At 40.1% G+C, this 144,179-nt stretch overlaps 1 protein-coding gene across 8 annotated transcripts; it reads right to left on the reverse strand.

Annotated features, from left to right (window-relative positions):
• Nucleotides 1–6,266: 6,266 nt before the first annotated feature.
• RAP1B (RAP1B, member of RAS oncogene family) lies at nucleotides 6,267–87,116 on the reverse strand. Of its 8 annotated transcripts, none has more exons than XM_039342682.1 (9): nucleotides 86,992–87,076; nucleotides 83,457–83,522; nucleotides 62,670–62,753; nucleotides 28,956–29,024; nucleotides 25,519–25,575; nucleotides 22,406–22,546; nucleotides 20,314–20,457; nucleotides 17,939–18,054; nucleotides 6,267–7,505 (listed from the first exon to the last, which is right to left on the reverse strand). In XM_039342682.1, the coding sequence occupies exons 3-8, from the start codon at nucleotides 62,724–62,726 to the stop codon at nucleotides 17,968–17,970; spliced, it is 555 nt and encodes a 184-aa protein (XP_039198616.1). In that variant the 5' UTR covers nucleotides 62,727–62,753; nucleotides 83,457–83,522; nucleotides 86,992–87,076; the 3' UTR covers nucleotides 6,267–7,505; nucleotides 17,939–17,967. The 8 variants fall into 8 exon arrangements, with proteins under 8 accessions (XP_039198616.1, XP_039198614.1, XP_039198617.1 ...); XM_039342680.1 differs by lacking the exon at nucleotides 86,992–87,076 and adding an exon at nucleotides 86,669–86,872; XM_039342683.1 differs by lacking the exon at nucleotides 86,992–87,076 and adding an exon at nucleotides 86,261–86,317.
• Nucleotides 87,117–144,179: the final 57,063 nt, after the last annotated feature.

Here is a 144,179-nt window from a genome sequence, read left to right on the forward strand (position 1 = left end):
GGGGAAAGAATGTGCTTGGGGATTAGTTAGCCATAACAATATTTCAGTAGCGTATTCTTCAAGGCTAGTTGTAATAAGAGGAGATAAGTGCTGGCGGGTTATGGAACAGGAGGGAAAGTTCATACTTCAAACCAATTGGAGAATGTGATTAATGACTGTTAAATGAAGGAATGAGTTATGCTTCGGGGAGGAGAATTCCAGATTTTGGCTTCTCTATGTATGTGCCGAAGCTATGTTGCAAATTAAAGATCCTTTAAGGTAAACAATACCTCAAAGTTCTTTGAAGAGCTTCTTCTTTCGGAATCATGACATCAAGCTTTGGTATATTCCTCTATTTTCTTTGCCTTAAATGTTGATACTTAGTAACTTTTGAGTTTTTGATTTTCTACCATCAGAAAGCAACATTGGAAAAGTAAAATAGCCTGATTATGAAAAGTGCTAATTTGTGCGGAAGAAGCACTCACACAATAAATTAATTTCCCAATATAGGAAATGAATTTTTATCTTATCTGTTGGTCAGGCTTCTTATTCCTTCCAGTCCTTTTAGGGCACAACTGCAACTAATACGACAATAAAAAAAATCTCTAATCATAGTATGAAAAAAACAGAATAAAAATTACCAGTCCTGATAATAAGGGCCTAAGGTTTTTCTAGAGGAGGCATGGATATCCTTCAAACAGGAAGCAATATTCATTGCATATATCTAGTGTTCCTTTCTCAGCTGCGTGTGAGGGAGACAAGTACGTATCCGAAAGGTGATGGATTAGAAACATGAGTAATTCAAATTGAAATTGAAAGGCCTATTTTGGAGCCAATAGAATTCAGTAAGGAATCACCTGCTTTGAAAAAAGCCATTTATGTATTAATCTCACAATGCCTTATAAACGTAGACATTGAGTCTCCTTCACATTTCTAGTCTAAAGGGGAATATTTAGGAACTAGTGGGTGTGCATCTACTCTGTCTTTGAAGATTGGTGAGAGGAAAGAATTTGGGAAAAAGCATAAAACCCTTCCCCCCTTGGTCAAGAAACGATACAAAACATACACAATCTCTCATCTTTGAATATAAAAAAATGTATTTTGCTGGGGCAATTTGTTTTAAGTTTTGGAAATAAAGGATTTAAATTTAATTTTCCCAGATCTACTAAATGGTGACTCTCAAGAAACCAACCTTCACATTGGATTCCCCTCAAATGTATTGTTTTAAGGATATATTGTATTTTGTCCATGAAAAACAAATTATTGTCCATGAATGATCATGTCCTGCTTTGATTTGCTTGACGGATGATATTTTTGCTATCACATCCATTTTGAAGTTCCTAAGTTATGTAAAGCCCCCAATATCTTGGGTTAAGTGATTCTCATGGTGAACACAGCATTATTGATAACAATTATTCTCTTGCAGTTCTTGAAAGGGAATCTGCTTTGATTTAGAAGCAAGTAATATTTTGAGTTGTCATCTATAGACATGGAAGAAGCAACATATTAGGGAACTGACGTACCATGGTCTATACCTTATGACAGAGGCCCCTAACCTTTTAGGCACCAGGGCCCGGTTCCGTGGAGAGATATTTTTCTGCAGACCGGAGGGGCCATGGTTTTGTGTGCTGCCTGCATCCTGTGGATGGGGCTTTGTTTACGCGGCCCATGTTGGGGACTCCTGCCTTAAAACATTCTTTTCTTTCCATTTAACTGTGTCAGATTCTTGGAGATTGCCTAGACAAGTCCCTGCAGTTTTCTTGTCAAGATTTTTCAGAAGTGGTTTGCTACTGCCTCTTTCCTAGGTTTCAGAGAAAGTGACTAGACCACAGTCACCCAACTGTCTTTGTGCCTAAGGTAGGGCTAGAATTCAGTCTCTTGAGTTCTCTCTAGCTTGATGCCTTAACCATTACACCAGTGTTTCCCAAACTTGACAATTTTAAGGCATGTGGACTTCAGCTCCCAGAATGCCACAGCCAGTGTTGCTGGCTGTGGAATTCTGGGAGTTGAAGTCCTCATGCCTTAAAATTGTCAAGTTTGGGAAACACTGCACTACACTGACTCTCACCCAAGTCCTAAGCAAGAAATCAAAAAGTGCCTGAAAATTGTTCCTTTCTACAGAGCTAGATTGAATCTTGTCTCTTCAGGTAAACAAAGTTTTTTCAAATTTCTAAATCTTTTTATACAGATTTCTAGCACTGCATCTAAATATATGCATGCATGAGTCAAAAAAAGGTAATTTTTCTTGTAATTGCATACAAAATTATATGTAGAAAGACAGACCAAGTTACAGAGGAGTGTGATGTTTGTCATAGAAAAAGGGAGTGGATACAGAAGCAAATAATCAAAATTCTTATATACACGAATGTCTTACAATCACAGATGTGCTATCTTCTTAATCCATTAGCTTCAAAAAAGCCTGGGAGCTGAGGACAGTCCAAAAAAACAAAGCAGTCAGATAAGGTACAAAAGAAACAGTTACGAGAAACAGAACTGTTATCTAGGATGAAGGAAGGGAAATGTCTGGAAGGAATGAGGAGCCAGATATCATAAAGATCTGGTTATGCATTTTCACCTTTTTGGGGCAAGAGAGAAAATCACCCTATTATGTTGATTTCTTCAGTACATCAGCCATGGAATATTCACATTTCTCAGTGGATACAGATCAACTCTGCAAAGTTTCTATTGAAACAAACCATAGGAACTTTTAGTAGTATAAAGCCATGATTACAGTCAGGTCCAGAAATATTGGGACATCGACACAATTCGAACATCTTTGGCTCTATACACCACAATGGAGTTGGAATGAAATAAACACAATGTGCTTTAACTGCAGACTGTCAGCTTTAATTTGAGGGTATGTACATCCAACTCAGTGGGTAGGACTTATAGCAGTTTGCATATGTGCCTCCCACTTGTTAAGGGACCAAAGGTAATGGGACAATTGGCTTCTCAGCTGTTCCATGGCCAGGTGTGTGATATTCCCTCATTACCCCAATTACAATGTGCAGATAAAAGGCCCAGAGTTCATTTCAAGTGTGCTATTTGCATTTGGAATCTGTTGCTATCAACTCTCAAGATGAGATCCAAAGAGCTGTCACTATCAGTGAAGCAAGCCATCATTAGGCTGAAGAAACAAAACAAACCCATCAGAGAGATAGCAAGAACATTAGACGTGGCCAAAACAACCGTTTGGAACATTCTCAAAAAGAAGAAACGCACCGGTGAGCTCAGCAACACCAAAAGACCCGGGAAACCACGGAAAACAACTGTGGTGGATGACTGAAGACTTCTTTCCCTGGTGAAGAAAACACCCTTCACAATAGTTGGCCAGATCAAGAACACTCTCCAGGAGGTAGGTGTATGTGTGTCAAAGTCAACAATCAAGAGAAGACTTCACCAGAGTGAATACAGAGGGTTCACAACAAGATGTAAACCATTGGTGAGCCTCAAAAACAGGAAGGCCAGATTAGAGTTTTCCAAACAACATCTAACAAAGCCTTCACAGTTCTGGAACAAGATCTTATGGACAGATGAGACCAAGATCAACTTGTACCAGAGTGATGGGAAGAGAAGAGTATGGAGAAGGAAAGGAACTGCTCATGATCCTAAGCATACCACCTCATCAGTGAAGCATGGTGGTGGTAGTGTCATGGTGTGGACATGTATGGCTGCCAATGGAACTGGTTCTCTCGTATTTATTGATGATGTGACTGCTGACAAAAGCAGCAGGATGAATTCTGAAGTGTTTCGGGCAATATTATCTGCTCACATTCAGCCAAATGCTGCAGAACTCATTGGACGGTGCTTCACAGTGCAGATGGACAATGACCCAAAGCATACTGCAAAAGCAACCAAAGAGTTTGTGAAGGGACAGAAGTGGAATGTTATGCAATTGCCAAGTCAATCACCTGACCTGAATCCCATTGAGCATGCATTTCACTTGCTGAAGACAAAACTGAAGGGAAAATGTCCCAAGAACAAGCAGGAACTGAAGACAGTTGCAGTAGAGGCCTGGCAGAGCATCACCAGGGATGAAACCCAGCGTCTGATGATGTCTATGCATTCCAGACTTCAGGCTGTGATTGACTGCAAAGGATTTGCAATCAAGTATTAAGAAGGGAAAGTATGGTTTATGATTATTATTCTGTCCCATTACCTTTGGTCCCTTAACAAGTGGGAGGCACATATGCAAACTGCTGTAAGTCCTAGCCCGTTCACCTGCGTTGGATGTACATACCCTCAAATTAAAGCTGACAGTCGGCAGTTAAAGCACATTGTGTTTGTTTCATTCCAACTCCATTGTGGTGGTGTATAGAGCCAAAGATGTTCGAATTGTGTCGATGTCCCAATATTTCTGGACCTGACTGCATCTTAGGTATATAAGCAATGGGGGATCCTTGAAATATTTACACTACTGTTCCCACAATATTTCACCACTGGCTATACTGGCTTGTGCTTATGGAACTGAGATACTAGTTGGGGTCTACCAATTTTTTCCTTTACACAAAGGGAAAAAACAGACCAACCTATCAAAAATAGTGCCATCAAAAACAGAATAGAAACACAAGTTAAGATAGGCAAGAAAATGGTAAGCGAGCACCTGTCCAGCCTAGACGAGTTTAAATCACCAGGACCAGATGGATTACACCCCAAGGTTCTCAAGGAACTAGCAAATGTGATCTCAGAACCACTGAACTATATTTTTTAAAGATCCTGGAGCACTGAGGAATTACCAGAGGACTGGAAAAGAGCTGATGTAGTTCCCATCTTCAAAAAAGGAAAATGGACCCAGGAAATTACAGACCTATCAGCCTGACCTCAATACCTGGGAAGATTCTGGAAAACATAAGCAATGAATCAGTGAACACCTAGAAGCAAACGAAGTGATAACCAAAAGTCAACATGGGTTTATCAAAACGTTTATGCCAGACAAATCTTATTCCATTCTTTGCCAAGATGACAAAATTAGTAGACCAGAGGAAGGTTGTAGATATAATTTACTTGGACTTCAGTAAGACATTTGATAAAGTAGATCACAATCTACTGCTTGACAAGATAGAAAAATGTGGGTTAGACAGCATCAGAACTAGATGGATCCGTAGCTGGCTGACTGGCTGTACTCAGCGTGTGGTCCTCAATGGAACCGCATCTATATGGGGGGAAGTGTGTAGTGGGGTGCCCCAGAGCTCTGTTCTGGGCCCAGTGCTCTTCAACATTTTCATCAGCGATCTGGACGAGGGGATAGATGGGGAACTCATCAAATTTGCAGGCGACACCAAGCTGGCAGGAATAGCCAACAATCCAGAAGACAGGCTTAGGATACAGGAGGATCTGGACAGACTTGAACACTGGGCACTATCTAACAAAATGAAATTCAATGGTGAAAAAAACAAGGTTCTACATTTAGGCAAGAAAAACCAAATGTACAGGTATAGTATAGGGGGTACCTTGCTCAATAGTAGTAACTGTGAGAGGGATCTCGAAGTCCTAGTGGACAATCATTTAAATATGAGCCAGTAGTGTGCTGCAGCTGCCAAAAAAGCCAACACAGTGCTAGGCTGCATTAACAGAGGGATAGAATCAAGATTACGTGAAGTATTAACACCACTTTACAATGCCTTGGTAAGGCCACACTTGGAATACTGCATGCAGTTTTAGTCACCGCAACGTAAAAAAGATGTTGAGACTCTAGAAGGAGTACAGAGAAGAGCAACAAAGATGTTTAGAGGACTGGAGGCTAAAGCATATAAGGAACAGCTGCTGGAATTGGGTATGTCTAGTTTAATGAAGAGAAGGACTAGCGGGGACATGATAGCAGTGTTCCAATATCTCAGGGGCTGCCACAAAGAAGAGGGAGTGAAGCTATTCTCCAAAGCGCCTGAAGGCAGGACAAGAAGCAATGGGTGGAAACTAATCAAGGAGAGAAGCAACCTAGAACTAAGGAGAAACTTCCTGACAGTTAGAACAATTAACCAGCGGAACAATCTGCCTCCAGAAGTGGTGAATGCTCCAACACTGGAAGTCTTTAAGAAGAGACTGGACAGCTATTTGTCCAAAATGGTATACTGTTTCCTGCCTGAGCAGGGGGTTGGACTAGATGACCTCCAAGGTCCCTTCCAACTTCATTATCATTATCATTATTATTAATTGGGACAATGATAAAAGTGGTTGGAAGTGTATAAATCTGACTTAGGCTCTTTAAAAAATTCTGCTTTTTTGATCATGTTAACATTTTGTTAATGAGTTAAAACATTACACAAAACAATCTGTTACAGAACAGGCAGTTGTAATGCAAGCCCTTGCATGGCAATCCAAATTTATTGAACTACTGATGCTAAGTCATACAAAATTGCACCACTTTTAATTAAGGCTTTTAGTTTACATTTGGCCACCTCAAAGCAGTTGTAACATTAGGTTGTCAATTTAAATATTGTGGCTCCCTGTTGGATTTTACACGCAATCTTTACACCCAAACAATGCATACAAAGCAACAAGGCATTGTTAAATAAATCTGCAAAAAGGTAATTACTGCAACTTAGGCCTTGGGACCAATTACACATGATTAAAATTACTTCCCACATTCACATCCACAGTACTCGTCCACCATTTAACATCTCAACCAAAACGTTACACATATAAAACAATCACTAACAGGCAAAAGTACTAAACCTGTATATTTGGTATTGCAAATACACTTATGCATGAGCAAGCAAGGGAATTCACAGTGAGAATCTACAGCTGCAGAAGCCCAGAAATGATTTACAAAAAATTGTTAAATCATTAAAAATTATTTTAAAATATACACTTCTTGTTGTAGACCCCCACTGTACACACAACTATAAACATTGTTCCCTATGTAAACAAGGAAAAGGAAACATACGATAAAAGGTTGAAAAATCTGGACATTTCCTTCCCAACAGATATTAAAGGCAATGTCTTTAGACAGACATTATACTGAAAGGACTCATTTTAAAGACACTAGTTCACTGTCTCCACAGGTTTTTTTAATCCTAAAATTAAAAAACTATATAGCTGTTGTGTTAATCAAAGCGCTTTTGTACAATACAATGATGATCCTGTATTTTTTTTTAAAAAAGTTACAATAAGCTACAAATACCAATGAAGCAAAATTATCTGGAATAGTCTAGGAGGCTCTTTGGACTTTCTTTTATTATGCTAAAATAGTGGTGCTTTTAGGATTTACATTATTGTACTCTCCAATAGGAAGTATGGGGTTTGTTGCAGTATACAGTACAGATTTCATACATGTACAACATTGGTAAATGAACAATGTCTCTCACTGGTAATACTGGATGTAGGTTCTGGTTTTACCAGTTGCATACACTTAGATTATGTATATGTAAAAATCTCTTGTGACGCTGGAAAGTGATTAGAATGTGCAAACTGATGTAGCTGTCATCATTTTATAAGGGTACCACCACAGGAAAGTCCATTTAAGATGTTGGCAGGTTTAAGAAAGTTGGAATGCTGGCACTGCTGTAGTCAGCAACAGTTCTTCAGACCTGCGGCAAGGATAAACAACAGAGAATTAGTTGCTACATTTACCTAAATAGTTAAAGAGAACTCTTGCTCTTAAATTTTCAAAAGCATTAAATAGTTTTATTTGTCTAACTTGGATTACCTAGTATTCTTCAATTAAACTTGATTCAATCACTCAAGCATGGGATCCGCAATAAAGATGAACTTGCAGGAGCTCCTTGCAGCCAACAGATTTTATGAAAAAATGCACTTGAAATTCTTTTTATTTACATTATCCTTTTTATTTAAATTAAGCAGAAGGATATTTTACCAGGTCAAAATTGAAGGAATACATCCAATATTGCATTCACCTTCTATAGGATTCTCTTCATTCTCTCCCCCCCTTTTTTGTAAACCCTAATCTTCTAACACAGGGGCCTTCAAACATGGCCCTTGTATGACTTGTGGTCTTTAACTCTCAGAATTCCTCAGCCAGGCATGCTGGCTGAGGAATTCTGGGAGTTGAAGACCACAAGTCATAAAAAGGCCAAGTTTGAAGACCTCTGTTCTAACATATATTTATATAATTAGGAAACTTTTGAGGAGTCAATTTTTCCACTTGCTGGTGGACACCAACAGGTAAGTTCAAACACCAGCTCTAGAAATACCAACCTAGTAATGAAGCTTATTTAACTAACAGAAAGAACAAAAGTGCATAGAACATAAGCACTTCAAGGTTAATAGGCCTGGATAAAAAAACTGAAACCAAATAAAAATATTATTTTGGGTTGTGCTGTAACTATAAGAGCAAACAGCTGCTGGTTAAAATAGGAGGTGTTATTATTTCAAGATAACGTAGCAAGCATGGTACAATAATATTCAATTTTGAAAACTTCAGGAGATAATTATAAAATCTAGGAATTGTTGTGAGCTGCTTTGAAATATTTAACTGCTAGGTAAAATATGACTTAAAATAAAATGCTGCTGTACTTCAATCAAAATAGTCTGTCAAATGAGGTGGGTGGAGGATTCTTCTCCACATTACAAAGCATCTTACATTATTAGTATCTATTCTAGAGAGTTTGGGGGGGGGGCAGAAAGACAAAGAGGAGAGAAAGTACAGTTCTTTTGTTCCAGTGAAGTCCACTAGTCTGATACTGGATATAACCCAGTTGAGAATTTTAATTAATTCTTTTTACAGCTGCTAAAACTTCTAGTAATAACAAACTAACCCGATTTTCTGAGCATTAGTCTCTGCTCTTCTTATTGAAACCTAATTTCAAAATGGGTATCACTCTCATACAAGCAGTCGTCACAAGCAAGTTACTTTAGTGAAAATGCTTATGCTTCATTGAATATCAAATAGATGGATTTTTTTTAAAGGATGAAACTAAAGAAACAGGTCCAGGAAAATTTCCAAAGTATTTAAATCCAAGCAGTTTTACCATTAGAGACTTGTATAAAATGGAAATAACGTCAACATGGGATTCACTTTAAATTACATTTTTAGTATTGTATTTTCACCAAGCTTTACTATAGTTCTAAAGATATTTTGAAGCATTCAAAACAGGCAGCACATTTTGAAAATTAAGTAATTCTTGGGGTGCACTTTATTATGAGCACTATAAATGAACTGATCAATAAAAATGGATTAATCAGAAATGCACATTTTAAACAAATCTAATTATGCAAAAAAAATCAGTTTAGTCCCACCACCTAGAAACCCATAGCTTACAAGTGTTGCTTGATGTTTGGTATAACTTTGGTGGAGAGTTCCTTCATGGATTGTTCCAGCACTAAGATGGGACATTTTGAATGTTCTGAGTTTACAATAGGCCTATTTCCAGACCAGAGAGCTTCTAGAAGGCTAATCTGTGAGCCAAAATCTTTTGTGATGATAAGAATATTCTTATTTTGGAGGTGCCTTTATTCACTCGGGAAAACTGGTAGTACCCACAAGATTTCAATGGTCTAGCATTTGGAAAATGGAACAAAATTCTGATTTAGAGAATACTGAAATGAGAAGGATGTTGATTATCTTTGGGAAAGGTCAGGCACCTCTTTAAGAATGTCATGAAAGGACAGCAAATTGTTAGTCATGAAATGACTCATACTTCTAGGGAAAGAATATCTTTAAAATCTTATAGCTCAATAAACTTCTTTTGTGTTAGCTTGCCAACATAAGGAAATAGGACAGGTTCTGAAGGTTCATGTAACTTAATCTACTGAAGTGAGCCTAGCTGTTTCTCCTTTAGACATTTTTTTTAAAAAATACAATGTTTTTATATATTTTATACATTATACAAATACAATCAATTTGGCTGATAAAAAAAAATTGTTCTTACTCTGACCTACCCATTTTTCAAACATGGCCTTCTGTATAGCACACAACTGAATGTGAGATTCTACTCAACAGTGATTATTCCTATATTTTTTTGTTTTTAATTTGCTTAAATATTATTTATACTTTAGAAAATATCTGTACTGGTATTTAAACATTTATGGTTATAGATAGGCTAATTCTGCTAATGCATCACAAAACAGATTTTATTTTTCATTGTTATTATTAGATACTAGAATACAAATTATGCACCTTGCTAATTCTACTTATTAGTAGAATAGAACAAAACAGAATAGAATAACAGAGTTGGAAGGGACCTTGGAGGTCTTCTAGTTCAACCTCCTGCTTAGGCAGGAGGCAAGTTGTTCCACTGATTAATTGTTCTAATTGGCAGGAAATTTCTTTTTAGTTCTAGGTTGCTTCTCTCCTTGATTAGTTTCCATCCATTGCTTCTTGTCCTACTTTTAGGTGCTCTGGACAATAGCTTGACTCCCTCTTCTTTGTGGCAACCCATGAGATATTGGAACAGTTATCATGTCACTCCTAGTCCTTCTTTTCATTAAACTAGACCAGTGGTGGTGAACCTATGGCATGGGTGCCAGAGGCAGCACTCAAGCCTTCTCTGTGGGCACACGCGCCATCGCCCAGTCTTAGGCCTTCAGCTGGGTTTTATAAAACCGTTTCGCTTTAGGCCTCTGCTGCCGTGTACAAACCAAAAGGTTCAATCAGTCAATTTCAACTTCTTGCAGAAAAAAAAAGATCTTGCAAAGTTGGAATTGATTGATTGCACTTTTTAGTCCCACCCAGTCTGCCGTTACCACTATAGCCATGCCCACCCAATGGGCCATGCCCACCCAATGGGCCACACCGACCTGGCACCCGATGATGCATAAGTGGGTTTTGGGTTGCAGTTTGGGCACTCGGTCTCTAAACGGTTCGCCATCACTGAACTAGACATACCCAATTCCAGCAACCGTTCCTTATATGTTTTAGCCTCCAGTCCCCTGATCATCTTTGTTGCTCTTCTCTGTACTCTTTCTAGAGTCTCAACATCTTTTTTACATCGCGGTGGCCAAAACTGGATGCAGTATTCCAAGTGTGGCCTTACCAAGGCATTGTAAAGTGGTATTAACATCTCATGTGATCTTGATTCTATCCCTCTGTTAATGCAGCCTAGAACTGTGTTGGCTTTTTTGACTGCTGCAACACACTGTTGGCTCATATTTAAGTGATTGTCCACTAGACCCAAGATCCCTCCAGTGTTACTACTATTGAGCGAGTTACCACCTATGCTGTACCTGTGCATTTGGTTTTTCTTGCCTAAATGTCGAGCCTTACTTTTTTCACCATTGAGTTTCATTTTGTTATATAGTGCCCAATATTCAAGTCTGTCAAGATCCTTCTGTATCTTAAGCCTATCTTCTGGAGTGTTGGCTATTCCTACCAGCTTGGTGTCATTTGCAAATTTGATGAGTTCTCCATCTATCCCCTCATCCAAATCATAGATGAAGATGTTGAACAGTACTGGGCCTAAAAATAGAGCCTTGAGGTACCACACTGCATAAGTCCATGTAGATGCAGTTCAATTGAGGACTGCACGTTGAGTGCAATTGGTCAGCCAGTTACGAATCCATCTGGTTCTGATGCTGTCTAACCCACATTTTTCTACCTTATCTAGTAGTATGTTGTGGTCTACTTTATCAAATGCCTTACTGAAATCCAAGTAAATTATATCTACAACCTTCCTCTGGTCTACTAATTTTGTCATCTTGGCAAAGAATGGAATAAGATTTGTCTGGCATAAACTTTTTGATAAACTCATGTTGACTTTGGTTATGACTTCGTTTGCTTCTAGGTGTTCACTGATTCATTGCTTATGTTTTCCAGAATCTTCCCAGGTATTGAGGTCAGGCTGATAGGTCTGTAGTTTCCTGGATCTACATTTTTTCCTTTTTTGAAGATGGGAACTACATCAACCCTTTTCCAGTCCTCTGGTAGTTCCCCGGTGCTCCAGGATCTTTGAAAGATATAGTTCAGTGGTTCTGAGATCACGTCTGCCAGTTCTTTCAGAACCTTGGGGTGTAATCCATCTGGTCCTGGTGATTTGAACTCGTCTAGGGTGGACAGGTGCTCACTTACCATTTTCTTGCCTATTTTAACTTGTGTTTCTAATCTGTTTTGTATGGTATAGTTTTTGATAGTTGGGACTGTTTTTTCCCTTTGTGTAAAGACGGAGGCAAAAAATGAGTTAAGTAGTTCTGCTTTCTTTCTGTTGCTTATCACCTTTCTTGCCACTTTCTCCCACTAATGGACCAATCGTTTGACTTTTTTTCTTGTTTTTTACATGTTGAAAGAAGCTTTTTTTTGTTAGTTTTGACTTCTGTCGCAAGCCTTATTCATTTTGAACCTTAGCTTTCCTCACTTCATCTTTGCAGGCTTGGCCTGTTTGCTGATATTCTGCCTTTGTTATTTGCCCCTCTTTCCACTTTTTATACTTGTCATTTTTCCTTTTTGTCTTTCAACTTATCAGAGTTCTTTTTTATTAAAGTTTTATTAATTTTTAAGAATTACAGTCTTTAGTGCTTAGTAAATATGTTGTCTGGGTTCAAATATTTAACATGAACTTTTTCAATATAAATCTGTTCAATACTACACAATACAGCATTTTTTCCCTGATCCTCTTTTCTTCTCCATATTTCTTCCATTTTCCCTTCATTACACCATTACAATTTTTGGTACTGTTAATGTATACAAAGTTAGATATAAGTATCTTCATCATATTTTACTAGTATCATACAAATAATATCAATTCATAAATCAATGTCAATTCATTAATCAATATACTGTTTTTGTATTCTTATTAAAGTTCGATTTTCCATCAGTATTTGAAATATATCAGTTATGATTTCCTCAATATTAAACATTTATATAACTGAAAATTTTACTCAAATCAATCTTCCTCTTATCTTTGTATTTCCCATATCAAAAAAGAAAAAAAATGCTAACTTAATTCTAAATCCTATCTTTCATTATAAAAGTCTAATTACATCTAAAAGTCTTCTGTTCTTTTAATCTTATTCAAAGAAGTATTTAAACCTATAATGCCCCATCTAAAAGGTCAAATCTTCTGTTTTTTAAATCTGACTCTCGCTTTTGTTCTTTGCCAAGTTGCTTTCGAAGCCAGGGCAATTAGATCGCCCAGGGGTTTTCTTTCTATTTTTGTAACAATTGCTTGGCATGAGGAAGACAATTTAGATAAGGTATTTTGGGGGGGGGGGAATTCCACCCATTTATATTCCTTAAACAACTTCGTTTCTTTCTCCCGTTTCTTTTCATTTCCTGTCTCACAAGTTGTGACATTTCCCTTAACACAGTGGTTCTCAACCTTCCTAATGCCGCGACCCTTTAATACAGTTCCTCATGTTGTGGTGACCCCCAACCATAAAATTATTCCAGGGTCATGTGATCACCTTTTGCAACCTTTGCAAGCAGTTAGTGGGGAAACCAGATGTACTGAACAACTATGTTACTAATTTAATCTCTCTCCCTCTTTCTTTCTCTCTCCCTCTCTCCCTCACTTTCTCTTTCCCTCTTTCCCTTTCTCCATCCGTCTCTTTCTCTCCCTCTTTCTCTCTCCGTCTCCCTTTCTTTCTCTCTCCCTCTCTTTCCCTCTTTCTCTCCCTCTTTCTATTTCTCTCTCCCTCTCAAAGTTCCTTAAAATCCTTAAAAGTTATGCTTGGGTGGAAGACTTTTTCTTTTACAGATGGGGCGGGTGGGCCTGACATTCACGGGCAGGCAGGATCCCGCCTGCCGAGCCGCCGCCTCCCCATCGCCCTCCACGCCAGCCGGCTCCCTTGCCAGACCTCCCAGCTGACATGTGCAAGTTTGGGGGTCGCCAGCTGACGGGCGCAGAGTTAAGCGCTGCAGCGGTCTCCCCTTCGCCTTCCTCACCGGCCAAAGCGTTGCCGGACGTTCCAGTTGATGGGCACAGGTCCGGGGGTAGCCAGCTGATGGGCGCAGGAGGTCGGTGCCGTGGCAGCCTCCAAGCCGCCTGCTTCTTAGGCTGGAGCAGTTGCCAGGGCTTGCATGGTTGCCAGCAGCGGGGAGCGAGTCAGCGGCCATTGGGGACCATACCAGCGGTCCTGTGCCATTGAGGCTTGAGGCACGGAGGCGCGGGACACGGAGCGGCGCGGTGCCATGGGAGGCAGCAGGACAGGGGGGAGGGGTTACCTACATCCTGCCAGCCAAACTCTGGAAGCCTGCCTGAATGAAGAATTTTAGGGGGTGTTGAAAGGGAGACAGACTGAGGACTGTATTAAGACTATAGATGACTGCGTAAGGAGAGCGGAAGGGAGGCGAATTTGGGGTGGAGCAGAAAACACGGGGGAAGGCGTTAGGAAATAAGCACCAAGGTACATGGTTCCTTGCAAGGGATTCCCGAGTGTTCCGTAATTGTTTTTCCTCTCTCCTCTGTGCGAGAAAAACTTTTGTGGTGTAAATCTGAAACCAGGTGTTCCTTTGAGGTAGCACAGGAGATCCTTGGGAAAGGCGAGTAGAAGCTTGGCGTTTCCTCTCTCCCAATCTCCTTCCTCTTCTTCACCCCCTTCCCCGGCCTGCCTGCGATCTGAGCTCGCGGCTCCGTGGCTTTTCTTTGCTTAGCTTAGCCAAGCTTTCTTCCGCCTGCCCCGTTCCCGGGAGCACTGAGGAGGTATGGCAGAAACACATGAATTGGGATTGTGGCGCCCTTGGGAAGCTGATCATGCTTTGAACTTTAGGAGAGGAGGAGTCCCTTCCTCCTTTCCTCCCTCTCTCCCTGTCAAGCCCCCACGGGCTCGACATGAATGGGCAGGGGAGGGGTCGAGGACAACGTGCGGGGCGGCAAAGGACACCAGTGGCCGGCGCTGTTCTACCTGGCAGCGTGGGTGCCGGCTCCGTGGGCATCCCGACCAACAGCTGAGCAGCTCTGACTTCTGGCCGCCGAACAGCTGAGTTCTCTGGGAGGCAACGTGAGGCCCTGAGGGGTATCGCAAGCCCGTGGGTGGGGGTGAGAAGGAAAAGAAGGTGGAAGAGAGTAAGGCTGCAACAGAGAGAGCAGTGTCTCGGTTCCTAAGACCATCGGAAATATGTGTTTTCTGATGGTCTTAGGCGACCCCTGTGAAAGGGTCCTTTGACCCCCCAAAAGGGTTGCAACCCACAGGTTGAGAACCGCTGCTTAACAGCTCTATATTCCTTTTTTAAACATCTTTTTCCTTGCCATCAGATATATTTTGCAGACCTAAGGGGTAAAAGGTCTTTTGCATTTTCGTTGTTATAGCTAAGTCTTGCAGTTCTTTTATCTGTTCCATCTCTAAATCCATTTCCTGTTTCATCTTCTAATTTTTTGATTTTTTCATACTTTGTGTTCGTTATCTGGGAGCTTTCTAGTTTTAGATTTAATTTGAAGATTTGCTCATTTATAGTCTAAATTGTTTTTAGTCTCATTATGATTTCTTTTTATATCCTCTTTGCATTCAACAATTGTTTGGTGAATTAATTATCGCATAGAATATATTTCTTTCTGAAAGAGGTTTGCTTTTTCTTGGGGCTTTCCGGGGTTCGAACAGAGAGACCACCATCTCTCCATGATCAACAAGGCACCCTTCCTTCCTCATCGCCTCTTTGGGGTAACGTTAGGCCCTTTTCAGGGCTCCCTAGCAGGGCAAAATCAGGCGTGGAAGGCAGAGCCTTGCCTTCCTGCGTCCATCTTGCTGCGACGCAAAACCAGAAGTCTCTTATCAGAGAGCTCTTTATGCAGCCATGTTGGTTTCTTTTGAGAGCTGTTATTTTTCTTCATTGGTATTGTGCTAGACTGGGCTTTTATAATTTCATTTTTCAAAATTTCCCAAGCTTCTTGAGTTGTTTTCCCCTTGAGCATTCTGATCTATGGAATCCTTCCCAAGCTCTAAGTTTATTGAAATTAGTTCTCTTAAAGTCCAAGACTCTAGTTTGACTATGTTCTATTGCTTGTGCTTGCATAATGTTGAATTCCAATATTGCATGATCACTCCCCCCTAAGGTTCCTGTGGCTTCAACACCTTCTATCATTTCATCTCTGTTAGTGAGAATTAAGTCCAATATGGCTGACTCCTAGTTTCCTTCTCTACTTTTTGGTAGACAAAGTTGTCTGCTAGGTTTCTCAGGAATCTGTTTGATCTTCCACTTGGTGCAGAGTTTGTCTTCCAGTTGATGTCAGGGTAGTTAAAGTCCCCCATTACTATTGTGATGTGCTTCCTACATACCTTAGTTAACTGACTAGCAAAAAGTTCATTTATTTCCATAGGTGACCTATAGTATACACCTATGGTAATGTCATTCCCTCCCCCTTTATATTGACCCAAAAGCATTCAAGACAGTTTTCATCATTGTTGTGCTCTATTTTGATAGAGATGTAGTTATTATTTGGTCTGTTTCTTTTAAATAATTTAAATCCTTTTAGCAGTATGTTCCATTTGTCGGTTTCATCCCACCAGGTTTCTGTAATGGCAACAATATCATATCTGCCTTCATTTAATTGAATTTCTAATCCACCCTGTTTATTGCTCATACTCTGTGTGTTGGTATATAGACATTTGAGTCCTTTATGACTAACCCTGTGTTTACTTTTTACATAACCTGTGTGATGCCTAAGTTCCCGTACTTCTTCCTGTTTGATTAGTCTTGGTATGGCACTTACTATTAGAAGCTTGATTTTGCTTGACAGCAAGGTTGATATTCTTATCTGCACAAACATCTATGTTACAGGCACTGATAATCCTATTAGCTTTAGATTGCTGGGGACAGAAATGTTCTATTATCAATTAACTCCCTGTCCCCATTGTTTAGTTTAAATATATGGTTTGTTGCACAGTCAACCAAATGTTCAGATTGGTTTTGGCCTTTTTATCCACCTATCAAATCCTTCCCAAGGACATGACATAGGCAGATGTTCATGTCTGATGAACTTAGAGGTACCATCGCACAATGTAAGCTGTTCCGAGTGAAGCTCCCTTTGGCAATTGACTGATGGTGAATTTGTCAATGTCGGTGGTATTCAAGTGGTGCTTCTGTTGTTTTGGGATTGCAACCAAGGAGTCTATTACTATAGATACATATAGGAAGCATATTGTTATTTAAATGATTAGAAATACTTCAAGAAGGATTTAAAGAAATCGATAGACTATTTATAATTTATCACGAGAAGTAACTTTTACAATAGGCTATGCTCCACTTGCAATCTTACCTGGCTCAGTGCTACAGTACATACATGTATTAAAGTAACTGACATGATGACTTTTTGCGTGCTTTTCCAGGCACAGGAGTTTTTCTGTTAATTTGTCGCACAAGGTCATAAAAGATCTGAACCCACCAGGTTTCTGTAATGGCAACAATATCATATCTGCCTTCATTTAATTGAATTTCTAATCCACCCTGTTTATTGCTCATACTCTGTGTGTTGGTATATAGACATTTGAGTCCTTTATGACTAACCCTGTGTTTACTTTTTACATAACCTGTGTGATGCCTAAGTTCCCGTACTTCTTCCTGTTTGATTAGTCTTGGTATGGCACTTACTATTAGAAGCTTGATTTTGCTTGACAGCAAGGTTGATATTCTTATCTGCACAAACATCTATGTTACAGGCACTGATAATCCTATTAGCTTTAGATTGCTGGGGACAGAAATGTTCTATTATCAATTAACTCCCTGTCCCCATTGTTTAGTTTAAATATATGGTTTGTTGCACAGTCAACCAAATGTTCAGATTGGTTTTGGCCTTTTTATCCACCTATCAAATCCTTCCCAAGGACATGACATAGGCAGATGTTCATGTCTGATGAACTTAGAGGTACCATCGCACAATGTAAGCTGTTCCGAGTGAAGCTCCCTTTGGCAATTGACTGATGGTGAATTTGTCAATGTCGGTGGTATTCAAGTGGTGCTTCTGTTGTTTTGGGATTGCAACCAAGGAGTCTATTACTATAGATACATATAGGAAGCATATTGTTATTTAAATGATTAGAAATACTTCAAGAAGGATTTAAAGAAATCGATAGACTATTTATAATTTATCACGAGAAGTAACTTTTACAATAGGCTATGCTCCACTTGCAATCTTACCTGGCTCAGTGCTACAGTACATACATGTATTAAAGTAACTGACATGATGACTTTTTGCGTGCTTTTCCAGGCACAGGAGTTTTTCTGTTAATTTGTCGCACAAGGTCATAAAAGATCTGTAAATAAGAATGAATTTCATTTAATACAGAAGTTAAATCTGTTATAGATATCTTGTAAAGCATTAAGCTGAATTCTGATTAGCCTCAGTAGCAGTCCCATTTCACTTATGTAACATTTTAAATTTTTTGTTACAGTGAAACAGGGACATGTTCATGTCTACCTCATTTACTCCCCTTATTTACAATAAAAATATGCTGCAATGCACCATTTGTGCAATTATGAAATCCTAAGTGTTGCACAAGGGAATAAACCTACTATAAAATTATATAGCACTGTATTACAATTATGATACTTATTTGAGAAATTTATTTTCAAGAAATTTAGTCATCAATTGCCTGCCTTTTTCAATAAACTTCCTAACATACGGTTTCTAGAAGAGTATGTTTGAAAATTAACCTTTCCAAGATATCCTTTTTTGTTTAAAGAATTCCAATACCCAATGTGAATGTTCTCTGAGAAATATGGGGTAAAATAATACATGCAAGTGATAATTTTTAAATTAAATCTCCGAACTGAAACAGCATTTGCCAAGTGTGCTAACTACTAAGAAAAAAAATCTTTAAAAAAAATTCAGAAGCATGGTTATTACATTGTGTGTCTCTTGACTGTTGTTGAGGATTACTATTTTACTTATGAAGTGAAATCATAACTGCACTACAAAAATATTATCTATAATCCTTAAAAGAAAAATAGTAGCTACCGTATTTTCCGGCATATAGGACGACGGGGCATATAAGACGACCCCCAACTTTTGAGAAGATTTTCATGAAAGTCGTCTTATACACTGGAAAATACGGGTACTTTAACTTTCACCCCAATGGGACTAGCTGGCCCCTCTCGTTCCAGTGGAAGCCTGCCAGACCGCTTCCGGGACGACACCCCGCGGGTAGATCGCTCTGTCATCTGCGCAGTGAGAGCACCAACCACGGCAGCAGGTTGCCAAAGCAGCGACCGAGCACAGAGGAAACGCTGAGCGTCTGTCCGTCGGGGTCCCAGGGCTTCTGGCGCTCAGCGCGACGGTACCTGGTGTGGTCAACCCCAAGGAAGCTGCGCCCTCTGCGCAGCCCGCCGGCTCCCATCAGCTGCTCCTGCCGCCCACCCGAGCAAAGGCTGGTGGCGGGGGGGTTCCCCGGGGAGGAAAAGCCCCGCTCACACCGCCTCCCTCCACCGCCCTAGACTGGGAGGGGCAGGATCCCAGCCTGAGGGGCGGACGTTTCTGCGAAATCGCTGGCTTTCTGCGAGTGCTGAGCAGCACTTCGGCAGCAAGGGGGGGCGGAGGCACTTCTTCTCGGGAAGCCCTTGCCCCTGACCCAACACGGGCATTCTTACTCAGCTGGCTCTCCGCCAGCGCTCCTCTCCCGCCATTGGTCTGCCAACGCTCCAACCTCGCCCCTTCCTCCCGGCTGTTTCTCGGAGGGACACTTTTCTAGGGCTATTTGGCTGCGTGGGTCACTTAAACTCTCATCCGGACAGCCAATCCCCGTGCCAAGGGGTGAGGAGCATGGGGCGCAGGATACGGGGAACTTGCTTTGATGTACCCATATTTTCCGGCGTACAGTATAAGATGACTGGGCGTATAAGACGACCCCCAACTTTTAAGAAGATTTTTATGGTTTAGAAAGTCATCTTATACGCCGGAAAATACGGTATTTTAATATTAGCAAAGATGTTTCTAGAGTGAGAAAAATCAAAAAGTGAATTTTTCACAAGACTATTTCCTATGAACTCATATGACATCAGCTAGGCTTTCATAAATGCAATTTGCCTGAGAAAACCATCCCCATTTTTTGTTGCACATTCTTGGACTAAAACTACAGAATTCTCTGTAATTGCAGAAACTTATATAAATTATAATACAGCTCCTTCTCTAGTTTCTGTTGGACTTTTGCTTTTGTCTTCTGTAAAATCCAAGGCTAAAGTGCCCTTATTATTTCTCCCAGCTAAAACCTTTATAAAAGTTTAATTCATAATCAAAAATCCTAATTTTAAACTTCTAAAAAGGGCATGCACTAAAAGCACTGTATTAAATAATATCTACTTCATCATTCTGTTTGAACGCAATTCCCAGACTTCACTTAAATACTACTAAAATTAATGATTAACATAGCTCACTGAATTAATCATTTTGAAACAAAAATGTCTTACTTTTTAAATTGGAAAGGAATATACAGCCATTAACATTCACAAATACTGTTGATGATGAAGAGGTGGGCCTCGGACAAATAAAAGTATTATAAATATGTTATACTCTTTACCTCATTAACATTTATCTTTGATTTTGCAGAAGATTCTAAAAATGCACAATTATTCCACTGCCTTGCTAAATTTTGTCCTTGTTCCTTTCCCACAACACGTTCATCTTCCAAGTCACACTTATTGCCAACAAGAATCATAGGAACCTAAAATGACAAAATATTGTATATTCATTAAAATAATATATGATTTACTGAATGGCTATTAGAAATTGGATATTATAAGAAAAACCAATTAAATGCATTTTAAAAATAAATTATTTAAGAATTAAACAGTTAAGTTTACAGTAGATGTTAGGTTCTTGAACTGTCACAGTGATCTTCAGCAAGCACATTATAGTTAAAGTGAAAGTAGGAACTCATAACTATCAGAGTGGGCAACAGAAGAAACAATTCTTTTTCAGTATGCAGGAAACAAAAAAGTCTCATGAAATTGTTGTGGCTAAAAGGCAAGCATGTACAGATCAATATTTCATTTCTTTAGATAGCCAAGACTAGCTGAGGAAGAGGATAAAAAAAGAGAACAGTTCACTATTTAACTTACTACTTTTTCTCTACATCAAACTTGGATTCTACAAAGCCAAAATCATGGATCCTAAGTAAATATACCAAACATTACATAAAACTGAGATGAACTTCAAGTCTTAACTATGCATTTGAGAATTATGGGTTATGATTTTGTAACACCAGCTTCTAAACAGAAACTATAATTTCTGTTTTATGTTAAAATGCCTCAAGTCTCAACAGAATGTACAGAAAATTGAACTAAGAAGGATATGGGAGCTGCTTAGAACAAAGTGAAAAAGGCACAATAGAACATATGCAAGAGGAATGATAAACTAGCTATAAATGACAAAAAAATGTTATAAAGGAATGGTGCAAAAACTTAACATCAGAGAAAGATAATGTAGAGTACACACAGACAGAAAAATATAGTTCCAAAACATATAGCAGAGGGAGCAGAGCAAAAGATAATTAAGAGAAAATTATCAAAGAACCTAATCTACATATGTAAGAATTATACAGCAATTTCATAAATATTAAGGATATACAATAAATTGGAATATAATGCCAGCTTATAATAATATTCCTACGGACTTGTTAAAAAATTATGGTTTTTATTCTGTGCTGATTTATAATAATTGGAGATAATTATTTCTACAAAAATGGTTCCCTTGAATTGAAACTAATATGTTAAATTATATTATTCTTATGAAAATTGATAGTATAGCAAAATGAAGGAAGTACAGTAACTATCAAAATCTGTGGGGAAGAATAAATTTGGTAGTATATTTTGAGAGCTACGTCTACGCTGGTTACTATTGAACATTTTTAAAAGTTAAAACTTCATTAATTCATCTCTAAGAAACAATCACCTAGGATTTTTCTTTCAATGATAGTTTTCATAAGAAAATTGTGTTTTCAGTTTTCTTAATTTTAATGTATTTATTTAATGATTGGACATATTTGTTAACTACAACCCTACTTCATCAAATTACAAGCCAAAGATATTACAGAACTCTCCATTTTAGTTTTCAAGTTTTAGATTTTTTTCTGTTCTTATGGCAATTAATGTTTCCAGATAAACAGATGTATTTGTTCAATGAATAGTATTACAGAAAAATGCAATTTGCTACAATTATTCCATTTTTACGTATATTCTTGGCTATTTTAGTCATTTTAAGATTCATTTGAACTTTCTGATGCAATGTAATTTTAAAAACATTTGTAATTTCTTTCTGCAAAGAATGCTGTTACATGGAGAAGGTTTTAATAATACAGCATATAATTTTTGGTAACCTGCTGACACAAGAGTTGAAGACTACCCAAAGACTACAAGAGGCCCTTATGAACCCAAATGGCAGGTGGAGGCTGCTGCCAGACAGGAGATCTGCGGGGCGGGGTGAAGCAGGGATGGTGGGGATCGAAGAAAGCCCCTCCAATGGCCGATGTGGCTGTTGCGATGTGGCTTATATTAGGCGCACGCTAAAAATCATGCTAGGGCTTATTTTCTGGGTGGGTCTTATTTTTGGGGAAACACGGTACTTAATACATTCTTTACATCTTCATGCAAAAGGAAAAAAATGTTACTCACATCATCAGTGTCTTTGACTCGAAGAATTTGTTCTCGTAGATCCTGCAAATCATTAAATGTGGATTGTGCTGTGATGGAATAAACTAAAGCAAATCCTTGACCATTTTTCATGTAGAGGTCTCTCATTGCTGTAAACTGTTCCTGTAAATACAAAGAGAAATGGAGAATTCAAAACTGGCTTGTTTAGAAAGTCAAACTGACTTGTTATGAGTATGTTCTTTTTAACATCAATATTATTATATACACAAGCAACTATTCTTCAAACACAGGTCTATTTACAGCTAATCCTTGACTTATAATCATTCATTTAGTGACTGTTTCAAGCTACAACTATTGAAAAGAGTAACTTATGACCATTTTTCACACTTACAACTATTGCAGCATTCCATGGTCATGTGATTAAAAATTTGGATGCTTCACAATTGGTTCATATTTGTGACTACAGTGTCCCGGGGTCATGTGTCTCAACACTGCAATATAAAGCATAGCCATTCCAAGAAGCCCTAAGCTTGCAGCATGAAGGACAGTGATCCCAGGAGCATGGTGCATGGTGCAGTCACCTTAGGAAGTCCCAGCCCTGCAGGATGAAGCATAGTTGCCCCTGGAATGTGGTGCAAAGCATAGTTGCCCCGGGAGTGTAGCTTTCTGAGTGGGCTGTGCTCTACACTGCAGTGCTATGCTGGAGTTTCCTGGGATGGCTGGACTTTGTGCAGTTGCATTGGGCTGAGGCTTCCTGAGGCAGCTGCAGCTTCAGACAATAGGGATTGCTGTGATTGCTGTTGCTAAGTAATGCAGTTATGTGATATCATTCTTTATGAGTGTATCATTTAGCATTGGAAATTATGGTACCAATTCCTATTGTAAGGCTAACTATATACAAGATGCAACAAGCATATCAAATAATTGAAAGTATCTGAGTGGACAAGAGAGATGTTTCAACCCCATGCCAGAACTAATCCCTAACAAACCGGCGATCCCATCACTGAAACAATGGATGGAACAATTACAAAACACCTGTCCAATAGTTAGAAAAGCACTAGATGAAGCCAGTCATACATATAAAGCACAAGCCGATAAAAAAAGGGTTGAGCCTACACCATTCATTATAGGAGAAATGGTGTACTTATCTACAAAATACCTAAAATCCCTACAACCCTGTAAAAAACTTCGACCAAAATATATAGGGCCTTTTCCAATTAAGAGAATCATAAACCCAGTAACAGTAGAATTAGAATTACCCAAAAATCTTAGGCAAATACATCCAATTTTTCACTGCAGTTTGCTGAAAAGAGAACGTCACACTTATGGCTAAAAATCCCCCCCCCCATCCCCAATCATGGTGGAAGGAGAACAACACTTTGAGATAAAGGAAATCCTAGATTCTAGGAGATATCATGGGGCAACTCAATACCTAGTAGCATGGAAACACCTCCCCGCCTCACAAAACGAGTGGGTCCATAAACGTCATGTTAGTGCCCCAAAACTATTAAAGAAGTTTCATACAGAATATCCTAACAAGCCAGACTAACTTTTATACCTCTTTTGTTTTCTTTACAGGTAGATCGCTCTTATTTTTAAAGGGGGCAGGATGTCAGAATCCAATTATATTTCATTTATAGCTACCTACTCTGAGAGCTACTTACTCTCTGTGGATTCTGCCATACTACGAAAGGGGAGGAGGAAGCAAGGGGGTTTTATGACTCTCACTTCCTTCATTTAAACTACAAAGGATTGGATGTTGATTCTCATCAAGAGGACTGACCATAACAATATGGCTATTGCCTTTCATCTACTCTCTCTCTGAAGTCTCCCCTTTTCTGGAAGTGAGGGAAAAGGGGTGGAACAATGTAATGCCTGGGATCTGGAAAAAGAGAGGATGAGTGATCGTCGCCTGGAAGGACTGTGGGGTGGGGGGCTGCTTGGGAACATTAAAAACATTGAATGGTAGGGGTTGATCCCTCATATCCTATCTAGAACGCCTGCAATCATTTTTTCTTAATAAAGATTCCTGTTGGAAGAGATATTCCAAGAGTTCTATCTTCTTAAGATGTAAAGTGAGGTGGGTCCTTACAATCGTGCTGTTTTGTAGTATTACCTCCATGAATTGAAATAATTTCATTTCCTCTCAATCTTACCTGTCGGAGATTATTGCATATTTACATTCTCTGTATTTCTGCTCTCCTGTCTACAGAATTCCCACAAACTGGGGTGAAATCTTCCTAACTACCAGAACCTTGCCATAAATATTATGGCAAAAATTGAACCTACAATCATTTTTAAGATGCAGTTTTCATAACAAATGGATCATATATTATTAACTATAAAATAATGTACTATGTTGGGTCCCAGGAATATTTGTTCACTTTTGTCCTTTCCTATAAAACATCACTAATGAATAGAAACTGAGATATTACTCTTTGATAGATACACATCTTTTGATTATCTTAAGAAATTAATGTTCCCATCTTCCATCAAGTTCTTGTCTTTTTAAGGGTTTTCTTTCAAATTATTCAACTTTTAGTGCTTTTTCTTCAAAGATAATTATTTCTTAAGAATGTATTGTAAAATGATGAAATGATATTAAATGAACTCTACTTTCCCAACTAGGTAGAAATAATACTAAATTTAACATCATAGTTATAATGTACACAGATAACACTTATGTGTACCCAGCAATATAATAATACATTAAGCTGTTGAAAGCACCAAGGATTCCTCCAATCCTTTAGTTCTGGGAAACTTGACTGATGGAAAAGGGAAAAAGGATACTAGTCAAATGCTAACATTCTATGTAATATCTGAACCCTTTTTAAATGGGTACCAAATATCAAAATACTAATGCCAATGAAATGTTAAATGCCGATCCAATCACCTTTCTAAACTGAAATTTTAATTTGCCAAAGCTTACAATTTCTCATTTTCTCTTTCCTCTTGAAATTAGTCTTATTTTCCAGTAATGTTGTTTGTATGCTTCTAACTAAATAACAGGAATAAAAATAATTTATGTTTCCTTAAGTTACATACTATCTGAAATCAGAAATACTGGCAAAACCTTATTATGAAAGTCTCCCATTTTATTTCATAAAATTGTACAATAGCTTTATTTTACATACCGTTCCTGCTGTGTCTAGGATTTCAAGCATACATTGTTGAGAATCTACTTCAACTTGCTGTCAAAAGAACAAAGGCAAATATTTATTGAAGCATAAATAGTTTCTTGCCTTTATTAGTTTTACCCACAATTCATGGAGGTTTGCTCTTGACATACTCAAAGAAGTTGGCAGGCTATTAAAGTGTAAAGGTTTATATAATATGATAGCAAAATGATTGCTACTGTAATAAATCTTTTTTTTGTATTATATTTTTTATTAAATTTTTACACAAGCATAAGTCACTCAATAATTGGTAAACAGTGTGTTGTCTGGGTTACATTTGTAAAAACACTCCTTAACGATTGATTTCTATAGTCTGTATTCCATATATTAATTTTGGTTGATTTCCTCTTTCCCCGAAACATCCTTTTTTGCAAACATTGAGTTAATACAATTCTTATTGTTTTAATAAATGATAATTTAGCATATATTTTTTCCAATATTCCTAAAAAATAATCATCATATTAATATATTTTTTTCTTTTCAGTCATTTGTGCCTTATCATCGATCCTGTTACAATCCTTATTTTAGTTTATTTCTTCCACCAAATTCTAAATATTCTTACTGGTAAAGGGTTTCTCAGCGATTAGTTACATTTACATTGACAGACTTAATTCTATTTTTTCCATATAAGCCATCTCACATTTTTACGTTTCTTAAGTAATGGATATAAGAATAAAAAGAAAGGGGAAAAGAAGAATGAAAAAGAAATTAAAAAAATAAAAAAGAAGAGAAGAAAGCAGTAATAATGGAACATAAGAAATAACATAGTACTTAGAATATATATCCCTCCTAGATTAATAGTATTTATTTCCTCAAATTTCTTATTCTTTTTAATCATAGCTAAGAATATATTTAATCTTTAGACATTCTATTCAATAGATCTAGTCATCTAATCCCTTAACTCTAATTCAAAGCATATATATATATATATATATATATATGTATGTATGTACGTACGTATTATATACATATACATATATACATATATATATGTGTGTGTGTGTGTGTGTATGTATGTATGTGTATGTGTATGTGTATGTGTTTATATATATATATATATATATATATATATATATATATATATATATATATATATATATATATATATGTTAATAAATAGTCGATCACCAAGAGAATAAAAATATAAAAGATTTTATTTACTGAACCTAGCTTTCGTCTTGACCTCCTCAGGGTGTAAACGGTAGTCATTGGGAAAGCTTATATGCAACTGCTAATCATTTGCACTCGGCTCCTGGACCGTGTCACGGGTCCCAAATGAGCGCGCTGTAATCTGAGTGTGTGTCTTGCATCAGGATGTAGTTCTTTCTCACTCCTTCTCTGTGCTCCATTGCGCATATCTCCTTCGCTAATCTTAAGGTTGGCTGGAATACTTTCACTTCCCTTATGGGTGGTGGTTATTTCCCTCCCACCAGCCTCTTGTCCATGGTTCTGTTTGCTAGGGGGTATGTATATTATCTCCTGTTTCCTCCTAGTTCCTCCAATTGTCTTAATTGAGTTACAGTCCGATCCCCCCATCTTCTGTGATTGTAGTTCACATGTTCCATCCCATTTTATGCTATTCCCCCTCCCGTCCCTTTCTATCGATGTTGTCTCAATTTGTACTTCCTTGGGTCCATCGCCATTCCCTCCCCCTACGTTCTTGGGAGCAACTGTTTTGGAGTGTACATGTGACGGTCCGTCGTTGTTTAGTTTGTGATTGGTCGGTCTTCTGTTCGTTGCGTCTAGGTCTTCCGTCCTCATCTTTCACTGGGAGGTCACTCCATCGTGTCGTCGGGAATGCTCTGTTCGTGATTCTCTGTTCCCTTATCGGATCAGTTAGCGTAGGGCTGTTCTCTCTTTTATAACCTGGATCGATTGTCATCGCACAGCTGTTCATTCCATTCGTCGGGGGGTATAATCTAATCCCCTCGGTATGTGCGATCGCAGCTTAGGCGTTCTATCCTGTACCCTGTTCTCCATTCTCCCCTCCCTTTCTATGGTTGTTATCTCCGTTTGTGTGTTGTCAGATCCATCACTTCTCCCCCTGTGTTTCTGAGTAGAACTCCTTGTGGATACTTTAGTAACGATCCGTCTCACGATCCTTCGTTCTCTTACTGGATCAGTTGGGGGGTTTTGTTCTCTCTTTCCTGGTGTGGTCTAGTTGTCACAACACATCTGTTCATTCCATTCATCGGGAAATTTCTCCGCTGTCAATGGTCGGGCTTCCGATGGATCTCTGCCATTCGTGGGGAGCTATTTAAGGTCGTGCCGTCCTGATCCGATGTTAAAAGGGTGTCTGTTTGACCGTGCCATACAGGGCACCCCCCTGTAAAACATCCATTGTTTCTATAAATATCACTTTATCTAAGCAGCTGTGTTTACTAAGACTTTGAAGGCCACAGACAGAAGTTTTATAATTTTTATAGTCCTCATCCACCAGTAGGTGTTAGTGTTGGATCATTTTTCAGTTCTTTCTACTCTTTTTCCTCCTTAAAGAGTTAGATTCGCTGCTTCCAATAGCCAAAAAGGGGGGGGGAACCCTCCCTTTTTCACTCTCGGAGGTATTTTTGCTTCTTGGGAGTTCTTTTTTTCAGGAAAATAAGTAGGATAGAGAAAATTAGTTCTTACCCAGCTTCAAACACACTGTTTACAATCAGCTTAAGTAATGCTTCTTGACTTCCGTTTGCTTGCAGCTGGGGCTAGACAATGGAGTTAGCTAGCCTTTCTCCTGTTGGTTTCTGGGAGGCTTCTCCTGGACCAATCGGGGAGACCGCCATCTCTCCCTGGGACTACATTCCTTCATTGCCACCTCTCTGGAGTGACTTCTGGCCCATTTAGGGTCCCCAAGCAGGAAGAAACTCAGCTGAAGAGCTTGGCATCCCGAATCTCTCAGCTGATAGCACTGTTTACTGGAACAGTGTATTTACTGTAATAAATCTTGTTGCAGGTTGTCTTATTCTTCTCTTTTCTTTCACTTTATCCATCATTATGAATTTCTAACAGCAATCTCCGAGTTTTTCTTGAACTCCCATTTCTTTACATCCCTTTCTTTTGATCACTAGCTTTTGAACTCCACATGCCTCTTTATTACTCTATCATACTTACTTCTTTTAAGTGCTAGACCAGTGGTTCTCAACCTTTCTAATGCTGTGACCCCATAATACAGTTCCCCATGTTGTGGTGACCCCCAAGTGGGTGTGGCCACCAATAAGAGGGAGTAGGACAGCTAGGGAAAAGGGAAAAAATGGCGGACAGCATGGTTTGGCGACCCCCGTGAAATGGTCATTTGACCCCAAATGGGGTCCCGACCCACAGGTTGAGAACCACTGTGCTAGACTATTTTTCTTAATATTAAGTACTAAATAAATTTATAATTTTTTAAAAAACGCACATACCTTTCTGTAGGAATCTTCTATCGTTGGATCATATTTTTCAACAAATATTCCTTGAACGAACTGTACAGTCTACAATAAAAGGCAGTGTGTACATAAATACACAAAGTTTATTTGAATTTATTTTTAACAATAACTCAAAGACTGGAAAGTTCATAAAAATTCAGGACAAATAAAGCCATAAGTTACTATCAATGTTTTAAGCAGTTGACTTAGAACATTGGCTCACTAGTTTAAATTCATACTGAATTAAGAGCAATCCTTCAAAGGACTTGTCAGCTAAAATCATCTTTATTATAATCATATTTCTATTTAAAATTAAGGCAATGCCAAAGTTCACATATATATAAATTATACTTACCTACAAATTATAAAATTAACATATTCAAAAAGATAGTGAAACTGAAGCCATATTTATTTATTCAAGCATTGTAAAAGAGGAAAGTAAGAAAACCTAAGCAAATGTTAATATTAAAGTAGGCACTTCCGGTGGCTGCGTTGGTGTTAATAGCAGCTGTTTTACAGCTGCCTCTCCCGGGAGATCGTAAAAGCCGGTTAAACAGCGACGACCAGCTGTTTTATGGCTTGAAACCTTCTTCCCGGGTGAAGGGACGAAGGTGAGCTTTCTCCTGGATAGGAGTTGAACCTCGCCAACCTCCCAGGGATTTTTTCTCGGGAGGTGAAGTGTGAGAGATCCTCCAAAGTCCAGGTGTTGTTCCGTTTCCTGGGATGCCTTTGTTCTCTGAGAACGAAGCCAGACGCCGCCTCCACTGCTGCTCTCCTAATGAAAACTGTAAGTGACTTTTAAAGCAGACAGAGCTCTCAGGAGAACAATGACTGGATTTTACTTTTAACTTAACTCGGGGAGAACTAACATCTTCTCCTGTTATTATCTGAACAAATTGCTGGAGCAAGAAATATGGCGGAGGAATATTGTTTCTTTGTTACTCTTCTTGTTTGAACACTTTCATTTTCTACTTTTTATTGATCGAGCTTTATCAACGTAATGGACTTGATTTGTTTAAGAGAAATATTTTTTTTAAGGAGTAAACTTCTTTACAGCTGAAATTCTCCCCAACAATGACAATTGCAGTTTTTTCCAGTCTTTTAAATCCTTTTGTACTTTTCCCCATAATGGTTCATAATTATTCTTATACAATTTTCCATTTGAAGCGGTTAAATATACTCCCAAATATTTAACCTTTTTTACCATCTGAAAACCTGTGGCTTTGACCAAACTTTCCCTATCCTTAACTAACATATTCTTAGATAATATCTTAGTCTTATAATTATTAACTTTAAAACCAGAGACATTCCCATACTGTGTTATAAGTTCTAATAAACAATCAATCGCTTGATTCGGTTGTTCCAAAATTAAAACCAAATCATCCGCAAAAGCCCGCAATTTATACTCATTCTTCCTTATCTTTACGCCCTTGACTACCTTTGATTCTCGAATCTGAATCAATAAAATTTCCAACATTAAAACAAATAACAAGGGGATAATGGGCATCCTTGTCTTGTCCCTTTTTCAATATTAAAATTCTCAGTCAATCCCCCATTTACAACAATGTGTACAGATTGTTGCTGATATATAGCTTTAAGTGCATGTAGAAAATTATCCCCAAAATTCATTTTCTCTACCAATGAAAATAAAAATTTCCAATCTAATTGATCAAAGGCTTTTTCAGCGTCCAAAAAAAATAAAAGCCACAGGAATCTGATTATTGTTATCCAAATACTCAATTAAATTTATAATTTGTCTAACATTATATTTCATAAATCGCCTTGTTATAAATCCTTCTTGGTCATTATGAATCAAGTCCTTCATAACCTGCATTAATCTGTTTGCCAAATTTTTTGTAAAAATCTTATAATCAACATTTAATAATGACATTGGCCTATAATTCTTAGGCTCTGTAAGATCCTGATCTTCCTTTGGAATCAGTGATGTAAAAGCTCTTTTCCAAGAAGGAGGAATTTGTGTACCCAACAAAATACTTTTAAAAAGTTCCTTTAATGGCTCCATCATTTCTTCAGATATAGTCTTATAATACCTGGAGGTCAGTCCATCTGTTCCCGGAGACTTTCCAACCTTTAACTGCTTAATAGCTAAACCAATTTCCTCCACAGTGATTGATCTATTCATCCCATTTTATTGTTCCTCTGAAAGTTTAGGAAAATACACTGATTGTAGATATTTATCTATATCCACACCCTTTATGTTATCACTTGAATATAATTTTGTATAAAAGTCTAAAAAACTCTTTTTAATCAAATTTTGCTGAAAAACCTCAATACCTTTATATTTTACTTTCTCTATAATTCTAGCTTACTGTTTCTTTCGTAACTGGTAAGCCAACCACCTCCCAGGCTTATTCGCATTACAGAAAGTATTATGTCTCATATATGACAGATTGGTAGCCACCTGATCTGCCATCAACATATTGAATTGTTCCTTAAGCATCTTTATAGATACCTTTAAATTATTATCAGTTGGATTAAAAACAAACTCTTGTTCTTTTAATTTAATCTCTTCTTCTATTTCTCTACGTCTTTTTAACCCTTTTTCCCTAAAAACCTTATTCAATTGAATCAAAATTCCCCTCATATATGCCTTACTGGCATCCCAAACCATGGACATCGATGTTCCCTTATTCATGTTTATAGCAAAAAAGTCCTTTAAATGCTCTTTACATTTTTGTACAAACTCTTCCCGAGTAAACAAATTCTCATTCAATCTCCAGGGTCTTCTATTCCCATCTTCCAAATGTAATTCCATCCACACCGGACTGTGATCTGACAAAGTTCTGGGAAAAATTTTCACCTTCCTCACTCTAGAAAGAAGATCACTAGTAATCAAGAAAAAGTCAATTCTTGAAAATGATTGATGTCTATCCGAATAAAAAATGAAATCTCTATCACTTGTATTCCTTTCTCGCCAAATATCAATAAGCTCCAATTCTTCTTTCAAATCAAAAAAAGTTTTAGGTAACCTAGTTTGGGTAAAAGTTTTAGAAGAGCTCCTTTTATCTATAGTTGAATCTAGAACCCCATTCCAGTCACCCATCAAGATTACAGATTTATAATCCAACTGGGATATCTTCCCATGCAAAAACTTATAAAATTGTTTCTGTTGCTGATTAGGAGCATATAATCCAACAATAAGAACTTTTTTACCTTGTAATGATAATTCCACAAAAAGATATCTTCCTTCAGAGTCAGTCTCAATTAATTTAGATGGAAAATTTTTCTTCACGTAAATTACCACTCCCCCTTTTTTCCCTGGAGCTGGAGCAATGAAATATGAACCCAAACGAGGATTCATCAAAAGTTTGGAGTCCTTTAAAGTTATATGAGTCTCTTGCAGACATATCAAATCACTGTTGTGTTGTTTCAAATAATGGAAAACCTTTCTTCGTTTCTGTGGCACATTTAAGCCATTAACATTCCAGGTCAGGAGCCTGGCCATCTCCACCGGCCTGGAGCCTCTGGAGCATGGCCTGCAGATCCACTGTTGAAGATCTTTTGGGTCTTGCCCCTCCCACAGGCTCTGTAATAACCATGCCTTCAACTTTATCTCCACTCTTCTGCTGCTGCTCTTTTTCTTTACGTTTATGGGCAGCTCGTGTCATCCTTTGTTCTTTTATCTCAAAATTCTGTACAGCTTGTTCCATAACCATCATTGATGAGGCTCCTGCCATAACAGGCTCTTCCATTATCCTTGTTTGTGGGGGTGAAGACGATCTTGCCTTTAAAATAGAATGATAAAAATCTCTTGCCTTCAGAACTGTAGTTAATCTATGACGTATCCCCTCATAATTCACTATTATTCCTCTTGGAATCTCCCATCTAAACTGGATTTGACGATGCTTTAACTCATCAGACAGAAAAGCAAAGTCTTTTCTGCCTCTTAAAATTTTGGGAGGCATTTCTTTTAAAATTATCACATCTTGATCTGCAATTTGAAACTTTTGTTTGTAAAAAGCCTGTATAATTTCATTACGAGTAAATCTTCTAGAAAAGTAGATGACCACGTCTCTTGGTAAGTTTCGCTGTCTAGCAAACCGTGAGTTGACTCTAAAAATTTTTTCTATCTCATTCCCAATTATTTCAGGCCTCCAGCCCAGATTAAGAGCGATATCTTTCACAATAAGCATCTTTAAGTCCTCCTGAGGATTCTCTCTCAGCCCCCTGATACGCAATGCATACTCCATCTCTCTATATTGTGACATGATTTGTTCATCCTGTGTGATTTCTATCTTATTCTCCACCTCCTCCATCCTGGATTCCATTCTTGTTGCATTTTCATTAATCTCCTCGATCCTGTCGTCAATTCTTTCTATGTGCAGAGCAAGGCCCTGAAAGGCAAAAAGTATGTCTTCCCTTATTTGCTTATTTTTAGCCTCCAATAGTTCTTCTGTAACTGCAATTATAAGATCTTTTACTTGCTCCTTAATATCCAAAGCATGCTTTTTTAAAGCTTCTTGTAAATCTTTAAGAGAAATTGCAGGAGGAGAGGGTGGAGGTGATTTTGGTTTCTGGGAGACAGGCTGGGTCATTGGGGAAGAGATAGTAGCTTTAGGAGGAGGAGGCAAACGTTTTGAAGCCATTTTCATTAAGTTCTAAGAAGAAAGATTCTTGTTTAAAAAAATTAAAAAAGGAAAAGAAAAAATCACAGTTCTTTTAAATATTCCTTAAAAAAGAAAAAAGATTATAGAGAAAAAAAGAAAAAACAAGAAATAAAAAGACAAATTCTTGCTTCTATATTTGAAGCATTACTCTGTATCCGGATTTTAACTTTGTAATGCAGATCAAACAAGAAAGACAATCGCCATTTTGCCTTTCACGGTCCCTTTCTTCAAAAGGGAAAGTAAACAAAAAAAGAGGGGGAAGATGCTTGCAGGAGTTAAAGTCACAATAAATCTTAAATCCACTTTCTCCTGGTCTGCTCCGTCTGCATTTGAATACTCACAAGCCTCTAAAAAAAGCAGATGTGGGAGCAGCGGCTTGCTTCATCCCAGAACTTCGGGACAAAGACGTCCTGGAGTGCGGAGTTGGCTCAGGCTCCGAGGGAGCTCTACCCTCCGATCCCTGAAATTATGGGGATCCAGGGGAGCTCTTACCTCTACCTGAGCAGTTCTTCTCTTCCCTTTCTCCCAGGGAAGAGATTCAAGCCACAGGACAGCTGATTGTAAAAGTCCTGCAGCTTTTACACAACCCAGGAACGGGCTGCTTTGTGAAAAGCAGCCATCGTAGCTGCTTGATCCACAGGAAGTTCTACCAAAGTTCCTTTTTTTGTTTCAGATGATACCTATTTTAAAAAAAGAGGCAAATTTGGGTGAATGGCAAAGGGGTATCAACAATTTTATATGGGCCGGAAAGAAACCAAGGGTTAAGTTTAAGATTTTACAGGATGCTCGAGAAAGAGGAGGACTTAAGGCACCCAACTTGAAATTATATTATGATGCAGCCGCTTTAACTTGGTTAAGCGATTGGCTCAACTTAACAAATAAGGATATTCTGTTTTTGGAAGGTTGGGACTTAATATATGGTTGGCATGCATACCTGATTTTCAATAAGAAAGTTGATCGGATTTTTAAATTACATATTTTGAGGAATGCCTTACTTCGTGTTTGGAAAAAGTATTATTTTAGATTGAATTATAAAATACCTATCTGGGGGATTCCCAGACATGCAATTGAGGGAATTTCTAAGGGGACAAATTTCGATAAAATCTCGTATAAAGAATTGTTAATTTGGTCTGGTTCGAATTGGCATTTGAAATCCCTAGATGTATTAAGGCAAGAAAATACTCTACAGTCATGGTTTCAATACTTACAAATAGTGGATAGATGGACTGTAGATAAGAAAGAGGGAATAACATTAGAAGATAAACAATTGGTTATTCAGATTAAAAATCAGAGTCAGGCCCATATAAAAAGAATTTACAATGTTTTATTAGAGTTAGACTCGGAAACAGAATTGGTTAAAGACTGTATGATTAAATGGGCTCAAAATATACAGGAACCGATTTCATTGGATTTATGGGAGACAATTTGGACTAGAAATGTTAAATTTACACAAGCTCAAAATTTGAGAGAAAATTTTTATAAAATGTTTTACAGATGGCATTTAGATCCTAAAAAATTATCTTGTATGTATCCTAACATACAGCCCAAATGTTGGAGATGTGGCAATAAAGATGCGACATATTTTCATATTTGGTGGAATTGTAAAAAGGTAAAGGCATTTTGGATTATGATTTGGTGGAACATTCAAAAGATTTTTAGAAGGAAGATAAAGTTTACTCCTCAACTATTTTTATTGGGTATCTTTGTGGATTTAAATGATAATGTTGAATTTATTAACTGCCGCAAGGTTATTAATAGGTTTATATTGGAAGAAAGATCCTTTGCCTACTTTAGAAGAATGGGTATTTAAAGTATCTAGTTTTGCAGAGATGGCAAAAATTTCTGCCTATTTAAAGGATCATACACAAGAAAGATATATTATTGTATGGAGAAGATGGATAGATTATATTCAGAAAAAGTATGGAACTAAAAAGTTTCACTTATTTTATGAATGAATATTATAGTAAATATTACAGAGAACTGTCTTATAGGCTATTGGAGTTAAAGGTTAAGTATGATATTTTTTTTCCTTTTTTTATTATTACTATTTTTTCTTTTTTTCTTTTTCTTTTCTTTTTTCTTATTATTATAAATTCTTTTAATTATTAACCCTGTATTCTGCTCTGGGAAGTGAAGGGAGGGGGGTTGGGGGTGGGAGGGAGGAAATGTGGGGGGGGAAGTGTAATATAGATAATGGTTGCTTATAGGGGTGCGGCCTGGGCACTCCCGTTATGCTGCGTTCATGGGTTCGATAGGGATGAGAGGTGAGCAAGTGTAGAGAGGAAGTAGGTTAGTGAGAGGAGAAGGGGAGGGGAAGAGAGTAGGATGGGAGGTGAGAAAGAGGAGGGAAGTAGGGAATGTTTTAAGAGAGGGTGGACGCAGCCTGGGGGGAGTGCGCAGGTCGTAATAATGTTTATTTTATCTTAAAATTGTATTGTATACTTTTTTTTATAATGTTTATATGGAAAAAATAAAAAACTTTCATTAAAAAAAGGAGTAAACTTCTGTTTTTTTGCTGTTCTTGCTCTTTTTACTTTTACTAGTTTTTAATTCTTTTTTTTTCTTTGTTAAAATGGCCTCAAAACGTCCTGGACCTGCTTCTCTTCCTAAAGTTACAACTCCTTCTTCAGTAACTCAGACTGTACAACAACAACCCAGACCTAAACTTTCTCCACCCTCACCACCACCGCAGTCAATAACACTTAAAGATTTGCAAGATGCTTTGGAAAACATTTATGAGAAAACTATACAAAAGACAGCAGAACTTATTGAGAAAAAAAATGATCAGATGAGAGTAGATATTATTTCTGCACTGAAGGGGCTTTCTGGACTTATAGAAAAAATTGATGACAGGGTGGATGAAGTGGTGGGGAAGGTTGAAATACTACAAGATAGAGTTGATAAGATAGAAGATAATGTAGACAATGTTCAGGATGAGATTTTAATGTCACAATATAGAGAAATGGAGTTCGCTTTGAGAATAAGAGGCGTGAAGGAGAATGTTCAGGAAAATTTGAAGGAAGAAATTGCAATTGAATTGGCTTCTATTTTGGAATGCGACCCTAAAGCAATGTTGAGAGATATAGAAAAGATTTTTAGAGTTAATTCATGGATCGCAAAACAGAGGAAGCTACCAAGAGATGTGGTGGTTTATTTTGCTAGAAGATCTTTGCAGAATGAAATTATTCAGGCTTTTTATAAGCACAGATTTCAGATTGCAACTCAAGATGTGATAATCTTAAAAGAAATACCTTCAAAAATCCTTAGGAGAAGGAGAGATTTTGCTTTTTTGGCGGATGAACTTAAGAAACAACAAATTCAATTCAGATGGGATATTCCTGTGGGGATAGTGGTGACTTATCTGGGCTCACATTATCGTCTTAATACAATTTCTAAAGCAAAAGCTTTTTATATGACTGTGTTAAAAGCAGAGTCACCACCATCTCCAAGATCAAAAAAAGATGAGAGCAAGGCAGAAACACAATCTGATGTAGGCTTAAAGCCACGCCCAGGAGAAGAGTTATTGGTTGAATCTATTCAATTAATTGATGACCCAAAACAACAGAAAATTACACGTGCTGCCTATAAACATAGAGAAAGAGAACAACAACAGCAACAGCAACGACAACAAAAGGTTGATGATGGATTACACTTTACTTCGGAGCCAGTGGGAGGAGCAAGGCCAAAGAAGTCATCGACTGCAAGTCTAGAGGTTTTGTTCCAAAGGCTTCAACCTGCCAAGAATGGCAAAGCTTCTAACCTGGAATGTTAACGGGCTAAACACTCCACAGAAAAGAAAGTTTTTTACTATTTGAAACAACATAAAAATGATATTATTTGTTTGCAAGAGACTCATATTATTTCCAAAGATCAAAAATACCTGTTTAACCCTCGGCTTGGGGTACATTTTATAGCTCCTGCATTGTAGAAAAAAGGAGGTGTAGTTATATATGTAAGAAAAGAGCTTTCACCAAAATTAATTGACTTGGACCTACAAGGCAGATATGTTATTATTGATCTTTTAATAAATGATAATAGAACTCTTCTTGTTGGATTATATGCTCCCAATCAACAACAAAAACATTTTTATAAGATGATTCATCAGAAACTAATTTCTTTGGATTATAAATCGGTTATTATGATGGGAGATTGGAATGGTGTTTTAGATCCAAGCAAAGATAAGAAGGGTTCTTTTAAAGTGTGTAACCAGGCTAGACTTCCGAAAACTTTTTTTGATTTAAAGGAAGATTTGGAACTCAGTGATATTTGGAGAGAACGTAACCCTCAGGAAAAAGATTTCACCTTTTTTTCAGACAGGCATCAATCTTATTCTAGAATTGATTTTTTTTTCTACTTACTAATGACTTTTCTTTCAGAGTGAAAAATACTAAGATATTTTCTAGAATTTTTTCAGATCATAGTCCTGTATGGTTGCAAATTTCTTTGGATAAAGGGTCTAGAAGGTCTTGGAGGTTAAATGAGAATTTATTTAGATATGAAGAGAATATACAGAAATGTAGAGGTTATTTAAAAGAATTTTTCTCTTGGAATATGAATAAGGGCACCTCGATGCCAATGGTTTGGGATTCCAGTAAAGCATACATGCGAGGGATTTTGATCTCTATGAATGCTCATAGACATAAACAAACTGAGAAGCGTAAAGAGTTGGAAGACAAAATTAAATGTAAGGAAAAGATTTTATTATCAAATCCAATGGATAATAATTTGAAAGCTTCTATAACTCTGCTTAAGGAACAATTTAATATGTTAATAGCGGATCAGATGGCAATTAATTTGAGGTACATGAAGTATAATACATTTTGTAATGCAAATAAACCTGGTAGATGGTTGGCTTATCAATTACGTAAGAAGCAGAAATCAAGGATTATAAACAAAATATGTTATAAAGGCAAAGAGGTGTATCAACAAAATTTGATTAAAAAGGCTTTTTTAGATTTTTATTCTAAGTTATATACTAGTGAAGCTATACAAATCTCAGATGTAGAAAATTATTTACAACAAGCCAATTTTCCCAGACTTACGACTGATCAGCGTGATGGAATTAATGCTGCAATTACCGCTGAAGAGATTACCTCTGCAATTAAACAATTAAAGATTGGTAAGACGCCAGGTACTGATGGATTAACTGCAATTTATTACAAGATGCTATTGGAAGAAATGATAGAACCATTGAAGGAACTTTTTAATGACATTTTGCTGGGAGCAGAGTTACCTCCATCCTGGAAAGGCCTTCATATCATTGATTCCAAAGGATGATCAGGACTTGTCCCAGCCTAGAAATTATAGGCCTATAAGATTTTTGCAAAGATTTTGGCAAATAGATTAATGCAGGTTTTGAAACAACTGATTCATACTGATCAATCGGGATTTATAACGGGAAGATACATGAAAAATAATGTAAGACAATTGGTTAATATAATAGAATATTTGGATAAGAATAATCAAATTCCTGCTGCCTTAATATTTATAGATGCGGAGAAAGCTTTTGATCAATTAGATTGGAAATTTTTATTGAAAGTGATAGAGGAAATGAATTTTGGAGATAAATTTTTGTGTGCTCTTAAAGCTGTATATCAGCAACAGCACAAATTATAATTAATGGGGGCTTAACAGAGCAATTTAAAATAGAAAAAGGTACTAGGCAAGGTTGTCCTTTACCCCCTTTGTTATTTGTATTAACTATGGAAATCTTACTTATTAAAATCCGAGAATCCTCTAGATTAAAAGGGATAAAAATAAATAAGATTGATTATAGGTTGAAAGCTTTTGCTGATGATTTGGTGGTGACATTATCTTATCCAATAGATTCGGTTAATGAATTGGTTGAAATTTTAGCGCAGTATGGACAGGTCTCTGGTTTTAAGGTGAATAAGAATAAAACTAAAATTTTACTTAAAAATGTGTCTATAAAGGGAAAAGATACTATAGCTGAAGAAATAGGTTATAATGTAGTTAATACAGTTAAGTATTTAGGAGTATATATCACAACATCTAATGGGAAATTGTATAAGAATAATTATGAACAATTGTGGATAAAGGTACAAAAAGACCTAAATGACTGGCAAAAACTACAATTATCTTTGTTGGGGAGAATTTCAGTAGTAAAGATGAATGTTCTACCAAAGTTTCTTTTTTTATTTCAGATGTTACCCATTTTGAAAAAGGATGCAAATTTGGAAGAGTGGCAGAAGGGTATCAATAAATTTATATGGGGTGGCAAGAAACCAAGGGTTAAGTTTAAGATTTTACAAGATGCTAGAGAAAGGGGTGGACTTAAAGCACCTAATCTGAAATTATATTATGATGTGGCCATTTTAACTTTAGTAAGTGATTGGCTCAATTTAACAAACAAAAATATTTTGGTTCTTGAAGGCTGGGATTTATTATTTGGTTGGCACGCATATTTGGTTTTTGATAAGAAAGTAGATTGGGTGTTTAAGTCACATATTTTAAGAAATGCCATACTCCGTGTCTGGAGGAAGTATTATTATAAATTGAACTATAAAATACCCATTTGGGGGATTCCTGGACAGGCAATTCAAGGGGTTTCTAAAGGGGTGAATTTTGACAATATTTCCTATAAAGAGTTGCTCATTTGGTCAGGTACAGATTGGCAATTAAAGTCTTTTGATTTGTTAAGGCAAGAAAATATTTTACAATCATGGTTTCAATATTTACAAATAATGGAGAGATGGAGGGTAGATAAGAAGGTGGGAATTACTTTAACAGATGAAAACTTGGTAATTCAGATTAAAGATCAGAAATTTGCTCATATCAAAAGAATTTATAATGAGTTGATAAAATTGGATTCAGAAACAGAGTTAGTAAAAGATTGTATGATCAAATGGGCCCAGAATATACAGGAACCAATCTTAATGGATTCTTGGGAGATAATCTGGGTTAGAAATGTTAAATTTACTCAAGCACAAAATTTGAGGGAAAACTTTTATAAAATGTTTTATAGATGGCATTTGGATCCTAAAAAGTTATCTTGTATGTATCCGAATTTGCAACCCAAATGTTGGAGATGTGGTTCCTTGGATGCAACTTATTTTCATGTTTGGTGGACTTGCAAAAATATTAAAGCTTTTTGGATTATGATTTGGTGGAACATTCAAAAGGTTTTTAAAAGGAAAATTAAATTTACTCCCCAATTATTTCTTTTGGGTATTTTTGTGGATCTTGATGTTAAAGAAACTATTTTAATGCTGAATTTAATAACAGCAGCAAGACTATTGGTGGGTCAGTATTGGAAAAAAGATTCTCTGCCTTCTTTGGAAGAATGGGTGTTCAAGGTTTCTAACTTAGCAGAAATGGCTAAAATTTCTGCTTACTTAAAGGACCATTCATAAAAGAGATATATTTCTGTATGGAGAAGATGGATAGAATATATTCAGAAGAAGTATGGAACAACAAAGTTTCATTTATTTTATGAATAATAGATTTTTATTAAATTATGAATTCAAGTTTGCAGAGAGTTAAGGGTTATTAGGATTCCGGTTATTGTATAAGTAGTAAATTTAAGTTGACTATGTTTAGTTTTTTTTTTCTTTTCTTTTTCTTTTTTTTGTAACCCTGTACTGAGCTCTGGGAAGTCGGGGGGGGGAGGGGAGAGTATGGGTAGTATGTTCAATAGTTCAGATTTGGGTGATAGAGGATTGCTTGGCCATTTTCCCTCAGACCGCATCCGATTGAGAAGAGGAGAGGGATAAGTAAGTAGAAAGATGGAGGAGAGAGGGAGGGGAGGAGAGGAGAAGGAAGGGGGAAGTGAAGAGATGAGAGGGGGATGCGGTCTGGGGGGAAATGGGTGAGCAATGTCGGAATTTGTGTGTTGTATTTTAACTTCTTATGTATCTGAATTTTTTTTCTTATGATTGTAATGAAAATAAAATAATAAAAATTGAAAAAAATATTAAAATAGGTGAAAAGAAAATTCAGAATTTCACTTATGTCATTTATGCTTTTACCCCATACACATCTAAGTCAGTGTTTCCAGAGTTGCAGTTATTTGTAAATTCAGTTTTACAATTGTTAAAATGCCAGGTTTTGAGATGTAAAAAAAATCAGACCAAGATAAATCACTTCAGAATTTTTCTACCTTTAATATAACACATAAACTGTATAATTCAATTGAAAAATAAACTGAATTCTTTTAGAGGGAAAAATAAGAATCAAAAACGTGCAATAATGTGGTTGCATAAGTATGCACACTGTCATGTAAGAATATGCTGTGTTCAGAATTAACTAATCACATTCAAACTGCTGTTAAATAGTAGTCAGTACATATTTGCCATCAATTAAAGTAACTGATCAAGGCCATATAAATTCAGCTGTTCTAATATGATTTTTCTGACATTTACCTTGTTACCTCTTATAGCAAAAGCCATGGTCTGCAAAGAGCTTAGAAAACATCAAAGGGATCTCATTGTTGGAAAGTATCAGTCAGGAGAAGAGTACAAATTTTTTTCCAAAGCATTGGATATATCATGGAACACAATGAAGATAGTCATCAACAAGTGGAGAAAATATAGCAGAATAGTGACATTATCAAGAACTGGATGTCCTGAGACTTCCGGTTTTGCGCCTGCCACTCCCCATGGCTAGTTTCATCCTGCCAGGGTGACCTTAGATGGGTCCAAAGTTGCCCCGAAGAGGTGATTGTGAAGAAGGGGAGCCCTGTTGATCACAAAGCAACAGTAATCGCTTCGTTTAATCCAGGGGAAGCCTTCTGAACCCGACAGAAGAAAGGCTAGCGTGAGATCAGAGTTTAGCGCAAGATACGAACCTGAACATTGGTGAACAGCGTGCTTGGAATTGGTGAGAATACTGTTCTTCTTTCTTCTATCTACTAATTGAATCCTTGAGAAAGATCCCCAAAGCAAGAAAACCTCCGGAAGTGAAGAGAGGGGACTATATCCCCATTCCCTTACAGACGGAATTGGCAAATTAATATTAAGGAGGAAAGAGATATACTAAAATTTGATTTAAAATACTACAGTCTGGATAAATCTAGGAACTAAAAAACTGTCAAGATTATACCCTAAAGAGTTTTTGATGGAATTATAAAAATATATAACAAAAATAACTTTTTGATTGAAAAAAAAACCTGAAAAAAGAAATAAGTGTTGACATTTAGTGGAGAATCAGAGAATAGAATACTAACAATAAGGACTCAGAAACAAAGAAAAAGCTGTTCCTTTGAATTACAAATAACCTTGAAGATAGCTGGGAACAAAGGAAGAGCCAGCTATAAGATTAAAAAGTGTCTGAGAAAAAAAACACACCTGGACTATTGCTTAAATTTAAGAACTGTTTATGGAAAAGAAAAACCTTGGCTTTTGGCTAATCTTTTAGAAGAGAATCTACAGGAAGGATTTAAAGTGGCTTACAACACTGAACTGTAATTTTGACTGATGAAAGATTATTTGAAGGAGGGGAGACAACATGGACAACATACATATCAAAAAATGACAGGATGCCACATTCAATATTTTCTCCTGAAAGACTTAGCCTGGAAAATCAAGGGCCTCCATGAGCAGTACTTCAAGGCAAGATAAATACTTTCCAGGAGAAAATATATGTAATGTTAGGACAAATACAAATGACAATAGACTCAAACCACAAGGAAATTCAAAACAACTTTGATGATTTAAATAAGCATATTTCCAATCTAAATCTACAAATAAAAAACATCCAGGAAATAACGAATGAACAAATAAATCAGATAACAGACTACAAATTAGAAGAATATGATCAAATTGATGAAATAACAAATGAAAAAGAATTACAATTTAACACAAACAGGAAAAAATCAACAAGGTTCTAATACAGGGGTGTCAAACTCAATTTCATTGAAGGCCGCATCAGCATTGCGGTTGCCCACAGGGGGCTGGGTGGGTGTGGCCTACTGGGTGGGTGTGGCCTACTAGGTGGGCGTGGCTAGCTCTACATCATTCGTGTCAAGGGTGCCTGTGGGGGCCTGGGCAGGAGTGGGACAGATCTGAGGGTCTCTGGCAGAAGGGGGTGGGACCAGGGCAAGTGCCAAGGCATGGTCCACTGGAGGAGCCTCACTGTTCCTCTCAGGCCATGCAGGGGGAGGGGCTTATGGAGCTAAGACTGAATGCGTTTCAGCATAGATAGCCACCACAAAATTGTACATTGGCTCCTGGCTGGCCTTGGCTAGGGCCAAGGCAGAGGGGGGCATTCCCTCACTGTTTCCAGGATTGCTTCGCAGGCCACATGAAACCACTTCGCAGGCCACATCCGGCCCCTGGGTCTTGTGTTTGACATGTCTGTTCTAATACAAGAAAAATGGAATGGACTATAGAATACCAGGAGAACTATCAAAGTTCTATCAAAGGAGACAAAAAGTATTCATCTTACTTACTTCATCTTTTGTATTCCCAACAGCATTTGTAAAAATACAGGTAAGCGGATTACATCAACTTGGAAAAATACTCGGCAAAAGAAGACAAGAGACAGATGGGGCGTTGGTCTTACCTGAACGCCTTTTCTCAGTACGGAGATGGATAATCCACCAATGGGTTTTTTCTGTCTGCCTGCTCTTGAGACCAAGTAGCCAAAACTTGACACGCCCCATCTTCCTGTGGAGTCCATTCTTAACGAGGGCGAATTGGCTGAAGGTTGACGAGGTATTGGCTCTCAGTTCCCTAATAACGGCTTGCTGACCTTGGGATGGTTGTGGATTATCCATCTCCATACTGAGAAAATGAGTTCAGGTAAGACCAACGCCCCTTCTCCAGTACAGGAGATGGATAATCCACCAATGGGATGTACCAAAGCCTCACTGCCCCAAGGGGTGGGAGACAGATAAGGCCGGTAGATTGATCTCTGAGACAACTTGCTGGAGGACCCTCCTACCAAAGGAGGCATCCGCCGAGGCAAAGCGGTCGATTTTGTACTGGCGTACAAACGGGGAAGGCGAAGACCATGTCGCGGCCCTGCAAATTTCCTCGATGGACGCCTGGGTAGCCCATGCCGCCGAAGTAGCAGCGCTTCGGGTGGAATGGGCAGTGAGATGGCTTGGGAGCGGCAGAGACGATACCTTGTACACTTCCACGATACAGTTTCGGATCCACCTTCCAATGGTGCCGGCGAAAACTTTCTGCCCCAAGGTGCCTGTTTGGAAGGACACAAATAGAGCCTCTGACTTGCGGAAGGGTTCCGTATGTTTTATATAACGCCGCAACGCTCTGCGGACGTCCAACGTATGCCATTGCCACTCCCAGTCATGTGTTGGGTTTGGACAGAAGTTTGGGAGAATTACTTCTTGTGTCCTGTGAAAAAGCGAATTCACCTTCGGTATGAAGAGGGATCTAACCTAAGGACCACCCTGTCATTGTGGAAAATGCATAGGTCATTTCTGACTGACAGTGCGGCCAGTTCCGAGATTTGTCTGGCCGATGTGATGGCAATCAGAAACGCCACCTTTAGTGACAGGTGTCGCAAGGAAACGGTCGCCAATGGTTCAAAGGGTGACCGAATGAGAGCGTGAAGAACTCGCGGTAGTTCCCAGGACAGGTACCTGTGAACTACGGGAGGTCTGGTGTTATAGGCACCCTTGATAAAGGCGCGGATCCTGGGATGGTGAGCTAAGGGAACCGAGTCTGTGCAGGTGAGGAGGGTGGACAGGGCTGTCACTTGCCTGCGGATGGTCGCGGGGGCGAGGCCTCTGTCCAGTCCCTCCAAGAGGTAATCTACTATCTGAGGGATGTAGAATTTGTGCATGTCAAACTGCCGTTTCCTGCACCAAAGGCAAAAATTTTTCCAAGTGGAATCATAAATGCGATTTGTTGCTGGACGGCGTGCAGCTTGAATTATGGTAATGGTGCCAGGAGAGAAAAGTTCCTGCGTCATTATCTGGCGCTCAAGTGCCAGACGGTCAGCTGTAACCATTGGGGTTCCGGATGACGAATGGTTCCCTGGTGTAGGGACACTCGGTGAGGAGGAATGTTCCACAGGGGCAACTGAGACAGGTTCATCAGGTCAGTGAACCACGGTCTCTGTGGCCAGTATGGTGCTACTAGGATCACTTCTGCCCGCTCGTGTATCAGCTTGCGGATAACCGCCGGTATGAGTGGGAGTGGGGGGAAGGTGTAAAGTAGGCCTTGGGGCTACTGAGTTCTTAAGGTGTCCGTCCCCTCCACCCGCGGATTGAAGTAGCGGGAGTAGAATCTGGGGAGCTGAGCATTGTCTGACGATGCGAACAGATTGAGGGTCGGTTACCCGAACCTGTGGGAGATGTCTAGGAACAAGTCCAGGTGTAGCCCCCACTCCGAAGGGTCCACTGTGGTGCGACTTAGGAAGTCCGCTTGTTGGTTGTTCACCCCCGATATGTGTTCCGCTTTTAGCTACTCCAGACTGGACTCTACCCAGTTGAATAGGAGTCGCGCCTCTGTCATGAGGGTTTTTGATCTGGTCCCCCCCTGCCGATTGATGTGTGCCTTGGCTGCTACGTTTCTGTTAGGACTAGAACGTGGCGGCCTCTGATTCTGTATTTGAAGTGTTGCAGAGCTAGGTGGATAGCCCTGAGTTCTAGCCAGTTGATGTTGTTTCTCAGATCCGCAGTGGACCAACGTCCCTGCACAAACTGAGAGTCCAGATGGGCTCCCCAACCGTACAGACTGGCGTCTGTAGTGATGGTAACCCTGTCTGGTTCCTTGAAGGGTGACCCCTTGGTCATGGCCCGAGAGCACCACCAGCGTAGCGCCCTGCATATTTGTGGCAGGACCCTGACTAGGTGATTGGATGTGCTGGTGTTCTGCCGTTGGTATGGGAGCAGAAACCACTGTAGGTCCCGCAGATGAAACCTGGCCCAGGGCACTATGGCTATGCAAGATACCATCTTGCCTAATAATTGGGAGAGGGTTACTATCGGAGCTGAGTGCTGTCTGTATACCCGGCGAGCCAGTTCCCTGATGCCGGCCACCCGCTCCTGGGAGATAGACCATGCAGTTGGTTGTGTCTATCGTGGCCTCCAGGTGCAGCAGCCTGGACGAGGGAACTGTCTGGCTCTTCTGGAAGTTTACTGAGAATCCATATAGTTGGAGAACGCGAATGACGGTCCATATGTCCGCCTGAGCTGTCTGCAGGGATGTTGCTTGGATTAAAATGTCGTCTAGGTAATATTGGACGCGTATCGGGATTTTTCTCAGTTTGGCGGCCACCACTGCTAGTATTTTGGTAAATACCCTGGGTGCCGAGGACAGGCCGAACGGAAGGGCCTTGTATTGGAAGTGTTTTCCTTTGTAACAGAAGCGTAGGAACCGATGGTGATTTGGGTGAATGGGAATGTGGAGGTAGGCTTCCATGAGGTCTATCGATGCCAGGAAGTCTCCTTGTCTGATGCTTCCCAAGATGGACTGAAGGGATTGCATCTTGAATTTTTTGTATGCTATGTAACGGTTGAGATTTTTGAGGTCCAGGATTGCCCTCCATCCTCCTGACGTCTTGGGAACCACGAAAAGGATGGAGTAAAATCCTTTGCCTCTGTATTCTGCTGGGACCGGTTCTATGGCGTGAATATCCAACAGGTGTTGGATGGCCTCCTGCATGAGTCTGCGTTTGATGGGGTTCCTGGAGACCGAGCAGGTGATGAACTGGTCTGGGGGTGTGACCAGGAACTCCAGGGACAACCCGGACTGGATGGTTTGTAGTACCCAGTTGTCCGTGGAGGTCTGTTCCCACTGGTGGAAGAAGTGGGTTAGTCTTCCCCCAATGGGTATGTTGGTGTAGGAGTCATTTGGTCTTCCGGTACGGATGACCCGTTCCACGAAATGGTCTCGACTGGTTTTGCTGCCTGGGTCGGAAGCCCGGTCTATCACAGGGACGGTCGTACAGCCTGTCCTGCCCGGGAGTGAATGGCTTGGGGGTCTGGCTGGTAGGCGTGGTTGCCAGGTGCCGAAAGGACTGCCTACGAAAATAAGGTGTGGAGCGTTTGTCAGACCTTTTGTTTAAGTGTGCCATGACCTTCCGCTTGTCCTTGTTCTCTACAAGATAAGGGACCAGGGCCTCCTCAAACAGGCTGCTGCTTGAGTAAGGGGCGGTCGCTAGGCACTACTTAGCCTTTGTGTCGGCCTGCCAGTGTTTTAGCCATAGCATTCTCCTGGCAATTATGTTGGAAGCTATGGAACTGGATGAAAAAATGGCCGACTGGAGCGTTGCGTCTGCAGCATATTCTGTGGCTGCCACCATCTTAGCTAGGTCCTGGTGAGTCCGCATGTCCTCCATAGGAATTATGGCTTGTAGTTGTTGTAACCACATAAGGGTGGTCCGGACAAAAAAGGAGGCCGAGGTGGCTGCTTTTATGTCCCATGCCGCTGTCTGGTGGGTTTTGCGAAAGGCTTGTTCCCACTTTTTGTCATCTGCCTTAAGAGCCTCCACTAGGTTCCCAGCCATGGCTGTCTGGGAGACCAAGGGGGTCCAGGCTTCATCTACTTTAGGAATTTCTAAGGCGTCGTTGAGATCCGCGGCAGTGCTGTACAATTTTTTGTCCGTACCACTCACTGATGGGAAGGAAGCGGGAGAGTCCCATTGCTTCTTGATCCCTTTCAAGAAAATGGCGGGGCAAGGTACGTGGTACTGCGTTGTCACCTTTTCAACGAATATGGGTCTGGATGTGGTGGCCGGTGTCGCTTGTGACTGAGGGAACTGTTCCGTCCCTATGTCCACCGTCACTGTGGCCTTGCAGAGTATCATGAGGAAGAGGTTGGGATTAAATAACCCCCCCTGAGGGGGGCTCAGGGGGAAGTTCCTCATCCTCTGACATGGTAATCTCAGGTTGCTCCTCCTCTTGTGGTGAAGAATAACCACTCATGGAGGACTGGGCCGGGGAGGCGGGCTCCTGAATGCCTGAGGACTCTGTGTGGAGTTCAAAGTGTGGCATGGACGAGGTGGAGGCCCCCTGATCGTGATGGGCGGAGCGCTGTGTTAGGGCTCGGTCCACCACTTTGGTTAATAAGGCCTCTAGCCGTCCATCTGCTCAGATGTCCTCTATGTCGTTACCTCTGAGTGTGGCGGCCGCAGGTGGTGAAGTGGACTCAGTGGTTGTGCCCATAGTCGTGGTTGTTTGTTGGGTCAATGTGGATCGCGAGCCCAGTGGTGGCGGTGTTCCTGGGATGGACCACACACCCTGGGTTGATGTAGATGGACCCAATGGTAATTCCATCTCGGTGGCCGTCCTTTGAACCAAATCCAATTGGGCCTGCCTCTGCGCTCTGGAGAACTCCTTCTCCAGGGCCTGGTGCCTATGGCTGGCTTGCTTTTCCGCCAACTTGGAGGGCCTCTTGAGCGAATGTTTTGTCTTCGCTTTGCACTTGCCTGCCGCCTTCTGGCCAGAAGGTGTATTGCAGCCATAATTGGGAGATGGAGAGGTCGTGCTCATGGACTGAGGCAACGAGGATCCCTCCATCCCGTTTGAGCAGTCCCAGAAAACAACTGAGAAGAAGCTCAAGCAGGCAAGTGATTGGCGGGAGCGAGATTGGAACAAGTACCAAGACTGTCCCCCTGATCATAAACAAAAATATTCTCTCTGGGCTACGGTCACGGTAGCTGAGGAAGGTACCGAAGGTATGTTTGGAGCCACTCTTTGGGCTCCCCCCGGAGGCCTTAGGTGACCAGGCAATGTGCACCAGTAAAAGAAAAGGACAAAGTATCAGTGGCGACCTTGAGAAGATCTGTAGGCCTGACTTAACAAGCAGAAAAGGCACCAAATGGCGGCCACCCAGAGTGGAAATTTATTCCTATTATTATTATTATTATTATTATTATTATTATTAAATATGTGTCTATGTGTCCTGCCTTTAGGCCTGTTGGCCTTGCAGTAGGGTTAGGTGTCCTTAGGCCTATGTGGGCCGGACTCTTGTTTAAAAAAAAATTTTTTTTTTAATAAATCCTGTTGCCCGGGGTGATCATGGACGGGGCGCTGGCTGTGCGCTCCTATTCCGCCGCTATTACGAGCTTCCGGATTAGCTGTGGAGCTTCTTTGAGCTCTGTTAATTTTTTTCTTTCCCGCTGTTAAAATGGCGGCTGCGGCCCGTTTTCCTCCGAAAACGGACTCTGCGGCCCCCAGGAATGTTTTATAGCCCCCGGTTCTTGTGTGGGGCTTACTTGCGCTCTGTCTGCTTCAGCGGCTTTAAAATGGTGGCCGCAGCTCGTTTTCCTCTGAAAACGAGCTCCGCGGCCTCCCGGAAGTTCCTTACACCTAGGGAATTCGAAATTGAAGCGCTGGTTGTGCGCTCCTATTTCGTCGCGTTTGGGGAATCCCAGCCAAGAATTGCCTTTGTTGCCTGAAAAGGCAACTAAAATGGCGCCCGCGGTAGCCCTGGGCTGCTGGGCAAGCTCCGACGATCCGAATTCAAGTTTGAATCCGGACCTGGAGCTTGTTATTTTCTCCCCAATTTGGGGAAAGAATACCTTGGAGGTTGGGGAGAAAGGCTCAGCAAGTGGTCTCTGCTGATGCCTTCTTCCCCCCCCCTTTTCCACCCCCTGAGCCCTGGGGCTGGCTGGGATCTGTGGGGAAGTTACCCCCCCCACACCCCCTTTTCAAATTTAGGTTTGAGATCAGGAATGATCTCAAGCAAAAGGAATGGGTAAATTCTTATAAGGGCAAAATTTTTAGAAGGGAAAGCCAATTATTCAGAGATAATCCATCAATGGGTTGCTTTGTCTAACCTGATAAGCTGAGAGCCACGCCAAAATGAGTCTTCCAGAGCAGAGACCAAGTTAAGAATGGGCTCCACAGGAAGAGGGGGCATGTCAAGTTTTGGCTACTTGGTCTCAAGAGCAGGCAGACAGAGAAAACCCATTGGTGGATTATCCATCTCCTGTACTGGAGAAACAAGAGATTTGACGCACCCTACCAGATGAACTATTACGTGAATAAACATTTGTTTGAATATGGCTAAAAGAATAGAAAATTTTGAACATAAAGGGACCCTTATAACAAGAAGGATAAGAGATTTAAGTAATACAGTATTTAATACAGTACTGATTAAAAAGGATGTTATATCTATATATTATAAGATAGATAAAAAGTATAGTATTTTTATAATGCATGACATAAAATATTGGGATGATGTACCTAAATAGGAAAGTTTGGACAGTTAGATGACTAACATATGAAGAAATTATGACTGATAAGAATTAGATTGAATATAAGAGAAATTAAGCATAAACAAAAATTATGAAAATAGGATGCATGCTGAACTAATGAGATGATGGTTATAAGAATAATATAAGCTGAAAAAAATGTTATACATAGAAATTATTATTTGTGTAAATATAAAAAATGCCTATATCTAATCATTTATATATTGAAAATATTAAGAATTATATTTTGGTTAAGGTTGAAGAAGGAGAATATAAATAGGAGAAGGGAAGATCAAAGAAATATATCATTAATATATTAATTATGGAATTATTAAATTTAATCATTATTGTTAATTATTACTGTCCTTTTTTTCTTGTTAAATTATAAACCAAGACAACACGCTGTACACTAGGCACTGGAGACGGTTATAGTTAAAAACCAATAAAATTTTTATACAAAAAAAGAAAGAAAGAAAGAGAAAAGAACTGGATGTCCCTCTAAAATTGATGAAAAAACAAGAAACATGGTCTGAGAGGTTGCCAAGAGCCTTACAGCAACATTAAAGGAGTTGCAGGAATTTCTGGCAAGTACTGGTTGTGTACTACATGTGACAATTATCTCCTGTATTCTTCATATTTCTTGGCTGTGGAATAGAGCGGCAAGATGGAAGCCTTTTCTTACAGAGAAAAATATCCAAGCCTGGCTACTTTTTACAACACCTACATCAGGTCTGGCAAAACTGTATGGGAAAGTGTGTTATGGTTTGATGAGACCAGGTTGAACTTTTTGGTCATTAATTTGCTGTAAAAGCAAGACTGAGCATCACCAAAAGTATACCATACTCACAAGGAAGCGTGGTGATGGCAGCATTATGCTTTGGATTTCCATTTTTTAGCTGGAACGGAGGCTTTAATCAAGGTGAAGGGAATTATGAACTATATCAGATATCAGTAAATGTTGACACAAAACCTTCAGACTTCTGCTAAAATGCTGAAGATGAATTTCACTTTTCAGCACAACAACCCAAAGCATGTATTGATGTAAATTACTTGGAATCAGTTATAAATAAGTAACTGCTGTGTCCGTTTAAACTCCAGACTGCCTGTCTGCAGAATTGTAAGTTTGTGTTTTGGGCATGAATAACTGCTTCAATTCCATTGGCCGCTGCCTATTGGCAGTCCGTATAAATAGAAGTTAAGCGGCTGTTAGAGCCGCTTCTGTGTTAACCAATAAACATGTTGTTATTTTCACCTTCGTCTTCTCAATGCCTTAAAGATCCCAGTACATAATAGTGGTGATGAGGATGGGATGTGCTGCTAAGAAACAGAGAGCCAAGAGTCACTAGTGGTAAGACCAGGCATCAGTGCCCTGGTAGGAACCTTCCCCCCCCCCTGCCTGCCAGCAAGCCACGCTGGAGGCAACCGCATCCTAAGGGACCCAACCCTAGGATCAATACAGAAGCCCTTAGGAGCTTTGAGCATTGAGAGGTCGGTAACAGCTAACCATGGCCAAGGTCAGAAAGCTGACGGAGTTCGACATGTTGCACCCTGAGAGGTGGAGCTCGTACGTTTCACGAGTCGAGAACTATCTAACAGCGAATCAAGTTAGCAAAGATGGCTCAAAGGCTGCAATGCTACTTTGCGTGTGTGGCCAGGCGACGTTCGATATAGCCAAAAACTTGGTCGCTCTAGTTACACTAGAGTCGATCGCCTATCCCGAGCTCAAGAAAAAGCTCAAGGAGCATTTCGAGCCTAAGCTCTCCGTCATTGCATGGAGACATGCGTTCGAAAAAAGAGAGCAGCAACAAAAAGAGTCAGCTGCCGAATTTGTGGCCGTGCTTCGGCAGGCGTTCAGGCTCTGCAACTTCACAGACTAGAAGAGAGGCTAAGAGACTGTCTGCTATGCAGTTTACGGAACAGGACCTTCAGCAGAAGCTGTTTGTGAAGGAGACCTTGATGTTCCAGGATGCTCTGAAAGAGGTAATGGCAGAAGAAGCTGCCGGGGGAGCTGTTAAAGCCTTACGGCCCTACAAGAATATTCCCAGCCCAGCAGCCGTCCACCATGAGGACGCAGAAAGAGCCGACGACCCAGACAGGGACAAGGAAGTCGACCGGCTGCAGAAGCTACCAGAAAGAGGGCGTAGGTCGCTGGATAAGGCAGCGCCCTTCCCTAGCTGCATGGGCTGTGATGGCAGATATCGGCGCTCGGAGTGTAGATTCCGTACAGCAGTGTAGATTCTGTACAGCAAACAAGGCCACATCGCCAGCATCTGTAAAGGTCACCAGAGGGACTCTCTACAAGAAGAATTTCCCAGGAAAGGTACAGGGGCCCCGGGACAAAACAGAGTTGGATTTTGCTCCAGCAGAAGGAGCATTTTTAGAACAGGAGCCCATCACCCCCTCAAAGAAAAATTTAGGCTTAAAGTCAAGCTTCAAGGAATTCCATGTTCCATGGAATTGGACACCGGGTCAGCCCTGTCCATAGTTTCTCAAAGAACTTTTAACTACAACTGCAATTGCAGTGGCAAAAGAGTCAAACTCAAGCTGTCAAATCTCGTGTTGACGGATTTTCAAAATTCCCACATAGTAGTTAAAGGGGAGGCTACGCTAACAGTACAGTTCAAAGAGTTTGAGAGTTCCCTGGATGTCGTGGTAGTCGAAGGCCACCGCACAAGCCTCATTGGTTTAGACTGGTTTGATGCCCTGGGCATCCACATGACTGGCATAAATAAAACGCAAGCAGCAGACCTGACGACTGTTTGCCAGAAATATGCTGATGTCTTCAGCCCTAACTTAGGCAAGTACAAGGGAGTTCCAATTGCCCTTCACCTTGGATCCAACCGTAATCCCAATCAGGATCAAGCCTCACAGAATGCCTTTTGCCCTCAAACAAAAAAGTGATGCAGAGCTGGACAAGCTGGTGCAACAAGACGTGTTGCAGCCAGTAGATAGCAGTTTGTGGGAAACTCCCATAGTCACACCACTTAAATCCAATGGTGAGGTGCGGATTATAAGTGCACTATAAATAAAGCATTTTAACAGCATGCATATTTGGTATCTGTAGTCAGCCATATCTTGGCATCATTGCAGGGATGTCGCATATTTGCCAAATTGGATTTGGCACAAGCAAACCAGCTTCTGCTGTGGATGATGCCACAGCAGAAGCTCAAACTATAGTAATCCACAGGGGAGCATTCAGAGTTCGTCGCCTGCAGCTTGGGGTCAGTGTGGCCCCAGGTCTTTTTCAGAGTGTGATGGAACGCACGCTCAAAAACATCTCAGATGTGTGCCCTTATTTCGACAACGTCCTCATAGCTGGGGAGTCAGCAGAAATATCGGCAGAACGGCTCAAAGCCATCCTTCAGCGTTTCCGTGAAGCATGGCTGAAGCTTAAGAGGGACAAATGCCAAATAGGTATGGACTCTACAGACTTCCTCGGTTTTCGCATAGATGCTGGAGGCATTCACCCTGTTGAATCTAAGCTCCAAGCTATTCAGCAGGCTCCCAGACCAAAGTCAAAGGGGGAGCTACAAGCATTTTTGGGGTTACTCAATTTCTACCATGCATTCCTGCCTCATAAGGCAGCATTGGCAGAGCCTTTACATAGGCTCTTGGACAAGAAGGCCCTTGGCAGTGGATGAGCACCCACAAGAACAGTTTTAAGGCAGTCAAATCACTGTTGTCTTCGCACTCCATGCTTGCACATTTTAATGAAAAGCTGCCTATCAGCATTGCATGTGATGCATCTTCATACAGAATAGGAGCCGTGTTGAGCCATTTAATGGCCGACGGAAGGCAAACTCCCATAGCTTATTATTCAAGGACACTGTCACCGGCAGAACACAACTATGCACAAATAGATAAAGAGGCACTGGCCATCGTGGCCGGCATCAAAAAATTTCATGATTTCCTTTATAGTTGCCCATTCAGTCTTCACTGACCATAAGCCACGACTTGGTCTGTTCACGACAGACAAACAAACTCCTCAGATCCTATCTCCACGGATGCTGAGATGGTCCATCTTTCGTACCGCTTATAGTTACAGTCTAATTCACAAAACGGGCAGGGAAATGGGCTACGCTGACGCGCTCAGCAGACTGCCCCTGCCAAACTCAGAGCCAGACCCCGTACCTGCTGCACACATCCTGGCAATCCAGGATTTGCCAGAGTCTCCCCTTAATGCTGGGGATGTGGCTGCTGAGACAGCCTCTGACAAAACACTCAGTCGCATTTTGAACTGGGTGCTCAGGGGGTGACCAGAAGCTAATCTGGGGCAGACTTTCACAGCTTCAGTAGAAGGAAGGATGAGCTGTCAGCTCACAAAGGCTGCATTCTTTGGGGAAGTTGGGTCATAGTTCCAAACTCCTTGAGGACTAGGGACTTAGAATCTCTGCATGAGGGACATCCTGGGATAGCCAGGATGAAGGCCCTCGCGAGAAGCTACCTGTGGTGGCTAGGGTTGGATAAGGATATTGAGGTCCAATTACAAAGTGCCACGTTTGTCAGCAATCCAGACCCGAAATGCCTCATGACCCAGTACATCGCTGGGAAACCACGCAAACCCCATGGTCCAGAATCCACATAGACTTTGCGGGACCATTCCAGGGGCAACTGTTCCTCATTGTCGTTGACATTCTAAGTGGCTAGAGGTCGCACCTGTCCCTACTATGACTACTGCCAGGACCATCCAGGAACTGCACAGAATCTTTGCCACACACAGGTGGAAACGTAATCGTTTCTGACAATGGGGCTCAATTTACCGCTGCGGAATTTCAGTCCTTTTTGAGGGCTAACATGATCAGCATGCCACTTTAGCCCCCTTTCACCTGGCTTCGAATGCCCAAGCGGAACACATGGTTAAAATGACCAAAGAGTCATTAAAGAGAATTGTGACCGGCGATTGGCAGCATCGGCTGGCAGACTTTTTACTTTGCCAACGCACGACACCCTGCACTTCTATGGGCAGAAGCCCAGTTGGACTGTCTGCATGCAGACTGAGTTGCCTCGGACACAGCACAGCCAAAGCCCCCTCAGTACTTGCAAGTAGGCGACCGGGTCTGGGCACGAAATTACGGTCAAGGGGCATTGTGGGTGGTAGCTGTGGTTTGTAAAGTGTCAGGACCACTCTCTTACGAAGTGGTCCTGGAAGACGGTCAAGTGCTACACTGGCACATCGACCAATTGTGCCAGAGGCTAGCGAACCAGTCGCTGCTCACAACATGGTTGAGAGTCAAAACCAGGAACAGCACGACAGCAGCCTTGCATCAGAGTCTCAAAGTGCTGGCAAGACTCCCAGTAGCATGGGCAGTGTAATAGTGAGAAGCGAGTCACCCTTGAGCACAGAGACTGCACCCACTGAGGGAAACTGGCAGACGGCCCTGACTTCTAGCTCAGCAGAAACTGTTCCACCAATGGACACAGCCCAAAAGACACAATGGACACAGCCAAAAAGACACCTGTAGCAAACGGGTCCCAGAGTCCCGGTCTACCCAGCCAGGCAAGGGAGCCGGTAGACTGGGAACCTTCGGCAGTTTTGAGACTTTCGGAATGGTCGTGGAAGTCACCAAAATATTTGCAGGACTATGTTCAATACTTGAAATTGTGAACTATCTAGGGGGAAGGGGTATTAGGTATTGATGCAAATTACTTGGAATCGGTTATAAATAAGTAACTGCTGTGTCCGTTTAAACTCCAGACTGCCTGTTTGCAGAATTATATATTTGTGTTTTGGGCAGGAATAACTGCTTTAATTCCATTTGCCGCCGCCTATTGGCGGTCCGTAAAATAGAAGTTAAGCGGCTGTTAGAGCCACTTCTGTGTTAACCAATAAATGTATTATTTTCACCTTCGCCTCCTCAATGCCTCAAAGATCCCAGTACATAATACATACCTTCAAATAAAAAAAAATGGCTTCATCAGAAGATCAAAATGTTGGAATAGACCAGCCAGAACCTGGACCTGAATCCAATTGAAAATCTCTGGGGTGACCTTAAGAGAGCTATACACAGGAAGTGCCCTTGCAATCTGACAGATTTAGAGTGCTTTTGCAAGGAAAAGATTCCCAAGGTAAGATTTGCTACGTTGATAGGTTCCTATTTCAAAAGACTGAATGCTGTCATAGAATTAAAAAGTACTTCAACAAATTATTAGTTTATGGGTAGGCTGTCATGGTTACGACAGACAAAGACAAATAAAGCAGAACTCCAGAGGCTTGAAAATTCCTCAAAGAACATGTTTATTAGTTACAAAGTATCAGCAAGGTCAAAAATAAAACCAAGTTTGAATACACAAGTAAAAATTGCCTAATTACAAAGTTAAATGTCCCACCCACAAAACTATGCAAGCAACTACATTCCCCAATTTCTAATCGTGAGAACAGATGACCTTGGTTCCCACGGGATAGAAGATTATTTTGACTAATGAACCACCTGGGCAACCCCCCTCCCTCCGTTCTATGTGGCAATCTAGAATGAGAGGAAAAAAATTGCTGCAGCCATGCTCATTGTAGAGTTGACAACTAGCCCCTGTCAAAAGGAAAGAGTCTCCTGTATGGGAAACAAAAAGGATGTTAAGTATTTCCTCGAGGCTTGTAAGGATATTTATCGTAAACAATTTTTTATTAAACTGCTTTCACATTTGTACATTTCATCCATGTAGCTTCTGACAGTGGATAGCCTTTCCACTGAACAAGATATTGTAACTTCCCCTTGTACAACCTAGAATCAAGAATTTGTTTTATTTCATAATGTGTCTCCCCCTCTACCAATATAGGGCACAGGCATTTGCAGTGGCTTGGTCTGAGCTTTCACCTCGAGCTCAATGTGGGGGGAGGCTTTGAAGACCGGGTCTTGGCGTGTCCAGTTTGTCTTCTTTCTTCCTCCTATAGGAACGTTTTGTGGATTTGCAATGGCAATTGACGTGTTTCTGGATTGGAGCATGGGAGCTGGGCTGCGGTAGCAGCCTTGGTTGGGATACAGGGCTTGACATCACAGCTGGCTGGGGAATAGGTGAGGCAGCACAGGCTCCCGCAGTTGGGCTGGGATTTCAGCACAGGGGGAGAAGAGATGGGTAGCCCTTGGCATTCCCCCCCAGGGCGTACACACTCTGAGCAACGGGAACCATCTCTTTTATCTCCAATCTGCCAAACTTCTCCTTCAGCTGCTCAAGCGAGGGGCTGTGGACTGCACACTCCAGTCGTCCCCTCCAATCGATCCCTTTGCCTTCTGGTATGCTGCGGACAAAAATCCCTGGGATGGCAGCAACAGGAGTTCCTCTTCAGTCGAAACAGGAGTGCTCCTGCACTGAGGGGCAGCTTCAGCTTGATAAAAGTCCACTAGGATTGTAGTTCCTCCCTGCTGTACCAGCTTCCCAGGTTGGATCAACAGGATGTTGGCCGAGCCTCTGCCAGTGATGCCTCCTCGGTGGCTGGAGCAGCTGCTTAAGCTCTGGCAGCCAGAGTTCTGTTGTGGCCAACAATGGCTCCATTCTTTTCCTCCATCCACAAATCTTCGCTGAGTCTTTACCGCTCTCCCAAAGGATGGGTAGACAGTCAGGACCCACCACCCCGAAAAAAAATGAGACTTGGTTTAATGTCATGGTTCTAACAGACAGAGACGAATAAAGCAGAATTCCGAGGCTTGAAAATTCCTCAGAGAACATGTTTATTAGTTACAAAGTATCAGCAAGGTCAAAAGTGAAACTAAGTCTGAATACACAAGTAACAATTGTCCAATTACAAAGTTAAATATCCACCCACAAAACTATGCAAGCAACTACGTTCCCCAATATATTCATTTGGCGGGCTTTTTATGCAACGCCCATCCCTAGTCACGGAAACAGCAGATGATCTTGGTTCCCACGGACAGAAGATTATTTTATTTTAATTATTATTTTATTACTAACAAAGCACCTGGGCAACCCCCCCTATGTGGCAATCTAGAATGAGAAGAAAAAATGGCTGCAGCCATGCTCATTGTAGGGTCGACACAGGCACTCTTAGAAAACCATATTATTTATTATTATTTTGCTCCCTAAAAGATTAGAGTTTGTTTTTTAATTGAATTGTACAGCTGATATGTTATATTAAAGGTGGAAAAAATTCAGAAGTAATTTAGCTAGGTCTGATTTTCTTACATCTCAAAAACCTGGCATTTTAACAGGAGTGTGTAGACATTTTATATCCACTATAGACCCTCTATAACCACTGTACAGTACTCCTTGCTTAATGACCATTCATTGACTAAATTTATAACAGCGTTGAACAAATGGTACTTATGACCAGTCCTCAAAGTTATGGCTAATGCATTGCCCCCAGTCATGTGATCAAAATTTGGGGATTTGGCACCTGCCTTCATCTACAACTGCAGGAATATGCTTCAATTCCCTCACAGACCTATCTCCTCCCAACTTTACTTTTTGTTCCTCCTGCCTTCCTCTGCCTCTGCCACCTTGCCTTCCACTGACTTTTGCTATCATCTTCTTCCCACTGCTGATGAGGCAAGCCTAGCTTGGTCTTTCATGAGGGAGCTGCTGGCCATGCAAGCTATTCTGCATAGAGCAGGAGAAGCCCGAGGTCCTTGCCTAATAATAATGTGGGTGTAGTCCCACAATTGCAGCTATCAATATTTTGCCTATCGACTGTTATCACTTAGCAATGGAAATTCTGGTCCCAATTACTGCCATTAAGGAAGGACTACCTGTATATCCCTTGACGCATTCTAATACAGAGGTCCTCAACCTTTTGGGCACCAGGGACCAGTGTTCTGTGGAGAGAGGTTTTTTTGCAGACTGGAGGGGGTGTGGTTTTTTGAGCTGCCTGCATCCCACGGATGAGACTTTGCTTGTTTGTGCGGACCAGCTGCCGTAGCCCAGTACTGGTCCCCCGACCGGAGGTTAGGGACCCCTGTTCTAATAGACAATGTAACTCACATTGCTTTAATCTAGGACATTTTAAATTTCTGCATACAGATAGTCCTCTACCTATGACAACTGAGCCCAAAATTTACATTGCTAAGCAAGACAGTTGTTAAATGAGCTTTACCCCATCTTACGATCTTTCTTGCTACAATTGTTAAGTGAATCACTGTACTTGTTAATAACACATTTGTTAAGTGAATCTGGTTTCCTCATTGACTTTGCTTTTCAGAAAGTCACAAAGAATGATCACATGACACCAGGACACTACAACTGTCATAAATACATGCCAGTTGCTAAGCATCTGAATTTTGATCAAGTGACCATGAGGATGCTGCAATGGTCTAAAGCAGAGGTCTCCAACCTTTCTGGGCTCGTGGCGTGGAGGGAAGGACAGCAGCTTCCAAATTGGTGTGGGTACACACGCAAACAGCACAGTGTGAGCAGCTTCCAAATTGGTGTGTGTGCACACAAACAGCACCGCGTGCACCGGTGTGGCACTAGCAGCCTCATTCATGCATGCACAAACGGGCCACGCATACCTGCCCGGTACTAGTGGCCTGGTTCGTGCCCACATGGGCGCTAGTGTGAGTGGGGGGAGTGTGCACATATGTGTGCGTGCAACGGCCCACTGGCCAAGAGACTGCAGCCCGGTAGTGGGCTGCTGCCCATAGGTTGGGGACCCCTGGTCTAAAGTGTGAAAAATGGTCATGTCACTTTTTTCAGTGCTGTAGTAACTTGAAACTGTCATTAAATGAATAGTTGAGGATTACCTGTTTTTTCTAGAGTAGCTGTCATTTTAATTACACTACCATTCTCACTTTCTCATACTATAAAAAATACAGACCAAATCACTAAAAAAATTTAAAACATGCCATGTGTTTTAAGTATATACACATCTATGTATGAGTGCTTTTTTTCAAAAGTAGAGAGAATACAGATTTTATTTCATGCAACACCAAATGGCATTATCACTGACAGTGTACATTGTGAAATATTAAAACCCCATTTTGCAACATATAATAAACTACCAGTTTTCCACTGACTTCAGAAATACCTTGCAATCTAAGGTGAACTTCCAAACTAATTTTAAACAATGCAACTGGTGACTTTATACTCCAAAGAGAATCCCATCAACAGCCCAAGTTCTTTCTATTGTTTTTTTTTTTGCTTTTTTAAAAAAGTAATCTGTAAATTTATGAGGGCAATTTGGAAATAAACCTCCATTTGGTTATCAATGACACTTGCAGATACAGAACTTTTATTGTACACATTAGAAAACTAGAACATTTTTGACAGAACCTCCATTCAAATTGAGAAATTTGTCATAATGTCTTACAAGGTTTGAAATTCCTTAGTAGTAGTCGCTCAGCACCACATCTGGACTATGGGGGGTTTGATCAAAAACATTCCAACGGAACTGCTTCAAAAGTTCCTGGACGTTTCTAGCAGTATGTGGGTGAGCATTATCGTGAACCAATACCACACTGGAAGTGGTGCCATAGAAAATCCCACCAAATGTGAAGATGCCAAAGGAATACTGCTAGTGAAGTTCATGGAACATGGTTCGACTATCAATTTAGAAATCTACTGTGAAACATTACAAAAACTCAGACAAGCCATCCATAACAAGCGTTGGGGCATGCTGACTTCTGGTGTGGTGTTGGTTCACAATAATGCTTGCCCGCACACTGCTAAATATGCACCCAAGAACTTTTGAAGCAGTTCTGTTGGGATGTTTTTGATCACCCCCCATAGCCCAGATTTGGCGCTGAGCGACTATTACTAAAGAAGTTCAAACCTGGTAAGACGTTATGACAAGTGCCTCAATTTGAATCGCGATTATTTCGAAAAGTAATGCAATGTTGTAGTTTTCTAATGTGTATAATGAAAGTTCTGTATCTGCGAGTGTGTCATTGATAACCAAACGGAGGTTTATTTCCAAATTGCCCTCGTACAAAGCTAATATTGGTCTATGGTAAGTTCTTTCATCATTCTCAGACACTAAGTTCTCTTTCCCTCTATGGAAAAGTTTTTTAAATGTTCTCTGAATTAAATTTATAGTTTCATTCTTTGTGTGCATGCCTCTGAGTTCTTTTTTTGACTTCAACTGACCGCCTGGATAATCCTGTACTTTTGTTGGCAAGATTTTGTAAGTGCTATTCTGCCTATCAATTTAAAATCTTCCAAAGATCTGATCTTTAGGAAGTACTACTAAATACTAAATGTTTGCGGTAGCTCAGATTACTAGATTTTTAAAATATAAGATACATAGGTATTTCCAATCAATATAGGGTTTTATAGACAAAGAATAGGTGCACCCAATGAGGGTCTAAGCACTCCTTTCACTTGATTTTGAAATGTGCATGCTCATAGGAGTAAAGTAACTTATAGCCACTTATTTACAGTATCATTCTAGGGTTGTCAAAGAATTAAAGCAATTTTGAAAAAAAAAAAACTTTTAACTGTTTGAGTCCTAAACAAGAGTCAAACTTCTGAAGTCTTCAAATTTTCCATTTGCTTGGAGGGAACTTAAGAATTCCTATACTCCCTTGCTGACAATACTTGAATTGTTTCAGCACTAAATGTAAGAATAAAACTGTTTTAGATCATTTTGCTGTCAGCCTTGCTAGGTAATCCAAACAAGAAGCACATCCACAAGTACTAACTTTAGTTTTATTGTAAGGCCACATTAACATAATCTTGCAAGTCTGAAAGTACATCTCTTCTCCCTGCTTTGCAGTCCAAAAAAACTAGAAAGGGTCCCTTTTGAGACCTCTTCCATGCCCCCATGGTTTCTCTGGACTAAGCTGCCTTTCAGCTGACTATTGTCTAGCTCTTTCTCCTGTCTGCCATATATCTTTACATTACTTTGTTGTGTTATTTTTTTTTCTAGAAATCAATTCAATTCTAGAAATTGAATTTCACAATACAATATTCTTATGCATAAAAGTCATCTAAAGTTTAGTCACCCTGAGCTGTAGATGCAACATATTTTCTCTGCTTATAAATCAGTAAGATGGAGGTGAATACTACTTACCAATGCAGACTTCCCAACACCTCCCGAACCAAGAACTACTAGTTTATATTCGCGCATGATGTAAATCTTAAATCACCTTAAAACCTGCAATACAAAGAAATATGCTATGTTGCAAATATACATGTGTCAATATAGTTCATTAACATGTAGGCCATGTATAAAATTGTGGAATTGTTCCACTGTTTGTTTATTTATTTTTCCTACTTCTTAATTACCCATTTTTCTCTGAGAGCAGCTCTAAATTTTAAAAACAATAAATAGAAATATGGCTATTTTATTCTAAAGTTAGTAACACATTTTATGGGATAAACCTTGAAAAGTATGCAGAGGAAAAGCAAAATATTTTATTTCAATATGGTAATTTATCTAGAGTCTCCAAATTTGCACATGCACATATACTCATGTCAAATTAACCTCAAACTTTTTATCAGTTAACTCACATAATCTCAATTTATAAAATGTTCTAAATTTTTAATCCAGAGTTACAGTTTAAGAAATAACACTATTATTCCAAAAAACTCATTCCAGGTTTTTCTTAACCCAACTATACAATTACATTAAAAGCAAATATTCTAGAACCTGTGGCATTATCTCTTTTATGAAGACTAAGCCTTACATAAACAGTTGGTAATGCAATATCTTTTCACTATGATGAGCACTGCCCATGCAAGTTATTAATTACAATCTCTTGCATTCATTTATATTGAGAGGAAGCTTAGAGTAATAGTTAAAGTTTTGTACTAGGAGCCAGGAGATTCTGAGTTCTATGCATAGAACCTGGCTAGATGATTTTGAGCTCTTAATCAGCTTACATGGTTGTTGGTGTGAGGAAAATAGGAAGCATTATACACGTCACCTTGAGTTTTCAAAAATAAAAGTGGGATATGAATAAAATAAATCAATACAGAAATAAAATATTCAGCAAGGGTCCCTTTCAATAACCAGATATCTGAACTCACTATATTTACTGAACAGAAACCTGGTACAGTTCTAATTAGTCAATCATACTTATGCTTTAACCACTTCAGAGATAAAAAAAAAACTTGTCTGAGAGTTGACAGGTACCTAAAATACATATTGTAGGAATTAGGAAAAAAGTTGGTATGATAGTAGTTGCAAGGTCCACTATAAAATAAGTCAATGGCAGTTGAATATGCTTCATTTTCTACTGTTTCAATGCATAAAATCCAAAGGCAAGTCAAAATTTGGAGGGGGGAAGTATTTTTACTGGACAAGCTGAACACTGGAGATAATTCTTAGGTACACAACTGGAAAAGACATTGGGTTGCTCTCATGCAACACTCACTGTATTTTTATGGTTTGTTGTGAAGATGCATGGTATACATGCACCATCTGCTAACTGCTATGCTCTGAGATAGCAGCTCTTGAGTGAGATGCAATGAAGAATATGAGAATCAACCCCTCACAGAAACAATTGTCAAATACCACATATTTTTAAACTGCCACTTAAGCAATGTAAGGCATAACAGATACATGTCCTCTTAGCTATATTATTAAAAATAACTAAACATCTTAGTACTAGTGTACTTATATGTCTGCATTTATGCACCATAAATTAACACTATGGGTTGTTTTAGATAATTCTTGAAAATAGACTAATTTTCCAAAATGTTAATACAGTAAATAAGGACTCTGCTATCTGTTAATCTTATTAAGCAAGGGAAGGGAGAACGAATTAGACTTTTCACTTATTTTAAAACTGCATAATGCATTTTACATTGACATTAATCCACTGACATTAATCAGTCAAAATGTTTGCATGTATACAATCCAGGAAAGTTGCTTGTTAATATATTGCTTCAGTTACAAATGTTTACTAGCAACTGGATTCATAGTAAATTATTTTATTCTCATGGGATATTGAACTGTCAGCAGAAAAATCAGTTATGATGAAATATATTTTTATTCTCAATGTACTATATTAATGGGACAAAGCAATCGCCATACAATGAAGAAAAAAAGTATCTGATTCCCTGCCGATTTTGTACGTTTGCCCACTGACAAAGAAATGATCAGTCTATAATTTTAATGGTAGGTTTATTTTAACAGTGAGAGACAGAATAACAAAAACATCCAGAAAAATGTATTTCAAAAAAGTTATAAATTGATTTGCATTTTAATGAGTGAAATAAATATTTGACTCCTTTGCAAAACATGACTTAGTACTTGGTGGCAAAACCCTTGTTGGCAATCACAGAGGTCAAACGTTTCTTGTAGTTGGTCACCAGGTTTGCACACATCTCAGGAGGGATTTTGTCCCACTCCTCTTTGCAGATCCTCTCCAAGTCATTAAGGTTTTGAGGCTGACGTTTGGCAGCTCAAACCTTCAGCTCCCTCCACAGATTTTCTATGGGAGTAAGGTCTGGAGACTGGCTAGGCCAGTGGTGGCGAACCTATGGCACGGGTGCCAGAGGCAGCACTCAGAGCCTTCTCTGTGGGCACATGTGCTGTCGCCCCAGTCCTGGGCCTTCAGCTGGGTTTTATAAAACCTCCACCGACGTGTGCCCAAAAAAAAAAAAAAAAAGGTTCAATCAGTCAATTTCAACTTCTCCTGGGAAAAAAAAAAGATCTTGCAAAGTTGGAATTGATTGATTGAACTTTTTAGTCCCACCCAGTATGCCGTTACCACCGCAGCCATGTCCACCCAGTGGGCCACACCCACCCAATGGGCCATACCCACCTGGCACTCGACGATGCATAAGTGGGTTTTGGGTTGCAGTTTGGGCACTCGGTCTCTAAAAGGTTCGCCATCACTGGGCTACGCCACTCCAAGAAAAGTAGCGTGGCGGCTGAGCACCGTAATTCCATTACATTTGAATATCATCAGTACAAATCTCGAAGTATTACAACAACTAATTCCCTCTCTTTCCCCATATCTACTGTCTCATATTCAGACAAATACAGTTCTTATTCTATTGATCAAATAAAAAATACCTTTCTAGTATTCATCAATAATCTTCAGTCTATACATATCTTAACTGATTTGACATTCCATCTTTCAGACAATAACCTAGTAAGTTTTTCTTAACTTTAATTTCCCATTGATATTTAAATTTAACGTTTAATCTTTATCATTTCCAAATTTTAAATGACCCCAATTTCTAAGTTTCCTATCTCATATTTGGGGCTAATAATTTTTTTTCTTTTCTTCCTTGTACTTCCTTCCTTTCCAAAAAAAGAAAAAAGAAAAAAAGATAAACCGTCAGCATTTGTACCACAAACCAATATACAAATTTAATTATTAGTATTTATACTTCTAAGTTTTACTTAACCTTTGTCTCAACTCATAACAATATCTTAAATTCAAATCTTAGTTATTTTTAACATTCAAACTTTTAGCCAATCAGTGACCTGATAGTTAATTTTCCCTTAATATTTTAACGTTTAATTTTCCCCCCAAATTTTCAATTAAGCACAATTCCTTTATCACAATTCCTCATACAATCTAATATTTAAAATACACACCTTATATATAAATTCTACCATCTATCTTAACAAACTAATAAAACAATATAATATTCTTATTTCAATATTTATATTTCTAGATTTTATATAACCAAAATTTTCTTTATCTCTAATTGTTACGATATGTTGTGTTCAGAATACATATTCTATCCATTTGGATATATTCTATTTCAGATCTCATGTGTAAATCAAAATCCCAATCCTTTTCAGTCTTATTCTAGCTTTTTTTCTTTGCCAAGTCATCTTTCGTATCTTTGCTTTTAAATCATCAAAAAGATCTCCTTGTATTGTTGTGGCTATTGTTTGACATTGATAAAAGCATCCAGTTGATGTTTTCTTAAGAGGACTAGCTGATTTAGCAGGTCATCTCTTTGTTTTTCCAATTCGATGCAGTTGTCCTGAAGTATTTATCTTCTCTTTCATCTGTTTTTCTTTTTTATCTTCAAATTCCTTTTGGTTTATAAGAAAAGTCCTTTCCTTGTTCTCTATTATCAGTTTCTTTGTTGTGTTTTCCATCGTCTGCATTTGTTGAGTATCTAAGTTTTCTGTCATAGCATTTGGTTGTTTCACTTTCTCTATAGCAGTGGTTCTCAACCTTTCTAATGCTGCGACCCCATAATACAGTTCCCCATGTTGTGGTGACCCCCAACCACTTATACATCACCGGGTGCCAGGGGCGTGGCCAAAGAAAAGGGGAAAAAATGGCGGACAGCCTTGTTTGGCGACCCCCGTGAAATGGTCGTTCGACCCCAAATGGGGTTCCGACCCACAGGTTGAGAACCACTGTTCTATAGAATTCTGTATAGATGATTCTTTGGTTGAAGTAATAGTTTGAGTTTGCATATCCAGACTTATACGGAGAGTTTGGATAATCACTTTTAACATACAAAGGATTTGTTCCTCTTCTTCCTCTGTAGGAGAAATCCATTCCTTCCTCCATTGTAGTATATTAAACTAAAAAAAAAACTTAGTCAGAAAGTCCACCAAGCGAGGAGCTGAGTTTCTTGCAGCTGGTGCTTCAAGGCTGCTTTATATCTTATCTATTTTCAACAAGTCTCTCTTAAAGAATAACAATTACAATTTCAAATTTAGCTACCAGATGTCATCTCAGAGTTAATTGGATCTTTTCAGTCCCCCCCCCTCTATTTTAAGGGGGGGAAACCCCCAAATCTTCAATAATAGTTAGATTAAAAATCAGAGAAAAAAATAGAGAGTAGAAAGTTACAAGTCTTATAATCCACCAATTTTAGGAAATATAATTCCAATTAGGATCCCAGTATTTTTCCAACATTTTAAACTCCCTTAAGTGGTTAATCGCCGCTGTTTCTGGAGAGAGGGCTAAAATCCCTCTTTCCTCACCACAGGCGGGAAAGTACTTTAGCAGCTTATGCACGTAATTAAGTAATTAGGATGTAAGAGAGGTAGATCTTACCCAGTCTCTTCCACGCTGCTTTAAAGTTGCCAGATGGTAAATGCGACTTCGGCTGTTAGCAGCCTAGGGACGAGCCGTATTTCTATGGCTGGTCCTTTCGTCCGCCAGTTTGGAGGGATCGCCAGCTCTAATGGAAGAGTTGTTGCTCTCCTGTGATCCAACAAAAGCCCCTCCTTGCTGGTCGCCTCTTCGGGGCGCCTTTTGGCCTTTTTCAGGGCCCCTCAGCGATGCAAAATTGAACGGGGGAGAGCAGATCTCCCAGCCGTCCATGGTGGCTGCGTGATAAACTGGAAGCCTCTTCTTGAGCCATTCCTTTGTTGCCTTGGCTGTGTGTTTTGGGTCATTGCCATGCTGGAATATCCATCTACAACCTATTTTCAATGCCCTGGCTGAGGGAAGGAGGTTCTCACCCAAGATTTGGGTTTGGCTAATCTAAAGAAAAGAAGAAATAGGGGAGATATGATAGTAGTATTCCAGAATTTGAGGGGCTGCCACCAAGAAGAGGGGGTCACATTATTCACCAAAGCATCAGAGGCCAGGACAAGAAACAATGGTTGGAAATTGATCAAAGAGAGAAGCAACCTGGAATTAAGGAGAAACTTCCTGCCAGTGAGAAAAATTAACCAGTGGAACAGCTTGCCTCCAGAAGTCGTGGGCATTCCATCACTGGAGATTTTCAAGAAGAGGCTAGACAGTCACTTTTCTGAGATGATATAAGTCCTTCTGCTTGAGTAGGGGGTTGGACGAGAAGACCTCCAAGATCCCTTCCAGCTCTATTCTATTCTTCTCATTTGATTCAGTGAAGTTGTCATGTCGTCTTAGCAGAAAAACACCCCCAAAACAAAATGCTTCCACCTCCATGTTTGACGGTGGGGATGGTGTTCTTGGGGTCATAGGCAGCATTCCTCCTCCTCCTAACACAGTGAGTTGGGATGATGTCAAAGAGCTCAATTTTGGTCTCATCTGACCACAACACTTTCACCCAGTTCTCTGAATCATTCAGATGTTCATTGGCAAACTTCAGACGGGCCTGTACATGTGCTTTCTTGAGCAGGGGGACCTTGCGGGCGCTGCAGGATTTCAGCCCTTCATGGTGTAGTGTGTTACCAATTGTTTTCTTAGTAACTATGGTCCCAGCTGCCTTCAGATCATTGACAAGATCCTCCCATATAGTTCTAGGGTTAGGCTGATTGATCATTGAAACTCCACGAAGTGAGATCTTGCATGGAACCCCAGACCAAGGGAGATTGACAATTATTTTGTGTTTCTTCCATTTGCGAATAATCACACCAACTGTTGTCACCTTCTCACCAAGCTGCTTGGCAATAGTCTTGTAGCCCATTCCAGCCTTATGTAGGTCTACAATCTTGTCCCTGACATCCTTGGATAGCTCTTTGGCCCTGGCCATGGAGGAGAGTTTGGAATATGATTGATTGCTTTTGTGGAAAGGTGTCTTTTATACAGGTAACAAGCTGAAATTAGGAGCACTCCCTTTAAGAGAATACTCCTAATCTCCCCTCCTTACCTGTATAAAAGATGCCTGGGAGCCAGAAATCTTGCTGATTGATAATGGATCAATTGATTCGCTCATTAAAATGCAAATCAATTTATAATTTTTTGAAATGTGTTTTTCTGGATATTTTTGTTGTTATTCTGCCTCTCACTGTTAAAATAAACCTACCATTAAAATTATAGACTGATCACTTCTTTGTCAATGGGCAAACATAAAAAATCAGCAGGGGATCAAATAATTTTTTCCTTCACTATATATGCTGTTTTTAAAAAATTGTTTACCTCAGCTTGAATGATCTAAACAAAATCCAAGTAAGCCTACTGGAATTCATGTCTGCCTTTTATCTTAGTGTATTATTTATTCAAATTTTGAATAACTTCACTATATTTCAACATTTGATTGACATCTAAAGCTCAAATATTAAAAGCTTATACTGCCATTCTAGTAGGTGGCAGGAAAACTGTAATAACTGCTTAAGTGAGCAACAGATATAAAATGTGTGTGATAAGGACTTCTGGTTTGCCATCGTGGTTCCGCAGATGCAGGAAGATGAGCTCTGTCTTCTGCATCCGAATTCGTTCTGCTGGGGGACCCTGTAGGGGCGACAAGCAAAGAGGGGACCCCAGTTTGATCACGGGAGGGTGGCAGCCCTTCCGTTTCATCTAGGAAAGCCCTCCAAACCGACGGTGAAAAGACTGGCCATATCAATATGGCTTGTCACTAAACTACTGACAGCCGAAGTCAAAATCACCACCAAGAAGCTTTAAAGCAACGCAGATGAAACTGGGTTAGACCTGATTCTCTCTTTAAGATTTTAAGTATTTTTTTCCTGTAAAAGCTGCCCGAAGTATTTTTCCCCCTGTGAAGAGAGAGGGAAGAGAATTTTTAACCCATCCTCTAAGAAAAGAGGCAACTAACTACCCAAGGGAAACAGAGCAACTATAAGAACAATTTTAATCTAATTGAATGTATACTCTTTTGAAACTTGGGGACTAAAAGTGTTCCTTCTCTCATTGAAAATGTGTTTTTTTTTAAATAAAACTTGAAAAACCACCATATAAATTTTGGATTTAAAAAGCTTAAAACGGCGTCGATGATATCTTGTGGCAAAGTATGGTATTACAATTTGTTATTGCTTAAAAGAGACTTGGCTTGAAGCCCAGACTTAGATAAAATTTCTTTGACCTTGACAGCTACCACCTGTGAAATACTCAGCTGCAAAGAAGGAACTTCTGGGCAGCATATCTAGCCTGCTGGAACTATAAATGTAAATGTTTACTGATTCTCAGAGCTATACTTGGGGAATTGTTTTCCTATTTCTTTACATGAGAAGCATATGTTATTATATGAGATGATGGAATACCTTGGACTATAAACTTTTACTTGACAAACAACTTCTACTATAAAGACCACCTATAACACATGAAATAGATGTCTCATACCTAGCTACAAAAGACAAAAAACTATTTTTAATGTTTGATTCTAAAATCTGCAATTTAACATACTATTAAGAGAATATGAAGACCAGGAAAAAATCCTTTCCATGTTGAAATCAATACATGAAATCATCCTTTCAGCTTGTGACAAAATAAGAAGTAACATAAAGGAACAAGATGCCAGTTTAAATATACAAACCCAGATCTTGACTACAACTAAAGAACTAACAATGCAGGAAATGACAGGAAAATTGGAACAACTAAACACCAAGACAAAGGACCCAATTGATCAACAGACCCAGCCAATGGAAAAATCAGAAAAGGGAGTGACAACATTGAAACTGGAAAAGACTTTTTACAAAAATCAGAAGAAATTTGAGGAAAAGGAAGAAGAACAGACTGAATGGAAGATAAACCTATCAGGACAACTGTAGGAAACTGGAGTGATAGAGAGGCGATCTAATGAATACAAATGGGCTCGTTCTTCCCCAAAAAACTAAATGGGCTCGTTCTTCCCAAAAAAATTAAATGGTCTTTCTTATTCCAAATAATATATATAATAATAGAGGGAGAACTATTTAACGATTCAAAGGCACTGACATGGAAGGTTAGCTGGCAAAGGAAGAAAGCCAGAGTAAGGCTGAAGAAAATAATGGCTTTGATTTATTAGGGAGGATATTATATTACTAATTAGAAAGTTGAATATGGTGGAAAATAAATAACTTTTAGAAAATAAAGTAACATAATTGAATAGCTAAGATGTGTAACAAGACTATTAGGCTTTGGTATGTAAAGGGAAAAAGGGAAAAGTTGAGATAAGGGAAATTCTGATCACCTAACATAAAATATTTGGAAATAATAGTAGTAGTAGTAGTAGTAGTAGTAGTAGTAGTAGTAGTAGTAGTAGTAGTAAAGTTGGAAGGGACCTTGGAGGTCATCTAGTCCAACCCCCTGCTCAGGCAGGAAACCCCCTACCATTTCAAACAAATGGCTGTCCAGTCTCTTCTTAAAAACTCCCAGTGTTGGAGCATTCACCGCTTCTGGAGGCAGGTTGTTCCACTGGTTAATTGTTCTGTCAGAAAGTTTCTCCTTAGTTCTAGGTTGCTTCTCTCCTTGATTAGTTTCCACCCGTTGCTTCTTGTCCTGCCTTTAGGCGCTTTGGAAAATAGCTTGACTCCCTCTTCTTTGTGGCAACCCCCTAAATAACAGTGTGGTGGTGTTGTTTTTTGTTTTCTTTTCTTGTCTTTGAATATTGATGGGAAATTAAAGTTTATGTATAGGCTAAAAAGTATTGATAAATGTAATAAAAATGTTTTTACTTAGTTGAAAATAAGAATTTTGTTTGCCCAATATGAAATATTTATGTATATTACTGAATTATTGGTTAATCCAGATAACACATATAATGGTTTTGATTTATTTGAGGGGATACTGTATTATTAATTAGATGGTTTAACATGGGAGAAAATAGGTAACTTTTAGAAAATAGAACATGACTATAATCAAATAGATGTGTATTTGAATATTAGGCTTTGTTATCAAAAGGGAAAATGGAAGACACTGAGATAAGGGAAACTTTGAAATATAAATATAAAATTATAATTTATGGAAATCATAAATAACATGTTAAATTTGAATATTGATGGGAAATTAGAAAAAAAGAGCAATAACAGGATATTCATTGTATATAAGCATTGAATGTAAATGCAATTAAGATATGTATAAGCTAAACACTATTGATAATTGTAACAAAGATGTCTTATTTAGTTGATAATAATAAGAACTGTATTAGCCTAATATGAGATAGTAGATACAGTATTAAGGGAAAAAGAGAGGAAATATCTGACGTTGTAACATGAGGTTTATACTAAAGATTTATGTACTGTATGCTATTGAACTATTGATTAACCCAGTCATCATGTTGCTTTTTAAATACTCAATTGTAAAATGAGAGAATTAATAAAATATTATTAAAAAATGTGTGATAAGGAAAATAAAGCTACAAATTGAAAGGACTCAGCTAAACTTTACAAAAATCAATCAAATGTTCATGTGATTCCACTATACATTTAGCCTTATATAAATATAAGAAGTATGCATGTTATCATGAAGTATAGCTTATATGTTCATCACCTTGCATATTTACATACACAGAAATGTTTATTCCTTCCAATCCAATAGAATATGGAAAAAAATATACAGAGGAGCTCCGGACTCTGTTCATCCCACAGTACCTCTCCAAAAATAGTACAGGACCAATTTGGTGGTAGTAGTGGGAAGCCAACAAAATAAAGAGGTGAGTTAAAAATGAACTAGCTCCAGTTGGGGGTTAGAGAATACAAATTGAAAAAGCTTCCCACTATCTTTCTATCAGAAAGGGAGTTGGCCAGCGGCTAAGAATGTTGCTATGTCCATTCTAAGATCCCTTTTGTCTCCTTCCAATCATATAAGCCTGAAAGAGTAGGCAGTGGAAGTGCTCATCACTCTTTATAATGCTCACTATTTTTCTCCTGCAAAAAACCAGTGGACAAAAAGTACAACTAGATCTAGATATCTAGAATGCAAAAATTCTTAGAAGTACATAAGGGTGTGCAAATTATTCCATGGTTAAAATCTTCTACTCTCATTGCAGAGTAATAATACCATCTAATTCTATATTTTAAAGCATTTTGATGTCCTGCAATCATATTTTAATTCTTTTTAACCATGGAAATTTGGAAAGTGCTTTTTAAATAAAACCTTGGATAGATCCATTGTACTTGCCTTTGGCTAAAGGTAATTAAAGAGAAGCATGTTCAAACACATGTTCAGAGATTAAGGAGCGCTACTGGCTACCACTGAGAATTCATAATTAACTAGACACTCCTGAAGCAAATTCTGGCCAGCAGTCTCTCTAGAAAAAGGAGAGATTATGAGATTAAGGACAATGTTGAACATAAGAAAATGAACTGATAATCCTAGAGCAAACATGTCAAACTCAAGGCCCATGGGCCACATCTGGCCCGCAAGCAGAGTAGTAGAATAGAATAAAGCTGGAAGGGACATTGGAGGTCTTCTAGTCTAGACCTCTGCTCAAGCAGGAGAACATATACACCATCTCAGACAAGTGACTGTCTAGCCTCTTTTTAAAAATCTCCAGTGATGACGTGCCCACGATTTCTGGGGGCAAGCTATTCCACTGGTTAATTGTCCTGCTTGCTTCTTCAGTTGTCTTGTCAGTGGCAGCAGCACTACTAGAGGGCGAGCAGTGGGAGCCTCTCCAACACATGGAGTTATGTGTCAGCGATAACTGCAGGGGCGGGCGGGCATGGCCAGGTAGGTGCAGCTGGCCCAGCCCCATTGACTCAAAACAGCTGGGTTGGCAAGGAACAAGTTGCACTGGATAACTTGATGTGGGGACAACTTGGTGCCCCACAAGTTCACCTCCCCAAATCGCCAGCAGCCAAGTACATGTGCATGCACACACACACACACACACTGCATTCCAAGTTTGGGGACATGATTGGGGTCCTAATTAGGGCTTATCTTGGGGGTAGGACTTATATTAGGCCCACCCCCAAAAATCAGGGGTCTTTTTTTCAGGGTGGGGCTTATTTTCGGGAAAACAGGGTAACATAAAGGCTGAGCAGGAATGACACAACAGAACTAACTATGCCACTTTCATTACAGAGAAGGGGCGGGGAAAGAACATTTGTTCCTCATCAAGAACGTATTCCAGGTGTCCACCTATGTCAGCGATTCTCAACCTGTGGGTCGCGACCTCATTTGGGGTCGAACGACCATTTCATGGGGGTCGCCAAACAATGCAGTCCGCCATTTTCCCTTTTCCTTAGCTGTGCTACTCCCTTTTATTCTATTGGCTTTTGAAAGCCAGTAGAATAGACTCTCTTGAATAGAGTCTAATTCTATTGGCTTTCAAAAGCCAATAGGAATTGTCCAGGCTGTCTCTGCCCTGCTGAGCCCGCCAAAAGTCCCATTCTGCAAACAGTGCTGCAAGTTGTCTGCAGTAAAGGCGAGCTGTCTGGAAGTTTCCACCCCTCCCTGCTGAGCAACTACTAAAAATATAAGTAAAAGAGGGCCAGGGGTGGGAGGTGGGAGGCCGGTGGGCGCAGGGAGGGTTGCTGGCACACGTGGGGCCCGGCGGGTGCCTTACCTTCCTTGGGCTGGGCCAGCTGGTGGCCCAGCCGGTGGTCGGCCTGCTCCATCGCTGCCCCTTGCCAGCTACGCCTCAGCCGGCGCAGGGGGCGGCACCACGCATGTGCGGCGCTCCCGGGCAGGGAGTCCTTGACTTACAACCAGTTGGGTAGTCCTCGACTTACGACCGGTTGGGTAGTCCTCGACTTACGATCGGTTGGGGGTCATGGCATTAAAAAGGTTGAGAACCACTGACTTATATGCTCCACTTGAAGCATGTTATACTTATATATAACAGTGATGGCGAACCTTTTAGAGACCAAGTGCCCAAACTGCAACCCAAAAGCAATTTATTTATCACTGGGTGCCGGGTGGGTATGGCCCACTGGGTGAACGTGGCTGCAGTGGTCATGGCAGATTGGGTGTGGCTGGGGTGGGAGTGGCCACCTTGATATTGCTTGTGGGGAGGGATGCCTGTGGGGGCCTGGCAGGGTTGGGAGAGATCCAAGGGGACTGTGGCAGGTGGGGCGGTGGGCAGAAGGCTCGTCCTGTGGGGTGAGGCGAGGCAAGGCAGGAGGCAGGGCGGGAGTTAGGGTTAGGCCACCGCTGCTTTCCCCCAGGATGGAGTGCCCTGCCGCTGCTTCACCCAGTGGCGAAGGTGGAGTTTGGGAGGCAGCGGCAGGGCATAGCCCAGGTGTGGCCCAACAGCAGCAGCAAAGCTCATCCTCCCCACTCAAGTGGCCACCAGCGGCTCCTCGGCTCTGTCTAAGTTGAAGAAAGCAGAAGTGCAGCAACAGGATTGCTCTCAATAAGGCGGGAGCACACGAGCGAGCAGCGCACCCGGCTCTTATTGTTTGAGTGCAACCCTAACCCTACCCCTGTCAAAGAAAAAAAGTGGAGTCTGTGTGTGCTCCTGCCTTGTCCGTATCAGCCAGGCTCTCCATGGTGCGCTGCAGCTGATCAGAAGCGCCACCGCTGAAAACAGCAGAGTCTGTGTGCCTGTCTGCTATGTGCTCACCCGTCAGCCGTGCTCTCCATGCCTCAAATCAGCTGCAGCTGTTCTGGAGAGCAAGGCTCATGCAGGCTAGGTAGGCTCGCAAAGAGACTCCGCTTTTTTTGGCAGGGCTTCAGTGCCTGGCTGGCTCAGCCAATTTCCCTTTTCTCCCTGTTCCTCCTCCTCCTTTGCCAGTGGTGGGACTTGGGGGATTATCAATCCCCATTTGTGGCATGGTCACCAACCAATCACCGCACCCTCCTCTCAGGAAGGCAACACCAGCAGCCAATGCCGCATCAGGAAAAGCGGAAGGCAACGCTGCCCACCAGACCCGCCTGGCAGCATGGTAACTGCACTTCTCCTCAGCTCCAGGAAGCCTGTGCAATGGAAACTTGACAGTGAGGGCTCTGGGGTGCTTGCTGAGGGAGCTGCTGCTGGTATTGGAGCCAGGGAAATTGGCTGGGTGGGGGAGCTGCCAAAGCCGCTGCCCGGAGGCTTGGCAAATCCCCCACAAGCAGCTATGATTCTCTCTCCCCAGCCATCATCCCCTGATCTACCAAGCTGCTGGCCACACCGGCCCAAGGCACAGGGGAGAGGCGGATTTTCGCTGCTAGACTCTTTAACTTCTTAAAAGTTTACTTGATGAGGAATGCATATCCGTCCCTTTCTACATCAAGTTAAATAGTCTGGTAGCAAAAATCCAACAGCGGGGAAAAATCCCAGTCTCATGCATGGGGAATCTACACCGCCTACCTTCCCCTCCCCCCCTTTGCCTCAGGCCAGCGCTGCCAGCAGCTCGCACAGGTCCATTAGGCTGCCACCGTCAACCAGAGTGCCTGGCCCACCCAGCACAAAGGAGGCAAAACGGATGGCTAGCAAGCCCCACGTAGAGATGGTAGAGCACACCCATGCCCAGCAAGCCAAAAGCCACCCCGAGTGGGGAAAGCCGGATCCTCATTGGCGCCATGGCCCCCCAGTCCCAGCCAGGATTGCATGCCTCCCACCTGTTTCTGCTGGGCCTGGGCAGCCAGGATGCCGATGGGGATCTGGCTTTCCCCGCTGGAGGTGGCCTTTTGCCTGCTGGGTGTGGGCGTGCTCTACCACCTCTACACAGGGTTTGCTAGCCAGCTGCTTTGCCTCCTTTGTGCTGGGTGGGGCTGCCGCTCTGGCGGTGGTGGCCTAATGGACCTGTGCGAATTGCTGGCTGCAGCAGCGCGTGTGCCCACAGAAATGGCTCTGCGTGCTGCCTTTGGCACATGTGCCATAGGTTCGCCACCACGGATAGTATTGTTACTGCAGGACTGCAGGACCCCGGCATTGGTGAATAACCTTATGCACCTTTATACAAAAGTGTGGACTAATTCACACTGCAGGCTAATATATATACTTCATAGTTCATTCTCCACTAAGTGTGTTATTTTGGCTTTTTTGTCATGTTCAGTATTAAAATATAAATACAGTTAGGTGAGCCCAAGGGACAGACTGTACTGTTTTTTCCTCTACAACAGAACTGGCAATGGAAAATTCAGGTTGCTTCCATTTTTGTTCCATCAGAATGCAGACTACTTAGTACCAATGTTTTTGTTTGGAGTTTTAAATCAGATATATTTTATATTTTGTCCATACTGATAAAACTGAACAGAGGAGAGGGGAACACTCTCACAGGATATTAGTTTTCTAAAACAAACCAAAAAAAACCTGATGCAAATGAGCTTACAGACTCTATCCTATGAAACTGCCAAAAGTCCTATTTTCAACAGTCCCTTCTCTATAATATCAAAACTTTATATTTTGCACCTCTGTGTGAGTGAGCTATTTGGAAAAATATCCTTACTATTTTAGAACAGATGCTCATACAGTCATCCAAAGCTGATGAAAAATTAAAGTTCTTCAGGCTTTCAAAGCCAAAGTTGTGCAGATACAAATAAAACTGTCTTGTTGAATTTTATATAAAGAATGACAAGGTCATGATCTCTCTCTCTCTCTCTCTCTCTCTCTCTCTCTCTCTCTCTCTCTCTCTCTCTCTCTCTCTGTGTGTGTGTGTGTGTGTGTGTGTGTGTGAGAGAGAGAGAGAGAGAGAGAGAGAGAGAGAGAGAGAGAGAGAGAGAGAGAGGAATATTATCCCAGAATAATATTAATGTCTATATTAAAAAATTATTACAAATAAAATGTAGCATGTACCAAATTTAATCCAAAGAGACAGGAACAGAGAGAATTCCAAAGAACAGAGTCAGGAATAAATATTAGTATCTACAAACCTCAGAATGGTAAGAAAAAAAAAGAAAACAAAAATTAATAAAATAGATTCCAAAGTATATATAACTCTTTTACCAACTCTTATACCTTAGATGAGAGATCCTGAATCACATTACTGAAACTTCACTTTAATCAATTATCAACCATCTTCACATCTCCTCACAAATTACATGATCATGCAAAACATCATTAAAGCAGTAGTAAAAAACAAGAAACATTATTTTTGTGGCTCTAAAGGAATAACCTACTCTGGAATCAGTCCAGCCAGGGGTTGGTATATTACTCAAGACAGCATCCATTTTAAGATGTGGCCTAGCACAGGGCTTTTCAACCCTTTCACCCATTGTACCACTTTTAGGATATGGCAATATCAGAGTACCACCAGTCACCTAGCAAGGTGTCAAAAACTTGATGACCAAAAGAAAAAAAAAAGGAAAAAAGTGATTAAGTACAGGTTCGCTTACTGACTGTTCGAAGTTACAATGGCACTGAAAAAAGTGTTGTAAGGCCACACTTGGAATACTGCATCCAGTTTTGGTCACCATGATGTAAAAAAGATGTTGAGACTCTAGAAAGAGTACAGAGAAGAGCAACAAAGATGATTAGGGGACTGGAGGCTAAAACATATAAGGAATATAAGCAGTGTTCCAATATCTCAGGGGCTGCCGCAAAGAAGAAGGAGTCAAGCTATTTTCCAAAGCGCCTGAAAGCAGGACAAGAAGCAACGGATGGAAACTAATCAAGGAGAGAAGCAACCTAGAACTAAGGAGAAACTTCCTGACAGTTAGAACAATTAACCAGTGGAACAACCTGCCTCCAGAAACGGTGAATGCTCCAAAACTGGAAATTTTTAAGAAGAAACTGGACAGCCATTTGTCCGAAATGGTATAGGGTTACCTGCATGAGCAGGGGGTTGGACTTGATGACCTCCAAGGTCCCTTCCAACTTTTTATTATTATTATTATTACTACTACTACTATTACTATTATTATTATTGTGTGCCCTCCAAGCCACAGCTGAGCAAGACAGCGCCTCCTGTCCAAAGTTTTCATTGTTGTGAGCATTTCTGTTGAGTATTGGCAGCGGGGGTGGGGTGGGGATGTTTGGTTTTTATTCCCCCCCCCCCCCCGTCTGCTGGGTGGTTGCAGCAGGTTTTGGTCATTTCACATGACCGTGGGACACTGTGACCATCATAAATATGAATCAGTTGCCAAGTATCTGAATGTAAATCACAAGACCCTGGAGATGCTGCAACATTCCAGCTGATCACTGCTTCTTCAGGGCTCAGCAGAAGCACCAGGATCAGCGCCGAGCTCCAGCTGGAGTCTGGTGCTGATCCTGGCGCTTCCATTGAACCCTGACAGCCCTGCAGCTCCAGCCCTCTCTCGCTCAGACTTGTGTGGTGCTGCCACCGGTTCAGCTCATTCCCCTCCCCCGCTACCACTTTTCTAGGATGGTCACATACCACCTGCCAGGTGCCAATGTACCACAGGTGGTACCCATACCACTGGTTGAAAAGCCCTGCCCTAGCAAACTGAGGCAAGCTGCCAATAAAGGAGAATATTTGTAGCTCAGGGTTGAAAGGAGGGGTTCTTGGTGCTCTCTGAGCTTGGTTGTTTGCACTGACGTTACCTAGTTTGAAGAATGAAATGTCTAAAGAAAATAACCAAGCTGACAGAGCACTAAGGACCCATCATGAGGCAAGCTGCTATAAGCAGAGACTTATACCTCATAGAGGTAGTCTTTGACTTATTACCCCAATTGGGGCTGGAATCTCGGTCAGTCAACAAAGTGCTTTTTAAGCAAGATGCCCACACAACCACTCAATGTTCTCCTAGTTCTGGTTATTACATAACCACATCATCATTAGGTGGGTAGAACAAAAAAGCTGCCTGCCAAAGGAAGGTAGGAAGCTTCCCTCCATGCATGGAAGGGAACTCCTTTGGTGGAGTACATGAATGCAAGAATTCCCCAACCCTATATGCACAGAAGGGAACTCCTGTGCTGAACTGAAAAAATGAAGCATGGACCCTGAAGTTCCAAACTTTATTTTGGCAGCCCAATGAAGGATTTCTGCCTCCCCATGCATGGAGAGGAGGGGAAATCCTTCAGCAGGTGGCAGTAACTATCCCTGGCAGCTTCCCCGCTGACTTTCTGGAGAAAGTCAGCAGAGAAGACTGCAAATGGCAATCTCATGATTGCAGGATGCTTGGCAACCAATCATAAGAGAAAACAGGTTGCCAAATCAATGTTTTGAGATGGCCAGAAGTGCTCTATAGAGTGTAAAGGGGGGTAGGTAGCTTCCCTCCGTGCATGGGGTGGAGTGCAGAGTTGTAAAGCAGAGGTCACCAACCTTTTCATGCTGGCAGCTCAGAGGGAAAGGGAGGAGGTGAGAAATTTGTGTGCGTGCACATGCACCCGTGCAAACAGGCTGCACAACCCACAAGGGGCTAGCGGCCCCGTCTGCAGTCACGCAGGGGCTAGCCACCGCCACTGCTAGCCCTGCGCACATGGGTCTGCTGGCTCTAGTGCGCGTGGAGGTGAGTGGCGCACACACACACACACGCATGCACTGGCCAGCCTGTCCCATGGTCTGATGGCCAGTAGCCCACAGCCCGGCAGTAGGCTGCAGACCATAGGTTGTAGACCCCTGTTGTAAAGAACTCTTTTTGAGCTGTTGTAACATCAAACTGTCATTAAAGAACCACATGTAAGACAAAGATTATCTGTATGTATATTTAAAAATACAGGAAATGTTAATTCAGATCCCCGCTAATCTAGGATACCAAACTATATGCCTCTTTAGAGAAATTTCAGCATATAATAAATTATATTGTATATATATTCTGAACAAAGATACTTTTTCCTGCTTTTAAGGAGAATAGTATCCTACTGCCTCACCAAGATATTACCAAAATATTCCCAAGATATTGTCATAATTACCAATAGTCATTCTCAGGGGTATTGATATTCATAACATGTTGCTGAAGCACAATAAACAAGGAAAAGGATGGCCCGATTTCAAAATTGAGTAACAGGAGCAGAATTGGCAAGATCTATTAGTTTGTTACTTGATTCCACAATGTACAAGCTGCGTTCTCCATGATTTGATATAATCAAGTTATTCACTGATCCTGAGCTACAAATACTACAAAAGATTTCTTATAGTTTATAACCAATACCATTTTTCCTAAAATGTACATTATTTGTTAATTTTACATATTTAAAGACTGGCTTAAAATTGTCAGGCTTTGCCTTATATAAAGGGTAAAATATATATGACTGAAGAACAATATGCCAATCTATGGATTAGAAAGTATGGATATATAACATATACATTAAGAAATCTTTTGAAGGGCTAGAAATTACTGTAAGAAACCCCTTGATGTTAAAACTATGTATTTGAGCCAAAATGCTTTAAAAAAAAAAGATACTTGTCTTTGGGAATGAGTCAAAGATAAATTGCTGTGTGTCTTTATGACTGCAGAAGACATATAGTATGTTGCAGAAAAGCTTGACAAGCATTTTTCAAAATATTCAATGTGACTAGTAAGCCAATGGCATAGCTTAGCAGAGTGGCACTATGAATTTTTTTATTATTGATTACTAAACCATGCAATGGTGCAATCAACAACACCAGGTACAAATCATAATCATAGTTACTGGGAGTGGGATATAATAACTGTATTATTTACCTACAGTAGTCTAACCTAAACAGCATTCCAGACAGTTAACAACAAATAGACATTATTCTAAAATTCAAGAATATATAACAGCTACAAAAACTGTAGCAATAGAAATCAAAAACATTAATAACAAGGTAGCACTTATTAACATCAAAAATATATATTCTGAAAAATATGGGGAAAGGATCTATTGCAGCCTGATTTTTCATGGTAATTATGAAAATAACAGTAAAAAATGTACTAATAACAAATTCCTTATTTTAACAATATGATTAGCATACTGAATATTTGACCCAAGAAAATGAAACCAATGTGATTAAATATTAAGAGAAGGAAGTTAGATGGCATTATATGAAAATCTGACAGCACTTTATATTTTTATTACTTTGGGAACCACTTACAGTAACACAATTTTGCATATTAGGACCCATACGTACTGAGTTAGCTTTTTTTTAGGGAAAAGAAAAACCACCTGTCGTGCACTATAGCAATTTTTTCTCAGAGTGAAATAAAATGCCTTCCTCTAAAATACATTTCATTACAAAATTCCAAGACAGTAGCTCCCCAAATTGTATGAACTAAAATAAAACCATATTTACATAAGAAATCATTCTATACTCTGAATAGCCTATAAGCAAACCTAATGTATTAAAGTATTTTCCCAATGTATTGAATTTAATGGTTTTCAAATCTGCACTGTTTAATGTTCATTCTGCAACCGTCACAGAATTTACAGATCATTCATCTTCTCATTCCATTCTAGTAGTTTCATTCTTCTTCTCCCCTAGTGTACTTATACACAAAAGTCTATCACTTGAAGCACACACCTTAATTTTAAAGTCCTCCCACCTCTAAATCATTACTTCCATGTTGTGTTTTTTCTTCAATACCTTTCTGCAATACATCAGGTCTATTTCCCAGGTTTTGTTTGTTCCTCTTCTCCCAGTTACAGGTAGACAACAATGTTAAGCACTTTGAAAAGTTTAATCTATTTCAATTATTTTTTTCCTAATCTAAAAGTGTTTGAAGTCAAGACTAAAATGTGCTTCTAGTAACATTAAAAAATAAAAAAGAAACGGATATTAGTTGATTTTTAAAAAGTTTGAAGATGATTATTTGAATTACAAATCAATATTCCAGAGGTCTTTTTTCACAGAGCAGTTTATTTATAGTTAAAAACTACAGAATAGGCAAGGATAGAGGTAGTTGGTGTTAATTTTTTTCTAATTGTATAATAGAAATATTTTAACCAGATCCAGTTAACTGAATAGATTAACAAAAGCAGCTTTTCCACTGAATTAGAAAAGGAGTGGCTTTTAAAATGTTAGTTTCATTTAGTTCAACATGTGCCCGCCCTCCAATACATCTGCCTCCTGTTTGAGTAAATCTTTACACTAGTTTTAAATTCTATTTAAGAAACTCTGTGCTAGGAATTATTATGAAGAGTTTGTGAAAAATGTTTATAACCTGCAAAGTATAAAACAATTCCCTAATTATAAACAACAGCCTATTATTGCTATCATTAGTAATTGTGTTGGTGCCTTTTCCCAATTACCTTTAATGCAGTATTTTAAACAAATATATCCAGCTGTATTACATTATCTTATGTTTATGGCATTTATTAAATAGCAAATGCATTGTAACATTGCCACTAATTATCCCTAAAAAATTTTTTGTTTCCAAACATGTTTCATTTAAGAGATCACTGTATGAACACTTCAATTTCTAATTTATAATATTAATAAGCTACCTTTACTTCAAGATTTTGGCTAGCTGATAATATAGAAATCTCAAAATCATAAAAGCATAATAAATTATTAATGGTTATGTACAAAATAGTCAACTCTAACCTTAAAATACAATCACTATAGATAGTGTGCAGCGATCACAGTTCCTATCAGTCTGTTCTCCAAAAGCTGGAGGAAAGAGAATGGTTTTGAGTTATTTGCTTATTTGGAACCAAAAATAAACAACAATCACTAGTGTTTAAAATAGTCATCACATCTTGCTTATAGGTGTTTTTATAATCCTTACAAATTATATAGTTTTTAGATATACAAATATTTTATTTTTCTATATTTTTAAAAATTAAATAACACATCTAAACTTGGAAATATTCCAAGCTATTGCAGCACAGCAAAGCAAAACATGTATGGATAGGCACATACTGTATTAAAAATTGACAACTGTTCGGAAAATATTTTCTATGCTGCAACTATGTGCTGAAGCAAAAATTCTTGAGTAGATATTTAATGAATCAATTCATTAGTGTATCATACAAATTAAAAAGGAGATAGCTAATTGTAGCCTGTTCATCAAAAGCAAAATAGATCACATTGTTGTTAGTTTTTTTCCCTTTAAACATTAGATGACCAGCCTTTCTTTTGCTTTCCATTACTTCAGCTCTAAATCTGTCCTAGCCTCAGAACTGGTTTCAATAAAATATGAAGCACGAAGAGTTAAGTCAAGAGGGGGGGGGATTCATGCATCTACTCCATCCCTGACAGTCTAATTGTGCAATGATTCATTTTCACTGACTGCAATACATGTAGTCCTTGACTTACAACCACAACTGAGCCCCAAATTTCCATTGGTAAGCAAGACAGTTAAATGAGTTGGGCCCCTTTTACAACCTTTTTGCCACAGTTAAGCGAATCACTGGAATTAAGTGAATCATGCACTTTTTAAGTGAACCTGGCTTCTCCCATCGACTTTGCTTGTTGGAAACCAGCTGGGAAGGTTACAAATAGTGATCACATGACCCTGGGACACTGCAACTGTCATAAATACATGCCAGTTGCCAAAAGTCTGAAATTTGATCATGTGACTATAGGGATGCTGCAATAGTTTAAATGTGAAAAACGGCCAGTAGTCTTTTTTCAATGCCATTGTAACTTTGAACGGTCACTAAATGAATGATTGTAAATCAAGGATTACCCATATATATAAACAAATCAGATACAGACAGGCACAATTTTATGGTACATAAAAACAAATTTATGTCAACATATGCCAATAAAAACATGATTATTTCAGAAGCTTACAAACTATATTTGATGTTCAAAGGAATATATAAAGTACTTTTCTGGGGAAAAACAAGGAAATTTAAATATATTTCCATAGTTAAAATTAGCAATGTTAATAATAAACTATATTTTGTAATGTAACTTCATTCCTGCTCAATTTTCTTGCCTCAAAATAGTTCATATTGACAGTATAATAAAAAGTTACTCTAGTGACTTAATTACAGCATTTTTAATATTCTACATTCATTTTAACCTTTTGGGAATTTATACTTTTCAAAGGTTGTTCCCATAATGCTTTAGCATTACAGTACTTAAAAACTGGTTGAGAGAAGTTGGTATTAATTCACAGCTATTTTGTTTTTATCACTGTATAAGCAAGTAATGCCAATCTAGGCTGTACATCCAGAAAGATAAGTAAAGTTTATCTGCTAAACAAGCCCCAACTTAATGTGTTGCATATGTGCAAAGACTTTAACAAGCTAGCAGGAAATTATGAGAGTTGTAATTCAACTCATCTGAAGGGTGCTATACTGAAGATGACTGATAACATATTTAATTATATTTGTATTGGAAAAAAGGTTTCTAATCCCTCTACATTTTACATCAGCTAAACTTACAGAAAGAACTACAGTTACTCAACATTTTAGCAATTAAACATCAAAACTATTATTTGGACACAAAAATGAATGGCATTTCCAGTACATTATTATATCCTACTTCTAGACTGACAGAAGTTGGGTTCAAGAGCATCTCAAGGCCACAATATTACTCAGAGAATTAGTCTTCACATGAGGTTAAGCAATCTTCAATCATGTCTAGATTTAGTTCAAGACTCTAAATTACTTAAATAATGAATTTGGTCAATCTGATTAGAAACTGTATCATTCCATTAACTAAGAAACATGGAGAATTTGAAAGTTTTATCATACTATTTCTAAAAGAGTATTTAAAAATCATGATTTAGAAAAATGTAGTATATTGGGCCTTTTTAAAAACCCAACTAAATGCACCATTCACTTTGCATTATTAAATATAATTAAACTGACCATCAACTGATTTAATGTTTCTAGAAAGTACTGTTTATAGAACCAAAGTCATGAGCTAATCAATCAATATTAGGAATATCATAAGGCCAAGTACCACAAGTTGCCGTCATCTCTCCATCCAAATGTCTCTACTCCTGTCGATTTTGTAATGGCGAAAATAACCCTAATAGAACTATAGCGAATATAGCATTCACTAATTATCTTTCTTCGTGCGGGCGCCGTTTCTCTTTAAGGATCTGAATTCAACCCAGCTCTTAAAGAACAAGGATCGGTCCAAAAACAGCTCTTCTTTAAACTGAGGATTTGGTTGAATATTATCTCCACTGCTACCCATCCTTTAAAAGCTGAAAACAGATTCTGGCAAGAGAATGGGAAGCGGAAGAAGCTTATCGCAGCCCGAGAAGCGGCCGCCCAGCTTCCCGCTGGGGTAGAGAATGGAAACATTGAGCTGCTTCAGCTCAGCCGGACTAGGCGGGGCTGCGGCTCCCAGCTGAGGCCGCCGTAGCCGTAGCCGTAGCCATCCAAGTCCGGCCAGCAAGAACTTTTTTTTTTCCCCGCAGCGACAAGTAAAGCGTGACTTACTTCCTCCTCCGTGCCCACGTCGCCTTCTTGCCCAACAATCCCAAATAAGGACGGCCTCGGACAAGGGGCTCTAACTTTCCCCTACCGCTCGAACTTATCTTGGAGAGGAAGCCAAAATCGGGAGAGGGAAGAGAGTGAGGACTGGAGCAGCGTTCGCCCTGCTTCTCTCCCCTGCAGGGAGCGGCGAGTCGGTTCCGCCTCCGCCATGTTCTCTCAAGAGCCTTGTCCCACCCGCAAAGCGCCGCCGCCGCCCCCTTCCTAGCCAGCTCTCAGCCGCTTCACAAGCACCCGTTGCCGCCCCACTTGTATTAGACCCGCGCGGCGCCGCACATACACCGTTCACACACACACCGTACTTCCCCCACGCGTCCCTTTTCCCGCCTCCTTCCCATAACGGCCTCTACCTACCGGACGGCGCTTCAGCTACCCGCGTCCGCCGCCGCCGCCGCCGCCGCCACCCTGACCAAACCCTCTCTGCCTGCGTGCCCCTCCCTCCTCTCTGTCTCTAGCTGGGCGAGGCTTCCAGCCGTCGCCGTGACGCTGCACGCCCAGTTTCTCTCTGATTTCCCTGGCCCAGTCCAGTGATGCTTAAGAGGAAAAAAAGCGGGCGGGGGGGAGACGAGAATGACCTCTCGGCTCTACTGGGAACGCGCACGCGCATAGCTCAGGCTGGAAACACCGCAACCCTCCCCCGTCCTTCCTTTTCTCCTCCCTCTTCCCCGTAACCTTACGGAGGGCCCCATCCTGTCGTAGCTTCTGAGAAAGAGAAGTCGTTCGAAGCGCGTGTCCTGTAGACGCGGGGCTGAGAAGAGAGGAATAACTTCCTCCCCCTCCCCCCCCGCCTACATAACTTCCGTCACTACAAAGCTCCTCGGTGTGGGAGGAAGTGATGTGCAAGGAACAAACACAGCCACCGTGTGCTGGGCGAGGCGAGGGTAGCTTCGGTCGGGCAGCCTTCTTAGGCAAGGAGAAGAGCTAGAAAAACTCTCAAAATACTAAGTACGTTCAACTTGGCAGAGGCAACTTCCGAGAAATCATGTACTAAATGGTCAGTTTTTAATCATGGCCGCTCATTCAGGACTTAAATAATTGCAATTAATATAAAGACCGTTCTTAATGGGGAGCCATGCTGTTCTTGAATCCCCGCCCTGTTTGGTAACCATGTTAGTTTCCGCTTTGCGGCTAAAATTACTTCTATGAGCTTCAGACAAGGGACAGCAGCACAATTGCAGGCAGAAATAGTTGGTGAGGTCTTAAAGTGGATGAAAAGAGATCTGTCTGCATGTAGTTAAAGAATGATGTGCTGTTTAGTTCTTAAGAATCGGAGTGAACCGGAATGAACCGATATCTGGCACTAATGGGGATGGCTATTAAGAACTTTCCCTTCCTCTGCAAGAAGTCACTCTCTTGTTCCTCCTCTCTTAATGCAACAAAAATCAACTATGAGTAATATTACTGACTTATGCATGTTTCTGAAAAGTAATTCTGCTATAAGTCTTACTGCCAAGTAAACATGCACATAGTGCTGCTAGTTGGAATTATATACAATTTACGGTAACTGGGCATTTCTGAGAAGCAATGCATATGGCAAGACTATTAAGATTGTCACAACTAATTATTAATAGAACTGAATCTGGAAAACTTTCAGTAGATTAGATCGTATATCAAATTTACAGGGAGTTGCACTATTGTAATAACCTTCCCAGAAAACGGAATATGGTAAAGAAAATTGCTAGCATAGGAGAAGGCAAATTGTATGCATCTTCAGTGTATGTATCTTCAAAATCTATTACTATTTTTAATATTTTATATTTGTGATGGTTTTAACTAGCCTAATCAAGTGTATTCTGAAGGATACTAGATTCGGCAAATCCTTTGGTTAGGATTGTTGATACTCAAAGTCCTTTTACATGTATTGATTTATATTTGCTAATTATTCTGTGCAAAAGAATACACATAAATGTATAATTTGCAAAGACTGTATTACAATAATGACAACTGGTTCAAAATAAGACAGGTGTTATTGCAAGGCTTAGATCTTCATAGTTTTTAGTAAATTGACATAGCTCTCCTCCTACAATGATTTCAAAATTCTAGTAACCAGATGGTTGAAGTCCCAACCCTTTTACACAAGTCCAGTTGAATATGTTTAGATTATGCTCTTAATACCATACATGCAAACATATCTTCTGAGAAATCAGGAAAGTTAGAAGCCCCTTGAGTAAGGCTTATATTTAGGATTCCATATCTGTCCATGAACAGTTGCAAAAAAATGTCTGAAGAGGGCTTGCTTTATTGTACAGAGCAATAGTGACAATAATCCTGTATTTACAGGGCTGTGATAAGATACATTAATATTGTATGTGTGGAAATGATGAATTATGCCATAAACAAAAAAATAACAATTTAAAACCGGTAGAAATAAAAAATATGGAGAACATTTTGGAAAATTTCTAGGGCTTATCAGCCAGCCCTGTACATTCAGCAAATACCCTCATGCTGCTCCCATGCAAGGAGACAATGTACTCTTTGATGATAAGAACATGGCCTCATTTCATCCCATTGCATTATTTAGAATAGAATAGAGCTGGAAGGGACCTTGGAGGTCTTCTAGTCCATTATAAATCAGAAGATGTTGACACAATCTTTGAGTCCCAAAGTCACAGCCGACAACTCCATTACAACAACTACTCAGCATTTCATGCAAGTTTTTTTACTACTTCCTTGCAGTAGTAATAGCTTCCTTGCAGAATGCCTGAAGAGATCGTACAAGGCTCTCATAAAAAAATGGTCCCGAGGAAACCCCCGAAGAAGGTGAGGATCATTTGGCTGAGAGAAGGCGCAGGAAAAGTAAAGCTATAAGGAGAGAAACACAGCGGCAACTGAATTGAAACAGAGCGGAGAAGGGAGCAAATAGAGCAGAATGAGAACAGCGTGAAGAATGCTGAGAGCTCACTGTAAAGTTTTACAAAAATGTGAGAGATTGGAATTTAAGAATGGCAAGAAGGTGTGAATGAAATCAAAGAAAGGACTGGAGAAAGGACGGTTGGAGACAAAGGTGATTAAGAAGGACTTTGGAAAATTAACATAAGGACTAAAAGGTGAAGGGAGACAACGGAGAAATTTAGCTTATTTTTGAAGAATAAATAACATTGAAACTTGGACTTTAATTGACATATATCCGGACAAAGTGATGAGTGGATGTTTTGGAAATATTGGATACAGAGAAGAAGAAATAAGAGGTGATATTTGGTGGATTGGTGGACATATTAAATTGTGACTGAAAAAAAAAGGCTGATGCAATATTCACTCACATACAAGGAGTGTTTAAGCTACAAGTAGAAAAGCGGACTCAGGCAAATGTCCTAAAAGTATTGAAGTAAATGAATTGTATTGATGAATTGTATTAATGAAATAGAAATAAGTGTAATTGAGTAATTGAACTAAATAGAAGTGGAAAAGTAATCATAGCATAGTAGAGAAATATAAACAGGGGACTATTCAAGTAAGAGTGATAGTGAATGAAATTAAGAGTGGTGACAACACTTAGAGAATAGTATACGTATATGTATTGTGTATATTCTTAACAGATGTTAAGAATATTATAAAGTGTACAAGATAAATAGTGGGATAAGGAAAGGTACAAGTTTACTTGTAATTTTAGTTGTTAAGGTTAATGTTATACAATGATATTATACTCATATATATATATATATATATATATATATATATATATATTTGTTTTCTGAGGTTTTCGTGGGTATTTGTATGTAGGTCTTTGGTTGTTCGGGTTTTCTCCCACGTAAAATTGGAAGTGTCTTGGCGACGTTTCGACGAAGTCCCATTCGTCATCTTCAGGCTGGTGCTTTCAGCTTCGTGCCTCGAGCAGCAAAGCACGAAGCTGAAAACACCAGCCTGAAGATGACGAATGGGACTTCGTCGAAACGTCGCCAAGACACTTCCAATTTTACGCGGGAGAAAACCCGAACAACCAAAGACCTGCATATATATATATATATATATATATATATATATATATATATATATATATATATATATAGTTAGAAGTATTATATATATTCTTTATGCAAATGCAGTTACAAATCCCACAAATACAATGGCCTCTCCTTCAGGCCAAAGAATCATGTTGAGGAAAGAAAAAGTAGAATTGGCAATGAACCAACAGAGTTTGCAGATAATACTACAAACGATTCAAGAAACGATGACCCAAGAGGCAATAGCAAATAATCATGAAGAAGTGAAAATACATCATAAAGAAATTAAGAATGATATTGGAAAAATGAGAGATGAAATTAAAAATATGAATGATAAGATAGGTAATATACAACAAACAATGATGGAAAATGAACAAAGAATTCAAAAAGTTGAAACAAAAATGGAGCTTGTTGATAGTAAAATAGAAGGGATGATACAGAAATCTGATCAAGCAAATAGGGAGTTGACAATCTTTTGCTTTTCTGGAAATGAACAAAGCTTCGTTTTGTTTAAGATTTCAAAATATTGTTGAGGAAAAGGAGGAAGATTTGGGAGAAAAGATGGCAGAGATTTTGGCGGTGATTTTAGGCAAAGAAAAATTGGAAGTAAAAAGAGACATGGATGAAACATATAGCATATACACAAATTATGCACGAAGGCATAGATTGGCGAGGGAAGTTCATATAAGGTTTACTAGAAGATCAATAAGGGATGAAATATATATAAAAATAAGAGACAAATCAATAATGTATAAGGGTAAAGAAATAATTGTATTAAACAAATACTACGTAGTATACGAAATCAGAGACGAGAATACCAATTTTTAACGACTCAATTAAATATAAAGTCAAGTTTCGTTGGTTAATATCTGAAGGCATACTTTTAACTTGGCAGGAGAAAAAATACAAGATAGATACACTTGAGAAAGCACAGGACTTTTATGAGAGTTACTTTTCACAAGGAGAAGAACAAGAAAGTAGGGAAGAGCCAGAGAGTAAAGTTATGATGAAGATCTATTAGAGGAAGTTGATCAAGAGCGAGAAATACAAAAGTTACAAGAAAGAGAAAGGTTAGAAAGAGAAGCAAAAGGAAGACTTATAGAGACAAGAAGTATAAAACAAAATAAAAACAAAAAAATAGATCAAGTTAAAAATGGGAGACGTAATTAAGCTCTTTTCTATAAATATTAATGGATTAAATATATCAAGAAAAAGTTTAGACGTTTAACAATTTAAGGAAATTGGATGTAGATGTGATGTATCTTTAGGAAGTTTACATAAAATAGGATTATAGAAAATTACTAGAGAAAGTAAAAATTAGAAACATTATACACAATATTAGCATAAAACAAAGGAGGAATTATATATGTCAAAGAAAAATAAAATTAAATAAATATACTTGGATGAAAAGGGGTGAATTTTAATGTTGGAAATAGTATTAGAGTAAAAACAGTATATGCACTAAATAATATGAGAATATTTGTATGATCACCATGCTTAGATGGAATTCCGGTCGAGTCTTATAAAAAATATGAGTGTTACTACAATGAATAATGTTGGATTCCTAGAAAGTAGTAGAATATGAAAGAAGGAAAATGTAAATAAGAAACAATGGGGCAATAAGGACAAATATTTCAAAAAAGAAAGAGGGGGGAAATGTAAAGAATAGAAGAGTACTGTTACAAACTGCTGTTAACAAAAAAGGATATATACACACTCTGCTATTGAGGAAATTTTGTTTTCTGTAAAATATAATACGTAAATTTCAAGTTAGGATTCAGAGTTAAGTACTTTGTGTCGATATATGTACTGTAAAACATATATGGTGTTTTAACTTGAATGATTATTCTCAATTAAAATGATTAATAATTGAAAAAAAAAGAAAATGGTCCCAGAATCAGCCCAGGAAATGAAAAAAATAAAAGCAAGGGAGAATCCCAGCCAAGCAATGAGTTACCTGTCAGAATCCAATTACATTTCAATTCTAGCTACCTACTCTGAAAAAAGATCCATTTCTTACTTTTTGTGGATTCTGTCATACAGCAAAAGGGGAGAAGGGAGCAAGGGGATTTATGACTCTCACTTCTTTCATTTAAACTACAAAGGACTGTATGTGATTCTTATCAAGAGGACTGACCATAACAATATGGCCATAGCCTTTCATCTACTATCCCTCTGAAATCTCCCTTCTGCCGGCAGTGAGGAAAAAGAGGTGGAAATGTAACGGCTGGGATCATCGCTGGAAGGACGGTGGGGTGGGGGCTGCTTGGGAACGCTTAAAACATTGAATGATAGTGGTTAGCCCTTCAGATCCTGTCTAGAACATCTGCAACCATCTTCTCTTACTAAAGATGCCTATTGGAAGAGATATTCCAAGAGTTCTGTCTTCTTAAGATGTAAAGTGGGGTGGGTCATTACATTAGACAGGATCTGCAAAATTAGTCCACCTGGAAGGGAGAACCTTGCCAGGGGACTTTGCAAAAATTACCATGTCAGACAACGGAGCAGGGAAGGGAGAAAACTCTCCGAAAGGGAGGCGCTACCCCGACTGAAACCCTGCCAGATGTTGGGATCTGAGAGGTCAGATTCCTCAGGAGAAGAGGTGGTGGAGACACGTAACCACAAACCTCGGTGGTCAATGGGCGTTGGAAAGAAAGGCGAGTGGGAAAAGAAATCAAGAAAGGTGACCCTGAGAAGAGAGGTCAACCAACCAGAATGGAAGCAGGAGATGGGGAGATTCCTGTACGCAAGTGAAGAGGAAGGGAGCCGGGTACCGTACTCGGGCTGGATCCTAGAAAAAGCTATCGACCTGAGGAAGAGAACCCTCAGCTCCCTAGGAGAGGAGAATTCTGAGCCCTGCGGCTCCACAAGCTCCTGGAGCCGCAACTGGAGAGACACCGAGGGGGAAGTGGAACCTGCAGCCCCGGGGACGTCCACTGATCCAGTAGTCCCTACTCCCCGCCGACCCGCAGATGGCGATCTGGATGGAATGGTGATCTGGATAGAAGACACTACCACCGACAACGAAGGCACCGATCCATTCAAAGACTCCCGCCACTGAATGTGAGATTCAAGGGGGAGCCGACACGCTTGGGGTTTTTCCTAATCCAAGTCCTCAGCTACATGGAGGAATACGGGCGGCACATCCCCAGCAACAAAGCCCGTATCTGGATCATGCAGTCTGCTCTGGATGGGCCAACCGCAGAGTGGGTGGTGAACTTGCATGACTCCAATGCCCCAGAACTCAACGACTTCAACCGTTTCATGTCCTCACTGAGAAGGTGATTTGAGGACCCCCGGCTGATCGCAAAGCCCGCGAAAGGATAAAAATGATGAGGCAAGGCAAACGCTTGGTAGCCGAATATACGCAAGAATTCCGGGCCATTGCCAGCAAACTGAACTGGCTGAAAGACATCCTCCTTAGCCATTTCAAAGACGGACTAAACTACGACCTATATGATGCTTGCCTGCCCCGAGGAGACCCAAACCAACTTGACAAACGGTACGTCCTGGCAGAGGAAGCAGAGATCGACTACTGAAGAGGCACCGCCAAGGAAAACAATGGAGCCGCTCACCGCCTGAGTTGACATGTGAACCAGTGAAACCATCAGCTACGGCCAAGAAGCAAATGGGTTGTTTCAAGTGCGGGAGAGAGGGTCATCGGGCTGTAAAATGCCGCTCAAAAACCCCCCAGCACAACCCAGACAGATCACCGGCCAGCAGATCCGGGAAGTCTCCAGCTAAGCCAAAAGAACCTGCCATGAGAGTGATGGAGGCTGTGGAATCCCCTACCTCTGCCCATTGTGGGGAAAGAACTCCAGCTTACACCGCAGGGCTGGCGGACGCCTCAGACGACAGCTCGGAGGGTGAACCCCTGGTAAGTGGACCCATCGCACCAATCCTCAAGACAATGACTATATTAATTCCCTCCATGCCCAAAGCTGTCAAGGTGAAAGCCTTAATAGACTCTGGCTGCACCTGCTGCCTCATTAGTCCGACGCTAGTGGGGAATCTGGGCATTCCGTCGAGGAGACTGGAACAACCAATCTCATTTGGCCAGTTAGATGGGTCCATAGCAGGGGGGGGGTGCCAGCTACTCTAGCCACTTTACCAATCCACCTCTCCCTGGGCAAACATGAGGAGGACATAACGTTTGTAGTGACCCCAGGCATGGAATGGCTGATGATCCTAGGGATGGAATGGTTAAAGAAATGGAACCCCTGGGTGAATTGGAGGACGGCAGAAATCAATTTCCCGAAAGGGGACCCGATGGACTTAAAATCCCAAGGGGAGCTACCAAAATTAAGAACAGAAAAAGCATCCATGGGAGAGGAAAAGGGACTACCAGAAACACCAGAGGAATACAGAGATTTTGCTGAAGTTTTCAGTGAGGAGAAGGAGGATGAGCTCCCCCCCCCCACTGACCCATGGACTGTGCCATTGAATTCAAGCCTGGGGCAAAACTCCCGAAGGCCAGATTATACTCCATGAGCCCAAAGGAGAAGGAGGAAATGGAAGGATTCATAAAGAAAAACCTAGAAAGGGGGTTCATTGAGCCAGCCAGGCCTAAAGTGGCCACCCCGATCCTCTTTAGAGAGAAGGACGGCTCTTTACACTTATGTGTGGATTATAGGCTCCTGAATACAATCAGTGAAAGCAACCTATACCCCCTGCCCCTCATGAAGGACATGTTGTCACACCTCTCGAAAGGGAATTTTTTTTTACTAAACTAGATCTAAGGGAAGTTTACTATCGTGTGAGAATTAAGGAAGGGGATGAATGGAAGACTGCATTTAACTGCCCAATGGAGTGCTACCAATTCTAAGTCTTACCATTTGGATTACAAGGGGCCCCCGCAGTATTTATGCAATTAATGACGTTCTAAGGGAGCTCCTATTTAAGGGGGTCCTGGTTTACTTAGACGACATTCTTATCTTTACCGAATCAAAAGAGGAACATGTCAACCTAGTCAGAGCGGTTTTAAAGAAATTGCGAGCCGCCCACCTATATGCCAAACTCTCAAAATGCTTATTCCACCAGGAAAGGATAGACTACCTAGATTATTGCATATCCCCACAGGGCATTGAAATGGACCCAGAGAAGGTCAGAGCAGTATTAGAATGGGCACCACCCCGCACAAGAAAGCAACTGCAAAAGCTTCGCAAACTTTTACCGCCAATTCATCCCCTCATTTGCCCAGATAGCCCTGTCCCTCACGAACTTACTAAAAGCGAAGGGAGCATACTCAGTAAAACCTAGCCAGCCACTAACATGGACAATGAAGTGCCAAGCAGCATTTGAAAGATTAAAGAGACTTTTCTCTGCTGAATCAGTACTGAGGCACCCAGACATGGATAAGCCCTTCGTAATACAGGCAGATGCAAGTGATGTGGCAGTGGGGGCTGTACTATTACAAGAAAACAATGAAGGGATATTGCAACCCTGTGTGTATACATCCAAGAAACTCACTGAAATGGAACAGCGCTGGCCTGTGTGGGAGAAAGAGGCATACAGGATACATTGGCCATTACTCACGTGACGCCAGTTCCTTGAAGGCAATAAAATCCCTTTCCAGTTGTGGACAAACCACAAAAATTTGGAAGCCTTGAAAACACCCAGGAAGCTCAACCCCAAGCAAGCCCGCTGGTCCCGGAATTTTCACCAATTCCACTTTATGGTGAAGCATTTGCTGGGGGGAAACCACCAAGCTAAATTAAAACCACAGCTGGGTAGCCAAACAGGAATTGAATTCCAGAAAAGTTTGGAAACAGATGAATAGTTCCAGAAAAATAAACACGTGTGTACAATGAAAGATGGGCTGCCTTGGGTGGGGGAAAAGTTATATATACCAACAACCCAAAGAGTCACATTCATGCAGCTTTGCCACGACACAAAATCAGCAGGGCATTTTGGATTTGTAAAAACATTACACTTAATTAAACGGCAATTTTGGTGGCCATCCATGAAAAAGGACATAGAAAGTTATGTGGCCAGCTGCCCAAAGTGTGCAACTGCCAAGAGGTTGCAAGGGAAATAGCCCGGACTGTTAAAAACAGTGGCAAATCCCTCAGCCCCCTGGAGGGAAATAGCCATGGACTTTATAGTGGAATTACCAGAATGCAATGGGAATACTGTCATCTGGATGGTCATGGACTTGTTTTCCAAACAGGTGAACTTTATCCCTTGCCAAAAGATTCCCACCGCAAAAGCCTTAGCAAAACTTTTCGTGCAGCATATTTACAGATTGCATGGGGCACTCCAACGCATCATATCTGATAGAGGAGTGCAATTTATGTCTGCATTTTGGAAAGAATTTTTATCCCTCTTAGGGACCATTCAGGTACTGTCATCTAGTCATCATCCTCAAGGGAATGGCCAGTCACAATGTTGTAACTCAGTAGTTGAGCAATACTTAAGATGCTTTATTAATTTCCAGCAAACGGATTGGATGGACCTACTCCCTTTTGCAGAAGTTGCCTACAATAATGCAGTCCACTCCAGCACAGGTTACACTCCTTTTCAAATAGCTACCGGTCAAAGTTTCAACCCCATGCCAGAACTAATCCCAAACGAACCGGCGATCCCATCACTGAAAGAATGGATGGAACAATTACAAAACACCTGGCCAATAGTTAGAAAAGCACTAGATGAAGCCAGGCATGCATATAAAGAACAAGCCAATAAAAAAAGGATTGAGCCTACACCATTCATCATAGGAGAAATGGTATACTTATCTACAAAATACCTAAAGTCCCTACAACCCTGTAAAAAACTCGGACCAAAATATATAGGGCCTTTTCCAATTAAAAGAATCATAAACCCAGTAACAGTAGAATTAGAATTACCCAAAAATCTTAGGCAAATACACCCAATTTTTCACTGCAGTTTGCTGAAAAGAGAACATCAGTCACCCTTATGGCCAAAAATCCCCCCACACCTCCGATCATGGTGGAAGGTGAACAACACTTCAAGATAAAGGAAATCCTAGACTCTAGGAGATATCATGGAAGAACTCAATACCTAGTAGCATGGAAACACCTCCCTGCCTCACAAAACGAGTGGGTCCATAAAGGTCATGTCAGAGCCCCGAAGCTATTAAAGAAGTTTCATACAGAGTATCCTAACAAGCCAGACTAACTTTTATACCTCTTTTGTTTTCTTTACAGATTGATCTCTCTTATTTTTAAGGAGGGCAGGATGTCAGAATCCAATTACATTTCAATTCTAGCTACCTACTCTGAAAAAAGATCCATTTCTTACTCTTTGTGGATTCTGTCATACTACAAAAGGGGAGGAGGGAGCAAGGGGGTTAATGACTCTCACTTCATTTAAACTACAAAGGACTGGATGTGATTCTTATCAAGAGGACTGACCATAACAATATGGCCATAGCCTTTCATCTACTCTGTCTCTGAAGTCTCCCTTCTGCCGGCAGTGAGGAAAAAGGGGTGGAAATGTAACGCCTGGGATCGTCGCCTGGAAGGACGGTGGGGTGGGGGCTGCTTGGGAACACTTAAAACATTGAATGGTAGGGGTTGGCCCCTCAGATCCTGTCTAGAATGCCTGCAACCATCTTCTCTTAATAAAGATGCCTGTTGGAAGAGATATTCCAAGAGTTCTGTCTTCTTAAGATGTAAAGTGGGGTGGGTCCTTACATCACCTCTGATATGATCTGCCATCAGCAGCTTAGAAAAGCTCATTGCAAAAGACTAGGATTCAGGAAGCAGTAGATAAAAGCAGTAAATAAAAGTCCCACTTTTTTTTTACCCTCTCTAAGAAAAACCCTTTGTTTTATATGCCTGACTGAAAAATGTCATATTGGAGAAGAAGCTTCAAGAACCTGGATCCATCTTGCAGCTTTGGTAGAGCTGTTAGTTGGTTAGCATTTTCCAAAGATTCCCAGGTCTGAGGCAGGGAACTTGTTGCTTCTCCTCCACACAAGTACCTGCTCTGAAGGTCTTTCATCAGAACAAGACCTTGCAAGGGCTGAATCTGGAAGAGTGCTATGTCTGACTGAGGCCAGTCAGAACTACTATGTAAATACTGAACAGATGTAAGAGGAAAAAGTATAATATTTAAACCCCAAACAGATGTATGTAGATATTGATTTCCATATTCTGCAGATCTTATGCATGTATATAACTTATTTTCTGCCCAAAATGTAACTTATTCAGTCATGCCCTGATTGTTACTCTTCTGCTATGGGCAAATTCTGTTACAATTTAGTGTCTGGAAGGTTGAAACATACCACTGTGCCTGGTGTGAAGCCTGATGCCATGCATGCTGCCATAACATCTATAGTGCCTCATTTTGAAGCTAATCCAGTGATGGCGAACCTTTTAGAGACCGAGTGCCCCAAAACTGGCCCCGCCCACACTCCACCCCCGTACCCCACCCCCATCCCACCTGCTCGCAGGGCCACTCACCTCCTCCAGGGCCCCCAATCGCCCAGGCAGCCCAGCAGCACCATTGCGGCCACACCCTCTGCATGCGCCCCGCAGCATCAACTGCACAACGGGGCATGAGGGCAGAGTCTTGCCTACGCTACCTGACTGCCATGTTCTTGGCTGTGCTGCTCTGCATGGGCCACGCTCGGGGACGACTTTCCTCCAGGGGGACTGCTGGTGAGGGGGCCACAGGGGGAGGCAAGGCTGGAGCAGCGGCATGTGTGCCCACAGAGAGGGCTCCGAGTGCTGCTTCTGGCATGCATGCCATAGGTTCGCCACCACTGAGATAATCTCTGGTGCAGTTCCAGAACTATTGGCAGATGATATGGCTCTTGGCCCAAGTGATTCATCCTGAGACTTTGTCAAAATGGTAAGTCAGGTAACTCATTCTGGAAGTGCCTGCATCTGGCATTATAGGACCTCAATCTACTTTGATCTGCAGTAGCTCTCCCTGGTGTTCAGTCCATCAGAATAAGGCATTAAGCTGAGCAGGCCTCCTAGAGATAGACATGAAGATAAATGAACCAACTTTCATCTCTCTGAATCTTGTTACCTGGTTTTACTTTACCTCATACTAGAATCAGTCCTATACTCAAGCACTTATCTATAGTTGAAAAAAAATAAACACAATATAAGGCACTGATTTTCTTCTAAATTAGCTCCAATCCTCATCCCTGGACACTAGGAACATTGGGAATTATATAAAAAAAGAAAAAAACAGCTACAGTATAGATTTTTTTTTAAAAAAATGCTTATTTTTTAATACATAATACCATGTAACATTTATGTAACAGATGGTATGATGGGGGAAATGCATGTGTTGAGAATATGCACAGCCTAGCTTTATAGGCTTTAGATAACTATTAGAAATGGCTTAGACCAGTGGTTCTTAACCTTTTTGAACAAATTGCCCCCTTGAGCCAATGAGGAAGTTGTCATCACCCCCCTCCTCCAACATAAACTCTCAATCACAACATAGGAAATAATTCTTCAATTTATGCAAACACTTCTTTTGTTTTCTTTAAAATTGTCATCTGGATATATCGATGCAAATAATTTATTACCAGTCTTTTTCCCATATCTCTTTTTTTTTCCCCCATATCTCAACTGTGTGAAAAATTTTGGTGCCACCCTTCACTTTATTCCCAAACTTCGTGATACATGTATTTCATTATTATCTTATTTATTCAAGACACTTAAATGTAATGACCACTGAAAACAAAATTCAATTGCAAGAAAGTGAAATGCCCGAAAAGAAAAACAGTAACATTTAATGATTGAATTACAAGTGAAATTTAAAATGCAAAAAGAAATATAAAAAGGGCATAAGAACAAACCGCAATGCAGAAACTAAGAATTTCAAGACAAAAACTCTGAAACTAAATTAAGATTCGAGGAAAGTATATATAATCACGCACACTGTAAAAAGGATTAAAAAGACACAAAGGAAATATAATATCGAACTGGAGTGCACGCTAAAAAAGTACAATACAAAGAGACAGACAAAATGTTTTACAGAGTACAACAAAAATTCGAAAACGAAGCCGAAAACTCAAACTGGAACGTGAAATCCAATACAAGCAAATAAAACGATAAAAGCTCAGACAATTATTAAAAAAATGTATGTACACAAAAAGCAAAAAAAAAAAAAAAAAGAACATCAATGGCTGCCCTATGCTTGGTGAGCTGATGCCAATTTCTTGACTTCTGGAACCATTTTTGTTAATTGCATTCTTAAGTCACCGCGCTCAATTCACAATTCAATCCACTAATAGCGAGCGATCTGATGTTTTTGTACGACAGATATACAGCGATTCATTGTACGAAAAAGTCTCAAAAGTGTCCCAAAAACTTCTAGCTCCATTACCCCCATATCGCCCCCGCATCGCCCCTTTTTGTTCCATCGCCCCACTGAAAAATGAAATCGCCCCCTGGGGGGCAATATCGCCCAGGTTAGGAACCTCTAGCTTAGACTGTCTTGTGAAATTTTAAATTCTTTGTTGTATTTGCTGCAAGAGACTAATATAATTATTAGATTTCTCTCCCTTTCTTTGAAATTAAAAGGCTCCTCAGAAATATTATATACGGTTATACAATATAAATATACAAAAGTGGTTCCATCCGAATTAAATTAATTTGTGTGTATACTCTAATAGTTGGAACATGCCCATTGTTTGCCTCAAATATTTGATTTTTCTGAATGATAAAAAAAATCATTAATATAGTAAGTGAGCTTTATTAGGGCTGTGCAAAGATTTTGAGTCAAAAGGTTGGATTGTGATTCAGAGAAAATGTGTCACAGATACATCACCTGTTGGAACCATGTTAAAGCAGCTCCAGCTTTTCAGAGGATTGTGGCTGCTTTCTGCAGCTGGCATGCAATTCTGGAAGAAGACACTATAGGTTTAACATATTCTTAACAGATGTTCTGTATACGTACCCACATGTGTTCCAAATCACATTTTGCCTTTGAATCTGGATCACTGCAGTTTTAATGTTTACCATTCCTTATTGCTGACAATGACTATCAGTTGTTAGTTTCAAGTATTTACCCAATTTTATGAGATCAGAATATGTAAATGTCAACATATGCTGCAGATTTTATGGACAAAAGATATTCATTACTGATCTGTCCATGGATTGCCATGTATTTTATTTTTCAATCTCTTCATATCTCCCAGAGGTACAAGTGATGAGAATACAAGTCTAAAGGAAAAGTGTACCTATAAATCAAACATGAGAAGAATTTTCTTTTAAATGCTCCAGCATATTCTTGGATTCAAAGAAGAAAGGAGTTTTCATTTGAAGTCATAGCACATTTTTCAAGTAATGAAGAATTGAAATAAGGAAATTAAAAGTTTGAATGTTTATATTAGTTTTGAAAAATATTAAAACTGCATGAAATTAAGCCTGTGGCAAATCTCACACAGCCTTATGATTGCAATAATATATTCTGGGTCTAATATTAAACAGATCCAAATAATTCACAGTTAAAGAATTAATTATGGCCTTAGAAAATTGTAGAAATAGACAACTGGCAGTTAAAAGTTTTCTCTAGAATCTTCTTAACTCAGTGATGAATTGATATTTTATCTTATGCATTTGATAGATTGAAGTACATTGTTTTTTTTTATTAAAAAGTTTTTATTTTCCATTTATTCATACAAAATACAATTCAATTAAAATAAATTCCTAACCATTGGTACCGCCTGCCCATTCTCCCTAGGCTGCGTCCACCCTCTCTAATCCTTCCCTACTTCCCTCCTCTTTCTCTCCCCTCCTACTCTCTTCCCCTCTCCTTCTCCTCTAACCATCCTTCCTCCCTACTCCTTCCTCCCCTCTCATCCCTCTCACCCACATGAACGCAGCATAGGGGAAATGCCCAAGCATTTACCATGACTATATTATCATTACCCACCCTCAAACCTCTCCCCCTCGCTTCCCAGAGCAGAGTACAGGGTTATTAATAAAAAAGTTAACAATAATAAAAAAAAGAAAAGAAGAAAGAAAAAGGAAAAAAAACGAAAAAAAAACATACTTAACCTTTAACTCCCCTTAAATTAAGTCATATAAACAAATCTCTACAACAGTTACTATAAAATTTACTCATAAAATAAATGAAACCATATTTTTTCTGAATATAATCTATCCATCTTCTCCATACAATAATATATCTTTCTTGTGTATGATCCTTCAAATAAGCAGAAATTTTTGCCATTTCTGCAAAGTTAGAAACTTTAAATATCCATTCTTCTAAAGTAGGCAATGAGTCCTTCTTCCAATACGAGCCTACTAATAACCTTGCTGCAGTTAATAAATTCAACATTAAAGTAGTTTCTTTGTCATTTAAATCCACAAAGATACCCAGTAGGAATAATTGAGGGGTGAACTTTATCTTCCTTTTAAAAATCTTTTGAATGTTCCACCAAATCATAATCCAAAAAGCCTTTACCTTTTTACAATTCCACCAAACATGAAAATATGTCGCATCCATTTTACCACATCTCCAACATTTGGGTTGTAAATTTGGATACATACAAGATAATTTTTTAGGATCTAAATGCCATCTGTAAAACATTTTATAAAAATTTTCCCTCAAATTTTGAGCTTGTGTACATTTAACATTTCTAATCCAAATTGTCTCCCATAAGTCCAATGGGATGGGATCCTGGATATTCTGAGCCCATTTAATCATACAGTCTTTAACCAATTCTGTTTCAGAGTCTAATTCTATTAAAGCATTGTAAATTTTTTTTATATAGGCCTGACTGATCTTTAATCTGAATAACCAGATTTCCATCTTCTAGTGTTATTCCTTCTTTCTTATCTACAGTCCACCTGTCCACTATTTGTAAATATTGAAACCATGACTGTAGAATATTTTCTTGCCTTAATACATCTAGAGATTTTAAATGCCAATTCGAACCTGACAAGTTAATAATTCTTTATACGAAATTTTATCAATTTTATGATTGTTCTTATCCAAATACTTAGAAATCCCCTCAATTGCATGTCTAGGAATCCCCCAGATAGATATTTTATAGTTTAACCTATAATACTTTTTCCAAACTCGAAGTAAGGCACTCCTCAAAATATGTGATTTGAAAGCCCGGTCCACTTTCTTATTAAAAATTAAATATGCATGCCAACCATACATTAAATCCCACCCTTCAAGAACAAGAATATCCTTATTTGTTAAATTAAGCCAATCACTTATCCAAGTTAAGGCGGCTGCATCATAGTATAATTTCAAGTTAGATGCTTTAAGTCCTCCTCTTTCTCGGGCATCTTGCAAAATCTTAAACTTAACCCTTGGTTTTTTCCCAGCCCAAATGGATTTATTGATACCCTTCTGCCATTCCTCCAAATTTACATCTTTTTTAAAAATAGGTATCATCTGAAACAAGAAAAGAAACTTTGGTAGAACATTCATTTTTGCAGCTGAAATTCTCCCCAACAGTGACAATTGCAGTTTTTTCCAGTCATTTAAATCGTTTTGCACTTTTGCCCATAGTAATTCATAATTATTTTTATACAATTTTCCATTTGAGGCAGTTAAATATACTCCCAGATATTTAACCCTTTTCACCATCTGAAAACCTGTGGCTTTAACCAAACTTTCCTTGTCATTGGCTAAAATATTCTTAGATAATATCTTAGTCTTATGGTTATTGACTTTAAAACCAGAAACTTTTCCATACTGTGTTATAAGTTCTAATAGACAATCAACCGCTCTAATCGGTTGTTCCAAAATCAAAACCAAATCATCCGCAAAAGCCCGTAGTTTATACTCATTCTTTCTTATCTTTATGCCCTTGATTACTGTTGATTCTCGAATATGGATCAACAAAATCTCCAATGTTAAAACGAATAACAATGGAGATAATGGACATCCTTGTCTTGTCCCTTTTTCAATATTAAAAGTCTCAGTCAATCCCCCATTAACAACAATTTGAGCATATTGTTGCTGATATATAGCTTTAAGTGCATGTAAAAAATTATCCCCAAAATTCATTTTCTCTACCAGTGAGAATAAGAATTGCCAATCTAATTGATCAAAGGCTTTTTCAGCATCCAAAAATATAAAAGCCACAGGAATCTGATTGTTCTTATCCAAATACTCAATTAAGATAATAATTTGTCTAACATTATATTTCATGTATCGCCCTGTTATGAATCCTGATTGATCACTGTGAATCAAATCCTTCATAACCTGCATTAATCTATTTGCCAAAATTTTTGTAAAAATCTTGTAATCTACATTTAATGTAGATTATCATTGACTCCTTCGGAATCAATGATATAAACGCTCTTTTCCAAGAAGGAGGAACTTGTGCTCCCAGCAAGATACTATTAAAAAGCTCCTTTAATGGCTCCAACATTTCTTCATATAAATTTTTATAATACGTCGACGTCAATCTATCTGTTCCTGGAGACTTTCCCACCTTTAACTGCTTGATAGCTAAGCCAATTTCCTCCACAGTAATTAAACAATTCATCCCATTTTGCTGTTCCTCAGAAAGTTTAGGAAAATGTACTGATTGTAAATATTTATCTATATCCATTCCCTTTATATTATCACTTGAGTATAGTTTTGTGTAAAAATCTAAAAAACTCTTTTTAATCAAATTTTGCTGAAAAACCTCAGTACCTTTATATTTTACTTTCTCTATAATCCTAGCCTTCTGTTTCTTTCAACTGATAAGCCAACCACCTCCCAGGCTTATTTGCATTACAAAAAGTATTATGTCTCATATAACGCAAATTGGTAGCCACCTGATCTGCCATCAACATATTAAATTGTTCCCTAAGCATCTTTATAGAAACCTTTAAGTTATTATCAGTTGGGTTAAGAGCAAGCACTTCTTCTTTTATTTTAATCTCATCTTCTATTTCTCTACGTCTTTGTATCCCTTTATCCCTAGAAACTTTATTTAAATGAATCAAAATTCCCCTCATATACGCCTTACTGGCGTCCCAGACCATGGGCATCGATGTACCCTTATTCATATTTAAAGCAAAAAACTCCTTTAAATACTCTTTACATTTTTGTACAAACTCTCCCCGGGTAAATTCTCATTCAGTCTCCAAGGCCTTCTGTTCCCATCTTCCAAGTATAGCTCCATCCACATAGGACTATGGTCTGAAAGGGTCCTGGGAAAGATTTTTTACCTTTCTCACCCTAGAAAGAAAATCACTAGTAATCAAAAAGAAGACAATCCTTGAAAATGACTGGTGTCTATCCGAATAAAAGGTAAAATCTCTATCACTTGTGTTCCTTTCTCGCCAAATGTGAATAAGTTCCAACTCTTCTTTCAAATCAAAAAAAGTTTTGGGTAATTTAGTTTGAGTGAAATTTTTTGAAGAGCTCTTTTTTTATCTACTTTTATTGAAAAATTTATGAACTTTTTACAATAAAATACCTCCCCCCTCCCACCCCCCATGGCCTCCCCCCTCCTTCCCAGAGCTGAATACAGGGTTAAAAAAAAACAACAAGTTAAATGAACATCAATCAACTATACATACATCCAACAAATTTAAAGTACTTTAACTCCAATACATAGAAACAACAAGTCCAACCATAACATAACAATAAAAAAAAGAAAAATACCCACTTTAAACTATAAATTATTCAAAAGCTAAAAAATACTTTCTAATCCCATATTTATTCTGTACAAAATTTACCCATCTTTTCCACACTGAGATATATCTCTCTTGTGAATGGTCTTTCAGATAAGCTGAAAATTTTGCCATTTCTGATAAATAAGAAACTTTAAAAAACCATTCTTCTATAGTAGGCAAGCAATCTTTCTTCCAATATTGCCCAATCAATAACCTTGCTGCCGTGATAAAATTCAACATTAAAATAATCTCTTTGTCATCACAATCTTCAATAATACCTAACAAAAATAATTGTGGTGTAAATTTTATCCTTTTATTAAAAATCTTCTGAATGTTCCACCAAATCTTAATCCAAAAAGCCTTTATATTTCTACATGACCACCAGATATAGTAGTACGTTGCATCCAAACAACCACATCTCCAACATTTGGGCTGTACATTCGGATACATACGAGACATCTTTTGTGGATCAAGGTGCCACCTATAAAACATTTTATAAAACTTTTCTCGTAAATTTTGAGCTTGGGTGAACTTAACATTCCTCACCCAAATTACCTCCCATGTATCTAATAAAATCGGCTCTTCAAAATTTTGAGCCCATTTAACCATACAATCTTTAACTAATTCTGTTTCTGAATCCAATTCCACTAGAGCAGTATAAACTCTTTTTATATGAGTTCAACTTTGATCTTTAATTTGTTTTATCAAATTCACATCTACCATAGTAAAAGCCACTTTTTGATCTATACTCCATCTTTCTAATAATTGCCTATACTGGAACCAAGAATAAATAATATTTTCTTGCATTAATTCCTCCATAGATTTTAATTGCCAATTATTCCCTTCCCACTTAAGCAATTGTTTGTAAGAAATCCTATCCATTTTCACTCCTTTCCTTATCCCCTCTATTGCATGCCCAGGAATTCCCCACAATGGTATTCTAAAATTTAATCTATAATATTTCTTCCAGACACGCAATAAAGCAATTCTTAAAATATGGGACTTAAAAACCCTATCCACCTTTTTATTATAAATTAAATACGCATGCCATCCAAATAATAAATCCCATCCCTCCAAAAAAGTATATTTGAATTTGTTAAGTTAACCCAATCACTAATCAACATTAAAACCACCGCATCATAATACAATTTCAAATTCGGCACCTTGAGTCCTCCTCTCTCTCGAACATCTTGTATAATTTTAAGCTTAACTCTTGGTTTTTTTCCAGCCCAAATGAATCTATTAATACCCTTCTGCCATTCTTCTAAATTTACCTCTTTCTTTAAGATAGGTATCATTTGAAACAAAAAAAGAAATTTTGGCAGAACATTCATTTTAACTGCAGCAATTCTCCCTAACAAAGATAATTGCAATTTTTTTCCAATCATTCAAATCCTTCTGAATTTTAAGCCATAACATTTCATAATTGTTTTTATACAGTTTTACATTTGAAGCAGTTATATAAACCCCCAAGTATTTAACCTTTTTCACAATTTCAAAACCTGTCAAATTAACTAAGATCTCCTTGTCCAAATTGGTCATATTTTTAGATAATATTTTAGTCTTATTATTATTGACTTTAAAACCAGAAACTTGCCCATACTGATTTATAATCTGTAACAACTCCAATACCGAATAGGTTGGTTGAGACAAAGTAACAACCAAATCATCAGCAAAAGCTCTTAATTTATAATCTTTCTTATTAATCATTATTCCCTTTATGATTCACAAATTTTAATCAACAAAATTTCTAATGTTAAAACAAACAGCAAAGGGGACAATGGACATCCCTGTCTTGTACTCTTTCCAATTTGAAAAACATCAGATAAGCCTCCATTAATTATAAGTTGCGCCAATTGTTTTTGATAAATACCTCTAAGAGCTTGCAAAATTTTATCCCCAAAATTCATCTCTTCAACCAACCTTAGCATAAATTGCCAATTTCACTGATCAAAAGCTTTCTCAGCATCTAAAAAAATCAAACCTGCAGGAATCTGATTATTTTTATCCAAATATTCTATTAAGTTAATGATTTGTCTAACATTATTCTTCATATATCTCCCAGTTATAAAACCTGTTTGATCAGTATGTATCACTTGGTTCAAAACAATCATAAGTCTATTCACTAAAATTTTTGAAAAAAATTTATAATCTATATTCAAAAGAGATACAGGTCTATAATTTTTAGGTAAAGTAAGATCTTGATCCTCTTTTGGAATCAAGGATATAAAAGCCCTTCTCCAAGATGGAGATATCTCTAAACCCAATAATATACTATTAAAAAGTTCCTTTAAAGGCTCTATCATGTCCTCACTTAAAGTTTTATAATAAATTGATGTCAATCCATCAGTACCAGGTGCTTTACCAGCTTTTAATTGCTTAATTACCATAATAATTTCCTGTGAAGTAATCAATCCATTAATCTAATCTCTTTGATCATTTGTTAATTTAGGAAAATGAGCATTTTGTAAATATTTATCTATATCCAAATTCTGTACTTTCTGACCCATATATAATTTTATGTAAAAATCTAAAAAAGATTTTTTAATCAATTCTTTTTGAAAAGCCACTTTACCATTATAATTTATTTTATCTATAGTTCTCAACCTCTGTTTCTTCCTTAATTGATAAGCCAACCACCTACCCAGCTTATTTGCATTACAAAATGTATTATGTTTCATATAACGTAAATTAGTTGCAACCTGATTAGCCATTAACATATTAAATTGTGTTTTAAGCAAATTTATAGAAGCCTTTACATTCTTATCTAAAGGATTCATAATTAATGCTTTTTCTTTTATTTTAATCTTATCCTCCAATTCTTTATGTTTTTGCATTTGTTTTTGCCTATAAACATTATTCATTTGAATCAAAACCCCACGCATATAAACCTTACTGGCATCCCAACCATTGCCATTGAAGTTCCCTTGGATATATTTAAAATAAAAAATTCCTTTAAATATTCTCTTAAGTTTCTGTACATTCACCTCATATCTAAATAAATTTTCATTCAACCTCCAGGATCTTCTCTCCTCTTTCTCAGCAATTAATTCCAACCATACAGGACTATGATCAGTCAATGTCCTTGGGAAAATTTTTACATTTTTAGCACTAAAACATAAATCCATAGTAATAAAAAAAAATCAATTCTTGAGAACGATTGGTGCCTATCAGAAAAAAATGTAAAATCTCTCTCTTCCGTATTATGTTCCCGCCAAATATCTCTCAATTCCAAGTCATCTTTCAAATCAAAAAAAGCCTTAGGTAGTTTAGCTTGCTTGAAGAAAGTAGAAAGCCCTTTCTTGTCTTTATGTATATCCAAAACTCCATTCCAATCCCCCATCAAAATAACAGATTTATAATCCAATAAAGTCAATTTTTGATGTAAAAGCTTGTAAAACTGTTTTTGTTGTTGATTAGGAGCATACAAACCCACTATAAGCAGTTTCTTACCATACAATCCCACTTCAATCATAACATATCTTCCTTGAGAATCAGAGTCTATTAATTTAGCTGACAAATTTTTCTTAACATAAATAACAACACCCCCTTTTTCCCCAGGAGCAGAAGATACAAAATGTGAACCCAATCGAGCATTAATCAAATATTTTTGATCCTTTAAAATAATATGAGTTTCCTGCAAGCAAACAATATCATTATTATATTGCTTCAAATAATGAAATATTTTCTTTCTTTTCTGTGGAGAATTAAGGTCATTAACATTCCAGGTCAGGAGCTTTGCCATCTCCTCCGGCTGCAAGCCTGGAGAAGACTGCTCGAAGATCTGCCATCGAAGATCTCTTAGGTCTTGCTCCTCCCACAGGCTCAGAAACAGATTCTTGTGTGGATTCTCTTATTTCCTTCTTCTGTTGCTCCTTTTCTTTTTGTCTATGAGCTGCTCGGGTCATTCTCTGTTCTTTTATCTCAGCAGACTGCTGTAACAACTCAGCTTGTGATTTTCCAACTTTCATTGATACAGCATCTTCAACTAACTGCTCTCCCTCTTTCACATCAAGAACTTTAGACCGTGGAGGTGATGATGAGCGAGCTCCCAGGACAGAAATGTAAAACTCTCTTTGAAGAGCTCTTTTTATCTATAGTTATATCCAAAACTCCATTCCAGTCACCCATCAAAATTACAGATTTATAATACAACTGAGATATCTTCCCATGCAAAAGCTTATAGAATTGCTTCTGTTGTTGATTAGGGGCTGATTGAAGTACATTGTTGATGAGCAGTATTCTCAAAAAATACATTTTGAAAGGACATTTCCTGAATATTTCTGTTTTAAAATAAAGGACTTTTGCTTTTTTTAAAAAAATAATTCCTCCATCTCAGCTCAATGTTTTCATACTCTCCTGCGATATGTCATGCCATGCTATTTAGAGTCCTCTAACTCACAAAATATTGGAGGGTATTGGTTTGGAATTGCAGAGTAGAGGAGGGGTGGGAAAACAGTACTGCACCCAGCAGCCTTCCTCTTGCATAAGCCTGGATATAAGCCAAGGACATTCAAGTCTTTGGTTCTCAAATATAGAAAAAATCATTTAAAGATACACTTCCCTGTTTTGTATCCTTTTTTGGATATTATTACAGTTCATTTGCTTTCACTGTTGAGCAGGAAGTAAATAGTGTCAGTATTTGTAACATCCAGCTTTCCGGACAGATTTCAACAGATTCTGGACAGATCCAGTTTTGTTATACCTGAGATCATGAATGAAAGTGATAACTTTGGTATTCAGATGGTTTAGAAAGGTGTGCAGAATTTTTTTGAACAGAATAAGATGCCAGTTGTCTTTGAACTAATATCTTGGTGGTTACACTCCAAAAACTAATTGAGAAGACAGGATAAAAGTTGATTTAAATTCATGGTGTTAACTTTAATTAATAGTAAGTAATATATTTTTTCTACTAGTTATGTGATGAATTATTCTTTTTTAATGTCATATTACAATTATGCATTAATTCATGGAGGTCTTCTATAACACTACATGAGTGTTATAGAAGACCTTGCAGAACTGAGTAACTACATGAGGTTCTTGGCCTCAGGTTTTTATGTAGTCCTGATTTAAATCTTTTCCAGATGAATCTTGCAGTAGATGCCCTCCAGAAGTTTGGGAGTACTGTTAGCTTTCATAATCTCTATCTGCTCATCTTGCTGTCTGGAGCTGATTTAAAATATACAAAGGATAAAAAGTTATCTACTCTTGCTAGAGAATAATGTTGTAATTTCATTCCTATGGAAATTGTGGTTGTTTAATGCAATTTAATGCATAGCCTACTATTACAATCAAAAACACTCTCTTTGTTTTGTGTTTAAGCCTGATCATAAAATGACAGAAGATGTTGCTTGTATGTCAGTCTTGTAAATAATGTTGGGAAACAAAAGAATTCTGAATTTAAAATGACATCCCCTCTAAGAAAAGAGCAGATATAAAAAGAATGATAAACAGAGACAAACATTTTATACAATGCACATGTTAATTCCAACTCAATGAGGGGATTTTTCCCCTCCACAGAAATGTATATAATATGTGATGTACAGTATATGGCTGTGTACAGTACTTGGTAGAGGCCACATTGAAATAAAAATCAGGGATGGAACAAAAGAATATACAATATAATGAATGAAAAGTAAATTTAATCTGATCTATTTAATTGCTCCTTCAACTACATGTAATTGCTGTTAGAAAATCTTTAAAAAATGATTTATGATAATCCTATGAGCAGCCTTTGAGTGACTTGGAATGATCACAACCCCTATGCTATCTTGGGGAAAAAACAGAATGTTCTTTGTCACATAATGAGATTGAAACTGTTCTGATTTCATATTGGTTCAAAGGTTCTCTGGCCTCACTGATGGGTGGAGGGAATAGGGTTATCTGATCAAGTCTTTGATAACTCCAGGCTCCTCCTGCTCCTCCTCCTGCTGCTCCTCCTCCTGCTCCTTCTCCTCTTCCTCCTCCTCCTCTTCTTCCTCTTCATCCTCTTCACAATCACAGTACAGTCATGGTTCTTTAAAAGTGCTATATTATACTATCTTTTCAGCACCCCTCCCAAAGCTCAGTTCACTTACTACAATAATGTATAATTTAAAAAAAAGCTAACATTCACATCAAAAGGCTCTTTTATTAAGTTTAAATGTCATTTAAAATGCACATCAGGCTGCTTTGTATCATAGGGTAAGCAGAATATAACAGAAATACTGTAGTAACCTTTATTGCATAGAAGAGCCAGCCCTATTATTCTCTGCTTATGCAGATGAATTTGTGACACAAGGCTGATATGCCAACCTGGCCAAATGAAGACAAAAAAAATTCTTTATAGTACAGAAGAATTTTGAATAAGATTTCATGTGCATTTATACTTTGAGGAAAAATATTGAACTGTTTGTTCATTCCAAACAGCAGAGTTGCATTTCAAGACCCAAGCACAAACCTTCTTCATTAAATAGTACCTCATTGGTCAGAAGTACCATTTTTAGCTAATGGTCAAACACCAATTGAAGAATGATCTCAACTTGGCAGATAAATTGAACCTATTTGCTCCTCATTTTTTTTAATTGTTACATAGTTATCCTTCCTTTTGTGGCATAAGCTAGAGCAGCGGTTCTCAACCTGTGGGTCAGGACCCCATTTGGGGTCGAACGACCATTTCACGGGGGTCGCCAAACAATGCAGTCCGCCATTTTTCCCCCTTTTCCTTAGCTGTGCTACTCCCTTTTATTCTATTGGCTTTTGAAAGCCAATAGAATAGACTCTCTTGAATAGAGTCTAATTCTATTGGCTTTCAAAAGCCAATAGGAATTGTCCAGGCTGTCTCTGCCCTGCTGAGCCTGCCAAAAGTCCCATTCTGCAAACGGTGCTGCAAGTTGTCTGCAGCGAAGGCGAGCTGTCTGGAAGTTTTCATCCCTCCCTGCTGAGCAACTACTAAAAATGTAAGTAAAAGAGGGCCAGGGATGGGAGGTGGGAGGCCGGTGGGCGCAGGGAGGGTTGCTGGCACACATGGGGCCCGGCAGGTGCCTTACCTCCCTTGGGCTGGGCCAGCTGGTGGCCCAGCCAGTGGTCGCCCTGCGCCGTCTCTGCTGCTTACCAGCTACGCCTCGGACGGCACAGGGGGTGCAACCACGCATGCGCAGCGCTCCCAGGCAGGGAAAGTCCTCGACTTATGACCGGTTGGGTAGTCCTTGACTTACGACCGGTTGGGGGTCGCGGCATTAAAAAGGTTGAGAATCACTGAGCTAGAGTTACTGGATAAGATCACATATCGTTCACAACTATGTCAGCAAAACATAATTCTATGCTCTATCTTCCATCTTGTTGAGCGATAGAAATTTCAAAATAGGTCTGGCTGGAAAAAGCAGGGAATACTTTTGATATTCAACTATCAAAATTCCTTTTTGTACAAATGTACAGAATGAATAATGCTGATGTTGATCAACATCAGTATGAGATAATATTTCACCAAAACCCCAGAAACCACTCTCACTGCACCAGTGATGAGACAAATTGATACACTCTCCAAATATTTCTTACTCACATTAAGTCATAGCACATTAGAAGCCTAATAGTGTTTGCAAGTGATTCCTCCACTTACAATGTGTTTTGCTAAATTTTGCTCTCTGAAAAAGACTACCACCACCAGAGACATAGATGAAAGCACTCCAGGGGGAAACGTGGCAGAGATTCTTAAATGTTAGGTGTCTGCCTGAACCTTAATTAAAGCCACCAGTCAGCGAGAAGATGGATTCAAGGTGATTTGCCTTGTCATAGATTTCATTCTAAACTGATGCTTTATTACTATTCTGTAGTAATTTAGCAACTTGCATCTATTCTGACTTTAATTTTATGTGTCTTAATATAGTTTGTGCCCTGTAGACATGTTGGGCTACAACTCCCATGATCCCAAACAAATATATCCAGTGCAATCCAATTTATGAGGATGACCTCAAAAAAGGGATAGTTTTGTTAGCTTTCATGTTTAGTCTTTTTATTTATCTAATACAATAATTCTCAGATGGTAATCGCCTGAGAGTGAGAGGATACATTCAGAAGTATGTGAACTATTGAAGCATTGGATTATTATTTTTTTATTTATTACAAAAATTTATATGACCTTTGAACACACTCTGGCTGGCTTATATAAATAAATATAAACTCAGTACAAATACAAACCCAATAAACCCCCCTGGCAACAACAATCAAACCACCACTTGATTGGCTCCTTATCACTTTAGGGTCCCCAGGCCCATTGGCAAAACAATGACTTCAGGGCCTTTTGAAAGTGCCAAAATGCAGCCAATATTATTTCTGCAAGGGGGATGTTCCACAGGGAGGGAGCCGCCTTGATCCCACCTTAAGAGAGGGGACCTTCAAAAATTCTTAGAAAAAGAAAAGACTTTGCTTTTTTGGCTGAAGAACTTAAGAAACGACAAATTCAATTTAGATGGGATATACCTGTGGGGATAGTGGTGACCTATGTTGGCACATGATATCGTCTTAATACAACTTCAAAAGCAAGAGATTTCTATGTTACTGTTTTAAAAGGAGGTCTACCACCATCTCCAAGATCAAAAAAGGATGAGAACAAGGTAGAAGCACAGTTGGCTGTAGGTGTAATGCCACTTTTGGGAGAAGAATTATTGGTTGAATCTATGCAACAGAGTTTGCAAATAAGGGAAGACCCAAGGGGACAGAGAATTACACGTGCTGCTCATAAACGTAGAGAAAGAGAACAACAACAACAACAAAAGATAGATGATGGAGTTTCACCACAGTCTACTTCGGAGCCAGTGGGAGGAGCAAGGCCAAAGAGATCATCGACTGCAAATTTAGAGGTTTTGTTCCAAAGGCTTCAACCTGCCAAGAATGGCAAAGCTTCTAACCTGGAATGTTAATGGCCTTAATTTACCACAGAAAAGAAAGAAAGTCTTTCATTATTTGAAACAACACAGAAATGATATTATTTGTTTACAAGAGACTCATATTATTTCTAAAGATCAAAAATACTTGTTTAACCCCCGGCTGGGGGTACACTTCATAGCTCCTGCTTTGCAGAAAAAAGGAGGTGTAGTTATTTATGTGAGAAAGGAGCTTTCACCGAAATTAATTGATTTTGATCCACAAGGCAGATATGTCATTATTGATTTATTAATAAATGATAAGAGAACTCTTCTTGTTGAATTATATGCTCCCAATCATCAACAAAAATATTTCTACAAGATGATTCATCAGAAATTAATTTCTTTGGATTACAAGTCAGTTATTATGATGGGAGATTGGAATGGTGTTTTAGATTCAAGTAAAGATAAGAAGGGTTCTTCTAAAGTTTCTAATCATGCAAGACTTCCTAAAGTTTTTTTTTTATTATTTAAAGGATGATTTGGAACTTAGAGACATTTGGAGAGAATGGAATATTCAGGAAAAAGATTTTACCTTTTTCTCAGATAGGCACCAATCTTATTCTAGAATTGACTTTTTTTTTACTTACTAATGATTTCTTTTCTAGGGAGAAGAATATCAAGATATTTCCTAGAATATTTTCAGATCACAGTCCTGTATGGTTGGAAATTTTGCTGGAAGAAGGGACTAGAAGGTCTTGGAGGTTGAACGAGAATTTATTTAGATATAAAGAGAATATACAGAGATGTAGAGGTTATTTAAAGGAATTTTTTTGCTTGGAACATGAATAAGGGTACCTCGATGCCAATGGTATGGGATTCTAGTAAAGCATATATGAGAGGGATTTTGATTTCTATGAATAATGCTCATAGACGTAAACAGATTCAGAAACATAAAGAGTTGGAAGATGAGATTAAATGTAAGGAAAAGATTTTAATATCAAACCCAATGGATAATAACTTAAAGGTTTCTATAACTCTGCTTAAGGAGCAATTTAATATGTTAATAGCGGATCAGATGGCAACTAATTTGAGGTATATGAAACACAATACATTTTGTAATGCAAATAAACCTGGTAGATGGTTGGCTTATCAATTACGTAAGAAACAGAAATCAAGGACTATAGATAAAATAATTTATAAAGGTAAAGAAGTGTATCAACAAAATTTGATTAAAAAGAATTTTTAGATTTTTATTCAAAGTTGTACGCTAGTGAAACTATACAAATTTTAGACATAGAAAAATATTTACAGGAAGCACATTTTCCTAGACTTACGATTGACCAACGTGATGGGATTAATGGTTTAATTACTTCTGAAGAGATTATTTCTGCAATTAAACAATTGAAAGTTGGCAAGACTCCAGGTACTGATGGACTAACAGCAATTTATTATAAGATGCTACCTGAAGAAATGATAGAACCATTAAAGGAACTTTTCAATGATATTTTGTTGGGAGCAGAGCTACCTCCATCTTGGAGAAGGGCTTTTATATCATTGATTCCAAAGGAAGACCAGGATCTGTCCCAACCTAGAAATTTTATCTCTTTTAAATACAGATTATAAGATTTTTGCAAAGATACTGGCAAATAGATTAATGCAGGTTTTGAAACAATTGATTCATACTGACCAATCTGGATTTATAATGGGAAGATATATGAAATATAATGTAAGACAAATTGTTAATCTAATAGAGTATTTGGATAAGAACAACCAAATCCCTGCTGCTTTAATATTTATAGATGCTGAGAAAGCTTTTGATCAATTAGATTGGAAATTTTTATTGAAAGTTGTAGAGGAAATGAATTTTGGAGACAAATTTTTGTGTGCTCTCAAGGCCATATATCAGCAACAATCGGCACAAATTATAATTAATGGGGGATTAACAGATGTATTTAAAATAGAAAAAGTTACGAGACAGGGTTGTCCCTTATCCCCCTTGTTATTTGTATTAACAATGGAGATTTTATTAAAATTCGAGATTCATCTAAATTAAAAGGAATAAAAATAAATAAGATTGATTATAGGCTGAGAGTTTTTGGTGATGATTTGGTTGTGACGTTATCCCACCCAACAGATTTGGTCAGAGACTTGGTTGAAATTTTAGTGCAGTATGGATAGGTCTCTGGTTTTAAGGTGAATAAGAACAAAACTAAAATATTATTGAAAAATATGTCTATGAAGGGAAAAGATATTATAGCTGAAGCAACAGGTTATGAAGTAGTTAATAAGGTTAAGTATCTAGGAGTATATATCACAACATCTAATGGAAAATTGTATAAGAATAATTATGAACACTTATGGGTAAAAGTACAAAAAGATTTAAATGATTGGCAAAAATTACAACTATTGTTGTTGGGGAGAATTTCAGTAGTAAAGATGAATGTCCTACCAAAGTTTCTTTTTTTGTTTCAGATGATACCTATTTTAAAGAAGGATGCTAATTTGGATGAGTGGCAGAAGGGTATCAATAAATTTATTTGGGGTGGGAAGAAATCAAGGGTAAAGTTTAAGATTTTACAAGACACTCGAGAAAGAGGTGGACATAAAGCACCTAATTTGAAATTATATTATGATGCGGCCACTTTAACTTTAGTAAGTGATTGGCTTAATTTAACAAATAAAAATATTCTTGCTCTTGAAGGGTGGCATTTATTATATGGTTGGCATGCATATTTAATTTTTGATAAGAAAGTAGATCTGGTTTTTAACTCACACATTTTAAGAAATGCTTTACTTCGAGTCTGGAAGAAGTATTATTATAAGTTAAATTATAAAATACCTATTTGGGGGATTCCTGGACAAGCAATTCCGGGGGTTTCTAAGGGGGTGAATTTTGATAATATTTCGTATAAAGAATTACTTATTTGGTCGGGTACTGATTGGCAACTAAAGTCTTCAGATTTGTTAAGGCAAGAAAATATTTTACAATCATGGTTTCAATATTTGCAAATAGTGGAGAGATGGACTTTAGATAAGAAAGTGGGAATTACTTTAGCAGATGAAAATTTGGTAATTCAGATTAAAGATCAGAAATATGCTCATATTAAAAGAATTTACAATGAGTTAATAAAATTGGATTCAGAAACAGAGTTAGTAAAAGATTGTATGATTAAATGGGCTCAGAATATTCAGGAATCGATTTTATTGGATTTATGGGAGTTAATTTGGATTAGAAATATTAAATTTACGCAGGCTCAAAATTTGAGGGAAAATTTTTATAAAATGTTTTATAGATGGCATCTGGATCCTAAAAAGTTGTCTTGTGTGTACCCGAACCTGCAACCTAAATGTTGGAGATGTGGTAGTTTTGATGCAACTTATTTTCATGTTTGGTGGACTTGTAAAAATATTAAAGCTTTTTGGATTATGATTTGGTGGAACATTCAAAAGGTTTTTAAAAGGAAGATTAAGTTTACTCCCCAATTATTTCTTTTGGGTATTTTTGTGGATTTTGATGCTAAAGAAACTATTTTAATGTTGAATTTAATAACAGCAGCAAGATTATTGGTGGGTCAATATTGGAAGAAAGACTCTCTGCCTTCTTTAGAAGAATGGATATTTAAGGTTTCTAATTTAGCAGACCCCTTTATGGATTACTGCCTTGTCGTGGCGAAGGGGCTTGTGTAACTCAATGAAGCTATAAGCTATGCTGTGCAGGGCCACCCAAGACGGACAGGTCATAGCAGAGAGTTCTGATAAAATGTGATCCACTGGAGAAGGAAATGGCAAACCACTCCAGTATCTTTGCCATGAAAACCCCATGGACAGTACTAAAATGCAAAAAGATATGACGCTGGAAGATGAGCCCCTCAGGTCGGAAGGTGTCCAATATGCTACTGGGGAAGAGCAGAGGGCTAGTACTAGTAGCGCCAGAAAGAATGAAGCGACTGGGCCATAGCCGAAAGGACGCTCAGCTGTGGATATATCTGGTGGTGAAAGGAAAGTCCGATGCTGTAAAGATTTTTTCTCCATAGGAACCTGGAATGTAAGATCCATGAATCAAGGCAAGCTAGACGTAGTCAAAAAAGAGATGACAAGACTGAACATCGACATCTTAGGAATCAGCGAACTAAAATGGACAGGAATGGGTGAATTTAACTCAGATGACCATCAGGTATACTACTGTGGGCAAGAATCCCTCAGAAGAAATGGAGTAGCCTTCATAGTCAATAAAAGAATAGGAAAAGCAATACTGGGATACAATCCCCAAAATGACAGAATGATCTCAATTCGAATCCAAGGCAAACCATTCAATATCACAATAATCCAAATCTATGCCCCAACCACTGGTGCTGAAGAGGATGAAATTGACCGGTTCTAGAAGCCCTACAGCACCTTATAGAATTAACACCAAAAAATGATGTCCTTATCATACAAAATGAAGCAGGGCACAGGCTGATAGAATTTTGTCAAGAGAATACGATGGTCATAACAAACACTCTTTTCCAACAACCCAAGAGATGGCTCTACACATGGATATCACCAGACGGTCAACATAGAAATCAATTGACTATGTGCTCTGCAGCCAAAGATGGAGAAGCTGTATACAGTCAGTAAAAACAAGACCAGGAGCTGACTGTGACTCAGATCATGAGCTTCTCGTTGCAAAATTTAGGCTTAAATTGAAAAAAGTAGGGAAAAGCACTAGGCCGCTCAGGTATGAACTAAATCATATTCCTGATGAATATAAAGTAAAGGTGACAAATAGATTTAAGGAATTAGATCTGATAGACAGAATGTCTGAAGAACTATGGATGGAAATTCGCAACATTGTACAAGAGGTAGCAACTAAAACCATCCCAAAGAAAAAAAAATGCAAGAAAGCAAAATGGCTGTCTGAGGAAGCTTTGCAAATAGCTGAGGAAAAAAGGGAAGCGAAAGGCAAAGGAGAAAGAGAAAGATACACCCAATTGAATGCAGAATTCCAGAGAGTAGCTAGAAGAGATAAGAATGCCTTCTTAAATGAACAGTGCAAAGAAATAGAAGAAAACAACAGAATAAGGAGGACCAGAGATCTCTTCAAGAAAATTGGAGATATGAAGGGAACGTTTCATGCAAAGATGGGCATGATAAAGGACCAAAATGGCAGGGACCTAACAGAGACAGAAGAGATTAAGAAGAGATGGCAAAACTACACAGAAGAACTATACAAGAATGAGCTTAACGTCCCAGATAACCACAATGAGATGGTCACTGACCTCGAACCAGACATCCTAGAATGTGAAGTGAAATGAGCCTTAGAAAATCTGAGCAACAACAAAGCTAGTGGAGGTGACAGTATTCCAGCTGAGCTATTCAAAATCTTAAAAGACGATGCAGTAAAAGTGCTACACTCAATTTGCCAGCAAATTTGGAAAACTCAACAGTGGCCACAGGATTGGAAAAGGTCAGTTTACATTCCAATTCCAAAGAAAGGCAATGCCAAAGAATGTTCAAACTATCGCACCATTGCACTCATTTCACATGCTAGTAAAGTTATGCTTAAAATCCTACAAGCTAGACTCCAGCAGTATGTGGATCGAGAACTACCAGAAGTACAGGCAGGATTTCGAAGAGGCAGAGGAACTAGAGATCAAATTGCCAACATACGCTGGATCATGGAGAAAGCTAGGGAGTTCCAGAAAAACATCTACTTCTGCTTCATTGACTATGCAAAAGCCTTTGATTGTGTGGATCACAACAAATTGTGGCAAGTTCTTAAAGAGATGGGAGTACCAGACCATCTCATTTGTCTCTTGAGAAACCTATATGCGGGTCAAAAAGCAACAGTGAGAACCGAACACGGAACCACTGATTGGTTCAAAATTGGAAAAGGAGTCCGGCAAGGCTGTATACTGTCGCCCTGCCTATTTAACTTATATGCAGAGCACATCATGAGAAAGGCAGGGCTAGATGAATCAAAAGTTGGAATTAAGATTGCCGGGAGAAATATCAACAACCTAAGATATGCAGATGATACCACTCTAATGGCAGAAAGTGAAGAGGAACTAAAGAGCCTCTTGATGCGGGTGAAGAAGGAGAGTGCAAAAGTTGGCTTGAAACTAAACATTAAGAAAACCAAAATCATGGCATCCGGCCCTCTCAATTCCTGGCAAATAGATGGTGAAGAAATGGAGGTAGTGACAGATTTTATTTTCTGGGCTCCAAGATCACCTCAGATGGGGACTGCAGCCAAGAAATTAAAAGACGCTTGCTCTTGGGGAGGAAAGCTATGGCAAATCTAGACAGCATACTAAAAAGCAGAGACATCACCCTGCCAACAAAAGTGCGTATAGTCCAGGCCATGGTTTTCCCAGTTGCAATGTATGGCTGTGAAAGTTGGACCATAAGAAAGGCTGAGCGCCAAAGAATTGAGGCCTTTGAACTATGGTGCTGGAGAAGACTCCTGCGAGTCCCTTGGACTGCAAGGCGTTCAAACCGGTCAGTCCTAGAAGAGATCAACCCCGACTGCTCTTTAGAAGGCCAGATCCTGAAGTTGAAACTCAAATACTTTGGCCACCTAATGAGAAGGAAGGACTCACTGGAGAAGGGCCTAATGCTGGGAAAGATTGAGGGCAATAGAAGAAGGGGACGACAGAGAATGAGATGGCTGGATGGAGTCACTGAAGCAGTAGGTGTGAACTTAAATGGACTCCAGAAGATGGTAGAGGACAGGAAGACCTGGAGGAACGTTGTCCATGGGGTCGCGATGGGTCGGACACGACTTCGCAATTAACAACAACAACAAATTTAGCAGAAATGGCTAAAATTTCTGCTTATTTAATGGATCATTCACAAGAGAGATATGTTATTGTATGGAGAAGATGGATAGAATATGTTCAGAAGAAATATGGAACTACAAAGTTTCATTTATTTTATGAGTAATGGGTTTGTTTATGAAATTATGATGTTAAAGTTTGAAGAGAGTTAAGGGTTAGTATGATTTTGGTTATTGTATAATTAGTAAACTTAAGAAGATTATGTTTAATATGTTTGTATAACTCTGTACTTGGCTCTGGGAAGTCGGGGGGCGGGGGGTGGGGGGAGGATGGGTTGGAGGTTAAATAGGTCAGATAAGTAGAAATAGTTTTATTGTATTTAATATTGATGTTTCAATTTGGAGAGAGGAATTGCTTGGGCATTTCCCTTGGACTGCATCTGGAGTGAGAAGATAGGAGGAAGGGGAGAAGTAAGTAGGAAGGTTGAGGAGAAGGAGGAGAGGGGGAGAGTGAGGAAGAAGAGGGAGAAAGAGGGAAGTGAGAGAAGAAGTTAGAGGGTGGATGCGGTTTGGGGGGAAATGGGTGAGCAATACCGAAAGTTGTGTGTATAAATTTATTTTATTCTTTATCTGAAGTACTTTTTATGAATGTAATGAAAAATCGAAAATTAAAACTTTAAAAAACAAACAAACAGAGGGGACCCAAAACATATCCTCTGGTGATTGGATAGATATAACTGGGAATGTTACACGCTCTTTTCTTACTTCTGATTGTTGAGAGCTAATATATAAAATCTGTTTAATACTGTTCATTCTAATGCCAGATCTTACACTTTTTTTCTCCCCAAACTCTTAAAAAGTAAAACAAAGCAGAAAAGAACAATTTATTTGAAAATAATGGATCCCAGTGAAAGAGTATCTGAAATATACATATCAAAGTCAAGCTTTTGAATCAAGCTCAGTTTTATGGACTGTTTACTTGTTAAAATTTTATGGCTGCCCAATTCTCTTAAAATGTATAAGACCATAAAAACAAGGAACTAGAATAAAATATACAGTAAACACCCCAGAACCTAAAAGAGCAACTGAGTAACAGCATAATAATAGAATTAGCAGAGGCCAATCAACTGCATTTTAGATCGTTCATTCTAGATGGCTCACCCCTCATTCTTCCTCTGAAGAAGAGCCTGGGTTGTGAAGAAGAACAGAAGAACAAAGAATTGGGGACATTCAAATATCAGGAGGAATATTGTTCCATTGGGCACATGCTGCAACAAGGAAGTCACACCTGCATGCCTTTTTCTTAGCAATAATACAGGAATGGTTCAGAGTAGTGTTTTGATTTCCCCATCTAACCTACAACCCTATTCTTCCCTGCAGTTCTCCTATTCAACTATTATCCAGGCCTGACCTTTACTTTTAAATACAAATGGGGTCAGACAGTTTTACATATTTTAACATGCCATATGTTAGAAGCATGTATTTATTATATGTAAAAATATAGGTTTGGGGGAGTGGGATTTTTTGGTCCTTAGTGTTCTCTGAGTTTGGTTGTTTTTCTGCAGACATTTCATTACCAAACTAGGTACTATAACAGCGGTTCTCAACCTGTGGGTCGCGACCCCATTTGGGGTCGAACGACCATTTCACGGGGGTCGCCAAACAACGCAGTCTGCCATTTTTTTCCCCTTTTCCTTAGCTGTGCTACTCCCTTTTATTCTATTGGCTTTTGAAAGCCAATAGAATAGACTCTCTTGAATAGAGTCTAATTCTATTGGCTTTCAAAAGCCAATAGGAATTGTCCAGGCTGTCTCTGCCCTGCTGAGCCCGCCAAAAGTCCCATTCTGCAAACGGTGCTGCAAGTTGTCTGCAGTGAAGGCGAGCTGTCTGGAAGTTTCCATCCCTCCCTGCTGAGCAACTACTAAAAATGTAAGTAAAAGAGGGCCAGGGATGGGAGGTGGGAGGCCGGTGGGCGCAGGAGGGTTGCTGGCGCGTGTGAGGCCCGGCGGATGCCTTACCTCCCTTGGGCTGGGCCAGCTGGTGGCCCAGCCAGTGGTCGCCCTGCGCCGTCTCTGCTGCTTACCAGCTACGCCTCGGCTGGCGCAGGGGGTGCAACCACGCATGCGCAGCGCTCCCAGGCAGGGAAAGTCCTCGACTTATGACCGGTTGGGTAGTCCTCGATTTACGACCGGTTGGGTAGTCCTCAACTTACGACCGGTTGAGTAGTCCTCAACTTATGACTGGTTGGGGGGTCGCGGCATTAAAAAGGTTGAGAACCACTGTACTATAACATCATCAGTCTAGAAAGGGGAAGGGTTGCTCTCATTTTATATAGTAGTGGCTTACCCTGTCAGTGTTGGTGTGAGTGTTTCTTGGTCGTTCCTTGATTAGGCTGTAAGACATTTATTGAGGATGTATAGGGCATTTTATATGTGTTGATCAGTACTAAATTAGAAGTTAAGAATGACTGATTTAACATAAAACTACCAGTATAAAACTCACAATTAGTTTTATTTGTAACTGCTACTATAACCTCCAAAAAAGTTGCATGATTTTTAAGTAGCCTATTAGCCAAGCAGGACTAAAGAGATTCTTTGCCTCAAGTAAAGGGAAAGGCCTTTGTGACCCTCCTCAGACTAGGAGACCAGAAATAAACACCTTTCAAGTCTGTGTTTTATGTCAATGAACACAAGTGGTTTGGCTTTATTTATTAATAAAAATGTATATACCACCCACTCATACAGACTCCAAGCAATGTTTATATAAAGTAAAAATGGCATCATAAAATCAAAATATTTTCAAAATCATAACTCCCACCCCTTAGCTAAAATAATAACAAAACCAAATTCTAAATTGCTACCTGGACATTATCTGATTAGCAATCAAAGCATATTCAACAGCTTTTGGAATGACAGAAGTGAGAGAGGGCAAATGCATCTCTGGGGCATCATAACTGATTAAGGATGTGTCCATTGTGAAAAAAAAGGCTGCTTTTGGTCCAGGGTGTTCTCACTTCTTGACAGGATGGGAGCTAAGCAGGCTGTTTCGGTTGACTTCATAGCAGAATACTTTTCAGTAAGGTGGTTCCTAATATAGCCCAATACTGCAGCAGATAGAGAGTATAAGTAATAACCAGCATTTTGCATTTGATCCAGAAACCTACTAGCAGCAATATAGTATAGGTGTTAACAGTATACTGAAGTAAAGACTCCACCCACTAGCAGTGTAATTTCAGAGCTATCTTCAAAAGCAGTCCCAACTAAAGTGAATTGTGGTAATCAAGATGCATGGTGATAAGGATATGAATCACCATCAACAAAGTTTTTTATTTCGAGATGCTTGTACTTTGATTACAAAAATCAAGATATAAATGATGCCTAAGCCTGAATGTTCATGTTACCTTTTGTCACTAATGCAAAGTGCAGCCAAAGGTTCTATAGTCTTCCATGTTGGTGGGGAAAAAAAAAGGATGATGAGAAAAGTAGTGGAGCCCAGAATGTGTTACAATAATTCCGTCTTGCTAAACTCAGTTTTGGTATATCTCCCTAAACTAGAGTTTAGCAGTGTTCCTTGTTTGCTTTTGACTGGATAAGTCATGATTTATGATTCAGTAGCTTATTGGATGAGCCTAGCCAGTGCTTGAGCAGGGTGTGCAGTCAGTCAATGTGAAACAGAAACAAAAACAATTATAATCTTTGAAGCACTTTTATAACCATCACAGCTATGCAAACTAATGTACTATATAAATATTGCAATTAGGGCTATTCAAAGTATCCAGAGAGGCATTCATGAAATGCTCTCAAAGTAGGTGCAGCTCTCAAAGCAATAATAATGTGGCTGCTTCAAAGTCCTTTCTTAGATTTCTGATCATACTGTTATGCATGAAAGACATTTCTCTGATTTTTCTGCCAAAGAGAAGTGAAATGCCTTCTATGCACATGTATATATGCTTAGAAAATAGGACCTTGAAGTAATTTCACCAAAAGATGCAGCCACTTTGACTTTCCAAGCAGAAGGTTCAGAGGAGTGGTTTGTTTCCTAAAGCCCTCCTCTGAATTGTTTGCACAGCTCAAAATGGCTATCTTTACACAAGACCCATTAAAAATCCAGTAATTTTATTGAATAGAATAGAGCTGGAACGACCTTGGAGGCCTTCTAGTCCAACCCCCTACTCAAGCAGGAGAACCTATATCATTTCAGGCAAGTGACTGTCTAGTCTCTTCTTAAAAACCTCCAGTGATGGAGCACCCACGATTTCTGAAGGCAAACTGTTCCATTGGTTAATTGTTCTCACTGTCAGGAAGTTTCTCCTTAATTCCAGGTTGCTTCTCTCTTTGATCAGTTTCCAGCCATTGTTTCTTGTCCTGCCCTCTGGTGCTTTAGAGAATAATTTGACCCCCCCTTCTTTGTGGCAGCCCCTCAAATACTGGAATACTGATATCATGTCACCCCTATTTTTTCTTTTCTTGAAACTAGCCAAACCAAAGTCCTGCAGCCGTTCTTCAAATGATTTAGTCTCCAGACCTTTGATCATCTTAGTTGCTCTTCTCTGAACTTGTTCCAAAGTCTCAACATCTTTTTTGTGATATGGTGACCAGCAGTATTCCAGGTGCAGTCATACTAGGGTTTTATAAAGCGGTACTAATACTTTGCATGATCTTGATTCTATGCCTCTGTTTATAGAACCCAGGATAGTATTAGCTTTTTTGATTGTTGATGCACACTGCTGGCTCATAGTCAAGTGATCATCCACTACGACTCCAAGGCCCCTCTCACAGTTACTGTTTTTGAACCAGGTCTCCCCTAAGTTTGATTTTTCCTGCCTCAAATGTAAAATTTTGCTTTTCTCCACATTAAAATTCATTTTGTTGGATAGGGCCAATTGTTCAAGTTTGTCAAGATCTTTTTGGATCCTGAGCTTGTCTTCTGGGGTGTTGGCTATTCCTGCCAGTTTAGTGTCATCTGCAAATTTAATGAATTTCTATTCTTTCGTCTAAGTCATTCGTCTAAGATATTGAAGAGTACTGGGCCTAAGACGAAGCCTTGTGGTACCCCACTGCTTACTTCTCTCCATGTGGATATAGTACCATTGAGGACTACTCGTTGAGTATGGTTTATCAGCCAGCTACAAATCTTTCTGGTGGTGATGTTGTCTACTCCACCTTTTTCTAGCTTACCAAGAAGTAGGTTGTGTTATACTTTGTCAAGTGCCTTACTGAAATCTAAGTATATTATATCCACAGCATTTTGCTGGCCTACTAATTTAGCTACTTTATCAAAGAATGAAATGACTTTGGTTTGGCATGATCTGTTTTTAGCCATCCCGTGCTGGCTACTAGTTATAACTTTGTTTACTTCTAGTTGTTTGCAGATCTGTTTTTTGATAATCTTTTCCAGGATATTCCCAGGTATTGATGTTAGACTAATTGGTCTGTAGTTTCCTGGTTCTGTTCCCCCCCCCCTTTTTTTTTGAAGATGGGAACCACATCAGCCCTTTTCCAATCCTCAGGTACTTCCCTGGTGCTCCAGGATTTTTGAAAGATATGGTGCAATGGTTCTGAGATATCATCTGCCAGCTCCTTCAGAACTCTGGGATGTAATCTGTTAGATCCCACTGATTTATATTCATCAAGGTTGGATAGGTGTTCTCTTACCATTTTCTTGCTTATTTTAATTTTTGTTTCTAGTTTCTCTTGCAGTAGTTTTTTTTGTAGGTTGGAGTATAATTTCTTTTTTTGTGAAGACTGATGCAAAGAATAAGTTAAGCAGCTCTGCTTTCTTCCTACTGCCTGTTAATTCCTTGCCATCTTCTCTGTTTAGTGAACCTACAGTTTCCTTGACTTTTTTCTTGTTATCCTGTACAGCTTTTTAATGATGTTTCAAGTTTATCATATTTTTTGAAATTGAAATATTTCCATCTTGGATTATCTTACCCTACTTTGTCTAATTTTCAATCAGTCTAAGGCAGACATGTCAAACACAAGGCCCGAGGGGCCAGATGCGGCCTGCAAAGTGGTTTCATGTGGCCCGCAAAGCCATCCTGGAAACAGTGAGGAACCAGCCCCTCCCGCATCGGCCCCGACCCCTGGGTGCATGCTGGGGAGGTGTCACCCTTTGTGAAGAATGAAGAAATGCACGATCACCTGGAAGTGGCCAGCAAATGGCCCTCGCCTACTTCACATATCCGGCTTGATGGGCTCTGGGGGAGGGGTTTTGGCAGATAGCGGGGCGTTCTCCTCACAGCGCTGAGAGGCTGAGCTGGGCGGTGCAAATCCAAAAAGAAATGCAAGGCCGCCCAGCTCCCAGCCTGCCCGGTTTCAGCAGGCAATGGGGCAATCTCCTCACAGTGCCAAGAGCTGAGCTGGGTGGCGCAAATCTGATGAGAAGTGCAATGTTGCCTAGCCCCCAGGCTGCCCAGTTTCAGCAGGCAGCAAGGTGCAAAGTTGGCAGGCTTCGCACTGCCCAGCTCAACTTCTTGGAGCTGTGAGAAGAGTGCCCCGCTGCCTGCCGAAACCATGCCCACCCAGTAGGCTACATCCACTCCATCCATGCCCACCCAGTAGGCCACACCCACCCTGGCCACACCTACCCGGCCCCCCGAGGGCAACCACAATGCTGATGCGGCCCTCAATGAAATTGAGTTTGACACCCCTGATCTAAGGTATAACATCCAGATTAAAAAAATTCAAGATAGTAGATAGTTTAGGTTTGAAAAATCATGGTAAATGTGAAAAAGTTAAAAAGCACCATGAGGAAACTAACTTAGGTTTCTAGTAAAGAATATGAGAAGGCATACATTTTGGGTATCTACTGTAATAAATGTTTGATAATGAAACACTGACCCATGTGCATAAGCTACAATTATGATTTGGAATCCAAGATTAGTAGTTGCTTGTTTGAATTTAAATCTAGACTATTCCACATTCATTTTTTGCAAAATTTATACTCCAGGCACAGAATGATGGATTTAAACTTCTACATGCAAAAAATATTACTCCACTGATCAGGCCAAGTTAAGAATCCTTGTAGAGCCATTTATTGCTGTCTTGGGATGGGCCTAGCTTGAAAAATCTCTGGTTTTAGTGCTACTAATTTAATATTTTAACAGTCGTCTGCAGAACAAGGCCTCAGGCGAAAAGCCTGCTATAGTTTTGAAATAGTTTTTTTTTTTTAAAAAAAATCAGGAATTTATAAAAGTGTGACAGTACAGGATGATGCAATTGTGTTAGTTCAGCTATGTAGTGCTAATAATATATACAAAACATAAGACAGTTTTTATAACTTTTCAGGCCCAGATTGGATCATTTTAAGAGCTCATGTTTCATGAACTGCTGAAGAAGAGAAAAGGGTGGCATTTCACTTGTGCTGAAGGTAGGCTATCTTACAATAAAGCAATAATACAGTTCTATATAGTTAGTACAAGAAAGCAAGTCATTCTACTGGAGTGAACACCGTTTAAACAAGTACTCAGTAACTGATACGATAGAGCAATTTAAATATTTTATCTCATTTATACCCTATTGCATTATATTCACATTTAAATTTTATCACAATTAAAAACTAGCATTGTATTGCATCGCCTTTCTCCCTGTACATATTTATTCTATATGTTGATAGATAAAGAGAGATAAAACATCAAGATGAGCTTGAGATATATGAGCATCAATAGGTTACGTTGATTCAGAAATCTTATTACCTTAGTACTGATACTCATACAATGCTACACAATTACAGTACTTCAAAGAGAAATAAAAAGAATAAGTTCAATATATAGTTCAGGAATAAAGGTCCTCCTATATGTATAAAGGCCTTAGGACAAACATTCAAAGTTCCAGGAATAAAATGTTTGTTCTAAAGCTTTTGTATATATGAGAAGGTATTTTTATAGTCAGGTTCTTTCATATATGAACAGGCATAGTTTTTTTTTCATGTTCTATTGCAATTAATTTAAAAAAGTCCTTGCAGATTTTGATATGGAATATAATACTTGATAAAAACTATATAAAGCCTGTGTTTAGCATTAACAGAATGCTGGTCCTTTTTGCATTTGTAGTACTTTATATGCTTTTCAAGCTTGTATTATGTTTTAATGATCTTAGTGATTATTCTAATAAATTCAATAATATTGCCAAGCTATACTTTCCTGATTGTCAGGATAAGAGAAGTGCTTTAAGAATCCTTCTTTAGGAATCCTTAGGGATGATAGAATCTCTGCAAATTTTTAAATGAAATCTTTGATGTTGGACCCTTGAGTAGCAGGGTATTTATTTATTTCTTGCTATAAATTGGTATTCATATTATGTTTTACTCTAGGTTTCTACCAATTTATAATTCTTAATATAATAATTTACTTATCCTCTTTTCATTGTGAGAAATAATGTAGAGTTTACATCTGTGAACAATCTTCAGCCACCTGCTTTTGGCAACACAAAATGTTATTTATACGGCAGATAGAATTTCAAGGGCCAACTGCAAAACAATAATACAAGCAACTCTTTCCAAGAAAACCAGTTTATGCTGGTGACTTCAGCCACAATTCATTTGGCAAATTGCTTTACTCCCTTTCTTAGCTTTAATCTAGTCCAAATGTGAGATATTTATATTGTCCTATTGTGATATACTCACTTTTAAAGGTGCCTATTATGATGTACAAAATAGCAGTACAAACAATTGTCTGTAAAACAGTTACATTAAAAATTGAAAATACTACCAATAATCTTGACCAATGTTGTCAAACCAAAAAAAAAATAAAGCTCATTAAAAAAACACAACACTCTGAAAGGCAGTGTGATTTTGTTATTTTTCTACAAATGCTTGGGTCGACTTGCAATCTTCATGTCTGTGGAGATTCTCAGTCATCCAGGTCATGTCCCAAGGGTGAAAAAGCTTCTTGGATGAGAAGAGAAACATCTTCAAAGAAAAACAAAGTCCAGTTGTCTCTTGAAAAAGCACCTTTTGGACTTGCAATCTTCCATTGACTAGCTGTATTTCCTCTAGGAGACAGTTCCATAACTGAATGTTTCATTGATAAGCTCCTACACCTATTCACCACTTTGTGGGCTGAGCCAACTAGCAGATGATGAACTGTGTTTCCCATCTCCCCAAAAAACTTAGTGCATAAGTTGCAAAATCATGAGGCAAACAGTGTTATGGACTTGGATTATAAAAGATGCAAAGTTCTATGTTCTCCAGCATGAGGATGGATAATCCACGGATTGGGCTTCCTGAAGTCCCTTCTACCCAATAGACTAAGTCTGAGAGTTAGCCACGCCTCCCGCTGGGCCGTGCTGCCCCAGTTCCAACTTAGTCTTATACCCAGCAGGACGCGTTGGTTCCCTCTCAGATCGTATCAGGTTTTTATTTTCCTATCCGTGTATTATCCTTCCTCTTTCTGGTGAATTTGTAGTTTGTCCTACCTATTTCCTTCTATTCCAACCGTTTGCAAAATCCCCCCTCCTTTCTTTCCTCTCTTGCCTGCTGAGCTATTTAAACTCATGAGGCAATTTCTCACACAGCCAGCCCAGCCGCGGCTCCGCCGATTGCTTTATTTCATCGACGGGCCTCCGCGGAGCTCCTCACATTGCCGCTGATCAGCTGGGCTTCGGCCCGAAGATTGCAGGCTTCCCCGGCCCACTGCGCAATCAACGGCCGGGGAAGGCTATTTGCTCCAAAGAGCCTTTAATTAACAAGAAGGTTTTTTTCCATCTACTGAATTGTTTCTGAGATTCTCCCAGCCAAAATTAAATCGTGGAGCTTCGATTAACACTAATTGGCTGGGCTTCGGCCCGAAGATTACCAGACTCCCTGGCTTGCTACGTGGCCAGCGGCCACCATTTGGACTAGCTCAAACAACCATTTTTCCAGGCAATTTACCTAGGATAATTCATCCAAACAAATTATAACAACAAGGAGAGAAACTGTGGGGGGAGAATATAAATCATCATTGGTTTCTCATATTTAGTGTGCTTCAGACTATCTTGCAATTGCCTCACATGTGGACGGCCGCCATTTTGAGCAGCAATTTGTTCAGGCCTCTGGCAATATTTTTAGTGACTTGGAAGTTTTAACACTTCCTCAGTTGAACTTGTGGTTCTGCAATTATTACTCCAAAGGATTGTTGGCCTCCCACAACACACTGTGATTCACAGTAGCATTATACAGGAGCTTCACACGGGTTTTACCAGTTTTCAACAGTCATCTAATCAGGGCATACACTGTGCTTCACAGTAGCCTTATCAGGAGCTCACACTGGTTTTACCAGTTTTCAGCAGTCATCAAATCAGGCCTTACACTGTGGTTCACAGTAGCATTCTCAGATCACACTGGTTTTACCAGTTTTTGCAACAGTCTCCAATCAGGCCTCTGCTCCTATTCTCATTGAGATCCATCCTCAGTCCTGTACTGAAGGATCTCCATCATAGTGGCAGAAGATAAATAGCCCCAGGTTGTCCTGTCTCCTACCAGCTCTCCAAGTAAAAAGAAGCGTAAATCCTCCAAATTGGAGGCAGCAGGGAAGCTGAGAGCAAGGGCCAAAACATTGGCTAGCAAAGCTCCATCCAAAGTGGCTGAAAAGGAAGCCACCAGGGGACATTTGGCCCTAGAGAGGCAATTCTCAAAGGCCCAGAGGGAGATTCCGAGGGAGATTCCCCCAGCTCCCACTACCATGTCTGAGGGTGCCCTGTTTAGCCCACAACTAACCACGATTGTTCAGGTCCACAGACTGTTTTCCCCAGACATGGAGGCCCAGCAGAGGCCCATCAGTCCTATGGTTCCTGATCCAAGTGTCAGCTGGGTAGCCCCACCACCCAGTACTCAACCTGGACCCTCTGCCACATTCACACCCACTGCGGCTGGTCTCCGTCCCGAGGTTCCTCAAACGGTCTGGCCAAAGCAGCTTCAATCGATGCTCACTCAGGTCTTGGCACAGAGTATTGCCTCCTTGCAGAGGCCCAAGCCTTTATCGTCCACTCAGTCTCATTCTGAGCCTCCGGAATATGCCTGCTCCATTGCCTTTGAGTATTCATCTCATGACAGAGAGTCATATTCGGATCTTGAGGAAACATGGGATCCGCCGTTGTCTGAGGAAACATATCAGAAACCCTCTCCCTTTGTGGGATTATTTGATCCCACATTATTCAGGTCCATTCTAGCTAAGGTTTCCGAAGCATCTAAGATTGCGCCCGAGCAAGAACCACAGCCCACCCCTTCCACCAGTCATACACCAGACCCACTGTTTTCTGAGCCAACTGTGACCCAAAAACATATACCGTGTCCCCCATTTTTCATTAATATGGTAAAGAAGCAATGGGCTAGTCTTAGTGCCCCCCCCTGCTCCAGGGGCCGCTGATAAAAAACTTTTCAATGTGACTCGGTCACTGTCGGATTTACTAGAGGTCCTGGCGGTAGACACATCTTTAACCCCTATCTTCTCCCCCTCCACCATACCAGGTGATATGGTGGAGGCATTGAAGCCGGAAGAACGGAAATCGGAATTTTCCTTGCGCAGGTCACATCAGGCATCCGGATGGGCAGTGAAGGCTTCCACTTCAGCATCCTTCTTTTCCAGGTCTTCTATCATTTGGCTTCAAGAGCTTCAAGCCATGATTCCCCAGGAACAGGTGCAGGCCCACCAAACCTTGGGTAAGTTACTTGCTACGGCAGAGTACATGGCAGATGCCACACTTCACGCAGCCAGATTTTCGACCAGGGCAATTGCCACAAATGTATCAACTTGCAGGCTGCTCTGGCTGAAACAATGGTGGGCGGACTTAAAGTCCAAATGCCGTCTGGCCACCACTGCACCTTACACTGGGGGTAATCTATTTAGGGAAGTTCTCGATCCCTACTTGATGGGAAATCAGGACAAGAAGAAGGTGTTAGTACACCAGGCCAGGCGGGCGGACAGGAAAGGTACCCCGTATTATCAGAAGCAAACCTTTCGCACGACTTCAGGGACTGAGTCTCAACCACCATGGTCTCAACCACCCCGCTCTTTCCTCCCCCGAGGCAAGCGTCAATTGGACCACTTTGGGCCCAAGCCCAGGCAGCAGGTTCAGTCAAAGCGGCCCTTTCGAGGTGCGGGGGGCCATCCCTTTAGGAGGAATAAATGACTCCAGGGAGGGACATAGATGGCAGGCTTTCCCTCTTTATTCACAGCTGGAAAGCCACCACCACAGACGTTTGGGTTCTATCCACCATAGAACACGGTCTGTCATTGGAGTTCCTATCCAGACCACCAGATCGGTTCATCCAGTGCCCAGTTTCCTTAAACCCAACCAAGAGGAACCTCATGAATGAGGCTATAAGTCATCTTTTGGACATAAAGGCCATGGAACCAGTCCCGGCTGAACAGATAGGGAAAGGTTTTTACTTCATCCTCTTTGTAGTGCTGAAGGCCTCGGGAGGTTGGAGAGCCATTCTCGATCTAAAGAGACTAAATACTTACCTACTGTACAAAAAATTCAAGATGCAGACTCTACAATCCATCCTGGCCAGCATCAGGAGGCATGACTTCCTGACATCTATCGACCTCACAGAAGCGTACCTACACGTACCAATCCTTCTCCAACATCGCAGGTTTCTCAGATTCTGTTACAAATCTTGTCATTATCAATACAGAGCTCTGCCATTTGGCCTGTCATCTGCTCCGAAGGTGTTCACAAAGAGTTTGACGGTTCTAGCCACACACCTGAGATTGGTTCCAATATGGATCCAGTATTACCTGGATGACATTCTCATACAGTCTTTGTCGGTTCAGGCAGCAAAGATGGATGTAGCACTCACCATCGAGGTACTTTAGAACCACGGATTCTCTGTGAACCTCAAGAGCCAGTTAGTTCCCTCTACTCATCTTCTTCATTTGGGGGCGGTCATAGATATGGAACAATGCATGGTCTAACTGTCTCCGGACCGCTAGGTCAATATCAGGACACTGGTATGGTGGGTCCAACACGACCGTGTGGTTCCCCTGATTACCATCTCCCAACTATTAAGAAAAATGGTCTCATGCATCTCCATAGTGCCTTGGGCCAGACTGCACTCCAGGGCTCTACAGTGGTTCCTTCTCCCCTTTCAAAGGCGGAAAATCACATCTTCCAACAGGAAAGTGAGGGTGCCACCCCTAATTTTGAAGTGTCTCCACTGGTGGACTTCCCGAACGATAGCCGGAGGTGCACATTTCAAGGAACCGGCATGACTCACCCTCCCCACCGATGCCAGCCACTTTGACTGGGGACCTCATCTCCAATCCCAGTTGGCTCAGAGTCGGTGGTCCCATCGAGACCTGAAGCACAACATAAACTGGTTAGAGCTCAGAGCCATACATCTAGCATTATGGCACTTCAGAAACAAGGTGAAGGGGCAGCACGTTCTAGTCCTCATGGACAACATAGCATCAAAAGCCCACGTGAACTGGCAGGGAGGCATCCAGTCCCAGTCACTCATGACAGAGGCCAGGCTACTATGCTCCTGGGCAGAGACCAACCTCTCCTCCATCAAGGCGGGTCACATTTCGGGGAAGACAAACAGACAGGTAGATGCCTTAAGCAAAGCAACGTTAGACCACTCGAAGTGGCATCTGCTTCCAGCTCTATTCGCAGAGATAGCGGAGAGGTTCGGCTGTCCAACTCTGGATCAGTTCACATCTCCGGAGAATTCACAACTCCCATGGTTCTTCTCTTGTTTCCCATCTCTGAGGGCGGAAGGATGCACATCACAGTCCTTGGCCCAGGGGTCTACTATACGCCTTTCCCCCTCTTCTTCTAATGCCGGCGGTCATACGCAAAATATTGCAGGAGAGGGCAGAGGTCATCCTCATTGCTCCACACTGGCCGGAGTGTCCGTGGTTTGCCGACCTCATGAGCCTTTCCATCTCATCCCCGTGGAGGATCCCTACGAATCGCATTGTGCTCACCCAGGGAGCTCTTCAACACCCGGACCCACAATGGCTCCAGCTAGCCGCCTGGCACTTGAACAGCAACACCTAACTCAGCAGTCTTACCCACCAAGGGTGATCACCATGATTCAGGCCTCTAGGCACCTGTCTACCAACAGAATTTATGATTCTACTTGGAGGAATCTTTCTGCCTGGTGTACCAGGAATAAAACTGGCATGTCGTCTGTCACTGTCCCAAACATTTTGGAATATTTGCTGGAGGGACTTGACAAAGGTCTTTCATAGAGTACCATCAAGAGACAAGTAGCAGATCTAGCTACGGTGCTGACATGGGATGATTCTTCCTCTCTAGCACATCACCCAATGATTCGCTCCTTCATTAAGGGGGCAACCAACACAAAGCCACCCATGGTCCATAGATATCCCTCGTGGGATCTTTCATGTGTTTTACATGCTCTTACCAAGCCACCGTTCGAGCCACTTCGGTCTTGTGAATTGAGTTTTTTGTCAATGAAAGTAGCCTTCTTGATGGCAGTAACATCAGCCAGACGCATTTCTGAGCTGGCAGCACTCTCTGTCAGGGAGGATCTATGCGTTTTTCATGAAGACTGTGTAATCCTTAGAACAGACCCAATGTTCATTCCTAAGGTGAACTCCTTGTTCCATCGATCACAAGAACTCATACTACTGAGTTTTTTTCCCTGTCCAACTCACAACCTGGAGCACCAGTGGCATACCTTGGATGTACACAGAGCGTTGAGACGATACATCATGCGGACCTCTGCCTTCCGCAAATCAGAGGCGCTTTTCATTTCCTTCCAGTCCTCTTCCATGGGGCAGAAGGTCTCTTCGACCACCATTGACAGGTGGATCAAGGCCTGTATAGCCAAGGCTTACCAATCCTTGTCCATTCCTCGCCATATTACTGCTCATTCCACCCGTAGTGCAGCAATCTCAGCGGCTTGGGCAACTCAAGCGCCCATTGGCGAGATTTGTAGGGTGGCGACTTGGTCGTCTCCCTCCCCGTTTATTAGGCATTACAAAATTGATAAATTTGCCTCCACTGATGCTTTTGGCCGGAGGGTGCTACAACGTGTGGTGCCGTCCAGAGGGACACATGCCCTGACTGTTTCCCCCTCCCATAGGGACAGTGTAGGCTTTGGTATGTCCCAATCCATGGATTATCCATCCTCATGCTGGAGAAGGGGCGTTGTCTTACCTGAATGCCTTTTCTCAGCATGATGATGGATAATCCTTTCCCACCCCTTTGGTGCCTGTCAGGTCCTGTGTCAGGGGTAGGGGAACCAACGTGTCAGACTTTGTCTGCTGCTTCGCCTTCGTTGGAACTGGGGCAGCACAGCCCAGCGGGAGGCGTGGCTAACTCAGACTTAGTCTATTGGGTAGAAGGGACTTCAGGAAACCCAATCCGTGGATTATCCATCATCATGCTGAGAAAAGGCATTCAGATAAGACAACGCCCCGTTTAATGTCAATTCCTTAAATTAGCCCTAGTACCTCACAGAAATCCAGCTTAGCGATTTTAGGACCAAGTATTTTTTTTATTTAAATTTTTTATTTTTTAAATCAACAAAACAAAACAAAACAAAACATAACACACATACACACATAGTGTATACTCCTCCCTTTTTTAACAGCGATTTCGTAACGGTAATCTTCTATTATTTACATTTCCCCCCTTATTCTTCTTTAGAATATTTGTCCCTATTGCCCCGTTGTTTCTTATTTGCATTTTTCTTCCTTCATACTATACTTCATACTAAGAATAATAGATATTATTATTACTACTGTATACATTATTATACACACATTTTCCACTTTTGACCTTTCCACATTTATTCTCCTCTATTATTTCTAGTCTCCAACCACTCATACCACTTGTTCCATATTAGATAGTACTCTGTGTCTTCCTTTTCTTTTATCTCTTTTGTTAATTTGTAGGACCAAGTATTAATAAGGCAGTCCCATTTTAACTGTTCAACTTAAGAAATGAGAAATTCCTCAACAGGGAATCATTGGATTGGCAGAAAATGATAAGTTATTCTTTTTCTTCATTTCAGTTTCCTAGACCATACAGTCCATGTTTTCCTCCTTACAATTTGCAACTCTGTTATTTCAGTCTCCAATCAGAGGAAGCACATCTTGTTTACGTGTTCTGTTGATTTCAGCCTGATCCTGATCCTGAAATTCATCAACCTCTTCTATTTCTGGCTCAGTAGTTAGAGTATAAACATATTAAATTCTATAAACTGTCACACCAAAGGGTTGTTCACAAATTGATATTATTTTGTCATTGGCTACATTGTACCAAGATACTTCCTGACTTTAAAAGTAACACCGTTTTTTGTCTTGAGTTGAAAACAGTAGCATCTTGAAATTCTCCAGCATGAGGATGGAGAATCCACAAATGGGTTTACTTCATCTTCCTGTCCAATAGACTAAGTCTGACAAAGTTGCCACGCCTCCTGCTGGGCCAGTATTACCTAGTTACGACTTAGTCTCATGCCCAGCAGGATGCAAGTAGTTGGATCCAGTTGTCAAACTTATTCTAACAGGTCGTATAATTGCCATTTGTGGATTTTTCTTCCCTTTTTAGCATAGCACTGGCCTCAGTGCTGCGTTAAACCGCCCGGCGGTTTTCCTCCCATCCCTCGCTTCCCAGCTAATTTAACCCAAACAGGACTTCAAGCCTCAAAAAGCTGTTAACGTTACTTTGCCTGTCCAAATTTCATTGCTAGGCTCAGCGGGATGCTGGCGGCTATCAGCAGGCCAGCTGAGCTTCGGCCTCACAGCCTTCACTGCCGTCCTCCTTGGCGCACACGTTGCAGCCGCCATTTTGGAGACTGCACGGCAGCCGTTTCTTCGAGCTAATGCCAGCTAGTATGCCTTAAATTGACCCCAATTCGATCGACAGACACAATTGTTCTAAGGGGTCAGCTGAGCCACGCAGCCTCAGCGTCTCTACTCTCCGGTCAGACGCTCACTGCCAAATAGCCTCAGAGCACTCCTGAACTGTCCTTGTTTGACAGCCGCCATTTTGGGAGAAGTCAACACCGATCTCAGCTTGCTAATCAGATCCATGGCGAGGGGGATCCTTCCATTAATAATTCTTATTTCTCGGATACAACCCCTGGATAGGGGTTTGAGGCAACAGGTGAAAGTGAATAGAGGTATTCCTTCCATGACTGAGCTCACGTCACCTGTACAGTCCCTCAGCACTGCATTACTGTACTGGTTGAGATCAGAGTCTAACAAAAATTAAAAACCTGAACAGTTCTTGGAGGAGAGAGAAGGAGGTCGGTGTAACAGAGCATTCATAGTCACAACAGTCCTCAACCGGCTCCCCCCCCCTTTTTAAATCTCACCACACGAAGTGGCTGGCCTGCCTTTGGCACTGTTGCCACCACCTAGGCCAGTGTGCAGGCACTTATCACTCAGGTGATTTGCCGCCACTAAGAGAGGGGGCGTTGTCTTACCTGAACGCCTTTTCTCAGCATGATGATGTAGCATCCACTGGTGGGTAATCTCAGCCTTCCTGCTCAGTTGAGACTAAGTCAGAACTTTAGCCACACCTCCCTTGGGCGGTGCCTTTCCCAGTTTTGATGAGGTGAAGCAACCATGACGAAGTCTGACGCAATGGCTCCTCCTGTAACTACACCTGCCTAGACTGCTTGTTAAGGATGGGTGTGGATGCTACATCATCATGCTGAGAAAAGGCGTTCAGGTAAGACAACGCCCCTTCTCCAGCATGATGAATGTAGCATCCACCAGTGGGACATACCAAAGCCACCCATGTCCCTACGGGGAGAGAAAGTCTAGGCACATGTCCCTTGTGAGGAAACTACCTGCTGCAAGACCCTCCTACCAAATGAGGCATCCGCCGCAGCGAACTTATCAAGTTTGTAATGCCTTATAAATGAAGAGGGAGATGACCTGGTTGCTGCCCTACAGATCTCCTCAATAGAAGCCTGGGTAGACCAGGCCACTGATGTGGCCACGCTGCGTGTAGAATGAGTGGTGATGTTCGTAGGCACCAGGAGAGACTGGGATCTACAGGCATGAGCGATACAAGCTCTGATCCATCTCCCAATGGTTGAAGATGATACCTTCTTACCCATGGAAGAGGGCCAGAAAGACACAAACAGGGCCTCCGACTTGCAAAAAGCGGCGGTCCGCTTAACATAGTGTTGCAGAGCCCTGCGCACGTCTAATTTATGCCACGGCCTCTCCAGACGATGTGATGGGTTGGGACAAAAGTCTGGAAGAATCAAATCTTGAGACTTATGGAACCAGGTATTGACTTTCGGAATGAAAGAAGGGTCCAATCTAAGTACCACTCTGTCGTTCAGAAACATTCACAGGTCACTTCTGATTGAGAGCGCGGCCAGTTCCGAAATGCGCCTTGCCGATGTGATGGCTACCAGAAAGGCAACCTTCAGAGAAAGGAAGTGAAATGAGCAAGACCGGATGGGTTTGAACGGTGATGTCATGAGGGCCTGTAACACCCTTGGTAAGTCCCATGAGGGATAGCGATGCACCGCAGGAGGCTTAGCGTTAACTGCCCCTTTTAGAAAGGCGCCAACTGCAGGGTGCTGTGATAATGGGACTAGATTGTCACATGTGAGGACTGTTGATAAGGCCTCAACCTGTCTGCGGATGGTACTATGTGATAGACCCTTATTCAGGCCCTCCAAAAGGTAGTCCAATATGTCAGGAATGGTGACCGCCAACGGTCTAAGATTTTGTGTGGTACACTACATGCAGAAATTGTTCGACATGGCATCATAGATCCTATTGGTCGAGGGCCGCCTTGAGGCTTGGATTATGAAGATCACCCCAGACGAATAGGACTGTCTGGCTAAACTCTCCTGCTCAAGTGCCAAGCGGCTAGTTGAAGCCACTGGGGGTCTGGGTGTTGAAGTCTCCCCTGACTGAGAGAGATGCAGCCTGGTGGAATCTTCCATGGTGGGGATAGAGACAAATCCACGAAGTTGGCAAACCACGGTCGCCTTGGCCAATGTGGAACAACTAAGATAACTTCCGCCTGTTCTTGAAGAAGCTTGTGGATGGTCGCTGGTATCAGGGGAAGAGGAGGAATGCATAAAGGAGTGCCTTGGGCCACTTGCTGTGGAGGGCATCTGTGAAGTACCTGGGTAGTTGGGAGTTTGCCGGTGAGGCAAACAGATCCACTTGTGGTTGTCCGAATCTGGCCAAGAGTTCCCTGAACAGGGCCGGGTCCAGACGCCACCCCGAATGGTCGACCGTAACCCTGCTCAGTGAGTCGGCTTGATGATTCGCTTCCCCAGATATGTGTTCCGCACTGATAGACTCCAGGTTGGACTCTGCCCACAGACCCAGGTCCAGGGCCTCTAACATGAGAGACCACGACCGGGTCCCTCCCTGCCTGTTAACATGGGCCTTAGCTGCTATGTTGTCTGTCATTATCAGGACGTGCTTTCCCACCACAAGGGCGGAGAATTGACAAAGTGCCAGATGGATTGCTCTGAGTTCTAGCCAATTTATATTGTGTGATAAATCCAACTGGGACCATTGTCCCTGTGCCATGTGTTTCTATAGGTGGGCGCCCCATCCGAACAGACTGGCGTCCGTAGTCAAGGTTAGCCTGGGAGGCTCCTTGAAAAGGGACCCCTTGTTTATTGCTGACGACGTCCACCACAGAAGGGACAACAGCGTGTGGTGCGGGACTCTCACCGTGGAAACGCTCACGTTCCGTCTCTGGAAGGGAAGAAGGAACCGGTGGAGAGTTCTGGAATGTAGTCTGGCCCACGGGATAATTCCCAGACAGGAGACCATCTTTCCCAATAGCTGAGACAGCTGGACCAGTGGAACTACCTTCTCCCTCCAGATCCTGTGAACAAGTGCCCTGATACTGTTCTTGCGCTCCTGGGAGAAGTAAACTGTGCAAAGATTTGAGTCTATTATTGCTCCTAGGTGGAGGATTCGAGTGGAGGGAGTTGTGTGACTCTTCTTGAAATTTATGGAGGATCCGTGCTTCTGGAGAGAATCAGTTGTGAGTTGTAGGTCCAATTGGGTGGAACGGAGTGAACTGGATTGGATAATTATGTCGTCCAGATAACATTGTACGCGCACTGGCATCAATCTGAGGTGGGCTGCTAAGACTGCCAATATTTTTGTGAATACCCAAGAAGCCGAGGAAAGGCCGAAGGGTAGAGCCCTGTACTGATAATGCCGGTGTGCGTAACAAAACTGGAGGAATTTGCGGTGTTGTGGGAGGATGGGAATGTGGAAGTATGCCTCTGTTAGATCTATGGAGGAGAGGAAATCCCCTTTCCTGATGTTGGCCAGAATGGATTTGAGGGACTGCATCTTGAACCTCCTGTATTTTAGGAAGTAATTTAGTCCCTTTAATCCAATATAGCCCTCCATCCTCCCAAGGCTTGGGAACCATGAACAGAATGGAATAAAACCCTGTTCCTCTCTGTTCCCGAGGAACTGGTTCTATGGCCTGTATTTCTAGCAGATGGGATATGGCCGTGGATACCAACTCAGCGTTGCTTATGTTTCTCGATATGGGACACTGTAAGAAATGATCTGGAGGAATGGATAGAAATTCTAGGGCAAGACCGTATCTTATGGTCTCCCCTACCCAAGAGTCACTGGTGGTGGCCTCCCAAATGCCACTGAACAGTGCTAAGCGACCGCCTATAGGAGGATCCACCTTGGCGTCACTTGGACTTCCTGTAAGGTCGGCCCCCAGCCCCTCTAAAGGGACGTTTGGACTGGAATTGACCCTTGGTTCCAGGATTTTGGCAGTCCTGCTGTCGATCCTGTCTGGGGAAAAAGGATCGAGAACCTCTGGGCCATTCCCAGGACTGTCCGGCCCGAAAGGGCTGTCTCCACTCCCAGGAACCTCCGGCACAAAAGGACTGCCTGCGGAATTCCTGCTGGGGCCTTTTATCCGACCTCTTAGAGAGGTGCGCAAGAATTTTGCACTTGTCCTTCCCCTCTATAAGGTATGGTTCTAGAATAGGATCGAACAGCTTTGTACCACTGTACGTGTCTGTCAAGAGGCGCCACTTGGATTTTAAGTCTGCCCTCCACTGTTTCAACCACAGCAGCCTGTGGGATGAGACAGTGGCCGCAATGGATTTGGCGGAGTACCTGGCAGAGTGAAGAGATGCATCTGCCATATATTCCGACGCCACAACTAATTTCCTAACGTCTGGTGTGTACGCACCTGGTCAGGAGGAATCAGGTCCTGTAGTTCGCGAAACCACATAATGGAAGCCCTTGCGAAAAAGGACGAAGACGTTGCCACCCTGATTGCCCATGCCAAGGCCTGGTGAGCTCTGTGAAGAGAAAACTCAAACCTCTTGTCCTCCGCCTTTAGAGCTTCAGCCATATCTCCCGGAATTGTTGATGTGGAGAACAACGAAGTGAGAGGAGTATCTACGGTAGGCACCTCTAGAAGGGAAGCAAATGAAGAGGAAACATTAAAGAGTTTCTTTTCCGTGCTATTGGGAGAAGGCAAAGTGGCCAATGAGGACCACTGTTTCTCCACAGTGGTGCAGAAGACACCTGGGCAAGGGATTTGTTTCTCCTCCATTACTTGCTCTGCAAACAAGGGATTAGACTCTTGTGCAGTGGAGGTAGATGGTTTGGGCTCCTGTTCAGTAGCCAATTTGGCCATGATACAGGCCTTCATAAGCAATGACTTGAACAGGGAAGGATCAAAGAGGCCCGATGTGGGGGCCGGATCTGGCGCCGCCTCCTCATCCTCTGACATAGGCATGCCTGCCATTTCCAGATCCACGGACTCCTCCTCACCTAACTAAGAGGATGTCTCAGAATTGCCAGAACCAGTTAACTGGCCACGCCCTGTGTAAGGTAGATGGTATGGGCAGAGGTGGTGGTATCTGCGGTAACCTTTGCCCTATGGAGGAGGCCATGAATTGCCCAAACGCATGGTGCATGAATGTCTGGAACTGCTCTGACCATATGTCTTGTTGGTCTATAGAACGAACTCCAGCCGCAGTGGGAGTGTATGTGGCTTCTGCTTGTGTGATGGAAGAGGAAGAAGGAGGTTGACCAACCTGTTCAGTTTCCCCCTGAGGAGACCACGCCCTAGGGCAGGGGTAGGCAACCCAAAACACTCAAAGAGCCACTTGGACCCATTTCCCACCAAAAACAATCAACTGCCAAGATTGCCCCATTAATTATGTTGGAGAGACTTCAAAAAGAATGAAGACCAGGGTCCATGAGCATAAATTAGCGGTAAAAAGGGGGGAACAGTATTCCCAAGTATGGGCGCACATGGCGGATTCTGGACATTGCTTAGACTTTGATAATGTACGCATCCTGTCCGGTGACAACACCAAAGAGGGCCGGTTACTAAAAGAGGCATAGCTCTCTGACAGGGACTCTGTCAACCAGCAAATTGATTTGTGCCCAGCACATCTAACTTTAAGAGCATGGAGCGGGCGAGACCGCCCACCCCTAAGGAGACACCTTGCGACAGTACCACGTAACCCTAGGGAAGAAGTTATGGAGGGGATGAATTTTCACCCCCCACAACAACAGCAACGGCCCATGGACATTCAGGAGAATAATCAACGATTGAAGGACTTCTCCCCCCTTGCTCCAGGACCATGCACACGCTCCCAGACAGTGAGAGAACGGTTGCATGATGAGAAAAAGGCAATTAGCCAACGAACAATCATTCCCGACCCCCCGAAACCCAAAACAGCAGTGATCCAACAGCATCAAGAAAGAAGGAGGATGGGACCAGCTTGCCCTGTGACGACAGTCCATCAACGGAAACAACAGAGCGCCAATCGGAATGCCCGAGAGGATATAGAGAT

The sequence above is a fragment of the Crotalus tigris genome, unplaced genomic scaffold (assembly GCF_016545835.1).
Source record: "Crotalus tigris isolate CLP2741 ecotype Arizona unplaced genomic scaffold, ASM1654583v1 scf7180000017801.1383879, whole genome shotgun sequence".
In the NCBI taxonomy this organism is placed as follows: Eukaryota; Metazoa; Chordata; class Lepidosauria; order Squamata; family Viperidae; genus Crotalus; species Crotalus tigris.

Bases quoted from the DNA above. Each gene is read 5' to 3' on its own strand.
- RAP1B (XM_039342682.1), bottom strand. From the start codon at position 62,726: ATGCGCGAATATAAACTAGTAGTTCTTGGTTCGGGAGGTGTTGGGAAG. The intron at 22,547-25,518 runs GTATGTAAAATA...TTGTATTTACAG, and splicing joins TCCTAGACACAGCAGGAACG to GAACAGTTTACAGCAATGAG. The intron at 18,055-20,313 runs GTAAAGAGTATA...TCTTATTTACAG, and splicing joins CAAAGATAAATGTTAATGAG to ATCTTTTATGACCTTGTGCG.